The 128,959-nt window shown below is 33.6% G+C and overlaps 3 protein-coding genes across 5 annotated transcripts; 1 reads left to right on the top strand and 2 right to left on the bottom strand.

Annotated features, from left to right (window-relative positions):
* Positions 1-2,328: 2,328 nt before the first annotated feature.
* On the bottom strand, positions 2,329-70,677 carry LOC138329179 (uncharacterized). Its single transcript, XM_069275978.1, has 17 exons — positions 70,481-70,677; positions 69,836-70,062; positions 32,186-32,272; positions 30,407-30,563; positions 29,759-29,903; positions 29,225-29,318; positions 28,635-28,712; positions 28,048-28,199; positions 27,595-27,644; positions 27,214-27,325; positions 26,432-26,599; positions 25,677-25,806; positions 22,974-23,093; positions 7,306-7,357; positions 6,508-6,657; positions 5,583-5,909; positions 2,329-4,964 (listed from the first exon to the last, which is right to left on the bottom strand). The coding sequence occupies exons 1-17, from the start codon at positions 70,557-70,559 to the stop codon at positions 4,780-4,782; spliced, it is 2,313 nt and encodes a 770-aa protein (XP_069132079.1). The 5' UTR covers positions 70,560-70,677; the 3' UTR covers positions 2,329-4,779.
* Positions 70,678-96,670: 25,993 nt separating this feature from the next.
* On the bottom strand, positions 96,671-110,143 carry LOC138329180 (uncharacterized). Of its 2 annotated transcripts, none has more exons than XM_069275980.1 (4): positions 109,693-110,143; positions 99,292-99,355; positions 97,633-97,801; positions 96,671-97,449 (listed from the first exon to the last, which is right to left on the bottom strand). In XM_069275980.1, exons 3-4 carry the CDS (start codon positions 97,776-97,778, stop codon positions 97,287-97,289), a joined length of 309 nt encoding a protein of 102 aa, XP_069132081.1. In that variant the 5' UTR covers positions 97,779-97,801; positions 99,292-99,355; positions 109,693-110,143; the 3' UTR covers positions 96,671-97,286. The 2 variants fall into 2 exon arrangements, with proteins under 2 accessions (XP_069132081.1, XP_069132080.1); XM_069275979.1 differs by lacking the exon at positions 109,693-110,143 and adding an exon at positions 99,923-100,065.
* A 3,019-nt stretch (positions 110,144-113,162) lies between these two features.
* On the top strand, positions 113,163-121,574 carry LOC138329181 (uncharacterized G-patch domain protein DDB_G0278987-like). 2 transcript variants are annotated; one of them, XM_069275982.1, is made up of 2 exons: positions 113,163-113,325; positions 120,331-121,574. In XM_069275982.1, the coding sequence occupies exon 2, from the start codon at positions 120,393-120,395 to the stop codon at positions 121,398-121,400; it is 1,008 nt and encodes a 335-aa protein (XP_069132083.1). In that variant the 5' UTR covers positions 113,163-113,325; positions 120,331-120,392; the 3' UTR covers positions 121,401-121,574. The 2 variants fall into 2 exon arrangements, with proteins under 2 accessions (XP_069132083.1, XP_069132082.1); XM_069275981.1 differs by lacking the exon at positions 113,163-113,325 and adding an exon at positions 115,574-115,787.
* The last annotated feature ends 7,385 nt before the right edge of the window (positions 121,575-128,959 follow it).

The following is a 128,959-nucleotide window of genomic DNA, read 5'->3' on the forward strand; positions in this document are numbered from 1 at the left end:
GACCTTTAGTATCATTGACCTTTATTACAACTGACCTTTAGTATAACTGACCTTTAGTATCATTGCCCTTCAGTATAACTGACCTTAAGTATAACTGACCTTTAGTATAACTGACCTTTAGTATCACTGACCTTTACTATAACTGACCTCAAGTACCATTGACCTTTAGTATAACTGACCTTTAGTATAACTTATCTTTGGTATCACTTACTTTTAGTATAACTGACCTATAGTGTCAACGACCTTTAGTATAATTGACCTTTAGTATCATTGACCTTTAGTATAACTGACCTTTAGTATAACTTATCTTTGGTATCACTGACCTTTAGTATAACTGACCTTCAGTATCATTGATCTTTAGTATAACTGACCTATAGTGTCAACGACCTTTATTATAATTGACCTTTAGTATCATTGACCTTTATTATAACTGCCCTTAAGTATAACTGACCTTTAGTGTCATTGCCCTTCAGTATAACTGACCTTAAGTACCATTGACCTTTACTATAACTGACCTTTAGTATAACTGACATTTAGAATCATTGCCCTAAGATCTTTGATTTACTTAAGCATCTCTGACTTTTAAAACCATTGATCTCTTGCTCAATTTGCATTTATCATCACTGCCGTCTGTCAATAATTTTGTACAGCACCATCCACCTAATATCTTGGCGTTCTATAATAGGATAACTACTTCTTACTATCCGCTGACCTAAACGTGCCTTCATGTTCAATGTTTGTTGTTAACACGTAATGAAATCATATAACGCTTATCATATCCATGTGTTGATAATACGTTTTAACGACTTCATTCTGATATTAATATTAAAAGTTATTTAATATTAGGCAGAATGTGATGTCAGAGTGATAAAGCTGTGACATGATAATGCTAATACCATCAAACGGTGACAGCGAGGTAATATCACGCTAAGATCTTGTCAACAGTAACGGTAATGTCAGAAACGAGCTAAAAAAAACACAACGAAAACAAGAGAACGGCGAAAAGAGAGGGAAGGTCGAAATAGGACAATAACAATAGTATCACAGATGATAACAAAACCACAAGGAAAATAAACTTACAATTTGATTAAAATCATATCTTGATTCTCACACCGTTCCGGTAAACTTCCTCTCTGTTGCATCAGAGAGGAGGTTTACCGGACCGATGTGAAATCAAGATAAGATTTTAACCAGATTGATAAACTTATCAACTACAGAAACAAAGGTACTCAGGCTTTCCTCCGCCATCTATACCTGGTACATTCTTGCATGACCTTGACTGTAAATAGGACGTTAAACTAATAAAACAGACACCAAAGAAATTATACATATGAAAAAAAAACAAGTTAAAAAAAACAGACAAAAAATAGAAAGTGCGAAGTTCAGATAATGCACTATATAAACATGGCCGGGGATGGCTAAACAAGAAATAAAACTAAAAGATTACACTAAGAAGTAAAGAGTAAAGCATAAGGAAAACGACATACAAAATAAAATGTACAATCGCATGATTTAGGAAGGCTATACCAAACAAGAGAAAAATATCCCGAAAAGACGATTAAATCAGGAAAAGTAAAATACATGGCCACGGAAATAAAGAGGAAAAGCAAGGTTTGCAAACGAGGAGGAAAGATTTCAGTAAGAATCGTATGAGATGCAAAGAGAAGTGAGAACAACAGGACCCACTGAAACAGGAAAGGGAACCAAAGAACAGAAATGACATGGGACAGAAGAGGATAATATCAAACAAAAAGACGTAGAAACAATGGACAAAACCATCAAGGTAAGATAAAAGAAAACAATGGACAAACAAAGGTATGCATACAACAAAATCAAGAGGGCATACCAAGACAAAGAAAAAGTCACCAGTAAACACATGAGGTAATAATTCAATTTTTCTTGTTACGAGCCTTTTCATTTGATTAAAAATTTACTTTATAAGCCCATAAAGGAAAAAATGGCATCGCTTCTGATTGGCTGAGATGACGGCGTAATGATTTCATTGACAAAAGAATCCCAAAATGAATTTTGAATATTTTAGAAAAATCTGAGTGTACTCTCCTCATCAATTCGCGGTTTATTTAGAGTACACTCAGATCTTTGTGTTATATCTCCATAACATAAAAATCTATTCAAGTTAATCCTTAAATATTTACAGCACTTTTAGATTTCAAGCAAGGAATTCTAAGCAAATTGTCATCGCTAATGGTAACAAAACATAGTGTTTTACATAAAAAAAAACATTAAAAAGACATTAAAACATTATGTTTTCGCCATAATGATTCGATTATAGCATATACTGAAGAACCAAAAACAAAAACAAGACAGTTCTTTTAACATTTATTTATTTTATTAACAAATCTCAGATTATATTTCATGAAGCAATTTTACTCCCAAAACCTCTCCCACACATTTGTATCACGTTTCATACTTTCTCTCTCCGCAAAATGCACACTCTGTATTTTGAAAAAAAAAAAATCCACACAAACATTGCGTTCTAAACTTTATTTTGTACATGTTTATTACCATTATTGCACAGTTCAGGCTTTGAATACAATGTAACAATACAATTTCGGACAAAATAATTGATTAATGTAAATCATTTGTTGAAATGATAATAGAACGTTCTGAAACACATGACTCTTTCTAAGATATCATGTCATTGTAACAACTCTAAAACGTCTCAGAAAAGGTTAACTGAAACACTGAATACACACATAATACATTTAAATTAAATCTTATAATTTCTACTGAATCAGTATGGCAAATGAATCATTTGAATACCAACAAAATTCTGTAGTTGTTTGGTTTGATTATCGTCCTAGTTTGACATAAACACAATGAAACCGCTGTAAATATCGCTTTTGGTATTGAAGATGTTTCTTTCTAATCAATTTTAGACAGTATCAAACCATGATCTAAGCTTTCATTAGATACCAAAACGTTATTTCAGTCAGCATATAATGTAAACAAAATAATTTATACAAATAAAAAGCGTCTTTGTAGAACTATGGCACTATAACTGTACAATGTAACGGCGAAAAATACATTGCTTGCTATAAATATTTGCGTCATTAAATATACATCTATATTAAAATAATAAAACAAATATAAAATAAATGAATTATAATAAATTTGACCAGTATTCAGATAAGAAACCTTCGTTTCCCTAAGACACCATTTCAATATTTTGTCTGGTGTCTGGACCAGAGCATCCTGATCTAACAAAGTTATTTCCCCTTAGTTTCACTCGTCAGCTGAAGGACATATTTTCGATAGATCAGAATAAGGTCAGATTAAAATAACGTACCTTCAAACCTCGTTTACTTGAAATTATAATCCGTCTATGCATATGCATATCTGCCCTTGAAAGTAGGTATTGGTTGTGAAATAAGTTCTAGCGTGTCGTCATTTTGTCAGAGGAAACAACGTGAGTTTCAATCATAAAATTAGGACGTCACCATAGATAGCTTCCCGCAAAGGATTTAGCCTGTAATATGCAACGACGGAGTAACACGAATACACTGCTTACTAAGTACTTTGGTGGTCCCGACTGAAAATTTCACTATACAAATGTATTTTTTAATGAACGTAATTCGAATACTCGGCAAAGTGGCATCATAGTCTCTTGGGCTTCGAGTTAACAAGGTTTGGTTGTATTTCGATTTCTTTTGTTTCTCGTTGTATTGGTTTTCTAGACCTTTTTCAGTAAACTACGGGGAAACGATTTGAAATTATTTCATGACCATGCTACATAGCTTATTTGAGAATCGGGCACTGATAACTTTTTATCATCCAATGCCGTCATTTACCTCAGTGTAATTAAAATTCTATGATTCTATGATAATCTAATAACCACTATAGCTTCGAGACTACAGGAAGAAGAGACAGGGCAGATAGATTGTCGCGAAACATCACAAAACATTAGAAAGAGGTAAACAAAAATATGGAATTAATTGTCTTAATATATGGATACACCTTTGTACCATAATTTAACTTAATTCCGTGTGCGATTTAATATCACGTTTCTCGAGAACAATTTAAAATTAGATCATCATTATAATAAGTCAAATACAGATAAAATAGAACCATAGACATAAAAACGCAACGTGACCCGAACATATTTGACTTATTCCGTCTTTGCATAATACAGAATTACCTCACTTGCGGGTAGGTATCGATTGTTATGTCATTATTTTGTGAGCGCAATTCACGTCGTTTTCTCTGAAAGGTATAACATTACGCTCTTAAACACACGACGTCACAACCAATACCTACCCACAAGGGCAAATAACTCTGTAATATGCAAATACTGAATAGTTTAAGACAAGCAAAAGAAATAACATCATGGAAATAGCCAACGTCTTATTAGGAATGGCTAATATAAACATATTTGTACATCAACGCATCTTCACACTCGCATACACACATTCACACACATCAAACATAAATAAATTCCAACTCTCAATATTATTGATTAGATAATATAGGTTTGCTAGTGTTTGGTTTTAGCAAGTAAATAACAGTGAAATTTTATTTTCAAATATTACACAAAGACAGATGAGGTAACAAATGGTTCCAAACTTTTGTGTGTGTTTTACTTTACAACTTGAAGCCCACAGTCCTAATTTCCGACAGCGTTTGTGTTAGTAATTCCACTTTGCAATAGTTTTGCTTTTCTTGTTACTCACTATGTTTGAATAAATTCGATCCATCTGACCGAACCGAAAGTGATAACACATTGCTGGAATTCCTCTGATAAGTAATCGCTAGTTACTATCAAATGATGACGATAACACATATGAGTAACATTGTGAGGCCAATGTTCCACTGTAGGCCTGAGACTCCGGCCGTTATTTCCTTACAAGTCCCACAACAGTCACTCTTATATCTCTCACACCAGCTGGCAGTGCGATTCTTAGAATTTGCACACAATGACGGAAGTCTGTCTCCATATAGGCATTCTGAAAGACGAAGTAATTGCAGTGTGTTAAATAGCATGTTTAGCTTTGTTTGTGGGTTTTCAAATAAAACTTAACATAACTAAAACAAAACATAGAACAATGATTGTACACGTCAAAAAATGCCGTAGAATTTATTGATATTTGACGTGATAGCAAAAATAATATTGGCATATTATATCTAAAAATGCAAGATAACTTTTGGAGGGCAGTGTATATGCAAAGCAAGAAATAGCACCAGTTTTAGAGTAGATTAATTTAGATTTTTCGGGTTTGTTTTGGGAGAAATTTAGAATATGTTTATGATATGAATGGAATGCAATTACGGCTCAATCAGTAGTGAGAACACAAAGATCAAGACATGTGTATAGTGTTTCTCTATTAAATCAAATTTCAAAATATAATTATAACGAATTAAAATTAATTTTGAAGTTGGACGATACATCTATATAGTATCTATCTGTTTACTCAAATATCTGTTGTGTTAAAATATACTTGTAAAGAAGTGAAATTCATTTTGAATTTGGGCTCTACATCTTTATTGTATCTATCTGTTAACTAAAATATTTGTTATATTCCTACAACAAATTAAAATTCATTTTAAAATAATAAAAAAAGTACCTGGATCTTCATTATTGCGCAGCTTAAAACAACTATGACAACAGAATGACTCGATGATACTGTCGTAACAGAGATGTGGGCCATTGGAATGTACGAAATCCTCACAAGACTTGTCATTGATGTCAGCCTTGTCGTTACAAGTTGTTCGCATTGTCGGCGGCTCCGGTTTGTGTTCCGGAGTGACAGTAAACGTTGGGGTGGGAGTCGTTGTTATTTTCTCGCCAACCTCACACGTTCCGCAGCAGTCAGACTCGATGTTCCTATCGCTGCCTATCATACCACAATGCCAAGGCTGGCAACCCTTCACGCGATCTCCATACTCACATCCTGTAACAGAAATGCATTGTCATCATCATCACCATCATCATCATTATGATAAAAAATAATAATCATCATTATTATTATTATTGTCATCATCACAATAATCTCGGAATTTCATGTCATGTCTTTTTTTTCTTAATATGACAATGGACAGTTGATTCATGAATATAGCTAAATCTACCATATATATATCAACACTTTTAATGACCGAAAGTTTAAAACGAGGGTTTTTTGCATGCATGATTCCACGTTTGAGTGATTTTACCATCGGCTTGGAATCAGTGGGTGATAAACGCTTAAAACATTACCGCTAATATCAAGTAACGTATGTATATAAACATTAAACCTTGGGTATCATTCAATATATTTACGTTATAACGAAAAATGGGATTTTGAAGAGAATTTAACCACCTTAAAACTGCATTAACAGTATAACTGTTTAAATAAAACATTGTATTCAAATAGAACCATACGGAAACACAGCTTTATGAAAAAATTAACATAGTAATTGCTAATTACTGTATAATCTCTTATCACACATGACAGTTTCGCGACATGTATGCTGACATGCTTCAAATCCTAGTTAATTCTCCCATTTTTTTACCTTTTCGCCACGTGTAGTATTTCCCGCATGATCCACAGCAGCGAGCCCTGACCTTCTCCTGGTAACAATAGGCTGGCACTTCATTTACTAATTCGTCACAAGTCTTCCCTATAAAGGCAATACCTGGCTGGTCACCAAGAAGACAGGTACCTGTTGTCAATTAAAAATTGTTAGTCTTTAATCAATATTCATATTACAGCTATCTACACAGATATCACATTCGAAGTTGTTTTGAGAAGGTATAAAACGAACAACGTATTTATAGCTAAAAATCTCTTTATCTACTTTTGAACTTCATGTATAACCTTTGTGCTAAATAGCAATCGCACCAATAGGGAATTATATATGAAATTATCGACTTCTGACAATGAGACTGTGTATTTCTACCCAATTAAAGTTGCAATCACGCTTTAAGATAAATGCGTCAAATTAAGTTCATTGACAGTATAAACATTTCGTCATTGCATTTTATAAGTTGTTTTGTTTTAAAGATCAAAAACAGTTTTTAGTAAAAAGGATCCAGAAGTTTACAGCATATGATGTCGCACAGTTCAGCGCGTACCAGTCAAAATTGTCACTCAAATGACAAAATTGAACCTTAATCCCGAGTGCACATTCATCTTGTTAGAGGATGACATCGCTATATTCAATTTCCAGTTTATGTCACGTTCATCAACAAAATTGGCCCTACAGCTCACGATTATCCAAATGATTCACTGCTTAAGACGATATTGCATCAGTAATCCTTTAAACTAATGATAATGAGTTTTAATTTTATCATTTGATTATGTTTCATACCTTGGTTTTCAGGAGCGTGTGGAGAGAGAACACATTGCCCTGCCGAACACCACTGAAAATGAAAAACACAAGCATGTTTTTAAGAAAACCTAAAAGAGGTATTCAACATTAACACATGGATTAATTTCATGGAATGATATTTATTTTAAAATGCAGTGGTTTTAGATCATTTAAGGATTAATTTAAATATATTTCTATGTTATGAAGGTCACAGAAATCAGTGTGTACTCCAAACAAATCTATCCACAAAATATATACGGAATAACCATTATTATTATTAAATGTACTCCTTTGAAAATCATTTCTTAATAGGCAACGTGAAGTTAGCACCGTATTCGGGATTCGGGATTCGGGATTCCAATAACGAATCCGGTGCCAGCACCTTATTCGGGATTCAAAAATTAACTAATAAATAACAATTTCAAGACATAAAAAAACAGATCGAAACATAATTTCAAAACTTCAAAAAAACTTAATACTTTGATCAATTGTTTTGAGTTTGAATAACGAATCCGGTGCCAGCACCGTATTCGGGATTCGGGATTCGAGATTCCAATAACGAATCCGGTGCCAGCACCTTATTCGGGATTCAAAAATTAACTAATAAATAACAATTTCAAGACATAAAAAACAGATCGAAACATAATCTCACAACCTCAAAAAAACTTAATACTTTGATAAATTGTTTTGAGTTTGAATAACGAATCCGGTGCCAGCACCGTATTCGGGATTCGGGATTCGAGATTCCAATAACGAATCCGGTGCCAGCACCGTATTCGGGATTCAAAAATTAACTAATAAATAACAATTTCAAGACATAAAAAACAGATCGAAACATAATCTCACAACCTCAAAAAAACTTAATACTTTGATAAATTGTTTTGAGTTTGAATAACGAATCCGGTGCCAGCACCGTATTCGGGATCCGGGATTCGAGATTCCAATAACGAATCCGGTGCCAGCACCTTATTCGGGATTCAAAAATTAACTAATAAATAACAATTTCAAGACATAAAAAACAGATCGAAACATAATCTCACAACCTCAAAAAAACTGAATACTTTGATCAATTGTTTTGAGTTTGAATAACGAATCCGGTGCCAGCACCGTATTCGGGATTCGGGATTCCAATAACGAATCCGGTGCCAGCACCTTATTCGGGATTCAAAAATTAACTAATAAATAACAATTTCAAGACATAAAAAACAGATCGAAACATAATCTCACAACCTCAAAAAAACTTAATACTTTGATCAATTGTTTTGAGTTTGAATAACGAATCCGGTGCCAGCACCGTATTCGGGATTCGGGATTCGGGATTCCAATAACGAATCCGGTGCCAGCACCTTATTCGGGATTCAAAAATTAACTAATAAATAACAATTTCAAGACATAAAAAAACAGATCGAAACATAATTTCAAAACCTCAAAAAAAATTAATACTTTGATCAATTGTTTTGAGTTTGAATAACGAATCCGGTGCCAGCACCGTATTCGGGATTCGGGATTCGAGATTCCAATAACGAATCCGGTGCCAGCACCTTATTCGGGATTCAAAAATTAACTAATAAATAACAATTTCAAAACATAAAAAACAGATCGAAACATAATCTCACAACCTCAAAAAAACTTAATACTTTAATCAATGGTTTTGGGTTTGAATAACGAATCCGGTGCCAGCACCGTATTCGGGATTCGGGATTCGGGATTCCAATAACGAATCCGGTGCCAGCACTTTATTCGGGATTCAAAAATTAACTAATAAATAACAATTTCAAGACATAAAAAACAGATCGAAACATAATTTCACAACCTCAAAAAACTTAATACTTTGATAAATTGTTTTGAGTTTGAATAACGAATCCGGTGCCAGCACCGTATTCGGGATTCGGGATTCGGGATTCCAATAACGAATCCGGTGCCAGCACCTTATTCGGGATTCAAAAATTAACTAATAAATAACAATTTCAAGACAAAAAAACAGATCGAAACATAATTTCAAAACTTCAAAAAAACTTAATACTTTGATCAATTGTTTTGAGTTTGAATAACGAATCCGGTGCCAGCACCGTATTCGGGATTCGGGATTCGGGATTCCAATAACGAATCCGGTGCCAGCACCTTATTCGGGATTCAAAAATTAACTAATAAATAACAATTTCAAAACATAAAAAACAGATCGAAACATAATCTCACAACCTCAAAAAACTTAATACTTTGATCAATTGTTTTGAGTTTGAATAACGAATCCGGTGCCAGCACCGTATTCGGGATTCGAGATTCCAATAACGAATCCGGTGCCAGCACCTTATTCGGGATTCAAAAATTAACTAATAAATAACAATTTCAAGACATAAAAAACAGATCGAAACATAATCTCACAACCTCAAAAAAACTTAATACTTTGATAAATTGTTTTGAGTTTGAATAACGAATCCGGTGCCAGCACCGTATTCGGGATTCGGGATTCGAGATTCCAATAACGAATCCGGTGCCAGCACCTTATTCGGGATTCAAAAATTAACTAATAAATAACAATTTCAAGACATAAAAAAAAACAGATCGAAACATAATCTCACAACCTCAAAAAAAAACTTAATACTTTGATCAATTGTTTTGAGTTTGAATAACGAATCCGGTGCCAGCACCGTATTCGGGATTCGGGATTCGGGATTCCAATAACGAATCCGGTGCCAGCACCTTATTCGGGATTCAAAAATTAACTAATAAATAACAATTTCAAAACATAAAAAACAGATCGAAACATAATCTCACAACCTCAAAAAAACTTAATACTTTAATCAATGGTTTTGGGTTTGAATAACGAATCCGGTGCCAGCACCGTATTCGGGATTCGGGATTCGGGATTCCAATAACGAATCCGGTGCCAGCACCTTATTCGGGATTCAAAAATTAACTAATAAATAACAATTTCAAGACATAAAAAAAACAGATCGAAACATAATTTCAAAACCTCAAAAAAACTTAATACTTTGATCAATTGTTTTGAGTTTGAATAACGAATCCGGTGCCAGCACCGTATTCGGGATTCGGGATTCGGGATTCCAATAACGAATCCGGTGCCAGCACCTTATTCGGGATTCAAAAATTAACTAATAAATAACAATTTCAAGACAAAAAAAACAGATCGAAACATAATCTCACAACCTCAAAAAAACTTAATACTTTGATCAATTGTTTTGAGTTTGAATAACGAATCCGGTGCCAGCACCGTATTCGGGATTATTCGGGATTCGGGATTCCAATAACGAATCCGGTGCCAGCACCTTATTCGGGATTCAAAAAATTAACTAATAAATAACAATTTCAAGACATAAAAAACAGATCGAAACATAATCTCACAACCTCAAAAAAACTTAATACTTTGATCAATTGTTTTGAGTTTGAATAACGAATCCGGTGCCAGCACCGTATTCGGGATTCGGGATTCGGGATTCCAATAACGAATCCGGTGCCAGCACCTTATTCGGGATTCAAAAATTAACTAATAAATAACAATTTCAAGACATAAAAAACAGATCGAAACATAATCTCACAACCTCAAAAAAACTTAATACTTTGATCAATTGTTTTGAGTTTGAATAACGAATCCGGTGCCAGCACCGTATTCGGGATTCGGGATTCCAATAACGAATCCGGTGCCAGCACCTTATTCGGGATTCAAATATGAACTAATAAATAACAATTTCAAGACATAAAAAACAGATCGAAACATAATTTCACAACCTCAAAAAAACTTAATACTTTGATCAATTGTTTTGAGTTTGAATAACGAATCCGGTGCCAGCACCGTATTCGGGATTCGGGATTCGGGATTCCAATAACGAATCCGGTGCCAGCACCTTATTCGGGATTCAAAAATTTACTAATAAATAACAATTTCAAGACATAAAAAACAGATCGAAACATAATTTCACAACCTCAAAAAAACTTAATACTTTGATCAATTGTTTTGAGTTTGAATAACGAATCCGGTGCCAGCACCGTATTCGGGATTCGGGATTCGGGATTCCAATAACGAATCCGGTGCCAGCACCGTATTCGGGATTCAAAAATTAACTAATAAATAATAATTTCAGGACATAATAAACAGATTGAAACATGATTTCACAACTACAAAAAAAATTTAGAACCTCGATAAATTGGTTTGAGTTTGAATAACGAATCCGGTGCCAGCACCGTATTCTGGATTCGGGATTCGGGATTTCAATAACGAATCCGGTGCCAGCACCGTATTCGGGATTCGGGATTTCAATAAGGAATCCGGTGACACAAACTTATTCGTTATTTATTAAAACGTATACAGACATCATATTTAAACATTTGAAAGCCGTAAAACATCTCCTTAGATCGTATTTCGTTATTCAGTTTGAATAGCAAGTCCGGTGCTAGCACCGTATTCGGGATTCGAATAACGAATCCGGTGCCAGCACCTTATTCGGGATTTAGTAAAACGTATATAGACATCGTTTGAATACTTGAAAGCCGTAAAACATCTCCTAACATCGTATTTCTATATTCAGTTTGAATAACGAATCCGGTGCCAGCACCGTATTCGGGATTCGGAATTCCAACAAGGAATCAGAAACTTATTCGGCATTTAGTGAAACGTATATAGGTATCATTGAAAGATTTTAAAGCCGTAAAACACCTCCTTAGATCAGCACCGTATTCGGGATTCGTGATTTGGGATTCGGGATTCCAATAACGAATCCGGTGTCAGCATCGTATTCGGGATTCGTGATTTGTAATTCGGGATTCGAATAACGAATCCGGTGCCAACACCGTATTTGGGATTCAGTGAAGCGTTTATAGACATTATTTGAATACCTGAAAGCCGTAAAACATCTCCTAACACCAATTTTATATATTCAGATTGAATAACGAATCCGGTGCCAGCACCGTATTCGGGGATTCGGGATTCGGGATTCCAATAACGAATCCGATGCCAGCACCGTATTCGGGATTCCAGTAAAGAATCCGGTTCCAGAAACTTATTTGTCATTTAGTAAAAGGTATATAGACATCATTTAAACACTTGAAAGCAGTAAAACTCCTCCTTAGATCGTATTTCGTTATTCAGTTTGAATAACGAATCCGGTGCCAGCACCGTATTCGGGATTCGGGATTCGAATAACGAATCCGGTGCCAGCACCTTATTCGGGATTTAAAAATGAACAATTAAAATAAATAACAATTTCGAGATATAAAAAACAGATCGAAACATGATTTCACAACTACAAAAAAATTTAGAACCTCGATAAATTGTTTTGAGTTTGAATAACGAATCCGGTGCCAGCACCGTATTCGGGATTCCAATAACGAATCCGGTGCCAGCACATTATTCGGGATTCAGTAACATGTATATAGACATAATTTATACACTTGGAAGCCGTAAAACACATCCGAACATAGTATTTCAGTATTCAGTTTTAATAACGAATCCAGTGCCAGCACCGTATTCGGGATTCGGAATTCGAATAATGAAACCGGTGCCAACGTCTAATTCGGCATTCAGTACAACCTATATAGACATCATTTAAAATCTTGAAAATCGTTAAAACCATCTCCTGACATCGTATTTCGTTATTCAGTTTGAATAGCAAATCCGGTTCCAGCACCGTATTCGGGATTCGAATAACGAATCCGGTGCCAGCAACTTATTCGGGATTCAGTAAAATGTATATATATATCATTTAAACACTTGAAAGCTGTAAAACACCTTCTTACTACGTATTTCGTTATTCAGTTTGAATAACGAATCCGGTGTCAGCACCGTAGTCGGGATTCGGGATTCGGGATTCGAATAACGTATCCGGTGCCAGCACCTTATTCGGGATTCAGTAAAACGTATATAGACATCATTTGAATACAGTACTTTACTTGAAAGCCGTAAAACAACTCCCTATATCGTATTTCGTTATTCAGTTTGAATAACTAATCCGGTGCCAGCACCGTATTCGGGATTCAGTAAAACGTATATAGACATCATTTGAAAGTTGTAAAACAACTCCTTAGATCGTATTTAGTTATTCAGTTTGAATAACGAAACCGGTGCCAGCACCGTATTCGGGATTCGAATAACGAATCCGGTGCCAGCACTGTATTCGGTATTCAAAAATTAACAAATAAATAGTAATTTCGAGACATAAAATTCGGGATTCGAATAACGAATCCGGTGCCAGCACTGTTTTCGGGATTCAAAAATTAACAAATAAATAGTAATTTCGAGACATAAAAAACAGATCGAAACAGATTCGTGCGGTGTTCTTCGATATGGTCAAGCGCCAGACCGTTAGCATGTGCTTCCGCAGAGAAAATGGAGGCAACATCCGGGAGTCGGATAGAGGAACAATGAATAGATGTACAGCATGCTACTGCGACACTATCATCATCTTTTGAGCCGTCAGTGTAGATCTGAACATGATCAGGGAAAGCCCTAATGCACCCCCAAAAGGAGGATTTCCGTTCTTCGAGTTATGCACTGGACTTTTTCCTCTCATGTAGAGATAAATTGGTATCAGGTGTCTGAATGAGCCATGGTGGTACATCCGATACGGTGCACTCGTCAATGGTGTCGATATTTATATTTAATTCCTGCAAAAAGTTTGAAATTCTTATGCCAAATGTTGGTATGAGTATTTTTTGATGTTGTGGGTTAAACAAGATAAAATACGGGGTTTTAGGATTATATTTGAGTTCAGCAGCATACTGTAAGGAAAATTTCTTTCGTCGATCGCCTAGAGATGGTTCATCAGCTTCCACATGGAGACTCTTCACAGGTGCTATTCGAAAAGCTCCAAGTGCGAGACGCAGTCCCTGATTCTGGATAGGGTAAAGCATCTGTAGATAGGAGCTGCGAGCCGATTCATAGACATTCTATCCGTAATTTTGATCTAATAAGTGTCCGGTAGATACGCAGAAACATTTCACGGTCTGCACCCCAATCAGAATGAGAAAGAACACGTAGACTGTTCAGCGACTTCGAACACTTATCCTTCAGATGTTTGATATGTGGAACAAATGACAGTTTCGCATCAAATGTAAGTCCAAGAAATTTAGTTTAATCAACTACTGGAATTTTAATTCCATTGAGTGTGAGGTCTGGATCATTGTGTGGTTTTCGTTTTTGACAGAAGTACATGCAGAAAGTTTTGTAATTTGCCTAAACATTGTTGTAATTGTCGTTCTATAGTGTGGATGTTTTTTATCTGTAACATATCCAGAAATAATCCACAAATAGAGACCTTTCTGTAGATTGGCAAAGACATTTGGTTATGCTGTTAATTTTAAATCCATAAAATTTGACAGACAGGATACAACCCTGAGGGACACCCATCTCCTGTGTTTCTGTTTCTGAATAGGTTGAACCCGTTCGGACTTTGAAATGCCTGTCAGATATGAAATGTGAAATAAACTTTGGCAAATTACCACGTATACCGATATCATGGAGATAATTCATAATTCCATATTGCCAGGTTGTGTCGTATGCCTTTCTAAGGTCAAATAATATGGCTACAAGATGTTCTTTCTTGGTAAAGGGAGAACCAGAGGAACATCATCAGACAGAGTTCCGGAAACCATGGTTGTTTCGGCCACAGTGGCGCTATCAGAAGGAGGGAGCAAATGTGCTCCCGAAACTTCAGTAGTACCCTGCTCACTAGGTTGAATGGAGGGAAAGCATAAGCATGCATCCCTCCACAGCCCAAACCATTTGGTCTGGTACCGGAGAAACAGAGGTTGGCTAGTGGTTGTTCAGGGAAGTAAGAGGCCTGTCCCATTCTGAAAAATGCCCTCGAAGATCGAGGGATTTAGCGGCCATTCTGTCAGAACCGTCTGGCGGCGCCTAGAGAGAGAGTATTCGGCAAAACATTCAACTGTAGAGATGCCCATAGCATCACAAACCACTTTGGAATACAAAATCTTCTGAAAAGCCTGCAGAGCCAACAGAACAGCTCTCATCTCGAGCACGTCCTTGTGATTGACAATGGCCATCGAGGTAAGCTCCTTAACCTATCATTCACGCATTCGTGAACAAGGTCATGGTGGGAGCTGGCTTGAATAACTGACAACTCCCCTCGGAAAACATTGTCCTTCATATTCATAGACCGAGCAATAACTTTCACCGACTGGTTGTTGAGCCTCTCATTTCCTGATAATAGTTACAGGTTCGTGAGGAGGAACATCTGGAAAAGTCTGATGTAATATCTCCCCAGAGCGACCACATCTGCCAGAGCTGAGTGTCTACCCAACCACAAATATACAGATCATGAGCAACACTGATGGAGTATATAATTATTTATAAATACAGGTATATTCATTTTTACATTCAATCCATAAAGGAAAAGAAACGATTATTCGTTTGCACTTAACATTCATGATTTCGCCAGTCTGTAGGCCAAGCCCCACCATAATATATGATACAGCAAAGGAGAAAGTAGGAATAGATTAGTAAATATGCAGTTGAATTAAAATATATATTCATTTTACTAGTACTTAAAAGTTACTAAAGTCTTTAAGATCTACCTGTTGATTCAACGTATTTCTGGATAAATGCACACATTGCAGAATATAGATCATAACTAAGGTGATTACTTCCCCTTGTTAGTAAGTTAATATACATTAACATTTAGTTCACGATTCAATCTAAGATTTAGTTGGATATCTACTTGTAGGAGAGACAGAGAGTCAATTAAAGGTCATCTTTCAGTTTTGATCTAGGATAAAATAGAAAGAGGTGACAAACATCTTTAACAGAGCTGCAACAAATACAAGAGTTTAATTGACTTGCTTGGATTCTAAGTTAGCATAAAATAATGTTAAATGATCTAGATCCACTATTCAAGTATCTAAAAGCATAAGTACATAATTTCTCAGCAGAAGTGTGTATGGCATGAGGGCTTGTTGTGGCGACCTCTTGATGAGAATCTGAAAGTACTCTTGATGAAGTGGCCCACACTGAAGCTATGATGACCGGTGGAGTCTCCATTTTGAAGTTAGGTGAATCAACGTGCCTGTTAAAGGCACATAGATATATGTGTGAACGCCAAGCTCCGGACTTTTTGTGGGCCAGAAATATTCTTGAATAGAAGCTGCTGTTTGTGCAGTCCTCCATAGGTACCTCCTCGACCGCGCTCTTTAGTCTCTAAAAGTGCATTTTCCGGATCCCCGGAGGTGGAAAGAAGATAGCCTTTGTCACAAAGAAGGATTCCGCAAGAGGGGAATACCTAACCCCTTATTAACTACTGACAAAGCCCAAGAGTCCTATGTTTGATTTACCTCCACTCCGGAAGGAAGGCAGACAGACGACCTCCTACAGGCAGATCGGGAGGAGGAAGATCGAAACCCTCCCAAGTTGGAGAATCCTTTCCTATCCCGAAGCCTAATCTTGCGAAAAAGGACCTGTATTTGAGACTGGAGGTGCGTAGTCCACCATAACAAACCCTTTGTCTAGAATGACCAAGGAGGGGGATTCTTCATATCTCCAAGAGGGCTCGGATTATTCCAATTGTTGACCTTGAAGTAAGGCTTCCACTTCGGCTACACAGCAGACTGGGAAGCTGAAATTTTAGCCTTCTTCTTGGGTCGCGCTGTTACCTGCGAGGAACTGGCCTTCACGGTCTGTAATCTCAAAGAAGGACAGAAGCGACTAATTCATCCTTCAAACCCTTCTGAATAGAAGAAAGATCTAGAGTCTCCCAAAAAGAGTGGACCAAGAGAAGATGAAGTCAACAAACAGGAACGGTAAGGTTCATCGATTGAGCGGTTTTTTTAAAACAGAAAAACGCCTAGCCAACAAGATATTGGCGAGAAATGACACCTGAGGCGTGCTCGGGATAGCAACCGCTCTCGTAAGCGCTTGCAAGACAAGAAATATGTCATCCTGAACGGCAGTAAGTGCTAGGACGCGCATCCGATATAGTGTCTGTAAATGATGTCTGTAGACGTTTTACTAAATAACGAATAAGTTTCTGTCACCAAATTCCTTATTGGAATCCCGAATCCCGAATACGGTGCTGTCAAACTGAATAACGCAATACGATCTAAGGGGGTGTTTTACTGCTTTTAAGTGTTTAAACTATGTCTATATACGTTTTACTAAATGACAAATAAGTTTCTGGCACCGGATTCCTTATTGGAATCCCGAATCCCTAATACGGTGCTGGCACCGGATTTGCTAATCAAACTAAATAGCGAAATACGATCCAATATATTCAATCTGAATATATAAATACGATGTTAGATGTTTTACGGCTTTTAAGTGTTTAGATGATGCCTATATACGTTTTACTAAATGACGAATAAGTTTCTGATTCCTTATTAGAATTCCGAATCCCGAATCCCGACTACGGTGCTGGCACAGGATTCGTTATTCAAACTGAATAACGAAATACGATATAAGGAGGTGATTTACTGCTTTCAATTGTTTAAATGATGTCTATATACGTTGTACTAAATGAGAAATAGGTTTCTGGCACCGGATTCTTTATTGGAATCCCGAATCCCGAATGCGGTGCTGGCATCGGATTCGTTATTGGAATCCCGAATCCTGAATCCCGAATACGGTGCTGGCATCGGATTCGTTATTCAATCTGAATATATAAATACGATGTTAGGAGATGTTTTACGTCTTTCATGTATTCAAATAATGTTTTATAATGTCAAACGCTTTACTGAATCCCGAATACGGTGCTGGCACCGGATTCGTTATTCAAACTCAAAACAATTGATCAAAGTATTAAGTTTTTTTGAGGTTGTGAGATTATGTTTCGATCTGTTTTTTATGTCTTGAAATTGTTATTTATTAGTTAATTTTTGAATCCCGAATAAGGTGCTGGCACCGGATTCGTTATTGGAATCCCGAATCCCGAATCCCGAATACGATGCTGGCACCGGATTCGTTATTCAAACTCAAAACAATTGATCAAAGTATTAAGTTTTTTTGAGGTTGTGAAATTATGTTTCGATGTGTTTTTTATGTCTTGAAATTGTTATTTATTAGTTAATTTTTGAATCCCGAATAAGGTGCTGGCACCGGATTCGTTATTGGAATCCCGAATCCCGAATCCCGAATACGGTGCTGGCACCGGATTCGTTATTCAAACTCAAAACCATTGATCAAAGTATTAAGTTTTTTTTGAGGTTGTGAAATTATGTTTCGATCTGTTTTTTATGTCTTGAAATTGTTATTTATTAGTGAATTTTTGAATCCCGAATAAGGTGCTGGCACCGGATTCGTTATTGGAATCTCGAATCCCGAATCCCGAATACGGTGCTGGCACCGGATTCGTTATTCAAACTCAAAACAATTGATCAAAGTATTAAGTTTTTTTTGAGGTTGTGAAATTATGTTTCGATCTGTTTTTTATGTCTTGAAATTATTATTTATTAGTTCATATTTGAATCCCGAATAAGGTGCTGGCACCGGATTCGTTATTGGAATCCCGAATTCCGAATCCCCAATACGGTGCTGGCACCGGATTCGTTATTCAAACTCAAAACAATTGATCAAAGTATTAAGTTTTTTTGAGGTTGTGAAATTATGTTTCGATGTGTTTTTATGTCTTGAAATTGTTATTTATTAGTTAATTTTTGAATCCCGAATAAGGCGCTGGCACCGGATTCGTTATTCAAACTCAAAACAATTGATCAAAGTATTAAGTTTTTTTGAGGTTGTGAAATTATGTTTCGATGTGTTTTTTATGTCTTGAAATTGTTATTTATTAGTTCATATTTAAATCCCGAATAAGGTGCTGGCACCGGATTCGTTATTGGAATCCCGAATCCCGAATCCCGAATACGGTGCTGGCACCGGATTCGTTATTCAAACTCAAAACCATTGATCAAAGTATTAAGTTTTTTTCAGGTTGTGAAATTATGTTTCGATCTGTTTTTTATGTCTTGAAATTGTTATTTATTAGTTAATTTTTGAATCCCGAATAAGGTGCTGGCACCGGATTCGTTATTGGAATCCCGAATCCCGAATACGGTGCTGGCACCGGATTCGTTATTCAAACTCAAAACAATTTATCAAAGTATTAAGTTTTTTTGAGGTTGTGAAATTATGTTTCGATGTGTTTTTTATGTCTTGAAATTGTTATTTATTAGTTAATTTTTGAATCCCGAATAAGGTGCTGGCACCGGATTCGTTATTGGAATCTCGAATCCCGAATCCCGAATACGGTGCTGGCACCGGATTCGTTATTCAAACTCAAAACAATTGATCAAAGTATTAAGTTTTTTTGAGGTTGTGAAATTATGTTTCGATCTGTTTTTTATGTCTTGAAATTGTTATTTATTAGTTAATTTTTGAATCCCGAATAAGGTGCTGGCACCGGATTCGTTATTGGAATCCCGAATCCCGAATCCCGAATACGGTGCTGGCACCGGATTCGTTATTCAAACTCAAAACAATTTATCGAAGTATTAAATCTTTTGAGGTTGTGAAATTATGTTTCGATCTGTTTATTATGTCCTGAAATTCTTATTTATTAGTTAATATTTGAATCCCGAATAAGGTGCTGGCACCGGATTCGTTATTGGAATCCCGAATCCCGAATCCCGAATACGGTGCTGGCACCGGATTCGTTATTCAAACTCAAAACAATTGATCAAAGTATTAAGTTTTTTTGAGGTTGTGAAATTATGTTTCGATCTGTTTTTTATGTCTTGAAATTATTATTTATTAGTTCATATTTGAATCCCGAATAAGGTGCTGGCACCGGATTCGTTATTGGAATCCCGAATCCCGAATCCCCAATACGGTGCTGGCACCGGATTCGTTATTCAAACTCAAAACAATTGATCAAAGTATTAAGTTTTTTTGAGGTTGTGAAATTATGTTTCGATGTGTTTTTTATGTCTTGAAATTGTTATTTATTAGTTAATTTTTGAATCCCGAATAAGGCGCTGGCACCGGATTCGTTATTGGAATCTCGAATCCCGAATCCCGAATACGGTGCTGGCTCCGGATTCGTTATTCAAACTCAAAACAATTGATCAAAGTATTAAGTTTTTTTGAGGTTGTGAAATTATGTTTCGATGTGTTTTTTATGTCTTGAAATTGTTATTTATTAGTTCATATTTGAATCCCGAATAAGGTGCTGGCACCGGATTCGTTATTGGAATCCCGAATCCCGAATCCCGAATACGGTGCTGGCACCGGATTCGTTATTCAAACTCAAAACCATTGATCAAAGTATTAAGTTTTTTTGAGGTTGTGAAATTATGTTTCGATGTGTTTTTTATGTCTTGAAATTGTTATTTATTAGTTCATATTTGAATCCCGAATAAGGTGCTGGCACCGGATTCGTTATTGGAATCTCGAATCCCGAATCCCGAATACGGTGCTGGCACCGGATTCGTTATTCAAACTCAAAACCATTGATCAAAGTATTAAGTTTTTTTGAGGTTGTGAAATTATGTTTCGATCTGTTTTTTATGTCTTGAAATTATTATTTATTAGTTCATATTTGAATCCCGAATAAGGTGCTGGCACCGGATTCGTTATTGGAATCCCGAATTCCGAATCCCCAATACGGTGCTGGCACCGGATTCGTTATTCAAACTCAAAACAATTGATCAAAGTATTAAGTTTTTTTGAGGTTGTGAAATTATGTTTCGATGTGTTTTTTATGTCTTGAAATTGTTATTTATTAGTTAATTTTTGAATCCCGAATAAGGCGCTGGCACCGGATTCGTTATTGGAATCTCGAATCCCGAATCCCGAATACGGTGCTGGCACCGGATTCGTTATTCAAACTCAAAACAATTGATCAAAGTATTAAGTTTTTTTGAGGTTGTGAAATTATGTTTCGATGTGTTTTTTATGTCTTGAAATTGTTATTTATTAGTTCATATTTGAATCCCGAATAAGGCGCTGGCACCGGATTCGTTATTGGAATCTCGAATCCCGAATCCCGAATACGGTGCTGGCACCGGATTCGTTATTCAAACTCAAAACAATTGATCAAAGTATTAAGTTTTTTTGAGGTTGTGAAATTATGTTTCGATGTGTTTTTTATGTCTTGAAATTGTTATTTATTAGTTCATATTTGAATCCCGAATAAGGTGCTGGCACCGGATTCGTTATTGGAATCCCGAATCCCGAATCCCGAATACGGTGCTGGCACCGGATTCGTTATTCAAACTCAAAACCATTGATCAAAGTATTAAGTTTTTTTGAGGTTGTGAAATTATGTTTCGATCTGTTTTTTATGTCTTGAAATTGTTATTTATTAGTTAATTTTTGAATCCCGAATAAGGTGCTGGCACCGGATTCGTTATTGGAATCCCGAATCCCGAATCCCGAATACGGTGCTGGCACCGGATTCGTTATTCAAACTCAAAACAATTTATCAAAGTATTAAGTTTTTTTGAGGTTGTGAAATTATGTTTCGATGTGTTTTTTATGTCTTGAAATTGTTATTTATTAGTTAATTTTTGAATCCCGAATAAGGTGCTGGCACCGGATTCGTTATTGGAATCCCGAATCCCGAATCCCGAATACGGTGCTAACTTCACGTTGCCTTCTTAATAGGCTTATATTAAATCATTGTGCCGAATGGGAATGAATGGATATGTCTTGAGAGAGAGAGTGAGAGAAGATCTAATATTATAACAAAACTTCTTTATTAGCTGCAGTAAAGTGAGAAAGAGTACGAAAGAGTATAAATGAGGAGAATACAATCTAATGCCAAAATGAAAATAAAAGTATGAAAAAATAATACGACAGAAAAAAAGTACGATGATGAAATGGCTCCGTGCCAGAGGCACGAAATATAACATAAATATTTTATATAAATATTAGACTAGACATTAACAGCACAATTTAATAAATACTAATTTCACTACATTTAAGATTAAACAACTCTTCGTTTAATTTCATTTATTTAATTTTATTTGTTTTTATATATATGTATATTCAAAAAATTAAAAAACGTTATTTTTAACGGGTATTCTTTATATATGACATGACTATGCTATGCATAAATTGTATTTAAGTACATGCGACCCCATTCTGAGTACAAGAAAAAAGAAAAAGAAATCATTGTGCCGTTGAATCAGCCAATTGGAGTTAACGTAAGAAAAGTTGACGTCGTTTTTCACGTTATGTGATAGTATAACATATATTGAAAGCCAATGAAATTGCTCGTCGTTTTTTACCATGATTCAACAAATGCTTGTTTATACTCTTGGTTTCTTAAGATGGCAAGAGAAAGTAACGTGAATTTTAACGTGAAATTATTGTAGGAAATTTCTGCTACCAAAATAAAAAAAAAAACCACTTAAACATTATTTCTGAACAAAAATCTAATGATAATGATGCAATGAAGTCACTCAGTTTAAGAAATGAACCTTCAAAAAGACCACCCAAGGGACATGGATGGGTTAACGTGCAATGAAATCACTCAGTTTAAGAAATGAACCTTTAAAAGCGACGCAGTCAAATCTGTATAAAAATCACTGAAGGGACATGTATGGGTTAACGTGGTCTTTATAACCAGGTGGTCTTTATACACATGACAAATTGCGTAATAAATGTTCATTCGTGACCCTAAGAATGCGATCTCAATAAGTGAGTTGTCTTTATATTCCAAAAAATATCAGTAAGACAGGTTTTATTGTATTATTATAATAATACTTACTTTTTTGTTTCCACAGGATGTGCCCCTAGCTGCGTAATGTAACACACAATCACTGTCGGTGGCGGGGTCTCTACAGTACATAGCTGTACATATAGAACTGGCGTTACCAAATTCATAACCCTGCCATGGAATAATTCAGGAAATTAGTTTTAATGAGTTTATGTTGGTCTTCAATATAAAGACATCATTTAAGGTGTCAATGAAGGTTAAAAATAAACATTAATATAGATTTGTGGAATCTTTGTTGTGTTTAGGGATAAAGTCATTACAATTTAATTAATTGCATTTTGGACGGAATGATTAATGGTCTTATTAACGTTAATTTGTATGCAGCAGGGCAAAATATTTAAATTAGGCTCAAGCTTTTACTATATCTTGGAAAATTTCTGCAATACACATACTGCTATTAAGACAAATTTGCCATTTGGTCCCAAATGTAAGTAAAGTGCATTAATATAACTAATACGGCTTTTACTTTTCATTATAACACAAAAATGAAAGTTTTTAAGCTTTTACACATAATAATTTATGCGTTTACCACTTTTTGCACATAATGAGATTTTAGAGATAAACGGATTACAAAAAACGCAAATTACTCTAACAGCTTATATAGGAACAACAAGTGGAAACCTAACGAAATGAGATCTACGTATACATGCCTATTATATATAAAAAAATGTTTCATTTCTTCGATGCAATCCTATTGTAATGCTTTACAAACTAAATTGCGAAATGTTCCGGGATATGCCAAACTTTTCTTTATCTCTTTTTCTCCATACATTTTGACATTTTTAACAATGCAACTTCTCCAAGAATCTATGCTTTCCCTATGTGTTCTTTCATCATATAAACACCAAAAAATCCTAATATACACTTTTTTCTTTACCTTTCACCTCCTTTTAATTAGTCCTATTACTTTGATATTATGTGAAAATTGAAATGCTTCCTTTTACTCTACTTTATATCAGTTGTTCGCTCTATGATAGTAAATAGAGGATCTTACATGAGTGGCTATGTGATATGAAATTTATCAAACGAGTTCAATAATTTGATGTACTACGTGCCTTTAGGCGAGTGACATATCTAATTATTAAATGAGTTTGAAAAACTCATATAACATAGTCACGAGTGTAAGATTCTATTTATCACATAGCTTTAAAATAATAAAAATATAAGTAAAACTTTAGATTTCGTCTCTATATAAAGTTGTAGAAATCCAATACGGACGTGACGTTCCCGTCTACGGAGACAATCAAGCGACGTCATATATATATCATGACGTCAAAACTACCTGTGACGTCACGATAGTGTTATTACACATGTGTGTTATGATATTGATGTCATTGTCGTGTGTGATAATATACAATTATGGCCCTCTGTGGAGGGATACATCTAGAATTGTCTCCCTGGAAAGAGTTATTTTCTCGAGGGCGAAGCCCGAGAGAAAATAACTCTTTTCAGGGAGACAATTCTAGATGTATCCCGACACATAGGGACATAATTATTTTATTATACCGAACAAAATTAAAAGAACCCATGAAGATATTTCCCAACAACAACGTTGTTAAATTCGTTGGCTGCTACACAAAAATAAACAACACCGTTGCCATTGTTGGTTGACGTTGCAGATGACGTCAACTTCCGGTCACGTGCGGAGCTTCCAACGGGTTATTTCCCTGGGGTTATTTCCCTCGGGGGTTATTTCCCTGGGGTTATTTCCCTCGGGGGTTATTTCCCTGGGGTTATTTCCCTCGCCTTCCAATTCCGGGGGAAACATCTAACTTATTCAATGTCATGTGATCAAGTTTAATCCAATCAGAACATTCTAAATGAAAGTGAGGTATAATAATATACAATTATGGCCCTCTGTGGAGGGATATATCTAGAATTGACTCCATGGAAAGAGTTATTTTCTCGAGGGTGAAGCCCGAGAGAAAATAACTCTTTGCAGGGATACAATTCTAGATGTATCCCGACACATAAGGACAATAATTATTTTATTATACCGAACAAAATTAAAAGAAAAAAAATATCTGTTAAAAGAACCCATGAAGATATTTCCCGACAACAACGTTGCTAAATTCGTTGGGCTACAAAAAATAAGCAACAGCGTTGCTATTGTTGGTTGACGTTGCAGATGACGTCAACATCTGGTCACGTGCGAAGATTCTAAGGGATTATTTCCCTGGGGTTATTTCCCTCGGGGGTTATTTCCCTGGGGTTATTTCCCTTGCCTTTCAATGCCGGGGATCATCTATCTTATTCAATGTCATGTGATCAAGTTTAATCCAATCAGAACATTCTAAATGAAAGTGAGTTATAATAATAAGGAATATGTAGAGGCCAGTTATGTGATAAATGAAACTTTTTGTGTGATGTCTATCTTGTGAAAGAGTTAAATATATACAGTGTGCATGACTTTTTCGCCCTTTTACCCTTTTTATCAATTGTGTGTTCTTTGTGATTTTTGGAATATTTGAATTAAAAAATTTGTCGCTTCCTTTCACTCTTAAATATACAGTATGCGCTCTATGATTTTTTTTTAATATTTAAATAAAAACAGTATGTCGTTTCCTTTTACTCTTCTTTATATATTATGTAGTGTGCGCTCTATGTTCTTTTTGGAATATTTGGGGGGAGGGGGTCACCAACTCTTGGTACTAGCATACTTAATATGCCTTTATCTCTATGCTGTTTACTTACGCGACAGAGGTAGGACGTTGGCCCCCAGATCAGACGGCACTGCTCGTCAGGATTGAAGAGCTGACCTGGAACCTCAGTAGAGGAGACACCGACGTTCTCATAACTGTCCGAAAGACAGGTGTATCCAATTCTGGGGACAAAAATATACAACGCAATATTACATGTGTAATAATGTATTGTCATATAAACCAACATAAACTGATATACCTTCTGCAGATGTTTCGTCTCAGTCACAATTAGGCAAGGACTTTTCGCACCTGTTATAGCCAGACATAGAAAACCTTGTCATGATTCGAATTAAAATTGGAAATTTTACTTATTGATTTATATTAACTGAAAATGAATATTATACTTGTAATCGCCCGGTAGAAGACTGTCCTGATTTTAATTATTTCTTGAGAATTGTCATGATTGAGTAACATAATGAATATCAGACACATTTAATTACCTAATACGTGAACGAAAGTCAAAATTGTATTTTAGACAGAAAAATTTAAATTGCTTATTCTGAAGTTTTGAATATTGAATTATTCACCATTAATGCTTGGTAAGCATTTATCCACATCTCGACAAACTTCCTCTGTCATATTCAGTCATGAAACTAGCTATAAAGACAATTAATGGGGAAAAGAAAAATGCCTTTCATTATATAAAAGTTAAATTATAGCGGAATGGATCATTCCAGAAAAGTTGCCTCATTCAGTGGGCGGTCGTTGTACCGAGTTGGTCGCTATGACAACCTTGTATGACTGTACCTTGTAAGATTGTTTATAAACTCCCGGAAGTAGTCGACTGTGCATGACGAGAATTTCCATTGATTGAGTCGTTTTTCAGGCGGGATTGGTCCGTATCCAGACGATGCCATAATATAACGGTTGGAGGACGTACAGCCATTGTTCTCTCCGTCGTGGAGGGCGCCAAGACTGTAAAATGTATATCATGTGAATCATCAAAACAATACATCGCTAATTATAGTTAATGTAGTTAATGTTCCGGGTAACTGAGATTTTTTCAAACGTAGGTATGTAGTTAGACTGGATTACCTGCCTTAGAATCATTTCACTCCGCTAGGCTGCGCTTATAAATACAAAAAGACCCTAGCGGAAAGTTGAAGAACTATGGCAGACAATACAGTATTGTCTTCTAATAGTAAATGTAGGACAATGAAGTAATACTTACAGTTTGGACAAAACATATTGTCGAATTTTCAAGGGATTTTTTTAAATTGTAAAACATACTCACAATAATCATATCATTGATATGTGGGCATTAGTTAATTGTGAATTGTAAGGTAATATACCAAGTAAAAGTCGACATTGTATATGATAAAGTCAGGAAAATGTAAATGATCTATTGAAGTGTTTGTCATATAATTTGATATCAGTTTGAAACTTATTAAAAAATTAATAGAAGTTATAAGCTTTTTTTCTAATCCTTGTTTCTTATACATGTATATTTATATGTGTATACATGAGAGTTTCAAGACTAGAATAAAATCACTTTTGGATTTAATGCAAAATAACCAAGATCGAGTTACCTATGGCCCAGTTCGTGGGAGGCTGTACCAATGTTCTGTAGTCCACCGTGGTCCTCTACCACAGACACGCTGTCACCATTAGGTCTACACATAGACCCAATAAAGGCCAAACCTACAGGTATCAATAACATACTGATGAATATGTGCCTACGTTAAATGAAAACAATCCATCTCGTCAACCATGTTGTTGTGCTGTCATTTATACAGTAAGAATGTATGTGAAAAATTTTATTTTGAAATGTTGAAATTATGAAGTTGTTATGTGAAAACATTTAGTTCAATCAGAAAATCTCATCGATTTGCTAATTGTTGATATGCTTCACTAGAAGGTAGATTCATGACACGTATACTTACTGTAAAGTGAAAGTAGCATGTTCTTACCTGCGGTATGGAGAAGTTTTGTATTTCCAGTCGAAGAGTAGAGATCAATCCTAAAAGAAATATTAACAGTAACGAATGTGATTAATGCATTGAAAGAGGTGCTTCTATATAACGAAATATCCCAGCATTATTTCAAGTATTGATTTAAATGCTCTGTTTATCTTGTGATAATAACTTTGTTTCTGCAAGTACTCGTCTATATACCCTAAAAACTCGAAAATAAGACACGCCTCATTCTCCTTGATAGTAAGAGATTATAGGCTTATTTTCAAGTACCGGCTTATTTTCGAATGAGCTAACTTTCGAAAGTATTTTAGCGGTTAGTCAAATATGGTATGGCTTATTTACGAAGTTTTTATTGATTTCTTTGAGTTGACTCCCTTACTTTTCCTTTTCGATTGAGTTGTATCTTTCAGATTGACTATTATCTCATATAAGAGAGGAATTACATACCCTGTAAACAGCATGGCATGATCATGTGCAGGCAAGCCTTTTGTATTTCTAACCCAGAACCGGAAATCTTTGAGGGCGTCGTCAGCGTTTACGTAATCTCTAGGTTTGGCTGTTTCTCGTCTGATCTCAATCCAGGGGTATGTGTCCATTCTCTGATTAACACCGACATTACATTTGAATTAAAACTTACTTTATTTTTTTTACTTAATTAAAATGAAAATGATATAATGATAGCACTAAATAAAACAATGATAGATGTAAATGTTAATGTCACCAAATAAGATAATGGTGAAATCGATTATTATGATGCCAAAAGAAAATAATATCATGACAAATGAAGATAAAATAATGGTAGAAGCAAATGAAACATTGGTCAAATCAAATCAAATATAAATAAAAAATACCATATATTGATAAGATCATATCTATAATGATAAAACCATATAATATAATGAAAACACAAATTCATATAGTATGTTTGAACCATATGAGACAGCTATGGCGTTGCAAAATTATGCCTTGATCGTGTTTTGTTGTTGTAATATTTATAGGAAATAACAATTATACTTTCATCACAATGAACTTACATCAGCGACGATGAACCCTGCGATAGAAACAGCAAACCTTAGATCTGCGCTGACGATACCTTTATACCGTAGGTCTATCTGTAAAAAAAAGACAAAAATAAACTTTGTATTATTCTTAAAAGTGTAAAGTCTGTTAAAATAGCCAGGTTATTATGCTGACATTTATATAGCAAGAAAGCTATATAAGGACACATTTGATTTTAAAATGTTGCATGCACAATCTAAAGTTGAAAAAAAAGTGAACAGGAATAACTTCACAGACCTTCTTCACCATGTAAATTTGAACACGTATGCCATCAATATACTGTATTCTTTTGTTAAATCACGTATGCCATCAATATACTGTATTCTTTTGTTAAATCACGTTTTGCGGAAAACTGACTTCGGGACAGACATGATATGCTTTAATATATGATTTCGCATGTACAATAATATGAACTTGATAAAACTAAAGTGAACAAAATTGGAACATCACAGGTCTCAAGGGAGATTTTATATTTTTATTTTTATTTTGTTTGGTTTTGCGGATGACATCCAGAGTTGACCCCAACTAAACAACGCTTTCATATTTGTCTTTTCAGAACACTTACCTCATTAATAAAATGTGAAAAGTAACGTCTTAAATTATTTTTGACATTTTGGTCTTTATCGTTGTCGTTATATCCTAAGGCTCGTTTGAACCAGCTGAAACAATTAGGAAAACTTCATAAGGAATGTAATTTACCATTCTCGGTCCCAGGTGTTCATCGTACTATCGGTTACTCCTGGGACCGAGGATGGTAATTCACATGGTATGATATTGACATGCAACATTTAAGCAAAAAATGGAAATGTAGCCTGTACGAGATGAGATATATGACCAAAATGCAGTTGTTAAAAAAATCAGAAATCTGAAATTGCTTTTAGGTCTCACATACAATTTTTCAATTTTGCTTGTGACGAACGTTTTCTTTGGGTAGAAATAACATTTGTAACGTCGTCTGTAATTGGTTGATGGCTGCATAAGAATTTCTTAAATACTAAAAAGAAGATTAAAGAATTGACACGATTTTTTCGTAACAATTATATCTTACTAACATGAACATATATTTTAAAATGTCATTCCTTAACTAGTCTAAACTTACTCTTGATATATTTGAAAGTCTACAACAACCAGAAGATCGATTGTGTAGAGACGTGGACCTGTATCACGTTGGAAGCGGCCTTCCATTGGCTGTCGTGTGGCCTCCAACATTTGTTTCTGTAGTATATCAGTAGGCGGGTCTTCGGCTGTAATGTTACAACAGTACAGGATTAACGGCTTAAATCGATAGTTTACTAGATAAAATTAAACATTCAAAGTCAAAAACTCACATCTTGCCTATCGTAAACCAGCTTCCTTTGGCAACTAAGAAATCTGGCAATTTCATTTGAAGATGACAAATTGTATGTAGTAGATTAGGACATTGAAAAACCTTTCATTATAATCAAAAGATTACTTAAGTAGAAATCAACTCGAAGAGATAAATTTTCGCGAATATATTTTTGTACACAAATTTAATTGGTATAAAGCATAGAAGATATATCCATTCATTCATACAAACATTCATTCATTCATTCATTCATGGGCCTTCTTCATTCATTCAATCATTCATTTATTCATTCATATCTTTTATGAGAGTACATGATAAGCGGACAAACGTTATAAATTAATATATTAATAGCAATATAAAAATTATTGTTGTAAATTGGGTACATCTATCTTTATTATTTCAGTTTTAATGTCAACTTACGCAGAGGCCTGTAATCATGTGACACGAGAAGATCACGTGGTTTTTGAGTAACACGGTATAATGTTCTACGTGTAGTTTGTGATTCATCGGATAGATTGTTTACTATTTCGTCAACTGATAATCCATATTGCAGGTTTCCATCTGTGTATGTACCCGTCTGGAAGTACATTTAAATTGCAGTAAAAAAATTATACTATAATACTATGATAATAACATGTTTATAACGAACACTCACAAGTTCATGGTTATAACATAGTAATTTTCATTCCCTCTCACTGTTTCTATAATATGTTTGAAAAATAGGTACAACGAATATGCCTATGACGAAGTGATTTTCTGGATCACCAAATGTTCGTTATAACCGTGAATTACTCTAATAAAGTCGTTATAAACAATAGAACCAGGCGTTTCAGAATGAACCCCTTCCTATGTTATAAACAACGTCTACTTTGCAATGTTAGTGAAAATCATTTACTCAAAACTAGCATATTGTTCTGAAATAATTCCAAGACATGTGGTTAACAGTGTAAAGGGCTAATTATACCACGATGAATATTTAATCTAATCTTTAACACTTTAATAGACCATAAATCTAACCAAGAATTCAAATAATGGCTCACAAATGTATATAACTTTAATGATAAAAACAGTAATAGCGATATGAAACATCCTATATAATATGCTGTGCAATTCTAATGCTCATAAATGATATAATATCCTAAAAATAAAGACAATTGATATATGGGGGTCCTTCTCTTTGTTGCTGAAATGAAATTAAACTGTATACACATCGCTATTGATTGATATGAATCAGGCAATACTGAATGTTCCCTCATAATTTCTGTATATATCAATATCATTTAACGATAAATCAAAATCTTCCCAGTATAGACAGGAATACGGTTTTAAGGCATATCTGTATTTTTAAACAATCGCCGACTTTAAGATTATAAAAAAAATAATCACTAATCAGTTAAGTAGCCATAGCTTATACGTATAATAATACATGTTGTATTTCAAATGTGTTTGTATCTTTAATGCCACGTATTCTACCGACCATAAAACATAATTAATTACCCTGTCGCTATTCTACGCAAATATTCTTGACAATATGTCGTCACACATATACTAAAGGATATACAAATCTATGATAACTACGATGAAAAATGTACTTCGATAAACAATATATATCATGTGCGACAAGTTTATTGAAAATGAAAGCTCAAGAATGTTTTTGAAAATAGGTGAACACTATCTCTAGTCAATATTTCAAATATCAGTAAATGCAAAAAAGTAAAAAAAAAAATAGTATAACATGTAGACAAATTTCATTAATAAAATAAATATATTCAATCTATTGCTTACTTACTTGTTGTAATATCATTAAATTAGATTAAGTTTATGCAACCTAAAATCACGGCGTACTCCGATTTAAACAATACAGTAGCATTAATTATATATAATATCATATCCAGAATCATGTAGTGACGATATATTACAGAAGTGTAACTCCTTGAGGACAGGCTAAATGTGTCCAATGCAAAGGTTGTTGTTATCCTTCTAAATACATTGCTATTAATTTCTTATTGAGTTATAAAAAAATGAAATGCAAATTAAATCTAAAGCGCAAAAAAAAATAAAAAATAAAATCAAAAATAAATAAAAAAAAGAACAAATAATCTTAATTCCCCAAGCAACAAATGCCAGCAAAGACCTTTAATTATTAAGCTAATTTAACAAAGAAGACATGAAAATAATACAAAATGGCGGATAACTTACTATTTCCATTGATTTGATTTCATGTTCCATGTAACATCTGAGGGCTATTGAAGCTTCTGTTTCCAAATTTTGGTAGAATTCTACATCCTGCGATAGGAAACATACATAAAATAGTATAAAAAACAAAACAATAACAATGATGTTAATTACAACATTGATAATAATCATCCTGAAAATTGAGTATCAAACTGCCTACCGCTGAATTATCTTCCATCACATAAACCACAGCTAATAAAACCACGACACACAATTTTACCTTAATTACACAAGCTTGTTACACTGACGATGTTCTGCCAGTTAAATTTCTAGATTTTAATATATGCATGTAAATCACCGGCTGTCGTTGTCCGTCCTCTTTGCTTCATGTACAAAAAAACATCTGAAGGGTTAACCCTGGCGTCATGGAGGAAAATAAAAATGCTTGAAATTTACCACTTACAAGTAATTCATTACATGTTACAAAAATGAACACGATATTTTACTCAACACTTTCTGACAGTAATACGACGTTCAGAGATCTGACATCATCAAAATTAGGGTTTATTTCATAAATGTATAATTACACTCTATACATACTTCCTCATATCTGCGAACGAAACAGTAAAATGTTGATTTTTACATCCATTGCCACTATAAAATTTTACAAACATTTATGATTAGTTTAGAAAATAGCATTATAATTATGATTTGAAACAATTGTGTTTATGAAATGGTTTTGCATTGTTTGAACTATCGTAAAAGCTGGGAAAAAAACCCTACTACTACTCCCCTATGTAATTACAATACTGTATTACATGACACTTCGTAGTGCAGATTTTGTTTGTTTGTTGTTTTCTTGTAACTATGACAGCACGAATATAAAAAACTAAGATCATTTATTTCAATCATTACTTTACTTTTTAGAATAACCACAAATATTTCTATGTTTTTGTTTGATTAAATTAACGTCCTATAAACAGTCAGGGTCATGTAAGGGCGGCTTCCAATGCATGCGGTGTATAATGCGTGTTTGAAGTGCGAGGTCGTGTTCTGGGAGACTGTGGTATATTCGTGTGGTGTCTTCTTGTATAGTGGAACTCTTGCCCTTTTTAAAGTGCTATATCAATGAAGCATTGCGTCGAAGTCACCAAGCAACTCATCTCACCCTGTCACAGTATAGCCTACTGACAACGGGCAAACCAGTCGTCCCTCTTCTCCAACGCTCAGCCGAAATCATTCATACACTGAAGATATATATCTCAAAATATTATAGAAATTAGTGAACCGCGGAATTTAACCTCCTCTGTGATTGTGCACCGGAACATCAGAATATAAAGCGCTATATAATACCTAAATGTCCAATTAAACAGGTTATATTATGAACAAAACGTTTAACCATATTTTCATTTAGTTCAATGTGTCACATACGTGTACAATACAATAAGTCATGGCCTGTCTTGAAAGTATTTAGTTATTTTGAATTAAGATGGTTGTGACGACATATGTAAATAAATTTAAGACATTTTCCAATGGTACGGCGTTTACAATAATAAAAAGCAGTTATTTTTATTGGTATTTAAAACCTTTTTTTAAGACAATTGCAAAAGGAAACCGAATATCTCCAATGAGATTTCGATGTCGATCGTTAAACATCCAAATAGTATTCACAAAGTAAGAAATATAAGTCGATTCCTAATATGATAAATTGATAACACATAATCAGTGATGTTCATCTGTATCTTGGCTCTGTGTTTAAGAACAAACGCTGATAACACTCTGAACAGCCAGGTAAACACGATTAATACAAAGGCAAACCGAAAGTCTAAGCATTAATGGTAAAATGCAATAGCACCGGAATTATGGAATTTCAAAATAGAGCTTAAACTTAATATATAACTTGTCTGGTGATAGCCTGTGTGCCAACCCACATTCGGCGTCGTACATACAGTCATACGATTCTAGGCATTATATAAACAACATTTAATGAATAAGTATTGGACTGGTCACGAAATGTCATAAATCTTATTTGAAGAGCAGATTATGATTTTGTTTAACAATTAATTAAGCGGAATTTTCAGAAATTATTCGAGAAGCGTCGTGTTCAGATATGTAGGCAACTCCTAGCTATACACAAGTTCTAATCTATTTATTACTTGTGCTCCATGCCTTTGGAAGTTTTTGTTATTATCTTATTTTCATCTTTTACTAATCAAGATTTTTTTCATGAATTAAGTTAACCACATTATCAATTAACTGTTTGATCATTGAGTAAATGAATGCAGCGTGGTAAATATCAATCAATATTTTGTACTTAACTCCATCATCCCCCCATCATTTATGACATTGATCAATCTGACAAGGGTTAATTCAAAGTGTTGTCTAGGTGTCAATCAAATTCAGAGTAGACACGAACTTGAAAATAATGAATATTTCTATACGGTAAAAATACAAATGCAAAAGGAAATATAAGAAATGAAATGTAATATTGTGTTTGTTTTTATATCATCAAACAGAAACCTGAGACGTTGGTTTATTTAGCATAACAATTTTTTAAAGAAAGATTTCGTTGTAGTAAAATGGCGTTGTTACCTGATCAGGCAAGCATGTGATGTTATTAATCAGAGTCTAATCACCACAGTGACAGTATGGTGGTTAATGACCTTCACCACTTATAACCACAACTCATAAATAACATGTATTGTCTTTTATCTTATTATTTGATTTGAATTGATTTCCGACAGTTTTTGTCAACTTTTCATCATGAAAGATGACGATTGATCAACACCCCATGTGTTTCCACATATTTCCGTCATTTTATCACTTGTTATGATGGTATTAGCCGTTATATCACTGTTTGAAAAATCTTTTTAAGTACCCTTCACATATAACTGAAAAAACTTAAAGATGCCCCACCGCCAATAGAGCACAAACGATAGTCATCATTTGAACAATAATTGGTGTTTAATCGTGTATATTTATGTCTAATTTACAAAAACATAATATAGAATAATGTAATGTGCTCTCGGTGTATGCGTAATCAGTAATTTATTCCATATAGGGCATAGTACCAAGGAATTTTTTCGGGATGCAATTCATTATTTTGAGTATTTGTATCTTGAAGTAAAATTCAAGTTCAAACTTATAAATGGTGGTTATGGTATAAAGTAAGTAACTTTTGTAACCGAAGAAAATATCCTGTTTTTAGAAAAAAAAAAAAAAACATCATTTGTCAGCGGTGGGGCCTCTTTAATTAACAGCAGTTCGTTGTAAAGATAAAAGTATTAAAGACGGAGAAAAGTCGGAAGGCAAGGAGAAATACCACCGGCATACAGACATAAAGTGCCAATACTTAGTATTAAGTTTATATCGGACTAGAAAATCACAAGGAGCTATCTAGTGGTTAAATGTCAGGACACAGTAAACAGTGTTCTTAATGGTTATCACAGGGACATCTTAACAATAAGTCTAAATACTTAGCTGTAACGGTGATTACGCAAATTCACCATTGCGCCAATCTGTTCAAAATCAATTTTGCGTAAAAATGTTATCGAGTCGAACGTACGTTTACAGTATTTATTTGTTTGGTTATAATTTAATATAATTCAAATAATTCAAAATATAATTCATTTTAATTCATTATATTTCATTATAATTCAACTACCGTATAAGCCTGATATTTACGTATGACATTTTCGCGATATCGTGGGACATTGCTGTGATCGCGGAAATTTGATGCACGAAATAGTGAGTAATGATTTACACGTATATACCCTGAAAACCACATCGTGAATTCTCTTTTTGCCGTGAAATCGCGAAGATTTTGATCCGCGAAAACAATCTGCTATACGATATGACCAGAACAACGTCATGCTATCATAAACGTTCAATCAGAAATATGTTTCTAATGGATTTATAAAACACATGTGATAGAAATATAATTAAAGATATATCTACAATGTCTGTTGTTTTACTCACCTGTATTTATGTGAATGCTGTCTATTAATCTGTGGAAAGAGGTGAATTATTTGTATGATAAGTGGAGACATGTCAAATGAATGTTTGCTTTAACAGTGGACATGATAATGATGTGCATGTTATATGTTACCAACAGAAATATCTTTTACGTGCAGAAGTGTGAAATATGTCTATTTAGTCTGTAAGAAGTTAATTGTGTAATTATGGAATAAATTATTTTCTTTTATAAATGTAATTATCATAAGATATCAACATGTGTAATTTAATACCACGTGTTAAAAGTATCAAGATAAATTTATTCATAAACCTAAAATCATTAAAACCTTGAAATTATGTTTTACGAACTTCATTTCACTCTGCGTTTTGGTTTCAGGTACTTGGTTTATTATAATATTATATAATAATCATGTCACCTTGTATGCTATATAGTCAGAAACATCTTACAATTTTTACCAATGATTACTGCTCTTCCTTCACATTCAACAAATTCTTGCTGCAATAATTTCTACGTCAAAGGATAGTTTTTAGGATTAAAAGAATAAAATTTCGATTATTCCTTGAATGAAGGGACCTGCGTTGACCAATCAGTTAAAATGTCCTTTCTTTCCTTAACTAACCCTTTACATTTGGGTCATGAGTGAGTACCCAGAATGGACAGTTGCCAGGCAACCGTATCATGCACGTCAGTTTCTTTTTTGGGAATGATATTTTTGGGAATTATCATTCCCAAACAAATTATACCACGTGCTGAAATGACGATATCAACTATTTAGGGCGTAAAAACAGTAATTAAATCCATGATTTCTAGAGCATGTTCTGTTTCTAATGTAAATGAATTAATTTGACACTTACAAATAAGATTATTATTCTTCCTCTACGGTTTTTCGCATTCAATTTCGGATTTTTTTCTGATAATATACAATGTAATTCCATTTGTTACTGCCAACAGCTGGCTAACGATAATGATATGACTCGTGCATTTTTGAAGACCACACGTATTCGTGCTCTGAATACTATTAAAAGCAGGAACAATGTTTCATATAGTAAAAGACATTGCATTTTCAAAATGTTTGAAATGGTATTTTGTTTTGGTGAAATTGATGTCTTCAAAAATGACGGGCTAAAAGGATTGTGACTGTTTGTATGGTTTTTTTTTAAATTATTATTATTCTTTTTCTTTTACATTTTATACGAAACGGTACCTTATATAGTAACAAGACCATTGGCAACTTATATAGAATATTAGATATATGAATGATAAAATTCCTTTCATAGTCCAATAATGTTTGTTTCTCTTAAACATTGTCTATATCGGTTAAGTGCGCTATTCGTATTTAAAGACTCGTATATATGTAAGTACCATTACTATAGCAAACATTCAATATAAAGGGACACAACTCTGGTTAGCTATACGTGAAATCCCTGTGGGAATAAGTCAGTGGAATAATCGTCACTAGTAGCATAAGCAGGTTTCCATTTACATTTCCATGACCTCCGTTATACCATTATATCACAATATAATTGATAGCTTATAGATAACATGCTCCTTCTTCATTTTTCGGGTTTTTTTTTAAAAACTAACCTCACCATTTTCATGATTTTGTGAAATTATGATACGGTCAAAGTTATCTCGTCTATTATACAAAAGAGCCCCTTTGTCCTAGTAGGATATGTAAGTGATCCTACTAGGACAAAGGGGCTCTTTTGTATAATAGACGAGATAACTTTGACGGTATCATAATTTCAAATATAAAGAGATAAATTGTACTCAAAGGCTACTGAAATTAAAGCTTGAAAGGAGAAACCATTGTTATTACCGATATGACGAATGGCAAAGATCAAACATACATAAATATATCATTACTTTCTTTGATATATATATTGAAGTTCATGATTTATCTGTCTTGCAATTATCACAATGGCTGATATGCAAATACATTAACGTAAGACTTTATATAGAAAATATTTTTATCAGTTTTCATTGCGGTCTAAATCACACTGTTCAAATACCTGATAATAATAACTGTATGAATCAAAACTGGGGAATCAAAGATAAAATAAAAACATAATTGATCGCTAATTAATGTAAACACTTATTACTTATTTATATCATTGTATATTGATTACTATATAATGGTAAATATTGTGCTTTGATTATTTAACAGTATAAACATCGTAATGCTTTTATTAAAGCTTTGAAATATTGCAATTCATATCGTAGGCATGTTAAAATGCTTTCATCAAAGACCCTATCATAGATATGATAATTGCAGGAATGAAGTCGATAATTACAACTTTGGTTCGCGTGGTATATCTAATTAAGAATGTTTACATTAATCAATTAAACTTCATGCCTAGGTAATTAATTGTATGTTGCCATAAATAAGAACAATAGCATGATGCATTTATATCTTATTCATTGAGCAATAACACACTAATTAATTCAGTGTTAGCGTATATAAAAATAATAAAATATCCCAGTACAGGTATGTGGATGAGACAGAGCTCTTTGGAAGGGAGAAATGTCCTCACAATGAGCGTATATACTCAATTAAAATCTAATTAGCGAAGGCGACTTGATGATAAGGGGTGTCTAACGGTACTTCTACAACTGTAAATGTCAACATTTACAAGGCTGATTCCATCTCACACGTTTGTGCAACAAAAGGTCAAATATATGAATACAAAATACGAATAATGCACCTAGCAATTAAAAAACAATACATGATATAAAAAGCATTGTAGAAAAGAAGTGGCTGATCTGATCATTTATGAAATATTCTCTTTACCATACAATACTACAAAGCCAACTTATTTTGCGTGCAATCCAATTTCCAAATTATTTCACTGGCGATTGGAATGCGCTGAAATTTAACAGCTGCAATTTTAAAACCAAGCACAGTATTGTTATTTTACTAAATCGTAAACAGGCATTAAACCGCGAAACTGTGTCACCACGAAAACAAGTTGTTTGCAGTATAATCATGTAATTATGATAGTGGAGAATCAAATAGTGGAGTACACTTCCCACCTCAACCGATCAGGCAGCCATCACTATTTCTAGAGGAAATATATACCAAGTTTGCTTCAATTACACCGAATTTACTGATAATTAGAGAATTTCTTATTTTGAATATTACGTTAGAATTTTATTTTAATTTATTGTTCCTGTCTATTTTACAGAAGAAATTATATAATACTTATACAATCAATGTAAGTAATGGAATACTCAGTTATTATTTTATTACGGGGTTTTATTAGTTTAACGTCCTATTAACAACCAGGGTCATTTATGGTTGTGCAAGGTTTGTTGGTGGAGGAATGATAGGGCCGGACCAGTACCCGGAGAAAATCCACCAACCAGCGGTCAATATATGGCAACTGTCCCGTTTTATCTGTTTCACATGGCTGTATCTTAATATAGAAGAAGTAAGTACAACATACATTTAAATAAGCGGTAGACACATAAACGTCATGTTTAGTTGTTATGAACACCTTAAATCGTCAATAAACAAAAAAAATGGTGATAATACAGCAATAAACACATAGAAAGGGGGTTAAACGATAATAAACGTCAGTAAAATGTTCATATTCTTCTGAGGAGGCATCAAAGGTAAACACACTAACTATGTGCAAACTATTGTGAGTGAATTAGGTATTGGTTAGAGAAATGTAGTATTGAATAAAGAAAGTGTCTGAAAAACATTAAATGAAAATCATAAGAAGAAAAAAAGAAGAATTTACCATTGATAGAAGCAATTTAAAAAAAAACATGGTATGAAGAAAAAGTCTTGAAGAACGTATAATATATTTGGAAAATTTATGGTCTCAAAACAGTTGTGTAGAAACTGTCATGAAAATGTAAAATTGCTTTTCAAAAATATCAAAGTACAGTAAAACCTGTCTCAGCTACCACCAATGTACACAGACCATCTACTATAAGAGAGGACTTTCTAAAGTCAAAACTTGTCAATATCAACACAAGTCAACTTATGTTTAAAGATCACCTGACTATAAACACCACTTTTCCACTCTGCCCTAGGAGTATCTTTATAAACATATTTGAATATTCATGTAGGTATGTATATCCTACCATACAATATGCCTTGTTCGCAAATGTGCACGACATGATATCTAGTATCAATGGTTAGTGCATTTCACTACAGAAAAACGGCATATCAACATGATTGACACATTCTATGTTCTTCCTGTGACATCACGTATCAATGTTTTTAAAACTGCTTCCTTAAACTTCCATTTATCTAAATTCATAATCAGCAGCAAGTATGCACATCAAGAGAATACAATATATATTTTGCGATAAAAGAAGTGTTGATCTACAATAGACCATTCAAAGTCCTGAAGATGGTAGGAAAATGGCAAATTATCAAGTTAGGCCTATGAATACTCGCGCAATTTTAATAAAATTGGAGTGTAACGTTAGATTATAGACTTTTTATACCATCATATACCTTGCGAGGTTGATTTGAGACTATGTATAAGAATATGAACTAAATAAAATTGCAAATTGGATAAAACTCATTTTAAAGCATATTTGGCACAGCAGTTATGTTATAACAGCTCTATGTGTGGAAAGTGATACGAATACTTTTCTGTAACCAGTCAGTCAGTGAAAATTCTAAAACCAGCGCTTGGTGTTATAAGAACTTCCCTTCATGACCTGTGTACAAAGACTTAAAATGAGTGAATACTTGGTCTGTCAGTTTGTCACCTGCAATTAATCAAGGTAAGCGTATTACATTGTCTGTTATTTGAATTTTAATTGAACCGATGAAGTGACAGTTACACTTTTACTCGCGTGAATTGTCATGTGTATATATCAGAGCTGAGTTCTACAGATATCTTAATTGTATATATTATTTAAAGAAAATATACACGACCAACAGTTTCAAATGTTCTGTTCTGAGTATGTCATCAGCAAATGTTATAGCGTTCAGTTACAAGTATTTTTACTCATTTACTATACCATATAATGTTTAGGTTTAGGTTTGAGATAATTATGTTAAACATCTTAATAATAGCCTGTATCATATCAGCACTTGCCAGGCTAAGGAGGTGGCGAAAAGATCTAGCTCAAAACACAGAGAACAATTCATCGACTTAGGCCAGTGCCTGGTAATTGTTCCACATGGGTTTTGAAATCGCAACCCAGAAGTGGTGGGTAAGTGAAAACATGTCAGTACGCCTTAACCATTCGGTCACTGCTTCGAACAAAGCAAAATTATGACAATGAACTGATTCTAAAATCCAAAATGAAAATGATGAAATAGGTCCATATTTAAAAACGAATTTAGCTTCTTAAGAAATCATTGACAGACATGATAGCTAGACTATTAACCATTAAAAAATAACCATTAAAAGTATAATATAACTTAATAGCGTTACATGTATTAAGTAACGTGTTATTCTATTATTGTCATATTTTCTTAAGCTTAAAGGCACAATGCACTGACCACAGATTAAATACATGAGATGCTGACCACAGCTTAAAGAAACAAAGTGCTGACCACTATAATAACTAACATGAAGGCACAACAGTCTTAAACTACCATATTCTGAACGTCTAAGCCTTTAATAGGTCAATCAACAAAACAATAGTGTAATCAACCTTGCCATATTGTTCGACTTGTGCTAAATATTGTTGACCTGTTATAGATTTTTTTTTTAAGTTTGGTTCTTCACTTTTGTTGTTCTTTATTGATCCCTGAAATTTCCTAATGCACCATTCCAACATTTGAACAAGAAGAGTTTAAGTGTATCTACAGGGGTGAATGAGTTTAGTAGAATAAACAACTTTCTGGAAATGAAGTCCGTGCGACGAAATCATGGAAAACCCGTTGATGACGTAAAACACAAAGATAACTACTTGCCTTATGTATATAATACATATTAAGTGTTAAAAAACATTAATGAATTTCACGAATGCACTTTTTAATTTTATGTACAGTTAATGATTGTCCTACTGACGCGTTTAATTACACGTGCGGTTTTTTTTATAAACGTGTCTTTGAAATCATGAGGAGTCATGAGGCCATTAAAATATTTTTGAAAAAAAAATCGTCACGATTATATCCTCTCTCATTTACAAATTCTATACTTCTCAACCGTCTATCATCTCTATCCTAATATCTTCAATGGCATATTAAATGTTGCAAAATTCATTTATTAAACAAATAATAGTTTTATATCGTATTTTTTTAAATATCAATGTTCCTTGATATTCATAATTATGCAATTTTGTTCAATACCTATATCTTTTATTACCGTCATAAAATATAATATCTATTCATAGCTTGCAATATTTGTTATAAAAGTTTCATTGTTAGTTTTTAAGTCTATATAGATCTTTACGAGATCATCCTACTAAAATGCATGACCGTGATATGAGATGTAAGGATGCAGCGTGGGAAATGAGTTGCATTACCATCAGAGACTTCAACAAAACACAAGGGATGACGGGGGAGTAACAACCCTAGCTCATCGTATGTTATCGCGTCAATAGGAAAACATTAACACATGTCTAAATGGAAATACATGTATATCTATTTTTAAGATTATGCTCAAAACATGCTTTCTACCAAATATAGAATGTTCCGGGCTGATATTAATGTCGACAATAGGTTTTCTTTTAATATTAGCTTGTTCAATATATGGTAATATGACCACCAATGCCTTAGAACAAGATCCATTCAGACGTGAGTGATTCAAAATATAAATCATATTGAAATCAACAATAAGACTTCATATTTATAAACCCAGACGGAGAAAACAAAATAGTTCCGATTTTATGGACTTCACAGAATCCCCACCTATTAATGATTTACGTACAGAGAACCTCAATAGTTCCTGGAAAATATATCCTGGCAATTGAAATATTAAGCAGACAAGCAGTTCGTAAACGGTAAATTTGTTAAGATCATTTTATCTTGAGATGGTTTAGGTCCCTCCAGTTAAAGTACAAAGTACGGAGTCGAAAAAACAGCATAAATGCACTCAAATACATGTCTTTCAAAATATGTATTTTTTTTCATTTTCCTTGCATTCACTAACCATTTATAGTTGGCTAATCAATATATATATATATCAAGGGCCATTTTTATATTCACATAATTTTGCCATTCGGTTCAATCTATACAAGAATTACTACTGAAAGGAGTTTTACACATAGATATAGATGACCCGTAAACAAAATGGAATTTGTGAAAGATGCCATATATTTTAATTAATCAGTTTGATGAGCGGCCCGGATTATGATGGATATTTCCTGTTGGTAATAAAAGTTTGGCAGGTGTAGGAGGATCAAAACGCCAAGTAAAATCTCTGATTGAGGTCATAAACATGCTAACTGACATGGTCAATTAAATTAATGAAGTCTATATACAGATATCAGCTGTTCTAACACTTAATGAAGAACCGAAAAGGTCCAATTCTAAATTAGAATTACTGAACTATTTGATTAAAAGACGTAAGCAAATGTAGGGGACTTTGATCTAACATCATCTTGTATACTTCATCGGCGTTTGACAATATGTCGCTATTTCGTTCAATCAATCGAAATTCCTAATTTCCTAAAAATTCTGTATTGTTACAATTGCAACATCCATGGATACAGCTGACAAGCTTTTTAATATTTCAAATGACAACGGATGCGATACACGTTCTTGAAAAAGGAAAACTAAATATTGCAATCAAATGGTTCCCATGACAGAACGATGGAAGTTACAAGATTTACAAAACGGCATTTGACAGCAAGATCAAGATCGAGTCATGCTCGAACCTGCATTCGAAAGACAGTTCGAAAATATGTACCGTTAATTTCACTATCAGGACACATTTAGTTGTCATTACTTCTTTCATCCAAATACTATAGTAATCGGATAGGCTTCTCTCAAGGTATTGATTTTGTAATTTGTCAAGTCTTTTAGCGCTTTCGCTCGTGGACATTTTACTATTTCTGTTTCTTTTGTTATGTCAAAGGCAAGATGCGCGACCTTTTCATTATTCCACCCATATATGGAAATGCTGATGAGTAAAAATTCACGCTCACCATGTTGATGTTTTTATAATCAAATACATACATGAAATTAAGGCTTTTTCTGTAAACTTTAATAGTTATGTAAATCACATGTAGCATAATTTGTCCATTGTCAAAGTTGCAATTTGTGGGTGCGATATCAATGGCACTATGACAGCTGCCAATTATCCTTCACTTGAAATGAATATGATAGACTTTCTTATAACCACAGAGTTGTTTTTTCTGAAGAATTTATGTTGATGTAGCATAGTTTCCTTGTGTTAATGACGTCATCAATACATGTGTTTAACATAATACGATATGAATATTAATATGGGAGTTATTGATTACATTATCTAACCTTTATATGACCACTAAAAAAGAATGAATGAAGTGCACACAAATGATAAGACATGTTATGCATAATACATGACCTTGTCTATCACGCTTTTGATACCAATTTGTCTAGACATTCATTCACTTAACATTGGATAAGGCATTATTCCATTGCCTCGTGATAGAAAGAGAAACGGCTGCAACACCTCATTTTACCCTAATTTCACATTAAAATAGGATTTTCGTTACTGTTCCTATGCCAGCCCAACTGAACGGAAAACAAACCAAGTTACTGTAGATGAATTTATTTTCGGGTGCGAATATTGATAGCCGTGAAATCGCATCTATATAAATAATAAATAAATAATATAGTAAAGTAATATATTAATAATATCAAAATAATCTTAAATGGGTTTTCATTTCATATGAGATTTTATGACACGAGTCTAAGACATTTTTTTATTTATTTTTTTTTCCAGCCGTGGCGAGCAAAAATTATAACTTCGAGACGGTTTCATGAAATCTCATATGAAATTAACTCAAATTTAAGATACGTTTTATCACATAATTAAAACAAGCTATACTTTGAAGAAAGCTACGTCAAAAGATATTGCGAAAACTCAGCGGTGGTCGCCATTTTGTCCCGCATTTTTCCTGGCGTCATTTTATTGTTTCTATCTTGACGTCACAATTAATTTCCAGCTGATGAAAATGGCTCAAGGGCATCTTACATTAGTGAATTATTCAAAAATATTACACGGGCGAAATCACTGGATATCTGAAATACATATACAATAATATGTTAAAATGAACATGCGTCTAAATCGCGAAAATAAATGGCCGTTAAGAGTCGTTCGTTTGAAAACATGAATATTTTTTTTTACTAATGAAATAGTGTTAGCATGCATAAATTATTTCGACCTTCATAATGTGGAATATTTTAATTCATTTTTTGTATTGAATATTATGATTCTTTCGACTATATCATAGCAAGTGGTCACAAGGTTATATTACAATTGATTACAAGTGATAATACACCCTTTTTATTCTAATTTGAGGTCTTGAATATACTTAAGGTTTTATATCTCTACCTTTCAAATCAATAGTCACAACGCTACACTAAATGTTATTTCTTTGTTTTCATTTCATTCAAATACATACAATTATTAACCTGTTAATGAGTTAACATGAGAAATCATTCACCGACGGTGGTAATATCAAACTGTATGTAATAAGATAGTCTTATTGCCTCACTTAAAATGATTGGCGAGATATCGTAAATAATAATTATAAAAAGGGATGCATAACGATACTTCTATAAAGTAAATAAATAAAATATGATATGACATATAATTTAAAATAATATTTTAGGAAAAACGATTTACAATATGGTTCATATTTCAAGAAAAAATCTCAACAAGGTACCTTTTTAATTTTCAAAGGCGCATTTGTTTAAGACAACAATGTAACTTTCAATAGAACATAAAATTCTTTACCAACGTCTTTTGAATTATTGAAGTAATTAACAAATAATTTACAATGAAAATGTGTCATTTCATTTTGAACCATATTTTTATGTTATGAAATATCAAATTTCAATGAATACATTGAACAATTTTAAGATGAATAGCAATCACACAATTTATGAGAAATGAGACAAAAACTCGCATCATTAATGCTTGAGTGGTATGCACTTTTGATATGGATACTGTGAATGTGGGGGATGATTACATGTGTGTAGCATTCAATGATTAATTTTAATAATACATTAAAACAATTGACATTGTCAAGCTTAACACAATTACGACCGCATCAATCTTAAAATCAATTGAATTATTTTTTCATTTTTTTCCATTTTAAAAGTTGTCATTTAATCAATTAATCCTATGACCTCTTCATTAGTGTTTTTCATGCTCACACACCATTAATCATGCTTAGAATGAAGTGCATATTATCGTGGATAATCAGCTTAAGCTTATGCTTATAACTCAGCGTTTTAATTGTTTAACCGAGTAATGATTAATCAAATTCCTTGCATTAAAATCTTCGTGACTAAAACATTAAAAGGGATGAATTAATTTATCGAAAATTAATAACATGTACTTAAATCTATCGAGTTGAACTAAGTTGTTCATAAAATAATATTTCATTTGTTTTATTTTCAAGATGAAAATATTATCTTTAACATTTTTATGATATACACGGCATATTTTATCTAAATACACATATACTTATTTATGTATCACATGAACATTAGTTACAACTAAATAATACAGATATAATCAACTTATACAAATGTATTGACAATTTTTTTATTTAAAAAAAAACTTTGATAACTCACTGAATTTTTTAATGATTGGGTGAACAATAAGTATACATGTATTTCAAATTGGGCTCCTTGGCCATTTTTCTTCAGTAATTGTCTCTCCATCGTATGTCAAAACCGATTATTATTTTTTTCAATAATGAGAGAAGAACTCTGTAAATCACCACCGCCTATAACAGTTGTTACTTGAAATAAATAAAAGTTCTAGCAAATGTCTAACTCAAACAGCAATAAACATCAGTTGTCTGTTTTTTACAATGTCAACATCGGACGCTAGTGTAGGAGGTAGGCCAGGCATCATGGGTGTTGAACATAACGGAAGAAGCAATAATACTCATTTAAAACATTATGAAAACAACATCCTTTAAATGTGACGTTTACGAGAAAGCTACCATATGTAGTAAGCTAAGATATAGACACTAATATTCTGATAATCAGGCAGATGTTTAGACTTACTGTAATATTAAAAACACGATTTTTCTCCTAATTGACATCTCATAATATGTTTGCTAAATTATGCATATTCAAACTATCAGTTTAGTATGTTTTCATGTGTTTTAAATGTTTGTAAAATGTTAATATGTGTCTGTTACGATTTCCATGTAACATTGAAGGCAAGAGGTGGTAAATTAGACGAGATTAATTGCCCACAGATGTGGGTAAGTCGTTTCCATCGTATTCATCTCTGACTGCTTTGATTAAATAAAGTTTAGAAAAAATATGGAAATGCGGTAGATTGTGCGGTAGGTATGTTGTTAAATTTTGGTCTAATGTTGTACAGTTATATAATGCCGCTGTCACGTAATTTGTGTTTATGCTTTATATTCAGAAATTGTCAGAATGAATTACTACAGGCAATAAAATATCAGACAAACGCAGCAAAACGTGAATAAACGTGTGTTTTCAGTAATAATAGGAGGTGTGAAAATTAGTTGCGCCCTTTTTAATCTACAATTAGGGAAAAAATCAAATTTGGTTAATATCCTTATTACAATTTAACCGCGAGTGACATGCATACATTATTGTACTCTAAATTAAATCAGTAAATTACCTACATTGTTTACAATCCAGCTCCTCTATCATATCATCATATCCCAATGATCCAGCTCCTCTATCATATCATCATATCCCAATGATCCAACTCCTCTATCATATCATCATATCCCAATGATCCAACTCCTCTATCATATCATCATATCCCAATGATCCAACTCCTCTATCATATCATCATATCCCAATGATCCACTTCCTTTATCATAACATCATATCACAATGAACCAACTCCTCTATCATATCATCATATCACAATGATCCAGCTCCTCTATCATATCATCATATTCCAGTGATCCAGCTCCTCTATCATATCATCATATCCCAATGATCCAGCTCCTCTATCATATCATCATATCCCAATGATCCAGCTCCTCTATCATATCATCATATCACAATGAACCAACTCCACTATCATATCATCATATCACAATGATCCAGCTCCTCTATCATATCATCATATTCCAATGATCCAGCTCCTCTATCATATCATCATATCCAAATGATCCAGCTCCTCTATCATATCATCATATCCCAATGATCCAGCTCCTCTATCATACCATCATATCCCAATGATCCAGCTCCTCTATCATATCATCATATCTGAATGAACCAACTCCACTATCATATCATCATATCCCAATGATCCAGCTCCTCTATCATATCATCATATCACAATGAACCAACTCCACTATCATATCATCATATCACAATGATCCAGCTCCTCTATCATATCATCATATCCCAATGATCCAGCTCCTCTATTATATCATCATATCCCAATGATCCAGCTCCTCTGTCATACCATCATATCACAATGAACCAACTCCTCTATCATATCATCATGTCCCAATGAACCAACTCCTTTATCATACCATCATATCCCAATGATCCAGATCCTCTACCATATCATCATATCCCAATGATCCAACTCCTCTATCATACCATCATATCACAATGAACCAACTCCTCTATCATACCATCATATCACAATGAACCAACTCCTCTATCATATCATCATGTCCCAATGAACCAACTCCTTTATCATACCATCATATCCCAATGATCCAACTCCTCTATCATACCATCATATCCAAATGATCCAGCTCCTCTATCATACCATCATATCCCAATGATCCAGCTCCTCTATCATATCATCATATCCCAATGACCCACTTCCTTTATCATATCATCATATCTCAATGATTCAGCTCCTCTATCATATCATCATATCCCAATGATCCAGCTCCTCTATCATATCATCATATCCCAATGATCCAGCTCCTCTATCATATCATCATATCCCAATGATCCACTTCCTTTATCATATCATCATATCCCAATGATCCACTTCCTTTATCATATCATCATATCTCAATGAACCAACTCCTCTATCATATCATCATATCCCAATGATCCAGCTCCTCTATCATACCATCATATCCCAATGATCCACTTCCTTTATCATATCATCATATCACAATGAACCAACTCCTCTATCATATCATCATATCCCAATGATCCACTTCCTCTATCATATCATCATATCCCAATGATCCAGCTCCTCTATCATATCATCATATCCCAATGATCCACTTCCTCTATCATATCATCATATCCCAATGATCCAGCTCCTCTATCATATCATCATATCACAATGATCCAGCTCCTCTATCATATCATCATATCCCAATGAACCAACTCCTCTATCATATCATCATATCTCAATGATCCACTTCCTCTATCATATCATCATATCACAATGATCCAGCTCCTCTATCATATCATCATATCACAATGATCCAGCTCCTCTATTATATCATCATATCACAATGATCCAGCTCCACTATCATATCATCATATCCCAATGATCCACTTCCTTTATCATATCATCATATCCCAATGAACCAACTCCTCTATCATATCATCATATCACAATGATCCAGCTCCACTATCATATCATCATATCCCAATGATCCACTTCCTTTATCATATCATCATATCCCAATGAACCAACTCCTCTATCATATCATCATATCCCAATGATCCAGCTGACCTTTATCATATCATCATATCCCAATGATCCAGCTCCTCTATCTTATCATCATATCCCAATGATCCAGCTCCTCTATCATATCATCATATCCCAATGATCCAGCTCCTCTATCATATCATCATATCCCAATGATCCACTTCCTCTATCATATCATCATATCCCAATGATCCAGCTCCTCTATCATATCATCATATCCCAATGATCCACTTCGTCTATCATATCATCATATCCCAATGATCCAGCTCCTCTATCATATCATCATATCACAATGATCCAGCTCCTCTATCATATCATCATATTCCAATGATCCAGCTCCTCTATCATATCATCATATCCCAATGAACCAACTCCTCTATCATATCATCATATCCCAATGATCCAGCTCCTCTATCATATCATCATATCCCAATGAACCAACTCCTCTATCATATCAACATATCCCAATGATCCAGCTCCTCTATCATACCATCATATCCCAATGATCCAGCTCCTCTATCATATCATCATATCCCAATGATCCAGCTCCTCTATCATATCATCATATCCCAATGATCCAGCTCCTCTATCATATCATCATATCCCAATGATCCACTTCCTTTATCATATCATCATATCACAATGAACCAACTCCTCTATCATACCATCATATCCCAATGATCCACTTCCTTTATCATTTCATCATATCACAATGAACCAACTCCTCTATCATATCATCATATCCCAATGATCCAGCTCCTCTATCATACCATCATATCCCAAAGATCCAGCTCCTCTATCATATCATCATATCACAATGATCCACTTCCTTTATCATACCATCATATCCCAATGAACCAACTCCTTCATCATACCATCATATCACAATGATCCAGCTCCTCTATCTTATCATCATATCCCAAAGATCCAGCTCCTCTTTCATATCATCATATCACAATGATCCAGCTCCTCTATCATATCATCATATCCCAATGATCCAGCTCCTCTATCATATCATCATATCCCAATGATCCAGCTCCTCTATCATATCATCATATCCCAATGATCCAGCTCCTCTATCATATCATCATATCCCAATGATCCAGCTCCTCTATCATATCATCATATCCCAGTGATCCAGCTCCTCTATCATATCCTCATATCCCAATGATCCAGCTCCTCTATCATATCATCATATCCCAATGATCCAGCTACTTTATCATATCATCATATCCCAATGATCCAGCTCCTCTATCGTATCATCATATCCCAATGATCCACTTCCTTTATCATACCATCATATCACAATGAACCAACTCCTCTATCATACCATCATATCACAATGAACCAACTCCTCTATCATACCATCATATCCCAATGATCCTCTTCCTTTATCATACCATCATATCACAATGAACCAACTCCTCTATCATACCATCATATCACAATGAACCAACTCCTCTATCATACCATCATATCCCAATGATCCACTTCCTTTATCATACCATCATATCCAAATGATCCAGCTCCTCTATCTTATCATCATATCCCAATGATCCAGCTCCTCTATCATACCATCATATCACAATGAACCAACTCCTCTATCATATCATCATATCCCAATGATCCAGCTCCTCTATCATACCATCATATCCCAATGATCCACTTCCTTTATCATACCATCATATCACAATGAACCAACTCCTCTATCATACCATCATATCACAATGATCCACTTCCTTTATCATACCATCATATCACAATGAACCAACTCCTTCATCATACCATCATATCACAATGATCCAGCTCCTCTATCTTATCATCATATCCCAAAGATCCAGCTCCTCTATCATATCATCATATCCCAATGATCCAGCTCCTCTATCATATCATCATATCCCAATGATCCAGCTCCTCTATCATATCATCATATCCCAATGATCCAGCTCCTCTATCATATCATCATATCCCAATGATCCAGCTCCTCTATCATATCATTATATCCCAATGATCCACCTCCTCTATCATATCATCATATCCCAATGATCCAGCTCCTCTATCATATCATCATATCCCAATGATCCAGCTACTTTATCATATCATCATATCCAAATGATCCAGCTCCTCTATCTTATCATCATATCCCAATGATCCAGCTCCTCTATCATATCATCATATCCCAATGATCCAGCTCCTCTATCTTATCATCATATCCCAATGATCCAGCTCCTCTATCATATCATCATATCCCAATGATCCAGCTCCTCTATCATATCATCATATCCCAATGATCCAGCTCCTCTATCATATCATCATATCCCAATGATCCAACTCCTTTATCATGTCATCATATCCCAATGATCCAGCTTCTCTATCTTATCATCAAATCCCAATGATCCAGCTCCTCTATCATATCATCATATCCCAATGATCCAGCTCCTCTATCATACCATCATATCCCAATGATCCAGCTCCTCTATCATATCATCATATCCCAATGATCCAACTCCTTTATCATATCATCATATCCGAATGATCCAGCTTCTCTATCTTATCATCATATCCCAATGATCCTGCTCCTCTATCATACCATCATATCCCAATGATCCAGCTCCTCTATCATATCATCATATCCCACTGATCCAGCTCCTCTATCATACCATCATATCCCAATGATCCACTTCCTTTATCATACCATCATATCACAATGAACCAACTCCTTCATCATACCATCATATATCACAATGATCCAGCTCCTCTATCATATCATCATATCCCAAAGATCCAGCTCCTCTATCATATCATCATATCACAATGATCCAGCTCCTCTATCATATCATCATATCCCAATGATCCAGCTACTTTATCATATCATCATATCCCAATGATCCAGCTCCTCTATCATATCATCAAATCCCAATGATCCAGCTCCTCTATCATATCATCATATTCCAATGATCCAGCTCCTCTATCATACCATCATATCCCAATGATCCAGCTCCTCTATCATATCATCATATCCCAATGATCCAGCTCCTCTATCATATCATCATATCCCAATGATCCAGCTCCTCTATCATATCATCATATCCCAATGATCCAGCTCCTCTATCATATCATCATATCCCAATGATCCAGCTCCTCTATCATATCATCATATCCCAATGATCCAGCTCCTCTATCATATCATCATATCCCAATGATCCAGCTCCTCTATCTTATCATCATATCCCAATGATTCAGCTCCTCTATCATATCATCATATTCCAATGATCCAACTCCTCTATCATATCATCATATCCCAATGATCCAGCTCCTCTATCATATCATCAAATCCCAATGATCCAGCTCCTCTATCATATCATCATATTCCAATGATCCAGCTCCTCTATCATACCATCATATCCCAATGATCCAGCTTCTCTATCATATCATCATATCCCAATGATCCAGCTCCTTTATGATATCATCATATCCCAATGATCCAACTCCTCTATCATATCATCATATCCCAATGATCCAGCTCCTCTATCATATCATCATATCCCAATGATCCTGCTCCTCTATCATATCATCATATCCCAATGATGCTGCTCCTCTATCATATCATCATATCCCATTGATCCAGCTCCTCTATCATATTATCATATCACAATGATCCAACTCCTCTATCATATCATCATATCCCAATGATCCAGCTCCTCTATCATATCATCATATCCCAATGATCCAACTCCTGTATCATATCATCATATCCCAATGATCCAACTCCTCTATCATATCATCATATCCCAATGATCCAGCTCCTCTATCATATCATCATATCCCAATGATCCAGCTCCTCTATCATATCATCATATCACAATGATCCAGCTTCTCTATCATTTCATCATATCACAATGATCCAACTCCTCTATCATATCATCATATCCCAATGATTCAACTCCTCTATCATATCATCATATCCCAATGATCCAATTCCTCTATCATATCATCATATCCCAATGATTCAGCTTCTTTATCATATCATCATATCCCATTGATCCAGCTCCTCTATCATATTATCATATCACAATGATCCAACTCCTCTATCATATCATCATATCCCAATGATCCAACTCCTCTATCATATCATCATATCCCAATGATTCAGCTTCTTTATCATATCATCATATCCCAATGATCCAGCTTCTCTATCATATCATCATATCCCAATGATCCAACTCCTCTATCATATCATTATATCCCAATGATCCAACTCCTCTATCATATCATCATATCCCAATGATCCAATTCCTCTATCATATCATCATATCCCAATGATCCAGCTCCTTCATCATACCATCCTATCCCAATGATCCAGCTCCTCTATCATATCATCATATCACAATGATCCAGCTCCTTTATCATATCATCATATTCCAATGATCCAGCTCCTTTATCATATCATCATATCCCAATGATCCAGCTACTTTATCATATCATCATATCCCAATGATCCAGCTCCTCTATCTTATCATCATATCCCAATGATCCAGCTCCTTTATCATACCATCATATCCCAATGATCCAGCTCCTCTATCATATCATCATATCCCAATGATCCAACTCCTCTATCATATCATCATATCCCAATGATCCAGCTCCTCTATCATATCATCATATCCCAATGATCCAACTCCTCTATCATATCATCATATCCCAATGATCCAGCTCCTCTATCATATCATCATATCCCAATGATTCAGCTTCTTTATCATATCATCATATCCCAATGATCCAGCTTCTCTATCATATCATCATATCCCAATGATCCAACTCCTCTATCATATCATCATATCCCAATGATCCAACTCCTCTATCATATCATCATATCCCAATGATCCAATTCCTCTATCATATCATCATATCCCAATGATCCAGCTCCTTCATCATACCATCATATCCCAATGATCCAGCTCCTCTATCATATCATCATATCACAATGATCCAGCTCCCAATGTATCATCCTTTATCATATCATCATATCCCAATGATCCAGCTCCTTTATCATATCATCATATCCCAATGATCCAGCTCTTTTATCATATCATCATATCCCAATGATCCAGCTACTTTATCATATCATCATATCCCAATGATCCAGCTACTTTATCATATCATCATATCCCAATGATCCAGCTCCTTTATCATATCATCATATCCCAATGATCCAGCTACTTTATCATATCATCATATCCCAATGATCCAGCTCCTTTATCATATCATCATATCCCAATGATCCAGCTCCTTTATCATATCATCATATCCCAATGATCCAGCTACTTTATCATATCATCATATCCCAATGATCCAGCTCCTTTATCATATCATCATATCCCAATGATCCAACTCCTGTATCATATCATCATATCCCAATGATCCAATTCCTCTATCATATCATCACATCCCAATGATCCAACTCCTTCATCATATCATCATATCCCAATGATCCAGCTTCTCTATCATATCATCATATCCCAATAATCCAATTCCTCTATCATATCATCACATCCCAATGATCCAGCTCCTTCATCATACCATCATATCACAATGATCCAGCTCCTCTATCATATCATCATATCCCAAAGATCCAGCTCCTCTATCATATCATCATATCACAATGATCCAGCTTCTCTATCATATCATCATATCCCAATGATCCAGCTACTTTACCATATCATCATATCCCAATGATCCAGCTCCTCTATCTTATCATCATATCCCAATGATCCAGCTCCTCTATCATATCATCATATCCCAATGATCCAGCTCCTCTATCATATCATCATATCCCAATGATCCAGCTCCTCTATCATATCATCATATCCCAATGATCCAGCTACTTTATCATATCATCATATCCCAATGATCCAGCTCCTCTATCATATCATCATATCACAATGATTCAGTTCCTCTATCATATAGAAAAATATGATTTCCAATAAAATCTGAAAATGTAATTTCGAGAAACGTAGGACTAGCGAAATCAAGGTCGATAAGATAATAAAATGTATCCTTAATAACGTAATGTATCATAATGTAAATTATCATGTATAAGCTGCTAAAATGGTTTCGTGTACAAACCGAGAAACTATCAGTAATGTGAAAAAATGTATTGAAGCATTTCGTGTACCACCGAGTAACTATCAGTGATGTAAATAAATGTATTGAAGCATTTCGTGTACAAACCGATAAACTATCAGTGATGTGAATAAACCGAGAAACTATCAGTGATGTAAATAAATATAATAAAGCATTTATGTAAAAGAATACAAAACGTAAACTGAAAAAATAATATAAATATGTTAAAGCGAAGAGTTGTTTTTTATCATTCCGTATAATTTATAAATTAGCTCTATCACTTGTTTAACAACGATTGATTTATTGTCCATACTGGAATTACACGTTAATTAACCAACGTTTATATCAGTAATATTAGCAAGGTATAGTATTGAAAGAATTCTATATAAATATAATCTTTTCATTTTTAATTTTAAATTTAAAGCAATGACAAAAATGATTAAATCTTTACTTGGTGATGCTTAAGATGGATTTAGAGATTAAAATTTGTTGATACACACTAAATATGACCAAATTATAACTAAATATGAAGATTGGGGATTTTTTCTAGGCATGGAAACAAATCATTGTGCCACTTTTATGGTTAGAATACCGCAATTACTTTTTCATATATGGGTCATTGCATATTTTAAGTTTCATGGCAACGTGTATGAGAAGATGCTGTTTGTATATTTTATTGGATTTTATTGCAATGTTAATATGTTATCTTTTTCACGTAGACACTACATAACAATGACCCATATTTCTACAGAAACATAAAATTTTGCTTTGAAGGTAACTAAGCATTAACATAAATGTGTTGTTAACATATTGTAATTTATTTAATTGATTCATGACAACTGTTGTAATGTGGTGTCACAATTTTACGACGTTTTGTTTGCTTCTTTATCATTTTTTATTATAATTATTTTATTCAAGTTGATAAGTAATGACTTTATACAAAATATCATCAGGCAAATAGTTTCATGTAGGCGTTAGTCTAAAGGAGCTTTAAAGTTATATTTCATGCTAATTTCACTGTACCGACATGTCGCTAAACATTTGATATTTGAACATGGACATGTAACTTGATAATTTAGCTCCCCAAAAGTATATGTCGGCCTATAAGAAAGTAGATAGCTATGGATTATATATTCCTGGTATTGAATAAAGAGCCTTCAATCACCGCCATGTTCAGTACCTTCGAATGTTGTCGGAATTCCGAATCGTATCATGTGTCTGACGTCGACAAGACCTTCACGTGGTGAGCCAGGTACCTAGCGTAAGCGCACATGTGTTTGTTTACGTTTTCCTTCTGACTAATATGAGCAAATCACGCTGGTAACATCTAATTCAGCCATTGTCGTAAAATATTGTGTGTATTTGATATTGTAATTTGCAAGCATTAATTTCTTTGTAGATCCAGTCTGCTGAGGTCAACCACATGTTTTATTTATGAAAAATTGTTTACATTTTCTCTTGGTTTCACAACTCTCGTGTTATTTCGAGATTGTCGCGACGATCTTCGGAAGAGTTCAGAATTATTCGGCATCTTTCGAGCCTATTTTTCACGTGTACATATTAAAAAAAGATTTTTTACTTTTATAATTAAAAAAACATTCCAGTGCTTCAACTTTATAAAAAGTTGTAAAATTGGAAAGTTTAAACCTCAGACAGACGGAGAAAAATGTGTAACACTTAAACATTGTTCACTATGACAAAAAGTTACAGATCATACAACTGCAAAGTTTTACAGATATTTTATTAAATGTTTTTGAGTTTAATCACCAAAGACATTTAGAACCATCAGGTAAGGGAAACGGAGAAAACCTGGGAAACACGGAGTAAAACCGACAACTTACGGTCAGTATCAATATCTGGTCACTGCCCCAGAAAGTTTCTAAATCGCAACGCCTCAGATAATACGATAGGATATTTTAACCACTTGGCAACCGTTACCCAAAATCTGAGAAGCACGCATTATCTTACCCCGGACAGAGATATCCGCAATTTTACCGATGTGGGAATTTCTATCTCACCCTAGGATAAAGACAAGTTACACAAAATATTTGCACGTTCTCACAAAGGGTAAGAGAAAAAGAATCATTTATCCTCTTCGAGATGGGAGAGATCTCAAACCCTAGGATAATATTCTCCAGTCGCACCCTATAGGGGGTGAAAGATTACATCAATCCACACCAGATGATCATTTCTCTCTTTCTTAGCCACACTCGGTATCAAAAGAACCAGGAATACGTAAGAAACGACACATATTCATGTTTCTAGTGACAAAGAACATTTCACTTATCACCAGATTGTGAGGTTAAAGGTAAATATTTAATGAACAAATTAACATAACTACCAGATTAATACTGTTTCAATGACTAATTAAAATGTGTTAGTGGTATTTCATGACATTTCGTATGGATTATTATTTCAATTTAATTAAATTGCACTCTCCGACAACATGACAGTGCGAGCTAGCCTGTGTCATAAGAACGAGAGAATATCAAGAAAGTTTCAACAACAGATGTCAAGTCGTGTACTTATTCGACATATAAACGCCCACTTCGATGATATATGTGTCTGTGTTTATATATTTATTTCATGTTCTATGATTTATTTTAAAATACTTTTTCATAGAAAAAAAAACCTATTTTTAAAATTTCAATAAACAGAAACTGATATCGAAAGCACTATTTAACACGATTCTTAGGAACTGAAATATAACTTAATATTTTTTTGAATTTATATTACGCCTTTTTGTATCTTATTTTCATTTCGACACGTTTCTTCCGGGATTGGGGTTCGATAGAAGAAGACGACCAAAGAACTTGAATGACTGAATTAGTATACTAAGGTTATAGACCGGTATTGTAACCTTGCTTACATTTGTAAGTATCCATACCCATACGAATCTAGTTAAATCAATTTCATGAACTATATACAAATAGTGGTTTTAGGAGATATATATTTATTTTTACAAATATTGCATCCTTCAAACCTGTTATTGTGCTATTCGTTTAGATCATACCGGATATTTTTCTGCAAATCATCATTGGAAGGTATTTGTTTTGAAATAAAAACAACTGATTTAATGGGATTGTGATAAAGGGAGAGATAAGCAGATAATATGAATATACATAAACAATTGTTAAATATATAATATAAACCATAATCCATAAAATTTATCGTTTGATTAATGTTTATTAAATGAAGAGTTGAACAGGATATTTTTGTAGCTTAACAGACTTTAATGCTTTTTATATTAGCCAGAAATAAAAATATATTTATGTAAAAGATATAACTTCTCTATATTTTCACATTCCAAAACGGTTATTATCGTATCATCTGTCATCATCTCATTTTATGACAAGCATTTTACCTGTCATGTTGGCACGTGAGGCTGAGTAGTTCAGATCAAGGTTAAATACTATCTGTTCCCAGGGTAACTATTCATGTAATCTAATACACATCTCGGTACATGAACTTGAAGCTAGCACTTGACAACCGTGATTGTTACGTTAACCAGGTACATGAAGGCTTGACGTATATTTTATAAACTTGTAAAGTAATAAAGTCAGTAACATGTTTTCAATTTTTCATTTATAAGAAGAAAAGGGGAAAAGACCGCACCCAGTATTTAAAACAAAAAACTATCTGTTACTGTCGTCACGACGGCATTTTAAACGTTCGGAAACTTCAATCAAAAATATCATTGCTTAGTTAATTTATGTATTTTTATGTTTGATGCATAGACAGTCGTCTTGTTTTAGTACATGTGTATTTATACTAATGGCATTTTAAACTTTTTTCTATCTCTTACAGGTTTTATGGCAGCTATGAAACATTACTAAGAATTCAGAATATGTCAAAATTAATATTTACAAATAGATGCTAAGCTTTATAAGCTTATATATTTATTTAGTATTTTCATTAACTTTATTCTTTCAATAAAATTGTCTTATTTTTTAATGGTTCATTTCAATATCCTTCACTGTATTATTCTTTCTTTATAAATGTTTGAATTGAAGTCGGTGCATTAGGGAATTTTAAGGCTATTTCATTTACATTCAAAGCATATTGTGCATACATGGAAATGTATAACCTATTTTAGACTGCTCTAATGCTTATTTTTTCAATAGTTTTGATTCACTTCTCAATGGCCATTTTAGACCGTCTTCATTTAAAGTATAGCCAGTTATCTGCTTTTTTTTAACTTTTACTTTTATCAAACAGACCTTGCTTTTAAAGATGCTCCATCGCTGACAAATGGTATTTTCTCTCTATCAAAACCAGGATCAGACGATTTGGTATTTTTCTTCAGTTACAAAAGTTACTTACTTTACACCATTACCACCAATGAAATTTTGAGCTCCAAATTTTACTTCAAGAAAAAAATATTAAAACTAATAAACTGCATCCCAAAAAATCCATGGTACTATTTCCTATATGGAATGCAGTACTGATTGCACATGCATCGAAAGCAAAATAAATTATTTTATATTATGTTTTTGATTGAACACCAATAATTGTTCAAATGACGGGTATCATTTATGCTCTCTCGGCGGTGATTCATCTTTAAGAATGTTAGTAAAACTGAGTACAAATCATTACAGGATTGCTTAAATACCAAAAATTGGAAGAAGGTATGATTATACATATATGTTGTTTTATATTATTCATGCCATGACTCAAAGAAGGGCGGGCATACAAAACACTCTCCTTGTTTTTATATTAAACAGAAGAATAGCATTGCCTTAATGTATTTGCTCTGAGTGGTTGTCCGTAAAATATTTTGCTTGCTTTGAAGCTGTGTCAGTTCATGACAAGGTGTAACATGGCAAAGCGATTGTATGATAGAAAACTTATAAAAAAAAACTACACAAGCGTCTTGTTACCGAGCAATGCCTAGCAAATGCCTGCCAAGCACGAGCTGATAAAATGCGGTAGACATTGGACACATTGCTAGTAAAACAAGGCATTTATGTATTTGGGAAAATAAAGAAAGCATTTAAGATGAATATCAAACAACAATATGTTATTTCGATAAAAAAATCCTCGTACGAAATATATGCAAAGATGTTTGACTAACAATAAAAACTAATTCTGTGAAAATGTTATATGATATGACGTCACGTGCTTACGAGCACAACGTCAATTATAACGACGTGAATTTTCCTCACTAAACAATGATGTCACAATCAATACCTACACGTAAGGGCGGATAACTCTGTAATATGCAAATAGGGAATAGAAAGCAGAGAAAACTAGAGGTGAATTAGACAAAGAGGCTAGTGAACACTAACTTCAATATATTTTCTTAATAGTCAGGAAACTAAAAGGTGACTTATATGAATCATGCACGGCACGAGATGAGCGAAGCTCTACTTGTTTATTTTATTTTCAATTTCATGTAGAAGACATAATTTAGAAATAAAAGGACGTACTTTAAACAATAGAAGTGTATGATATAATGATTGTCTAGCATAAACTCAAAGAACTGAACTCAAAGATTCATATTTATCTGTGTCCATGCAAGGCCTGTAGTTCCGCGTATGCGAATCCTATGATTTCGCGCCATTTGTTGACGTGATGTGACGTCATGATACCTTGTGCTCATCTTCGCTTGGTGGATATTTTAAATGCTCTTTTTCAAAGTGTTCTTATTGTTACTTAATTAGGCATTGATGTCACTATTTTTTAATTTTATCAGGGTATGAAAAAAAATGTTTGCAAACTGTGTGAATCCGCGTAGCGGATTCTCACAACAGTTTGCAAAAATGGGTTTTTTTCATAACCCGATAAAATTAAAAAATAGTGACATCAATACTTATGATTATTTTATTCTATATTTGATAAAATGAAGTATGTTTAAATGTAACGTTATAGTGGTTTCTTAAAGGATTTTTTTTCGAATAAATACGCAACGTCAATGTCTCTATTTTGACGTCACGATAACGTCGGGGTTTCGTGCCATTCTCGGATTTTTTTCATAGTGGTATGCAAAAATAAATATTGGCCAAACAGAAAGCCAGATTTGGTATGAAAACAAAGAAAAAATAATTATAAAATAATAAAAAAATGTTTAATTACTCCTGTTATGCATTAGTTTAATATCTATTTACTAGGGAGAGCAGTACCGGAGCAACGCACAAACCGGAACATGCTAAACCGGAAGAACGAAAAAAAATTAGCCATCCATTTATGCAGGTCATTGATCTCAATATGTATGTTTGCTTACGTACATGTTACCGGACTAGATCTTTGATTTTCGACGCGCTTTGCGCGTCGAAACTTCGCTCTTATTACAAGATTTCATGTACAGAGTGATACAAAATGAAAAATGATGAGTATTTCAAGGACATCTCTATGCCTGACACTTCCCTGAAGTTGAGTATATTAATTTGTAAGGCACTTACTGCAATCAGAAACAAAGCCATAAAAGCAAAGGCAGTGTTCCTAAAAGGACCCGAAAAGGTTAGATATAAATGGAGATCAAACGGGAAAGTAAAGCAATATGCTTAGTAGGGGCTCCGCTAATGAAAACATAATACGCGATTCCCCGACCTGGTAGTTCATCATAATGCTAGTTCATAGACTCGCATAACTTACTTTATAACTGCTTAATGTAGCATCCAAAATCGCGGAGAACAAACACCAGATTGCATTTTTCTTACTTTAAATTATATGTTTATTGATTCAAGCACTTGCTGAATTAATAAGTTGTTTAAAAGTTTTCATACAATGATCACCTGTGATATGGTGTCCATCGTTAAGCTAACCGATCACGATGGAAGGCAGGACCTGAGGAATGGCCCCTGGCGGTGTCGTGACGCCGCACGTTCATGTATACATCGTAGACATACTGCTAATTATCCAAAATGAAACATAACATATCTAGATATCACTCCTTGTAGTTATTTCTTATAGAAATAGATAACAAGGGTACAAATTAATTAATTACCTATCAAAGTACTATTTAACTTAATAGGTGAGAGCCATGAAAAAGGTAACTTTGATAAATTTTGCAACAAGAAAAATGTTATTATGATTCTGTAAAATCCTAACATTTTTTTTTTTTTTGACAATCAAACGCATAATTCGCATTGTTAATATTTCTTAAAGTATCATCTTTTATTTTTTTATTTCTATAAACTTACAAATACCTTAGTTAAAATACCTATCATGTATATGCACAGGTAAAAGTATTTGGACCCTCGATAATTCAAAACCGCCCCAGCCCAACGTTGTCCGCATGCACATATAATTCCAGCATTGAATGAAAAGCAACTCGGACGAAGTGTCATGGGTTATTGCCACAAAAGTTACGTTGCAATTCTCATAAATACGTCTGTTCAAGAACAATAGAATTTAGCACAACTTTTGTATAATGTCATTGCTAGGTATAATCTGCTAGACAAAGCATTTTATCATTCAAATTAATTGAGTATTTGCAATAAATAAAATTTGGGGATTCTTATAACCTATCTTTAATTCCGTTTTGCTCCTCAAATTAGATATGCTTTATTTTTCTGTCGTGCCATGTGCATGATTACTGCATACAAATGTCGGTGACGAACACTTAATATGGTATGATAGATTAACTCTGTTTCTAATGGATCAAAGCCCGTAAATATTTCTGTGTTTTTGTGCAATTTATCTAATACACACAGACGCCATCGCTGAGTGGCAGGCTACATTTCTCGTTTATTCTGAGTCGGCAGTGAGGTAATCACTGTGTTAAATAATTGTGGATGATTTATCCTCAAAATAATATATTTGAAATATGAAACATTACCATGAGTTATAAGGGAAACATTTTAATAATATACCATTTATAGTCATAACAACACGACAATATGCATAAAACTTAACATCCGATTTAAATATGTTTATTCGCTTGCGAATATCATTGGACAAGCTTATGATATTATTTAAATGATTAACTTTTTGAAGGTTATATATTTGTATAACACCATATGAAAGATAGGGGGAATATGTTGCCTATTTGTAAGAGGAAGGAGTCAAAACGTGTAAAGTCTGAAGCAAAATTTCCATTTTGGTATAAGCATGAAGTATATATGTAGCATTAAGAATACTCTTTTGAATATGTAAATTGACCGTTATGCAAATTAAGATAATAGTATGTATATGCGTATGTTTATTAAGTGTTTTGTCTGATCATATATGGCATATTGTCTAGGTCAGCGTGTCAGGTTTATGGACTAGTGGAAAATACAATTTATTATAAGTACAACATTAATTGTCAGAATCTTGAAGGCTATTGATAGCAGGCTTTATTGTTTCAAAGGCAGTGTAGTTAAAGGGACAATTCAGTCTAAGAGAACATTAAAATTTGTACATATATCAGAAAAAATCCAGTTCTAATGGAAATTAGATCAGTCGATTTTACTGTGATATGCCAGAAAAGTCCATGGTGGTGAAATACGTATGAAATGTGCAAACTCGCTCGCGGTCCGTCATTCTAATTGTGGTCAAACATCTTGTATGCCGAACCCTGTTCCTTGCTCGTAGAGTAATGCAACTTTGTCTAGAACTGCTCAAATCGCTCTGACAGTAGTGTGTTTACCTTATTAGGTAAATTGTTTTGCCTAAAAAATCATTTTATCACCTCAACAGTGGCTATGTAGTTCATTTGCTTAACGTTCGTGACTTTGGCTCGGATATGGGTACAGCGTACTTATTGTACCTGCTTATTCGTATTGATCAACGATTTGTAATTACAATGGTATCAATTAAAATACTAAACATTGACGTGGAATTTGTCAAGAATTTATGTGATATGTTTCATAAGAAATGTAGAAAAATACATTTATGCCATATTTTGCTTCTTGGTTATGTAAAAGAATTAGCCTGAGTGAATTGTCCATTTAAATAGGGATATTGCGATATGTGATAACCACTGAACTCTCAAGCTTGACCAACGGGATTGTTCAATTTTTACAAATTCTTCAAATTAATACCAGCAAGGAATGACCCCCCCCACCCCCCCCCCCCCCCTGAAGCATCAAGAGATATCTAACATGCGTTATATCAAGAAGACAATAAAATAAGACATAGATAACAACTGTGTAAGTCAAATTAGCGTTATGTACAGAACCAAAAAAAATGAAAAATTCCCTTAAAACATGGATATTATAAGTCATATCAATAAATCCTAAAAAGAAATTTTGTCACATATCACTTTCACGAAAACTGCAGGAAAACAGAAACATCTGTAGGCTATATCACCACATTTATACCTACACAAACATTTACATATAGCGAAAACCATATATATCATATATTTGCCAGTTTTGGCATTGCATAATACGAAATATGATTAAAGAGTTACGTGTTAACGTGTGTATAAATGACCATCAATTTATTTATTTATGCATGTCTCCGATTTTGACGTCGAGTTACACATATATTCCAATTAAACAGCATTCGGAGTGTCAACTACTCTACACTTACTGTAATGAAGAGCGTTATAATGTAAAGCTTTGTCAGCTTATCGATGGAATTCTTTTACTATAAATCACACATTTTTGACTATAAAACGCTAACAAAGACTTTCTATTTCCTTAGTTCACATATTATTATCCAAACCATCTTTTTAAATAACAAAAACACGTAAATGATTCCGGAAAGGCAAAGAATTTAGCATTAATTAAGATGATCAACATTTTCTTGTGATAACATCATAATGAGATACGAGTTTACATTTGACACGTTAAGTTCATTAACAGAAATGCAATGTTTTACAACAATTTATCACAACAATATTTATCAATTACTTGCTAATTCAAAGGAGAAAAATAAAATGAGTCACACCATTAGATTGATATCTTTATATACAGAATTATATAACAATCACATGGCATAATGATGCTAATATAATGTTGACATATGTATTATTATATACAAATGTGAATATCTGAACATCGTCCTTCAGTGTAATTTCTTACAACATAATTATAATATTTGTCTTTAGTGTTCCTTGTAAGCGTTATATCAATAGCTCATACTTTTATTTTTTTTTAATTATAGCATTTTGATGAGGTAGATTCCTGATTTTATTAACCAAAGAAACATATCTACCCAGAGTAAGTCACTTATCATTATATCGTGTTAAATATTCCTTGATAATTACCTATCATACTTATGATTCAATTTGAAGCATTACCGCACTAAATATTGTCCAAAGTTACACATATAAAGAAGTGTTACTTCTAATTTATTCACCTACAGGCTTTTTTTAACATATTAAACTCAATGTTCTTTATCTTAAAGCCACACTTATGTTTATCTACCAATTAAAGAGGTTAGTTTTGTTTTTATAAACCTTCTGTCAAGAGTTATATTTATGTAAGTATGCCGCGTTTGTATTTTAGCTGACTGTCTTTTCATAGTGCTATATAATTCAGTGGGAACTCTTTTCAAGTTTACAGTGTTAGCACATTGAATCCTACTGTAGAAGACACCAAGCAGCCCACCCCACCCGGCGACATTATGCTGACAACAAGTAAGCTATTCGTCCCGTTCCCTTATATAGCAACAAGTTAATACCAATTTTATAGCCTGCTGTTATAGGCTAAGTGACAGAACTCAGAGAAGTGCGACAGTATGACAGGTAAACTTGAACAACAAATATCATCAAAAAGTTATTTCGGCCCATTACAATGCTATGGAATAGTGTTGTATACCTACAAACAAATGTACCTATGCCGAAAACGACATTGAACATCGATCTTCAAGTTTCATTTTAGGACAACTCGTGCGCATGTACATTTCCCAGTCATTGAAACGTCACACATAGCATTTTCACTGGTGGTGTAGCAATATCATTATATAAAAGATAATTGACGTTTTGTGGATGATTATCTTAAATTACACGTATACATGTATTTGATATTAAAAATGTTTTATATAGACATATGGATTTTAGGCCTGAAACAGTGTTTTGATGATATGATACCTGATCATCTTAGAATAAGATAATATCCTCAAGCAAAACAAAGAAGCAAGTCGAGCATAGTGCTACTGTAGCGACTGGTAGTGGTCAGTGAGTGAACTGACCTGTCTGAAGGGATCATCAAAACCAAACGTCAACATATTTGACCTTTCAGGTTGACCTTTAGTATATATATATACGTATACCCTGCGGCTTTATATAACCAGTAGCTGATTAAATCTAACAGATGATCTAGTGTTAGTGACCTTTGTATCAGGTTGTTATGTTTATACTGGGGTAACGTTACTTCCTAGATTAATAGGCTTAAGATTTGCATTGTTTATAACCAAATATATTTTAATAAACACTGTCTAATATACTTGTCATGATGGATGATGCATGATGGAATCTTCTTAACATGTAATTGCCAATTTTTCTCATCTGTATATAAATTATACTAAATATCAATATATTTTATCCTTAAATAGTATGTAGATGTTTGAAAGAATCTCGTTTATTTTTGCTAATATATATTAATCTTCACTAAAGCAAATCACAACAAAGTATAGATGGTATGCTAAAATTAAGAGTGAATTTACAATTTTTTAACGCGAAGGAAAAATATTAACAACTTGCGTAACTTTCTTAAAACTTTATAATAGAACCAGACGCTAACAAAGAGTAAGCGACGTTTCTTCATCAATGGAGTTCTCAATACAATATTATGTAAGTCTTGACTTGAAAATAACAACATAAACGTAAAAGATTGGATGGTAGTACAATTTTTCATATAATATTGTAATGAGGATTGTGAAGTTTTTCCTTGTTATATTATATGTGAGGTAATTAAATAGACACTCCATAAAATCGTATAGTTTTTAGGTAATTAAATAGACACTCCATAAAATCGTATAGTTTTTATTTTTTTTAAAAATACCTTCTATGTATAACCTACCATGTACACCCGGTATGTCTAGTATTTACACTTAAACTAGGTCACCTGGAATATGAATTTGTACTTTTTAGAATAAACGTAAAATCTGAACGTGACTTTCATTGATCCGAATCTGTCATTACGTAAACAGGTGTAGTTTACTTATCACGAAATACACAAGTCGACGGATGTCTATCCGTGATGTCACAAACAAAACTATACTTAGATCTACATACATAGATATAGTTATTTTTTTATCTTTAAAAAATCACGTGTATACTTATATCGTTCTAGTTTTCGACAGGGTTTCGGTGAGTGCTTTCACATAAAGTGTTTTAACAACAGATCGTAATATCACTTACGTGTATGAAACTTCTATTCATATAAACCTTCTATAATCTTAACACGATGAATACCTTATCAGGACCTTGCGGTTAATCGTTCTATATGATTGATATGCCTGCTTTCAAATACTACCTACTTGGGGATAAGATAGTTTTATAAATTTTCTTTACTGCATAAAATTCTATATAACATAAACTAATCAGAGTTTCATATCTTACTATATGATATCATCAAAATGTTATTTACAAATGATGTAAACACTAAACCACACTCATATGTTCCTAGGAAAACACGTTACATTAGAAAGCCTTGCCCTTTTTATATATTGACATTAGTTGAAGTTTATCAATATTCCTTATAGATAGGTGTCAATGTTGAGTTTTGATTTACTATAATAATCATCGTTAATATATTTATGTTAATTAGAACTGATACCAACGACAGCGTTATAATGGATATCTACCTATCATGATTCACCTTCGTCACCCGAGGCCTCCAGGAAGTGTTCGGCTGTACACAAATTACGGGATACTTATATTGAGGCCTTACTAATGGATACTGAAAATCTTGTTAGAACTCTCAGATCAGACCCATACATATCATTAATTTTAAAATCTTAGTTGTACCCTAATTTGTCAGATTTCTTATGAGCAATAGCATTTAGGTTTTAAAAAGTCTTCAAGTTTCCACAATTCATCACATAAACACAATGTTATCGAGTAATTCATCCGGGTTATATCATTGCATATCCTATATGGCCAGTATGACTTCACATATAATACAGTAACGTCGCACCAGGATCTCAGGATTGTGATACAAAACTTCTTCTCGTTCGTTGTGTTTTGACCTTTCATTTATTAATTCATTCAATTACTTGCAAAAATAAATTGAAACATGTGATCAATTTATTTGATATTTCATAAAAAAAAACACCAAAAAACATTATGATTTAATATTTGTTCTCAAAGCTCACAAAAGCTTACGAAAATAATTATATATTCTAAGAATCGTTTTACCAAACTATCCCAAAAAGTGATTTATCGTTTAAAAGTTAGTATTTATAATATATGTTACACAATTAAATAAGATAGGGTATATGCAATGTCCTTGTGACAATAACTAGACAATTCGAAAGTATTTCTTTAACATTGAAATACCAAGAACAAACGACTATTGATTTACTATATGATTTATATCAATATTCAAATTTCGTTACTATGGAAACCTGATGAAACCTGAGAGAAAGGTCATACCGAAATATTAAGTGAATCGTCAATACCTTGAAGTCGACGGGACTTAGATATAAAGTGCACAGATATTAAAATGTTCTTCAAAATAAAAAGGGATCTTTGAGATATACCATTTCTAGTTAATAAGGTTCAACTATATAGGAAATTATCTATAATATCAAGTGTATGTGTCCTTGCCAACCCGAAGAATACGATATGCAAAAGGTATACGAAAAAGTCTCAGAGAAGGTAAAGTAACAATCCAGATGAAAACTAAAACTAATTTATTAAAAATATAAAAAGAATTTAGTACTGTATGCATTAAAACACACTTGTTATGTACTAACCTGTATGTCTTGAAGATTATCTTGTATAAGCATTGATGATCCGTCAGGACTCTTCCTTATCACATACAGAGGTCCATTCACACGTAGATTGAAGTTCCTCGTAAGAACCATTGACAGAATACTTCCATTTTGAAATTTTAATGTTAACTCAAAATTCAAAGGAAAAATACAGTCTTTTGATTTTTCAATATAATCCGGGATTTCGACAGTAACGTTTTCACTGTGTTCTACAAAGATAAGAAGCATAGATAAGATCAAGATTATAGATGATGTCTTTCGTCTATATCCTTATATGGGTTGATTAGTCAATAATACAATTTCATTATATTGAGTTCATGCATTGTTAATGACTTTCATGTTAAGCTTTTAGAGTATGAATGTTTTGATTATTGAAATTTTATATTTTTGTGCAATTTCACTTTAACGTCATTGTAAATCAAAACGACAGATTAAAAACAGCATTATAAGTTATATCGTACATTTAACGCAGTTTTAGTGAGTAAAATCCTCATAAATTTTTCATTAAAACACATTTTACGTTTTGCTATATGACAGGGTGAACACGATCTTATTTGACTAGAAGCTTTAGACGACTACATGAAGTAGGAAAACTTTTACCAACCCATTTGTTGAAGGAGATCTTACCTCTTGTTTCTTGTGACGATGTCAGCATATACGAATTGCAAATTACAACATAAATGATCCAAATATGACTTGAAGACATCTTCTATCACAAGAAATATAGATATGAAACTCAAAACCACCTCATCTCATCTACTCCTACAGCCATTCCACCGACACACCTCACTGAACAGACAGGTAAAACTGCCTGTAATTGTACCGTGTTAAGCCCTGGAAATCAAGGTGCGTAAACCTCTCCCATTCATCCTAAGTAACTCAAACGTGACCTCGGTTTCCCTTACATATATGTTAATTTGATATGAACTTGTGTTTTAGAATTAGCTACTCACATCTTTTTTATACTTTAGTCAGACAGAAATACAAGGATTTGTACATGATTTTCTTTCTTTTAGGTCAAAGGTCATGTTTACTTTTTACAAATATATATCATTAACATTACAACGATAGATTAAACATTCGTGTAGTTGATTTTATACTCTCCGTCATGGATACATTTCCATTTCCTTTGATGTTAAACAAAACCGTTAGCGTTACCTTCAGCCAGTCCGCACGTTTAAATGTTTTTTTCTTATAATTATCACAAGTAATGCATTATCAAGTGAGGAACTGCATTAAAGCCATGCACTTGTCCTTATATTATAAATGCAAAAGTACTGCGTTAATCACATTAACACAAGTACACAATTGTAAAAAACATGTATGATAAGCAAACAATAGATCAAGCCGTAGAACTATACTCCGGGGCCCAGTTGTTCAAAAGAGAATTAGTCTCACCACAGTTTAACATCAATTTTCAAATCAAGATAAAATAATTTCGTGTAATACAAACTTTACAAAATATTCTTAAGAACTCAACTGTTTACTCACTTGCTTATTTCAGTGCAGATATAATCACAAATTTTGCAGCAAATGAGAACTGAGAATTCACTTATCACTTGATTAAGGTTTTGAACAACCGGGCCCAGGACTACTAAGGAACTCCGTGTGTTGATGCTGCACAGTCTTTTATTGACTTGAAAATTTAAGCAAAATTGTGCGCTTGTATCTTTTTTCACAAATCTTTAAAGTTATTGAATTAGTTGTTTCATGGTGAACTCATTTCTGCTAGTTATATATCAATTTATTTTGATTGATGACCTAATGTAGCATCAGTCATAGACAGTGACCTACATTTGATTGATAATCAATTATTTCACCTGTCCTACAGGAAATTGTTCCCTTTGAATTAATTACTATGCCTGAAATGATATCTTCCTATTAGACTATAATATGAACTGTTTCGCATCATGCTGTAAATTACATTCGTTTCGCGAATGTTTTATCCTAAAGGCTATCTTTTCTTACAATTCTCTGAAACAAAACTGCCTAACCGCAAACATATCTAAAAACAATGACTGTGAATGAAGAAATGGCGGTTGAATTGTCACCGTCTCGAAAGCAAATGCGATGTCCACTCCCCCCCTCCGAGTTTTAATGTGAAATACATAGAGGTTATTCCTTTGTTGATGAATAACAATTACATTTTATCGCGTGGATGGAAAAGTTGATACTTTTCACGAGTGCGAAAAATAGAAAATATCAAATTTTTCACCTCACAAGATGAAATATAACTGTTATTCATCAAGGAACAATGAATGTTATGTTAATTGGATTTATATATCTCTATTTTATTTCTAGGTCTAAATTGGCGAATTTATACTAGTACATACATTTCAATCAGCCGCGATTTTCCCACTGACTAATTAAGTTCGGGAAACAAATTTCGAGGAAACATAATAAGACAATCTAATGCAACACCTTTATGATCAAAACAACTTAAGTGGAAACAATAGAAAAGATACATTTAATATCGTATTTTTCGATTAATATTTCAAAATAAAGGTATTCCCGCCTAAACGATATTTTCACTGTAAATGCTGCGTTTTAATTGGTTGAAAATATTATAATAAAATAAAAATGATGTAGTGATAATTACAATCGGATGAAAAATACAACATATGTTTTCACCATAAACCCTTATATTTTACTCTGAAAAATGTACTAAAAATATATAACAATGCATTGTAATTAGTATAGAACGAATATACGTATCCGGCCGGGTACGAAATGGTCCCTATATGTCTTAGTGGAGCACTGCCTCAGAAAATCACTCGGGCAAACTTTTCTATACTTCTTTGTAGGTTTCCATTTTTTTTTTTTTTTATTTTTTTTTTTTTTTTGTTTACATGCATTTATATGTAATTTTTGTCAAAACCAAACATAACGACCATTCTAAATATCTACCGTACCACTCACAAGACGTCAAGTTCACAATTTGTGGACTTGCCGTATAATTTTCCTTCGAAAAGACCTTCATATTTATTTGTGAAAAAAACCATGTCTCGCTGTGAATTTGATATAAATTCTATACGGTTCAGTTTTATTGCATAATAGTCAAGCGATATAAAAACTAGTAAGATAAAATGCATCAAATTGTTTTTTTAAATGATTTGCATAATCATTGCTTTGCAATATTAGCAGAAATATACACCAATTTTAGCTCTTAATTAAGGCGACACCATTATCTGTCTAAAAGTATTTTGAGCTACAATAATGCAGCTATAATCAGTATTACTTTGTTAAGTCTAGCTCCTATTTTTGCCTATCAATTAAAGTTAAAAACAGATGGAAAAGACACACTATTTAAGGTGCAATGTGTATTGATATTTCGCAGAAGTCTCTGACGAGTGTGCTTTTACGTTATCTTGGGTGACGGACATCTGATTTAAAGTGCGCACGTCAAAATATTGAATAAAATCAAATACAAATTTAACTGGCTGTCATCCTGAGGAATAGGTTCAGAATAATTTGATGATATAATTACAGTATTTTGCATTCGGAAAGGAAGTTTATTAACATGTCTATGTTCGTACCATCCTGTATAACATTCCATACTGGAACTTTATAACGCTAACGTGCAGCTATAGACATTGATCTGTGCTGACATTACAACTATTTACAGAACACCTAAGGGTTTTATTTAAATTGTTTGTCAATTTTTCGTTCCATTAACAGTCAGGGTCATGTAAGGATGTGCCCTGTTTGATTGTGGAGGAAAGATGGAATACCCGGAGAAAAGCCATCGACCAGCGGTCGATACCTGGCAGCTGCTCCACATGGGATTCCAACTCGCTATTCAGAGGTGAGGGTTTTCGGAGACATCTTAACCACTCAGCCACCTCTGTCCTGGTCATTTAAAGACGTGTCAGATTAAATGGTGGGAGAAATCACCGACCACCGGTCAGTTCCTTGCAACTGCCACACTCACGACCAATCGGCGGAAGGCTTTTGGTAATGTGTCGGAAACTTTCGAACTGCGGCCCCTAAGTTACACCTTAACTACAGAGAATTTCTACCGTCATCTTGGTGCTGTATTAGTCCTTATTTTGTGTGTTTTTTACGATATTGATATTTTCACGCTATAATGTAAGGATTGTTCAATATTTCTATAATGTATCTCTTATGGTCTAGTCTCATACTATTGTCGAGAGATGGAATAGTGTCCATGCCGAAGGCATTAAGTGTTCTCTCTACTAGGTCATTATGGGCTTAGTACATTAATGTCCTGTTTGTATATAACATTCGCCTTTTTTGTTTCTTACATCAAAATAGAAATATTTCAAAAGATATAGCGCAACGCTATCTTTATTTCCACATTACATTTCCGTGTAAGGATATGATTACAGCATTTTTACAATGAACGCTTACTTTCCTACAGTGCCAAGTTCTGTTTTTGTTTTATTCTAGTATTTATTATATTATTTTATTGTTTTCGAATTTGGGTCAATCACTCAGTCTTTTATCATCACTCTAAAGCATTTTAAGTAGAGATGTATTGTCGACCAGACGAATTTAAGATAAATCATATAGAAACTATTAAAAGTTATATAAAATTTTGTGTCTCAGTGAAAATATAGATAAGCTTACAACTTTTCATCATAAAATCGACTAGTTTTGTGTTTGGTCTCTTTCAAAATGCTATAGTTATGTTGTATCAAACAGCGTGTAGATATATATACTTCCTTCAATCCAAGACCCAACACTATACTAAAGGTTATATTTTCTAATGAAAATGTTTGCAATTTTTACCTAAAGCGAAAATAATAAATTTTACCGAACTTTTGTGATTTGACTACATATACAATAAAGCCTCGATAAGTCGAAGTCACATTATATACTTAACTCATTTCTCAATATTTTATGGATAAAAAACTTGAAATATCGCAAGAAATTTCACAAAAACCGTCCTCGCGAAAATGAACGGTTATATGTATAGTTCATCCGTGTAGGATTTGTCAATGGCCAACGTAGGTAAAGCGTAATTCATGTCTTGGGCTGTAATTGAGCATAAACCGCTTCCTTGACCGCGTAATTGTCATTTTTTGTGATGAAATGCGTTGTGTTCAAATGACATTTACGTTTCGCTTCAACATGAATTACATTGACCTGCGAAATTGAAATTAATTCGTTCAAATGAAATCATAAAGGTATACTTAGTAGCTGTAATATAAACAATTAGCAGTCAACAAATAATAATTTTTCGCATTAACATCACCTAGTTATTAATTAAATGTGTTTATATTTTAATATATTCATGTAAATTTATCAAAATACTCTTTACATGTTTCGTTAAATCTGAATTTAAATGCTAAAATGTCAAACATTGAAATGTATTGTTCTCATATCTGTCCGGTGTATTGAAAATTATGCAAGAAATAATTGTACTGTTACTTTAAATTATTCGTTTACAGACATTTCCATTTATCACTTACCAGCGATCTTTATCTGCTCTCAATAACGCAGTGATACACTATATATCTTTACAGCTTTTGTCGAGCTTAAGAATATGCAAGATCCTGAATTTTATTTAATTTGACACTTAAAAACAATAAAACTACAACTAACTGTCTAGCCATTAATATCTTCGTGGCTCTTAAATAAATCTTAAATACTGAAATCAAAAGACAATAAATATGTCGGAAAAAAAGTACCTATTTTGCTTCGTCATTGATTTCGGACTTCACGTCATCGTTCATATATCTTGAGGTCAAATGATGAATGAATTATGTGAATTAAAGAAGGGCTCTCTAATTTAAACATTGATGTAACTATTTTTCACTTCATCGGGGTATGAAAGAAATTTTGTTTGCAAACTGGATGAATCCGCTTAGCGGAGTCTAACAAAAAGGTTGTTTTTTTATCTCATAACATAAAATACGCTTAAACGTACGATTCCATTGATTTTCCGATTTGATGATTTTTTTTCTATTGTGATCTCATGGTTTCACGTCGACGTCTCTATTGTGACCTCAGCGTTTTCGCACCATTCTCTGATGTGTGTCTTCATAGTAGTATGTAGAAAAAGTATCTGCCAATCAGAAACTTGGATTAAGTGCGAAAACATATAAAAAATGATTATATAAATATATTTTTAGAGTTTTTAATTTCTTTATTTGATATGCATTCATATAACGAAACATTTATTCATCTCATTTGTGAAATATGTCGAAGTCAAGTTAACCTTTTACACCACCTTATTGTGTAACATTTAAATAATTGCAGGCCTTTTTCATTTCAGAATGTATTGCCAATGACATCAAAAGTGTCAGTCTTTCGTATTCATTTTTTTTCAAAATCACATGCTATTATATCCTTATACGATATGATTGTGACTTAAAATTGTTATGAGCGTAACGTCATATATTCCACAGATATGATTGTGACGTCATATTGTTGTGAGCGTAACGTCATATATTCCACAGATATGATTGTGACGTTATATTGTTGTGAGCGTAACGTCATATATTCCACAGATATGATTGTGACGTTATATTGTTGTGAGCGTAACGTCATATATTCCACAGATATGATTGTGACGTCATATCGTTGTGAGCCTAACGTCATATATTCCACAGATATGATTGTGACGTTATATTGTTGTGAGCGTAACGTCATATATTCCACAGATATGATTGTGACGTTATATTGTTGTGAGCGTAACGTCATATATTCCACAGATATGATTGTGACGTTATATTATTGTGAGCGTAACGTCATATATACCACATATATGATTGTGACGTTATATTGATGTGAGCGTAACGTCATATATTCCACAGATATGATTGTGACGTCATATCGTTGTGAGCGTAACGTCATATATTCCACAGATATGATTGTGACGTTATATTGTTGTGAGCGTAACGTCATATATTCCACAGATATGATTGTGACGTCATATCGTTGTGAGCCTAACGTCATATATTCCACAGATATGATTGTGACGTTATATTGTTGTGAGGGTAACCTCATTATCTTTTTCAGAGAAATTATTATGACGATATCTTTTTGTGAGCGTAACGTCACATATATTTCAGAGATATGACGTATGTTTCCAACATACATTTCTGACGATATAACAACCACTACATGTCCGCAAGAGCAGATTACTATGCAGGATATTATGGAGACGATTGATGATTAAGACGGAGTTCATGTCCACAAACACCCTGTTTGGGCGAATCGTACAAGCCAATAGAACATCATAGAGGTAAGAATTCAATTACGTCATTGCTTTTTTGGCTTAATTTATTCGTCAACCTAAAACAAACAGATATCAATCAGGTTTTTAAGAATTGATCGTGATATGAATTGTAAAGAAAACATTAGTATTCCATGTGGTCTAGGTGTATTTGTATCTCCGTAGATAAGTTTGATCTGGTGCGTTGAGATCAATTCCTCTATTTATAGATGCAGGTGCACTGTATAAATATCCATTTAATTTATCTGCATACTTTTCTTTTTTTAATAATTCAGAATTCGTTATCACTTCAGATTTTAGGATATTGTACATGAAATATTTTTGAACACTTCCTTCGTTCATTTTATAATGGAATAATAATTTTCTGATAATCATATGTAACAAAGCTGATAAAACGTATGCAAAACAAAAATACAGGCTCCAAATAATATCATCTTATTTTTATGGTATGAACGAGTTGAATGTTCTCGATATAGGTGTTTCAATATATTACGTTATCAAACTGATAATATATATCAACTTCCTTGTGATTTTATAAAGACTTACATAAATCTTTATGATAAATCCTAAATGAATATGATACATGAATATTGAACTACACTATTTAAACAGTAAATCTACATATCTGAAGATTTCAAGGTAGTGTGTTATATAAATGGACGCAAGCCTGGTAATAAAGCTCCTACACATGCCAATTATCGTGATTTATGTAGGAGGCGGTCCGTAAATTACGCCAATATCACTGAGAAATAAATCATATGTTGTTAATTTGTCTGTGAGAGTATGAACTTGTCCATAACAGACAATCTATTTCAGTTTTTTTGATGGTTTTCTACTCGTCAAACCAAGATTGACAGGTTCATCACGAAGACTCAAAGAACACCATCCATATTTTAATTGACGTGACGTCATCTTCATTTGCTAATTGGACAGGTGTTTATATTCAAGTTGTTACTATAATTAATAAAAAAAAACATATTATATCTTGTCATATTATCTGAACATTACGATGATAAATCTATGACATGCAAACTATTATTTTCCATTTGGATTATTTCGAGCACTCGTGTCGATTATGTCGAGGTGCTTAACATAAGAAGTCGAGATAATACGTGTACCACGTTATGTCGAGTTCTCGAGATGTTATTTGGAGCGCTCTAGATAATTCAAATATAGAAAATAAAAATGTGCATGTCCTTAATGTATCACCGTAACACATCAATAAGAGTTAGAAACATGATTATAATATGATTAGAATGACAAACTTACAAATCTTAAAATACAAACGACGTATATGTCTAAGATTAAATGAAATTAAGTATTTAAAACAATTGATGAATTATTCCTTTGACAATAAAGTTGCAATGAACTATCATCGAATTAAGATACAAAACAATATCATAATTCGTTATTATCAGTGTGTAAATTTAATCATTGTAACACATCTGTTGATTATTGTAACGGATTATTTTTATGTTTTACTACTTCTGAAATTGCTATTATGATAGTTATCAAGGCTATCTTACATAGATATGTATGATTGGAATGAGAAGTGCATCGGGTTATTGAGTTCACAGGAGAAGCATACTACATCTGATACGTCAAGAGTGCAAATTTCCTTCCAACTCAGGTAAGACTTCAATATATATTTAACGGTATATACTCCCTCGTCTTTGGCGCCACGTAAGACATGTGATAGGTATTGGCGCGTGCGAACAATAGCATCAATGGAATCTAGGCCAAAACGAAAAGAAACTGATGATTGAAATTATACATGGTGCCATTGTCTAGTCGTTTTCGTATCAGTTTCACAATTGTTCTACTTCTTCAAATAAGCTATATCTCAGAGCAATCAGGGCTGTGGCTCGGTATTACAATTACCGGATTTAATGTTTTTTAACCGAGGTGTAAAGTATACGGTGGATGATTGACATTGTGAGTACAATATCAAAGTATTCTATTAATATGATTAATCTTTTCTTGTTTTGGTTGCCTTATAATAATGGTATCTTTGGCAACTTCTTATCGAAAAAACTGTTAAAAATATGTAAAATCTAGAGAAAAAAAGTAGCAAAAAAAGTAGCAGCGACTTTATAGTACCGTATTCGACCAAAAATATCCACGTCCCTATATATATAACCCTATGTCCCTCGCCCAATTCACAGGCATGAATGAACTTGAACTCACTTAAGAATAGACTAAAATGAATATCAAAAGTTTATTTTATTGCTTTGGAATTAAAATGTTAGAGGTAATTCTAAGTTTTATATAATTAAGTGTTCCCACATTTTTTTTTCTTTTTAAGGTGCATTGGGCACGTATTAACTCAAATACGGTAACGATTTTATTGGTCAACTTGGGCGATCTATTGCTGATGTCTAAAACTTCCTGAAACAGACATTTATACTGATATAACTTTCTCGTTAAAGCGGAGCATGTCTCTTTTTCATGTTGACATGTTGTGGCTTAGTTTGAAAACAGGAAGAAGTATTTATTTTACCTTGTAAGAATTTGATTTATGAATCCTGCTTAATATGTGAAGATGCATGTGAAAACGTTTACCATAGTCGTATCGTTAACTAGTAGGGGATTTTAGGAGTTTAGGTGACCATAAAAATGTACATTAACATAACTGTCCTCGGTTGGTGGTATCATTTTCATTTAACAATATCAATACAAGCTTGACATTAAAACTGTGATATTATCTATATAAATATTTCCGGGAGAATCAGTCTATTTTATGGTGATGAAAAGGCCAATTAATAGAACAACACTGTCATAGATTAAATATTGAATTATAAATGCGGTAATCTATATTTATAGTTAGCGAAGATAATCTTTCATTCATTGTAAAAAAATCTTTTCAGTCATGCATATAGAATCTGTCCCCCGATTTCTCGAAAAACTTGGCTAAGTCATACATTTTCATATACGTTAAATAAGGAGAAAAACTTCAGTGAAAAGACTTTTATAAAAGCTGCACTTTCGTTTCGAGAAATCGGAGCCAGATCATCTAGATACAATTGAGTCCGTCTTATAATCATGTAAATAATTCCATTTAGAATTTCAAGTTAGAATTACAATGAACGATTATTTAAAAAAAAATGTTTGGTAATAAAACTCAATGTTGAATTTGCATCTGTTCAGTTGGCATTCATATGGGCTATAAATGTCAACTGAAAGACTTTCAATGCTTATATTAACATTTGATTTCAATTTTATGATGAAATCCCAAAGGATTTTGTATCTATAATTAATAAATCTTTCGTTATCGTCAAGGATAGAACAGCCATTTTACGTGATCGCTGGTACGACAATTGTGACTTCACAATGATAATGACGCCACAATTTATATACTATATGCATGCAAACTGCGCCTGATAAGGTTATATAGCGGGACTGCAGTGAAAAAATAAATATTGTAATATGTACTGTAGCAGGCCTGGCCTCAATCCTCGTTGGTCATCATATGGTCTTCATATAGATAGTTGACAAACATCGTAAACACAGTTCAAATGGAGTTTTTATTAACATTCGTCATCATTTGTATTTTACAAAGGTACTGCCACTCATCAACTATCGTTTCACTCTCATACTGTCAGAAGTCAGGGTGGTGGGAGACAATAATGTGCCGCTATTATTATAAATAATAATATACAAATAGTGTAGTTGAGAAAAATATATAAATTACTTTATATTAAAACTCTAACCTTCAAATATTATAAAGTTCTAAATAAGCTATTTAGAACTAGGCCTATTACTATACGTTTCTACTACATTTACTACTGATAATACAATTACTATAATACTAATAACACTTTCTATAATTTATGATAAATAAGTGATATGTTGCTAGAATTTAGCATACCTAAATTAATCAATTATCTCCCTGGTGGTAGAGATGCTGTAATACGGGATATGAGCTCACTAGTATAGCGTGAACACCGTGCGAGCACAGGGATTGTCTGACATGAACTTGTTTCGCGCTCCCTTTTATACTTTTCTCACTGGATCACATGATCCCTCTCGTCCAATCAAAACTCGCCTTACATTCACTCTCACAAAAAGTTCCTCTCGTTCCATATTATAAATCTAGTGATTTATACTATTGAGAACCCTAACATTATGTCCTGTGACTGTCCTTAGTTATAATTACATATTTAAAAACCATTTAGCTATAAAGGACAAGTTAAACTACTATATCCATAAAAAGGACAAGTATTTAAATCCTGAGCCGTCTCGTAGTAATAGCAGACGACGTGCGTAATGAAACTAGTAAACATAGCAAATTGGTCAGAACGATATAGTTCCGTAAATTATCATTAAAACATACTACTGATGAAATCTATTGTATAATAGAACAAGTAATTAATACTAGAATTCTGATATAGATCTTATAATATAATCCTCTAAGTTATAAATGGATAAAGAAATACTTTCCAATTTGCTAGCTCTGTATAACATTCCAGTCGGCAACTCACTTCCGGTTTACAGGCAGCTTCACACTCGCTGGTAATCAATGATACATAAATAAGTTAACGATGGCGGTTTGGTATGAAAGGTAAGTTAAACACGAAGCTATGATATCCCGCGATAATCCAGTACGTATATTCTTCCTCTAGAATTGTTCACAGTGTATACAAATCAAATGTTCTCCATGGTGAAATACGTTTTTGTTCCTCAAAAATATGTCATACCAAATCTAAATTAAATCCTTGTATATCTACTACATTACTTTACTTAATGTCGTGTCATTTCGGACTGTCCAATAATGAATGAAATATAGAGGCCGAATGCAAATCAAACAAGGTCTCCATATTGTGTAATGCTTGTAAGAGTATGATAACATTATTGTATGTTCACAATATTAAAAAGGTCGTTTTTGAGTTGTACTTTACTTTTCATTTCAATAAATGTTATTGATAAGATCCTTATACAAAAGGACTGAACAAGAGACAGAGCCTATATAATATTTTCCTAGTACTTTATCATATGACTTTCAATATTTCAAAAATCAAAACAATACCGATCTAATTTATAAGTATAAGAGAAATTTAGTCATCTGTCTACATCACTTTATTTTAAATCGCTCTAAAACAGGCAGTGATTATTACACATTGGTGTATTCATCAAAATGACAAAAAAATATCATGTCCATCATTTTAGAAAATCTTTGTCGGTTAATGTAATTTTTACTTAATGTTTAGCAACCCACACCTTAACCTAACCAATCAAATTCCTGTTATAAAAAGAGACATGACAGGTCAATGTGTCAGTCCATGCCATAGGACAATAAATCAGGATATATTGACGCCTGACCTACAATTACGACAATGGAACAGACAATTTTTATAATCAATTAATTATTTCAATTAACAAAACCTACTCCCTTTTTGCACTCTATATATAGTCTCTGACGGACGTCCGGTCATCAACATGTCCTTCAGCTCGGTTTATAGGTTTTGTGATTGTACCTTTTTGTGTATTACAGATCTTTGTCATCTTTAATGAACTTTTTTAGCCATCACGTCTAGTCCTATTTGTTTGAGCGATATCCAGTCACGACTATGACTCTGTGATACAGTGTTATCTTAAGCAGCTAAGCTTACATTTCAGAAACAGTAAAGTATATGGCCTCTTACACCTATTTACAAACTCTCCCTCTGTACTGTCTGTCTTTCTCTTATGCCCTGTCTGTCTTAATCCTAACACTCTTTCACTGCCGTTCATTAATATCATTTTTTAAGAATTTCGTTTTGTTGAAAAAAATAAAAACAGAACATCCGATATGTTCCATGTCGCAATCTAATCTAAGCTAATATTATATTGTTTCTCAATGCTAAAAAGTATATGGTCAGTCCAAATATGTGTGATAACGTTTTTTGTTTAACAATGATGCGATACATATTATTGCAATAGACTTAGTATCAACAGTATCAACAAAGACAAAAACGCCGAGGATTTATTGCCGTTTCGATATTGACATTTTACTGCTCATTTATTGTTTCTGGTTACATCTTACAAATTGTTGACTATTAATTACATGAAATATGACGATACTCTTTGAAATTCAATATACATCCAATACATTTTATATAAATTGATGCTCTAAAGTCATTCAAGATTAGATTCTTCATTAAGATAATATATTACTTATTAGTAACAAAACAATTCTAAAAAAAATTCTATACAGAAAAAATATGTAAAACAAAGTAAACAATAAAAAAAACCATTTAAACAGGATAAAGAGGTTTCATCATTAATTTATTGAACTCATTTCATTCGTCGATCAATAATTCATGGCATGCATTGACCGTAAAAGAAACAAAAGAGGGGAGAAAGTTTCTGTCTTAATATATAGTTACTTTAATTATAGGGACTAGGAATCATTGTTCTAAGAAAGTAGACAACTAACTACGATTTAAACACTATATACATTTCCATACAAGGGTGTTAATGTGTGACATGAAGTTTGTACTTGGTGTGAACATATCAGATTCATTAACAGTTAATAAACACCTGGCACCAGATGTCACCAGTCAATTAGATCATTAAAATACAATAAATATGTTAACCATGACTTCTCTTAGGGAGAATTAATTAAGTAGTGATAAAAGGAATTACGATGTACATGTACTTGGGATTGTATAATTAATGTTGATAAAACGGTCTTCTAACATAGCATTCATGTTTAAGGCTTTTATTTTGTACCGTTTTAGTTCGATCTACCAAAGTAACTACATTAAAGTTGGATTTATCATTGACGCTAAGAAAAGTAAGTGGTCAGTCAAGCATGGCATTAAGCCAGGTAAATATATATTTCCATTAAGGTTAGACAGTACAGGTTAGATGTTTTTAGTAGAGAAAAGGTCAGTTTTTACGTAACTGCGAATGTCAAATCATAAAACTGTCCAATGCCGTAATGACGTAACATCATGCACTTGATTACTCCGATAAAACTGACACATCAAGGCTACATTAATATCACTTGGTACACTGACCAACACTGTTGAGTTCCTGACACGATAACGATAGTATGTCTTCTCCTATCTTGTGATTTAAACTCAGTTGTCTTGTGCTCCACCGCTCATAGAGGTGTAAGATAAAATGTACCATCTAGCTAAGGACAACACATTTACAACCCTACCGTCTCTGTAAGTGGAACGAGAAGTTTGAGGAATCCCATCATCGATAATCTAGGGGTTACTACCACTGACGTTATATCAATCCCTAGACTATTTCATAGTAAAACATAGAGAAAAAAATTAATCGATCATAGGCCAGCAGAGACTTCCTTTGAAGATTATAGAGAGAGCAACGCCAAATTTCAAAGCAACATAGTCAACCACAGTGTACCGTTATAATATTCTTTTTATCGCCTCTACTCTACTATAAGATCGTCTAGGGGTGGATATAAAGTCAGTGATAGTAACCCCTGGAGTATCGAGGATGAAATCAACCTGATCACAGTGCTATTTGGAAGGATAACCTTGCTTATCATAGTATCCCAATTACCATGTGAAAATGTGCACGCACATACGGTATGCAAAATAGGTAGGTATAATGCGAGACTACAAGTGATTGACACTGAGCATTAGCGAGAGTGTGAGAACATCCATGATCAACAACTTCTTGTGTGGCGCACAACCAGTGCATGCATAAAATTACGAGTCTGTAGTTGAATTTGACAAGATTCGCTGTATATAAATGACTTGTATTTTGTTTATGTTTTTATTCGTATTAATAAAATTGAATGGAATTACGATTAGTCTACGACAATATTTTGACATTCGGAATTTCCATCTTCCAATATTCCAAAGACATGTGAGTGTCATCTGACAAAATCGGTGTCAAGAAATTAAGATTAATGTGAACAATATAAAGATAATATTATGTACCGTTTATTTGCTGAATATTATCGTTCGAATTTCCTTAAAGATGTGGTCTTTATTATTAATGTTAATGACTGAACGAAACAAGCCTATTCGACACGCAATAAATGTCTAAAATATTAACGTTATCTGGAGAAGTATGGAAAGGACACAATGAGAAAGGACATAGGAGATAGGCAGTAGAATTGTATATATGGTTTCCACATGTTTTGGACATCATACTTTTTTCTGTGAAAATACTACGAGTGTTTTATTATGTTTTTCATGTATATACTTCGTGACGTCGATATGTTCAAGAAGTTAACGTGAACTGGTGAACTCGGACGTAATGCGTTCAGTATGTAACGTACATGGTGTAACGTACAATTACATACATGTGAATGACACCTTCACATATGAATTTATAAAAACAGGTAATGCTGAGTAATGAATGTACAATGTATGTATTTTATCATAAAATGTTTCTTCCTTCTAGGCCTACTCAGTGGTTTTCAATGTCAAAACATGGAGACATAAACAAGGAAAGAATAAAGAGGGATGAAGTCTGGCATTTTATTTGATCGTTTAAACCTTGAAATTTCCTTGTTTAAGGAATATTTTATCATTACCATTGTCATTCCATTTCTTAATGAAATATCGCTTTTCTGCATGATGTAATTATTTCAGGGCTTAGAATTCCTACAAGTTCCTCTTCGTGAATATGTTAGCACCCAATTAGCATTCAGTGTCATTAAGGACGTACAACGTAACAGACGTCGGACAGAAAAGGAGAGCCGGTGCGATAAACCACCGAGCTCCCATCAGTACCTGTCGTCAACTGGTTTCGAACTCGAAACCAAAGGTCCAGAGCCAGGTGGAATATACCGGAACACTTTAACCAGTCGACCATCGCAGCCCAGAATATCATATCATAGAAAACATTATCAAGTTATTCTAATCCGACGTTAGAGGACATTTAGAATTGATGGATTGCACTTCAACAATTACTTTGAAATTTAGATGCAATAACCAATTGATTTCGAATTGATATTCCTTCAGACAATTTAGCAACGGTGTCGATAATCCCTGTATCTACATAATCATGATAATACATTCAAACTTCACCATTATAACTCGAGTCACACTCGAGTAATATGCACGTGGCAAGTAATGTCTTAATGTGACAGCAAGGTTGGGTGTCAGGGATGATTCAGCTTTTGGGCCGTAAGACAAAAAGAGGTACAAAACAATATGTCACAAGCTTTAAAGTATACTTTCATCCAATAGTATGGTTTAAAAACCACCCGAAAGGACATGGAGACTTTGAAGCCATTATCGGTGCCTCAAAACATGTCTTCATACATACCTGTGAAATACTCGAGAACCTCTGGAATACATACATTTTTATTTTCAGCAGTCTACAGAAACATTCCAGTCTAATTTTCCTTTTCAGCTATATCTGACGTATGAAAATAATAATAACAAGTACATGTATACCAAAGAATACCGAACGCTAAAACGATTATTTCGATAAAACACATACTTGATAAAAATACGTTTTAACTGAAGTAGTTTGAAATTAAAAACCTATCACAAATTCTTAATTGTAAACGGAAACAATACATTTTTATCTCCATATTACACAGTGCTTTGATCTGAGTTTACAGTGATTGCCGGAATGGCGGTTTGTGCATGATTTGTTGGGCTTGGAAGATATAAAAGGACATGTAAACTTCCATTACACCTCTCCATGTCATAACATTAAAATGCTATTGACACAATCACTTAAGTGTGTATATTGAGTTTATTGTTTAAATATTACATTACTTGTACGTATTGTTTTGTTTAACATCCCTACCTATCTATACGATTAAGCGTTGACACACAGATTGATCAAACTTCATGACATGAATACCTGCTTGTCTGGGTGTGTCTCCAAGGTCGGTCGATAGTTCCTTCTATTTGTTTTACTCTAATACAGCTGACTTTTATGAATGACTTTCCGGATTTATTGAAGAATAGGTGCCCTCTGACATTGGTGACTTTGAGGACATGTAAAACAATAATCATTGTTGTCATGTGGTATGCTTTCGATAATTCCTTCCTTCTGTTTCCTTCAGTGGAGAACTATTCAATAGTGTTACTCCTATGACAAGTATCATGTCAATTAAATGTTATATACTAGATATATATAAAATAATTGATTTCGACAAAGTAATGTTGAATGTTAAAGATGCTCCACCGCCGACAGAGCTTAAACGATACTCATCATTTGAACAATAAGTGGTGTTTAATCGTGTATATATATGTCTAACATAAAAATACATATGAAATAATTTATTTTCACCATTTTGGTGAAAAGACCTATTGTTTTTGTTCTGTTTTTTATTATTATTATTATTACAAGCTAACCGATACTTACATTATATATATAATTGGCTTCTTAGGTAAAATATGTTTTTCGTTTAAATATCACATACAGTGTATATAATAATGACAATAAAAAAGCCAACCGAATTTTATAACATATATATAATTCATTTTTCACAAAAAATGATACGGGCAGCCACTTGAAAACGTCATGATATACACGTGCAAATGACATACGTATCAATTCACTAGTAAACGTTTCTGTCATAATATGCGTGCCTCTGTGTTTTGGCCGAGGTGACCAAATTTTCATTTTATGGTCTCGGAATAGCAGTTGAGATAGCTTGTTTTACACATGTTCATAGAAATTTAACTGTCGAAAACATATATCTAGATTTAATATCCCATAAAAAGTTACATAATATAGGACCACGATCGAGAGAATCTCTGGTAGCGATAGGCCAAGGACGTCTCCTTGCAGGCGGTGTATGGGATTTGCAAATGATCTAGTCTAGATGAAATAAATGATTATTCTAATTACTGGTTTATGTAAATAATGAATGTACTTGCAATATTTCCAACGTTGGACATTTTTATTTTGCTATAATTAATATCGATGCTGCTATCGTTTTTGCGATGAGATGAGATGAGGAGGTTTTGCAGAGTCATCTCTGTTTTCCCTGTCGACACCAAAATAAAACTTGTATTGTAAGATAGTGACCGGGTATTCTGTTTATCCTGCAACTTTTTCATTATACATACAGAAGATGGTAATCAAAACGAAAGCAAATTGCCTGTTATTTACACAGAATGTTCATTCCGGTGATTGTGACGTCACTGTTTGGCGGGATTGACTGCCGTTTCATTCATTCCTACTAAAAGTGACGTCACTGGAATGTTCGGGATCAAGTCAACAATTTTAGAAATTGAATCAAACGAAAGAAATTAAACATTTATTTACTGACATCGTAATATTTTCCTATTGCAACTATTACAGGAAATTCTTATTATCCGATATTGGGTTTTGTGCCCGACTAATGTCGATATTAGAGCTGAAAATGCATTGTTTCTTGATATTATTCCGCTTCTTCTGTTGACTTTAAATTCGTAAAATGAACTTAACCCGCGAAGGGCGTCAGAACGCTTGTTTTCAACGTGAATAAACACCGTAGTGATAAAGACCTTCCAAGTGAAAATTTGCATCAGGGAAATAGGGACACAAAAAGACGATTTTCTCCAAAAGTAAGTAAGTTACACTACATTAATTTTGCTGGAACACTTAAAAAATCGTTCTGATTTCAGAACAATTGGAATTATGAAGATACCTCTTACAGTATTTTTATTATTATTATTATATATAATGTAAGTTAAGTTAATTATTCTTCTTCTTCTACACTTATTTTGTGTCCAAAAGATCTTCAAAATGGTAAGAGGTATGCCAATGGCTTTATTGTTATATTGTATGGCATGAGTTGAAGAGGTGACCGCAACATTTTTAAGTAGGTCAAAAATCCAAGATGGCCGCCATGACGTCATACCTAAAAAGTTTAAAACAGCCATAACTCCAAAACCGTTCAAGATACAGCAAATATTTTTGATGATTTATGTAGATCATATATAATAGACTAACTTTTATTCCATTACAGCAATTAGGTCAAAGGTCAAATAAAAAAGCTCGCTATGGGGTCAAAGTTCACGAAATTTTTATTTTTTTGATTTTGCGAAATTTCTTTTTACATATCGATGCAGAATGTCATTCTGATGAATTTGGTATTTTTTATTTTTCGGTAGCACTTCCGGTTAATGCTGTATGCCATTTTGAACATTCCTTTGATCTTTGCGAAATTCCCGCCAAAATGTTTAACATTATATATTGTCGAACTGAATGACTAATATAGTCTACAATTGCTATAGAAAAGACCCCTCTAATGTCTCTAACGTTTGATATGATTTTCATCTTCATCAAAAAAACAAAATGGCCGCTATGACGTCATATCTTAAAATTTAAAAATGCTTATAACTCACTAACAGTTCTTTTCACAGAGTTCATCCAATTATATTTTTTGCAGATAATCTTTAGCGTAAAATTTTTTTCTCTACATGTTATTACAAAAAATGGCAACTTCCGGTTTTCGGTAAGGGTCAAATGTTAAAGTTCCTGTTTTTAACAATAAACTTGAAAACTTTTCTCCTGAAGTTTTGTAAGGTCTATGATCTTCATATTTCATATATAAGATGTCCAGGGGATGGGCTATGAAGTCAGACATTAGGAATGACCTTGACCCATATTCAAGGTCACATGAGTCATATATGTTCAAATCTTTGAATGACTCAACAATACCCAAAATGACAAGAGTCTTCATACGTTCAAGGTCACAGGGTTACAGAGTTTAAATATACATACCGGGGTATATATACTTAACAACACCGCAAGTCAGATGACGTTAAGGCGCATTCGATCTCGTTATCATTTGCTCGAACGAATTTGGAAATATGAATTGGATTAAGATGAGAGTTCTCTTCGGCTGATCAAACTTCATGCAGATCTTCACTAAAACACTTTTATTCAGGGCTGAAAGTCAAGGTCATTTATTGGTTACAACTTCAAAACCCATGCATTACCTAGTTCTTAACTTACCTGGCAATGACGGTATTGTAAACTAAATATAGTGAAAAGCCCGCCAAATTGTCTATGACAATTTCTAGTTTTATTTTTGTTTTATTTTGGTGCATGCGCAATCAGTACCTCATGCCATATAAGACATAGTGCCATGGAATTTTTTCGGGATATAATGAATTATTTTCGATATTTTCATCTTGACGTAAAATTAGAACCTCAAACTTTTCAATGATGGTTATGGTGTAAAGTAAGTACCTTTTGTAACTGAAGAAAACAACTAAAGCGACTGCTCCTGATTTTGATAGAGAGAAAAAAATACCATTTCTCAGCTGTGGAGCATCTTTAAAAGAAGCCCAATCAATTAAACGTTATATAAGAGATATACAATAGTGGTATTAAATATTAATTTTGTTATTTTGATACATGTGCTGTACGCTAAAAAGGGATCCGAAACGAAAAATGTTCCCAAATCAAAAACAAACATTTGCCTAAATTGATTTGGTTTATCACAAAACCTGCTTGGTATTGTAACTTAAAGGCTAGTCGGGGATATTAACAGAAAATGTATTGTTAATGGAACGGGCCGAAATTAATATGTAAAACTGATCAAATAAAACAAAACTTAAAGGCCCACAACCTTTCCAAAACGGTTTTTAATTTTTTAAATGGGAATGTAAAGGAGATCGATAATTTTGTAGAATCACAAAAATTATTAACTTACCTTTGATACTTCACGTATCATCACCTTCTGAACAATTTGATTAAAATAAATAAAATGTTAATTTTCATAGGTCGGGTCGTCTTATGCTTCCCGCCGTCGTCCTAAATAACGCGCCAGACGGCAAAACAGCGAAATGACCCTCCTCTGTTATCACATATTACGCAGGAAATCTTGCATATGACTGTTGTCATCTTAGGCCATCGGTGTTATCAATGCTTTTAAGGAACCTTTATGTTTTGCTCGGGGAAGGTAGTGGACCTTTAACAATATCAATATAAAAGAAATCGGAAAAGAAAAAGATAAAATAGAAACATAGTGTAAATGAAAAAGAGTAAACCAAAAAGCCAGGCTGAATCAGATTTGTTAGATAACCTTTGGGTCTCGGTCTAACATTAAACATCGTTAACCTGGGAATCCAGGTGTAATTAAATAAGCAATTTAGCAAGAGGATGCAGGTGTGATTAATTAGTTTTTTAACCTTGAGTTATCATTCTAACATTTAAAAAGGTATACGGGGAATCCAAATGAAGATTAGATTAATAACGGAATCCTGAGGTTTCAGTCAAACACCAACCATGCTTAATCTGGGAATCCAGGTGTGCTTATATTTGTAATTTACAATGGAATCCAGGTAGAATAAAAAAAATAACCAAGTTAAACTAGCTAAGTGATTCACTTAGAAATCCAGGTATGTTTTGATTTACCAATTACAAATGAGGTTTCAAACATGTTTTATGTGATCCATATATATATTTGTATCCAAACATAGTTTGATTGAACAAAGATAAAACGTAAGATGTGATATATATTATATAGATTAATATCTTGATATACAGTCAATATAGTTTAACGTAACCACATTTCTGGAGTAAATGCTTGAATTTATCACTTACTGCTGCAGAGAAGTCAGCAGTTTTCGAATAATCACTTAACTTTAGAAATCACAACTTAACTTTTAACCATCAAATAATCATTAATTGCTAATCATTAGATTTGAACAATGAAACATGACGATAAGGGTTGAATTGATACCTTAATCTTCTTCAAGTTATTGTGACCATCAAATGAAAAATATGTCTGTGAATATTGAAACTGATTGCACAACACTACGCTACACTTATCACTGGGTGAAAAGTGTAGCGTAGTGTAGTGCAATCAACCTTGTGTCTCCGACGATTATGGAATAAGTGTTTTAACAATGAATGATAAACTGGCATATAATCAATGAGAATAGTTGATAATGACTTATTTCGTTTATGAATTCAAATAAGGAATCGAATTGTGGATAATGAATGATGAATTTGTATGGGAATACTGGGTTAAAAATACTTGAAATGCCTATAGATATTATAAAGTTGGTCCGGTAAAAAATTAATGAAGAATCTTTTTGAAATATTAATGGAATTTTGTCTTAGTATTATTTCAACATTGCTTCTGGTAACCGGTTGTAAAATGACAGCAATGTTCGTTCCTTATATACATAAATATCATTTTCGGTTGTTTTTTAAACGATATCATGTGGTTGTTGAGAAAAAGAAAACTATTCTATCTCATGCAGAGATATTCACAATGATATCAATGTGACATTACATGCGTGGTATCTTTGCACGTTTCCAACAGCTGTTTGACGTCCTGTCACAGTATGAACCTTACAGCGTGCCTCGGGTCCTTACATCGCTGACACCTGGTTGTAAAATACACGATAAGTTAAACAGGGTGAGTGGGAAATAATCATTCATCTCCTTAAGGTTAAAAGCGGGACAACTCAGCCTTCGGAGTGATATTGTTTATAGCTCTAAACACCTCAAGTTTAGAACTTCCTGACCTTTCTCGAGTGTTGAAATTCCTACTCATGTTGCACTCTTATTCCAAAAACACATTTATTTGAAATTATTTTAAAATATATTTGCTTTTCCTTTAAACTTATAATGTCGTATCTTTCTTCTTTTTTTCTTTTTTAATTTATTAAGTCTGATGTTTACGAAATTACAGCGATTGAACGCACTGATGTACTGCCATTATTTTATCTTATCTGCTTTCGAATAGATCTTGAAAATTAGTCAAGGATTCCATACCCATCCATCCTGCTCGCATCGTACTGGGAACATTAGACAAGAGGGTCTACATTATCAGTTTTCTAAAAGAAGGACCGCATTGCTAATCCCGCTGTCATCTGTATCAGCATCCTCGATACTCCATAGGAAACTTTTCTGTCGTAATATCCTATTCTGGACTATGTCATAGTAAAACTGAAGACAGTTCAGGAGAGCCAGCAGAATATTCCTTTTATAGTTACAGAGCCACGCCCAATTTCAAAGCCACACAGTCACCCACAGCGTACCGTTATGTGATTATTTTGATTAAATTCTTCAAAGGGCCAATTTAACAGTTCACTCGTGGTCTCAGACCAGAGTCTGAGACATATTGCAGGGGTGGGTATTACGGCAGTTATAGTAACCCCTGGAATATCGAGGATGCTTCACTAGGTAAGTAGTTTTCAAATACCATTTTGATAAGGGTTCTTTCTTTCTCTTTTTCTATATTTTCAAAAACATAAATGTATAAGTGTTCAGAATTTTTATATTTTTAAAGCATATTATGTTGACTACATATGAATTGTGTCTTCTCGACAGCGCAAGGGAGGTAATCTGAGAAATCGAACATGAACATTGTAAGTTGAACGGTATTGCAAGGGAAATAACTCCAATAACTTCTGCAATTGTCCTAGAGTTGGTTTACATACAAATATATTTCATCCTAAAACGCATTTTGACAATGTTATTATTTTATACATGAGCTACCTTAGTTTCTCGCTAAATCTTTGTTTTGAATATACTTTATATATCTTAGTAGCATCAATTACAATTAAAGACATGCGTTCTTGTTATATAATTAATATCCCGTAATATTCTTTTGGAATAATTGCATAAAAAACCTGGTAGTGATATATGGTTGAAAATGAAACTATTGTTAAATTTAGATATACATTTTTATGCTGTAAATATTCCTTCATTTTTATGTTATATTCTCTGTAACCTATACGCAGACGACTGTAACATAACATGTTCAAAGCTTCATTCATTAGGTGTGTGCAATGATTTGTAATTCCATCCATTCTACTAAATGTTTGTTTCGCTTGTTTCACTATCTCGTAGTTTCCTATGGTAATGCTGTGCATTTAAGCCCAAAAATGTATCTTATCTGCGTTACGAATTTAAACTTGCAAATTAATACCACTAAATATAGCAATAATGAAACACTTTAACGTTTATCATTTTCGTAGGGAGTTAAATTTTCCGCTAACGTTAAAGTAGTATGGTCTATAACTTTCGCTCTTTTTGTCATAGTGAAAACTGTTTAAGTGTGACATATTTTTCTCCGTCTGTCCGAGTTTTAAACTTTCTAATTTTACCACTTTTCATAAAGTTGCAGCACTGCAAGTATTTTTAATTATAATATTTTTAACGTGTACACTTGAAAGATGCCGAATCATTCCGAAATCTTCCGAACATCATCACGACAATCTCGAAGTAACACGAGAGCTGTGAAACCAAGAGAAAATGTAAACACTTTTTCATAAACAAAACATGTGGTCGACCTCAGCAGACTGGATCTACCAAGAAAATAATGCCCGAACATTATGATATTTGATACACACAATATTTTACGGCAATGTGTGAATATGGTGTTTCAAATACTCATTCTGTGGACATATATCACCATGATTTGCTCATATTAGCCAGAAGGAAAACGTAAACAAACACATGTGCTCATCACGTGCAGATCGTGTCGAACTTCAGTCACGTGATACTATTCGGAATCTGACAAAACCAGAAGTCACTGAACATGTTGGTGATTGAAGGCGCTTTATTCAAAACCAGGAATATATGATCCCTAGATTCCGGCTCTCTTATAGGCCGACATATGCTTTTGGGGAGCTAAATCATCAAGTTACATGTCAATGTTCAAATATCAGATGTTTAAGCGACATATTGTTACAGTGTAATTAGCATGCAATATAATTTTAACATAAGAAAGGTCATGGCTGTCTTGTATGGCTCAAATATTCTATATGAAGATGTGTTCTCATTACATAATGAGGATTTATCATTATATTATTTGAACCTATCAGTCTATGGTATCCTTTTATCATTATTTGATCGTTTAAACCCTACGAGACAGCGAAGGAATAAGTAAGATGTAAGCCTATTGCACATCACTTCTAATAATTCACAATCGCGCGAACGCGATAGTATCCCGACGAATTAATTTCAAAGAGAAAACGTCGCCTCGTCAAATTAACCATCATTCAGTATACAATTTATGATATATTTAATTTTTCCCATTACTTTCTTGTAAATCTATTTATTTGCGTAAAACAAAAAAACAGTTTGTATAAGAGTAAAAGACATACCCTTCCTTTTGTACATTGTTTTCTAAACAAGTAATTCTGAAAACTTATTTTCATGTACAAATATTTTCGCGATCTAGACATGTACTTTTACTTTACCTTTATTTGTTAGCGTTTTCATGACGACTGCAAAAATATGCTGGTTTACAGTAAGTAGGCGAATTTACAGTAAGTAGACGAGTTTACAGTAAGTAGACGAGTTTACAGTAAGTAGATGAGTTTACAGTAAGTAGATGAGTTAACAGTAAGTAGAGTAAGTAGATGAGTTTACAGTAAGTAGATGAGTTTACAGTAAGTAGATGAGTTTACAGTAAGTAGATGAGTTTACAGTAAGTAGATGAGTTTACAGTAAGTAGATGAGTTTACAGTAAGTAGATGAGTTTACAGTAAGTAGATGAGTTTACAGTAAGTAGATGAGTTTACAGTAAGTAGATGAGTTAACAGTAAGTATAGAGAGTTTACAGTAAGTAGATGAGTTTACAGTAAGTAGATGAGTTTACAGTAAGTAGACGAGTTTACAGTAAGTAGATGAGTTAACAGTAAGTAGATGAGTTTACAGTAAGTAGATGAGTTTACAGTAAGTAGATGAGTTTACAGTAAGTAGATGAGTTTACAGCAGTAAGTAGATGAGTTTACAGTAAGTAGATGAGTTTACAGTAAGTAGAGAGTTTACAGTAAGTAAGAGTTACGAAGTTTACAGTAAGTAGACGAGTTTACAGTAAGTAGAGAGTTTACAGTAAGTAGACGAGTTTACAGTAAGTAGATGAGTTAAGTAAGTAGATGAGTTAACAGTAAGTAGATGAGTTTACAGTAAGTAGATGAGTTTACAGTAAGTAGACGAGTTTACAGTAAGTAGATGAGTTTACAGTAAGTAGATGAGTTTACAGTAAGTAGATGAGTTTACAGTAAGTAGACGAGTTTACAGTAAGTAGATGAGTTAACAGTAAGTAGATGAGTTTACAGTAAGTAGATGAGTTTACAGTAAGTAGATGAGTTAACAGTAAGTAGATGAGTTTACAGTAAGTAGATGAGTTTACAGTAAGTAGATGAGTTTACAGTAAGTAATGAGAGTAGAGTTTACAGTAAGTAGATGAGTTTACAGTAAGTAGATGTAGTTTACAGTGGAGTGTGAGTTTACAGTAGTAGTAGATGAGTTTACAGTAAGTAGATGAGTTTACAGTAAGTAGACGAGTTTACAGTAAGTAGATGAGTTTACAGTAAGTAGATGAGTTTTTTTACAGTAAGTAGAGAGTAGACGAGTTACAGTAAGTAGACGAGTTTACAGTAAGAGAGAGTACAGTAGTACAGTAAGTAGTAGTTAGAATGAGTTTACAGTAAGTAGATGAGTTTACAGTAAGTAGACGAGTTTACAGTAAGTAGATGAGTTTACAGTAAGTAGATGAGTTTACAGTAAGTAGATGAGTTTACAGTAAGTAGACGAGTTTACAGTAAGTAGATGAGTTTACAGTAAGTAGATGAGTTTACAGTAAGTAGATGAGTTAACAGTAAGTAGATGAGTTTCAACTTGAGTTGACCTTTTGTAATAATGTGTCGATGACATATATTGTATATGAATTAATCATCACTTAGAAATCTATCAATAATGAGCCATCAAGAGCATGTCGATGAATGATTTATTATTTATATCAGTTATCACGTTCTATTGTTCCCGTTGTTTGTAGAGGACATTATCGCCCGTTAATTGTAATGACACATTGTACCCGGGCTCCGTGTCGTACAGACGTATCAACTGTACAACAGCCATGGAAGACAGATTGGTCCCAGTGGGTAACGTCTATGGACCAATTTATTCCCTATACATCATTGGAAGCACATTAGTATACATTTGATTATACCACTGTAGCCACACGTCAGTTCGCCACAGGTGACCTAATCCAACATGCTCCTGTTAAAGGAGGAAATTTCTTTAGCATGGCATGTCAAAAGTTTATAACGATGACTACCCATAGGATGTCGTCTACGTATCTGTATGCAATGTTTAGTACAATATTCAAGTCTTCTTTGATATTAACAAAAATGTGAAGTTGATCGTGACATTTCACAGTTTCCTCTGTGGTGGTTTGAGAGGTAAACCCATCTTCAGCTAGTATATATATTTAGGGTTAAAGTTCACTAAAGTCAATATTGCACCAGGATGTCCCTCACATATATGAAATCAAATAATCCTTTTTGTCTTCGTATCACACATTTTCACAGAACTAAAAGCCTATATGTGTCACGTGACAGTATGTTCTCGCCTTTCCATACCCCTCGGAGTTCTACTTTCGGCTACCATGGTGGCCATTCGTTCTAAATATTGGTGGACCCGCTTTCCTCGTCGTTGTTCCAAATTTTTCCAGCGATAGCTCAGCTCAGAAATCTTCTTCTCGGCAATTTTTCTGGAAAAAAAAACAATTTTTATATTGTTTTCTTAAAACAAGAGCGTTTTATATCATATGATATATATACGCAGATATTGTTACATATTTTTCAAAATGGTATTATATGGCTGTAGTATCTAAATTCTGATTATTGTATTTAATACACAATTCACTTTATTGTTTAGATCTTGTTATACTAACCTCCTTTCTTCGTACTTCCGGCGCTGTCGATTCATCTCCTCCTGGCGTTTCCGGAACTCCTCTGCCCATTTCTGTTCCTCAGCCCTCTCCTCGGGGTCTAGCAAGTCCTCCTCCTCCAATACCTTTGTATCTATCTCCATTTTCATTGATTCGTTTGTTAACTGTAGACCTGTAACATACAATAGAATTTCATTTACTTCTGCACTAGTTCTAATTCCGTACAAAGTTCTTTACTGCACCTTTTCTCTGTTGCTCTGTATAATATAAGTATGGCAGGTATATCTAAATACTTCGGTAATATTTTCATTATGAATATAAATCTATTCAAGTGGAGTTTTCTTTATTTAGATGGCGCCTAAGAATGTTTGAATAGAATATTGGTATACTTGTCAGTCTGTCGAAGTACTGCGTATTTTCTGTGATACTATGAAAACATTCCTGATTTAACCTTTTTCATACACTAACGAATAAAGATCTTCCGCTCCTCCCTGGTACTTCTAGACACCCTTACTACCGGTGTTTTTACACGCATACCTTTTGGTAACAATGGCAGTGGGACGTGCCATCTATGTCCCATTGTATGGTGTATACATACAGAAACTGCCGATTGATTTACTGCCTTAAATACAAAACATTGACATTATATGAAGGAAGTCATCACGAATTAAATGATTCAATAGTTGGGACACTCAATTGATCAGAGCTTGGCGTATTTGAAAGAACATGGAGAATAATCCTTTTTAAGAAACGAACACCATATACTTTGGTATAGAAAGAACTATTGAACACAATAGACATTTTATTGAGTGATATTTACAAGGACCAGATGCACAAATACTATTGTTACACGTTTGGGTGCATGTGTCGCTGTAGCTATTGTAATGCTTAAATTGTTTTTGAATAGAAATTTAGCTCTTTTTTGACGATGATCTAACAATAAAGTGTATAACTTTAGAAGAAGATTTTACTTTACTTAATGTAGGTCTTTTGGCATTAATAAACAGAAACATATAGAAGATAATTATTGTTAGCTGTAGAAGTAAAATAGACCGAAACAAGCATAGGACTAATGAATATTGTGGCTTATATGTCGTATCATTTTATCACCTATAGATCATATTTAGTTATATAAGGTTTTGGTGGTGTATGAAAACCGGAATTATCTTTAAAAAAACCGTCGACTGACTGCATGGTGAATATCATATGTCAGCAATCCCACTTTGGCATCAAATTCACGGCCCAGCTTTGGAAGAGTAGTAGTATAGACTCAGACAACATAGAAGGTCATCGCGACCCCCAAGGTGGATGGTAAATGGTAAAATGTCTTAACAGCATGGCCCTTACAACCTTCAAGTTTCACTTTGAACAAGTAACTTTAGCTGTCCAGAAGCCGGACGAAGCCAACGACTCGAGAGCCGCAACACAGCTGAGGCAGTCCACGGGACGGTTAAGACCGCGGTCCGAGCTCGACCGAAATTGATGACCAGTGTAAAGAACTATTATGACATCTTAAGTCGTCCGTGAGACGTCAGGTATTAATAAATGAGTCGTATGACTGAGATACTTTTACACAGACAACGACGATGAAACATATCGATGGATTTTAGGTAAATTGCAGCTTATGAAGTTATAGCCTGAATACTATATAGAAGTCCTTACCTTTGATGGAAGGATTTTCAACTTTTCATTTCACTGTTTCAGTGCAGCGCTGGTTGGTTCTCGCCTGAAATAACAATCCATGAAAAAATGAGTAAGTACTTTGACAACTGTCACTTAAATGGTAATATCACTATGAATACCACAAAATACACTAGCGATTGACGATCTATCACCATATATATATACTCGTAATAGAATTCTAAATTAAAACCTTTACATATAGTTTAATACCTTGAACGCGTTTAGGCAGGAAACAAGTCACGGAGGAATTTTAATTAAAACTCTGATAAAACCTAAATGTACACATACGAAATGTAATAAACGTTACAGTTAAGCCTTAATGTAGTATACATATTGTGTTAAATGTCTATATCAACTAAAATGAAGAAACAGTAGCGAGTTGAACAAACAGACGTTGTAGCTATATGCAGTAATATCTTGTTGACAAACATTGATTTTCGATTAGGTTATCTGAAAATGACTAGACAGGCTGTCCATAACTAAGCATATCAACGCTAGATTCTTAATCTTAGAGAAAAAGGCTGGGTAGACAACCTTTGGCAATAAAATGTAATAAAGATATATAGTAATATTGTTTTAATACCTGCAAGACCACTCAATATTCACCTACCTGTGTAGAAATCCCATACAACTTACACTTACTTCCCAGATACGTTTTATAAACTTTCCTACTCAACAATACCAGTACTTATACCCTACTGGGTTAGGTTGTCGGTCGCAAATCATGCGGAAAGTTGATCAAGTCTACTAGGGAAGGGAAACGTTTAAATGGATTAAGGCTGTGCCGTTTACATATTGGACAAAGGTTTATTTATATCCCTACCTACATAATGTATGGTACAACAGCTTTAAAGTGTATGTTACCTACCACTACATAGCCCACGATTCACAGAATAAGGGTTTAATATTGAATATTGAACAATTTTAGGATCGCCAGTTTGACAAATTTTCTCTTTGCGATGAAGATGTTACACAGATTTTCACATCAATATATAACACACCTTAGTATGTTGTACGATGGGTCGTGTAAATACAATGCTTTCAAGCATCAACATGACGTAATTCTTGTTATATTGACCTCAAATGTAATCTGGTTTAGCACATGATTCATACAGTACTATTTATTGTTAGGGGTCACGTCGTGAACTCTTGGTACGAACTCAGGAAATCCATGCACACACTAATTACATTTTTTTTCAAATTTCACTATTTGTTTCTGTGCATACAAATTCCGCGTAACCTTTATCATATTTTTTCATTCCACCAAAATTGATTAATTTGTGTGCAATAATCTTTAAAATGAATCTGGATTACAACACGGATTTGTTTACAGTTTATATAATTTAGATTAATGTGTTAATTACGCCCTCCGCCCACGCTGTTTGTCTACAGCAGCTTGGTAATTAACACTGATATTACACACACAGCATGACTGTATTAATGTAATTCTATAAAAAGAAACAAACAATCGAGTGTCAGGTAGTTAAAATCACGACAATGTAAAATTCAGTACAACTAGTTTCTTTCTGTTTATTGATTTAAATTGTAATCACATGTCAACATTACTAATGAAATACAAGTTTACCTACAAACTATTCGCAAATTGTATCTAAGGTATCTATATATCTATAACATTTTGTGTCATTTGTTTTTATGTGGGTACGGTTACATAATATTAAGTATATAAAATCAATATTTGTACCACAAGTTGTCAACGTTTCTTTCGATCAATTTTCAAAAATGGCGAGCATAATAAGGCATGACTTGATCTAGAAGGACTAAGCACAACACAATAGGTATGTATAGACACAACAAGACGTGTCTTAGTAGTAAGTATACATAACCTTGGGTGAACTTGTGTAATGAAAACGAACTTGTGTGTTGTGTATCTCTATATTTAGAAATAATTCAGTTTTGGTTGTAACAAGCATTTTCATTGGATTAAAATTGTATATTCTGATCTCATAACGTAAAAATATCGTTGCTGTTTATAACGTCTTCTCTTAAAGGCTGAGGCAACGGCGCAATTACTTCATATAAACAGAGTCCCTCAAGAAATTGGGAATATATATATTATGTTACGGAACTGTAACACAAATATCAACAGGTACTCTCATCATAGAGAACTCTGGTTTTATGTTATATCTCGCTAACATCAAAACAGTCTATTCAAGTTAATCCTAAACCAACAACCCGCCAAGTTGTACCGAAATGTTTACCTGTTGTACAAGTGTTAAGATTAAGTAATGATTCCAAACCATCAGGTGTGAAGGGGACATTTAACAACTGGTCTTGATTAATTCCTCAGACAAGTACGTTCTATTTGTTTAAATATGTTGAACTTTTAAAATCTTTTCTATTCCCATGTCTCAGTATATCCTAAACCTACGATGAAGTTCCACAAAATCGAGGACTTTCATACATCTGATATGTCAATACATATAAAGGGTGTATTGAATACGGTCTCCAAACATAGGTATTAAATGCCTATCGGGTGAGGATATATACTTGTATGTTTAACCTCCGTTGAGAATGAAGTGGCAGCTCACTGTAATTATATACAGACATCCAATAGGTGGATCACTGAACGGGTCTGTTTTAGTACTTAATGGTGTTATCTGGGTATTCTGATAGTTTATAGAAGGATCCAGATTACAAATACAGGATATATAGAGACATTATATAGCTTATGAAGCCTAAAACACTTGAAGCATGGTCTGAGGGCTTTAAGATATCAGAATAAATCAAAGAGCTGTCATTGCCCCATGACTGACTGCATGACATTGCGATATAAAATAAATACAGCTTAATACTTCAGTAGACAGAGAAAATCTGGTACCGTTTCATTGATGACATCCAAAAGATCAGTTAAGAACTCCGTTATCAATATGGTCAGTGTATACTGAAACATTAATACAGGAAAAGAACTGCACAATCGGTCTTTGCATACATTTCGGAAATTCACGTTGTTTACAATGAAACGTATGACGTAAAGTTACGCTCACAGACACACAATCAAGGGAAATAACTGTAATATACAAATACAGGAAATTCTAGTCTTTTGATAGGTATACTATAAATGATAACGTTTCATATGTCATGTTTGCATCCGTCAGATCACCATCAACGTAGTCTATAGTCAAGACATATATGTTATACAATTGGCGACAAGTGTTTCCAACATTGGGACCACGCTTAATTTGCTGATAGATGTACATATACGCCAGTTTATGAGTTGATGGATGGAGTGAGAATTATAGTAGAATTTGAATGGGCAGATCATCGGTGACCAGGTAGCTCAATGAGAAGAGCATCCGGCTAGTGTTCGTATGACAACTACAGTTTCTCCTCCCCTGCTACAAAATTGTAGGGTTTGTCAATAAAGCTAAAAACCAAAATTATCGAACGCCATAAGGGAGAAGCAGCCGTATGATGCAATTCAAAAGTTTTTGACATTTTTGTTTGAAAGATAGCTGCGTCCTGTAGTCACCTATGAAGATGCATTTGTTCCAAACCACTGCTTTTGATTTCCACATTAAAGACACGCATTGTTAGTTGAATTCCTGTCATCTGGGCCTTCCGATTATTTGAATTCATTCCTAGTTTGAGTAGCACACGAACTTCATCTAAAGGTCTTAACGAGAAATCTTAATTAGAAAGAAATGTGTCTTGTGTGCTAGCACGAGTGTTCATTACCATGATCCTCGCTTTATAATGTAACGTCAATAACAATAATGATTGAGACAGCACTGGATAAATCCTCGTTATCCCTAGTGGCATTGATCGCACAATAATGTTGAAGTATCTCAGAGATCAAACGATCATTAAACCGCCAGATAATGCTGGTAGCTGATAAACCTTCCATTAAATAGCATCAATAGTCTGTTCTCACCAACCAGGTCGCCATGGTGTTAACGTAATACTTCATAAGGCATAGCTGTCCTGGAGGGACCTTTAAAGGACCGTTGCACTTTTGTCATGCTATTAAATGCAATGGGCCAAGAAACGTTTCACAAGGAGCTGACCACGCATATGCTATTCCTGATATGGACAATGAGTAAGCTTTTGTCTAACTACCACAACTACATTCGAAACAGACAATCACAAGTCGATAGGTAGAATATCCACCTTTACAATTTGTGTTATTTACAATATAATGTTAACATGGTAATAATTTTCAAAATGTATTCATATGGCTGCTCTCTTCTTTGAGCGAATGCTTTCAGATTTATATTATATTGGCATATCATATTACTTTTCTCCTGCCTATTGTATCACAATAAGACGATAATAGGTAAAATATTCACCTCTACAGTTTGTGTTATTTACAATAAATTGTTACATAATAATGTATTTTCCAAACTCCTCTTCTTTGAGCAAACGTTACTGAATTGCTATTATAGTGACATATCGTATCATATTAATTTACTGTTGTATAATGTATCTCGGATACATTTCACATCATATCTTGATCTTATCTGTTCTAGATATTTATTTCACGATTTAGCTCCGTTAGATTTTTATTGCTTTTGTCACTGATACGGTTTTGCAGTGATTGATTTAAATTAAAAACGTCTGCGGAACCTTGAAGTGAAATCTTCCTCGAAAATAAATTGTATTGTGGAATTATGTGTTACGTTAGTTTCCTTGTTCACTCAACAGCATGGGATTTTGCATATTTTGTTATTGATTTTCCCCCACGTTCGAAATCTAGAACATCATACAAAAATAAATAAGATGCATAATCGTTTCTGTTTTTTCCTGAATTTCAAGGATGTTTTTTATTTGTTCTGTTATAGATAACGATTATTTGGCACTTGTTCAGAAAATGAAAAACAAATATCCTTGAATATGAACATTCGATGAAGGTTCCTTCTTGTAAACATGTGACATAGTGTGCTAATAATAACATGATAATTAATCAATATATTGTATCCATGTTAAGGAAATTAAAAACAACCGGTTCTATAGAAGACATTTAAATGACAAATACACTCATTCTTCTTTGAATGGTGATACAAATGTATTTGCTGCTAAAAACGGTACAAAAGATACGTAACTATGAAAGAAAAAGTTCCTGTCGATGGTACATATTTATCAAGTGTATCGGGTTTTATACAATGTATTTGTGAAGCAAGCTTGTCATTCTATGCAAAAACAAGATGGAAGAGAGTAATCGTTGAGAGTACCATAACTAAACGACATGACACGTAATAGTAGCCTATTTCGGGCAATCAAAGATAATACAAAGTAATAAATACAGGTGAGTTTATAGTTCCTTGGTTTTTTTATATTGAATTCTTTACTAAAAACAAAAAGAACAAAGCAGTGGTCGAATGGTGTGTTTTCAGACAGTATCGCAACAAGTAATGATTGTTTTGCGCTTTATTATTTAGTTTAATCTTTGACAGAGAGTAAATAAAGCAACAACACATCATCTTGCAAACCATTTGAAAACTGATATCACATAAGAAAAATGTTTTCCTCGGTGAAGGACTTGTGTAAGTCCTAAAATCATGGTTTTGTTAAGTACTTTATCTTTTTCTTTTTATTTTGATAATCAGAGTAAATTAAGCAATAAACATGTTTTTGCTTACCATACGCAATATATTAGGACACCTTAAAAAATAAAATGTTTTTCTTCATTAAGACTTTTCAGTTGTACAAAATACCCGTAGTGTTTGGGATAGGATTCAATTAAAATGCCTAAAAATAATTGCAATGATGAATAATGACGTACAAAAAACACCGGGAACAAAAATACTAAAATTGAATATTTATTGTATATCTAATTAAGCGCACGTGTACAAGTTAAATACACCCATATATAAGTTCAAAGTTCATTTTATATGTATACAATCTAAGGCTGCATTGACTTATCGTATATTGTCGGACCACTACCCATACTGTCCGGGTGGTACATACGTCACAAACGTCAGAGTTAGTTAAGATTGATGCCCACTGACCATTTGTACACCTTGATAAGTGACAATCATACTAAAGACAAGGTTACCTTGATCTGTTAAAGTAATTGACGAATCGGAATGTGGACTGATATTCCGCAATGTAGACAGGTAGTATTAAACTCCGGTGTGAAGAACGTGTGTCAGAACGTGTTCCAAACAGAAGCCTTAAATAGTCCAGTGTTTACTGAACGGGCCGTGACTGATAGCCTTGGCGGGCTGTTTACGAGGATTAATGCTGAACTCTTAACTGTATTGGTGATCGAACACTTTAGTATGAGTTTATCCCGTGTTGCTTTAGAATGGCGGCAACCCATGCATTCGGTTTCCTTAATTTCATTCTATTTTACCATAAAAGCCTTGCAGACCTTTAAATATATTACTTAAAGGTTGTTCTTGTTATTTTAATGAAAATTGGTGTGACAATTGACATGCAAATGTAAATGATATTATCAATTGCATTCTTGAAAGCAGTAAAATTGAACACACTATATAACATGAAATATTCGTTCGCTGTTTTCGTGGGAACCACAAATATGAAAAACAACGAATTTCCTTTTATTTATTACTAGATAATCAATTTACATTTTCACTGCAGTCCCACAATGTAACCTTACTTAACGAAGTTGGCAGTCAATTAAGCATTGGACGTCTTTAAGTTGGCATTCATAGCCAATATGAATGCAAACTGGACAGAGGCAAATTCCATGAAGCGCGCTAGCGCTTCATGTTGAATTTGCCTCTGTCCAGTTTGCATTCATATTGGTTATGAATGCCAACTGAAAGACGTTCAATGCTTATATTTACATTTGGTTACAATTTTATGATGAAATCCCAAGGAATTTTGCATATATAATGAATTAATCATTCGTTATCGTCATGGATGGAACAGCCATTTGAACAGCCGTCTTCCGTGATCGCTGGCACGACAATTGTGACGTCACAATGATAATGACGTCATAATAAGCGCTTGAAGTTCATTGTCTATATGACTGCCAACTGCGCTTGGTAAGGTTACATAGTGGGACTGCAGTGAAAATGTAAATATTAGAAAATGAAGTTCAAACGCTTATTATGACGTCATTATCATTGTGACGTCACAATTGTCCTGCCAGCGATCAAGGAAGACGACTGTTCAAATGGCTTTTTAATCCATGAAGATAACGAATGATTTTTTCATTATAAATGCAAAATTTCTTGGGATTTCACCATAAAATTGTAACCAAATGTAAATATAAAGTAGGGCGCTTCATGGAATTTGCCTCTGTCCAGTTGGCATTCATATTGGCTATGACATGCTTTTATTTATTTCAATAATACCGATTATCGACCAGATTTAAAATCGTTAAATGAAGTAGCCACGACATTTTGTTTTACATAACAGAAGCTAATTGCTGATTCAAAGGCCACTCACTGAATCTCAATGTATCATTTGTATTATGATGAGAATACACAAATAATCGAATGTCATAGTAATCACATTTGAAATCACCCCTTCTGTCTAAAATGATAAGCATCATATATCACATTATTTAAATAAAGTCCAATAAGGTCAGTTACCTGTCCAGATGAGTAGTCTTGTTTGCAATGTACTTCCTTTCATCAAGATTCCTTATCATAAATATATGTTTGTCAGTATAAATAGTCTGATATGACCTTCTGCACAGTAGTAAACATATTTGTTAAGACGTCGGGTAAACACAGTGTTAACGCTCTGGAACAAAGCAATGACCTAATATCGATTATATGACACCAGCGTGTCTTCTTCACTGTGTTTTTCTTCCTAAAGTAGGAATTATAAGATATGCCTGGCCGTTTCATGCGGAATGTAAATCAAACGATTTATGTATTGGTAAAATATTTGTATATGGCGACGTAAGTTTTAATACCAAAGCACGTTGTGTTTAGATCAATGAACCAATATTAATCAATCTTTAAGAATCAGGATTTTGGTTTTTGTAGGTTGATGGATAATGAAGTACCCAGAGAAAAAAAAACACCGACATACGGTTCATAGAAGATTTGTCTAAACACATTAACCACTGGGCCACCACTGCTTCACTATAGAATCAGTTAATACTAACATCTAATCAACTTCAATGGCAGCATCAGTTCTGTCTATTTCTGTATTGTAAACTATATGGGTGTGTTGTGTCATATTGAGATAGCCATAATCTTTCTGTTCTTACATCTCTGTATAATTAGTTTTGTTCGATCACTCGTATCTAATGTCAGTAACATATCTCAATACAGACAGGTGATATAAGGTTCCATTACTTATCAATAGAATCCTTTTGAACTTTTATTTGTTCTATCATTCGTAAGGGCTATGGCAGTGCATCTTATTTATCTGTTGGGTTTTCGATATCTAGTTCATTTGATGCATACAATGCATTAAATGGTGTGTTCAGTGCATCATTGATATATAACAAACAGAACATCGCGTGTATATCTGTCAATGTTATATCTGTCAATGGTATATCTCTTGTAACTCGATCTTGCTCTTAACGAGCATTTTCGGTGGCTTGAAAATTTACTTTTATCAAGACATAAAGGAAAAGCGATGTTGCCGTTTGCAACGTCGCTTAAGATTGGCTGATACAACGGCGTAATGATTTCATAGAAAAAAAAGAATCCCTCAGTTATGTAATTATGAAGAGATTATCTTATATTAGAATGAAGTGTAAGGATTGATTTGAAAAGTTCCATCTTATGGAGATATAACACAAAAATATTTGTGTACTTATGCACTTTATGATTTATTTAGAGTACACTTAGATGTTTATGTTTTACACTCCATAACATAAAAACTCTATTCATTCAAGTAAATCCTGAAATATCATTAACACCTTGTTTGTCTGTAAAGGTGGCATGCCATGACATGCAATTGCAATGATATTCAAACATTTGCGTCACACATTGAAATGTACATGGTGTCGGTTATCGATCTTAGATATTATTATATATAAGTTATAAAATTTCACTGTTTACTCGTTATGATGTAACTATGAAGGTAGCGGACTGACAAAGCACGCCAGTTTGACAGAGAACAAAACGATACCCAAATGCAATAGGCCGTTATAAACCCGATTTCCTGTAATCTAATTCCCTCAACATCTCGCCACCTGTTTTCAACACTGGTGACCTTGCCAGAAAAGAAATCTGGCTGGAATATCGAGACTCCGTTATACACGTGTGCAACATTTCTGTATTTGTATGTTACATAGTTATCTGCCCTTGTTGGTAAGTATTAATTATGTCGTCATGTGTTTACGAGCGTAACGTCATACATTTCAGAGCAAACGACGCGGGTTTCACACACAACATAATGACGTCACAATGATTAACTACCCGTAAGGGAGGTAACTCTGTAATATGACGGAATAACGACACGCGCATATTAGCGTTTACAGATGATCTACTTTTTATTTAGGTATTCTTCAAAAATGATGTAATGTCGAGGGCATAGCATATATTCACCAATTACATTGAAAACAGCACAAAGATAACATGGTCGCTTTGTCATTTAAACCTTTGCAATAGAACCGATGCCGTTTTCTCTAAAAGGAAATGACGCTACGCTTACAAACTCATGACGTGAGAGTCAGTATTTACAGACAAAAACAGGTAACTAAGCAATATGCAGATACAAAATCCATCACATGTATAATAAAAAAAAACTATAAAGGTGTATACATTTTTTTTCTGTGTATCAAATCATTTCAATAAAAAAAAACCATGCATATCTCTTTTAATTGCGCTAGCTTTAGGTAACACGCAATGTCCATTACATATAAAGATATAATCTAAACGAGTGTAGGTGTACGGTGAACACTTATGTCTGTGTTATAACAACCGTTTTTCATGACCTAGTAACATTGATCTTTACTTTTACCAAAGGTGTAAATGCAAATGTTATTCATGTATTCTCGCCAATATTACCATATAGGGAAAGAAAACAGAGCAGAATCTGAATGCATTAGATTGGCTTTGGATTACCATGCATAAAGTTAACGATTAAAACCAAGAGATAAGTGTGAATCGCCTCCCGGCCGGGGGAAATGTATCCTTTTATGTTCAGTGGGCGATATATCAACGTATTTTACCTGATTAAGAATAGGCGTATGCTGCTAAGCTTTATTGTTTTATTACGATATCACATGCTTTGCCACGCAATCAATGCACACGATAACTGTTGGGAATTATACAAAGTAATTGCAAAAGCATGTTGTATTAAATCTCCGAGTGTTCTATATAAACGATCAAGAAAGTAAAGTAACCATTAACATTATGATATAAACTACAGTACAATAAAAATTCACGAAACAGAAAAAAAAAAGAACCAAAAAAAAAGAAAAAAATCTGATTCAGTATTGCAGAAAACTTAAGTTCAAACTTTGATATATGTCTTACTCACCTTTCAATTTTAAGACGAACTTCTTCAACACGTGCATTTGTCCATTATTTGAAGCAAAATTCGAAATTAGAGTTCCAATATGAATAATGTATGGTCATATTTTCAATCACAAGTTGGTCAATCCTGCCCTTGAAGCGCTCAAAGGTACACCAGCTGTAGACTGTAGAACGTTTCCTAGTTCGACAACTTAGAATGTCCACCAAGGTCTGGTTTATACTATAATGGGAGATCTCGGTTCGTTAAGTCACTGTATGATACACTTGAACCAATAAAGTCTTACCCGAGTCAGAGTAAGTGACCATTTGGCACGCACCTGCGATGTAAACAAGCTAGTTTAGTGTGAGCTATGTTTATAGGTTCCAGTATATCAGTTTATATCTATCAGTCTGTACAAACACATTGTGGATCAATGGAATATCCTACATATATGTACGATAGGTATACACACTGCAAACAGCGTCTGCCACCCCGGCCTGCCGATACCACTGTGATTTATTGTGTAGCGGGCACGTATACAACATCCTTAACGGCTTCATAATCTGTCAATTTTATTGGAATTCTATCTAAAACCATTTTGATTAATGACCGCAGTCATGATGTGATGATGTTCTGTCATTATCAACTGTTAAGTAGAGGTCTATTGGGCCAAATGACAATTGTAAACATGACAAAACATAATGGATTGCCATTGTGATGAGATAATATTGTAATAACAGTACATCTCACAGATAGATCTAGACCAAGGTAGCATGCTAAGACAAATTTGATAATGCCATTCAAAGCTCGTATATCTAGCATACTGTATCTAAAGCCAAAGGTTTATCAATAGATTATATGATTTAATCTTACCTGCACCTTCGTTTCCAAAATTACGTAGAAAACCCGTAAAACATTATTAGAATGAATTACGCTTCATGTTTTGGTTTCTCATGCTTGTAAAGGACGTTTGAGACACTATACAACTGCTCTAATAGTCCGAACTTATCTTAACTGCTCATGACTTTTCCACTAGATATGAAAAATATTAATATCAGACACAACGACTGCATGGCGTCAAAAGGTCGAACTCAGAGTCAATTATGTTAACAATTAACCGAACCAATAAGACGTCAGCGCGAAGTTGAAGACGTCATGGCGCTTTGTTGAATTAAAGGTAGTCGACGCCTACTTCAAGTTAATTCAATTGGCTTATATCGACTTATCAAACTTAATACTCAATTAAAAGTAATTATTGCTTGAAATTACAAAGGATGATTGTCTATCACACAAGGCATATATGTTTGTTGTAAACATAAATTATAAGAAACTTAATGTTATCAATAATTAATGCATTTACTAACAGAGAGAGTTTTTATCTACTCGTATGATTATCAAATTATTAAACATCTGGTCAAAAGTCATTTTGATTCTTGAGGTATTATCTAAACATAAAAATATATTTCACAGGCAATTAAATTATAGCTTAAAATGATTTCATTACATACTTCAATCACTAGTGAAAGCTTAACACTTTGATTGGAAAGATATGAAAATTAAACAATGATATGACGATATTGTTTTGCAATTTAAATTGTTCTATTGAAAGCCATTTTATAATTTGTGAGCTTGTGGTAGTGCAAGATAACCAGGTCTAGTACAGACGAACAGTTTTAATAATTAATCCGATTTTAGTATGTACTGTCATTCCGCATTTTAGTATGTTCCGTGTCACATAAATTAGCATCTACGCACTGTCTGATTATTATTGTTACACGATGGTATTTTGAATTAAATAAGAAATATAAAAGTAATGTCTCGAACATGTTATACTACTAGAAATATTTTTGTTCCATCTGTAAATGGAACCAGATTTCATTTTTAAATGCCCGATTAATATCTAGACAATCCTTATTCAGAATACTTTTACCACAAATGCTTGTTCTACACTGAAAAAATCTGAACGGATGTAAGCGCTGTTTGGCCATGCTTTATCAGATAGATGGCGTCCGAATCCGGACAGATTCAAGTCTGTTTCCGTAATTCGTTTTAATATTACTTCAGCGGGTAATGCTGATTCAAGCGTTCTTGCTACATGGCTATCCTGCAAGATGGCGTGATTTGCATACGATTCTAAATACTACGCCTCAAGTGGCGTAGCAAACAGCGCCACTTGTTCATTCTAGTTTTAAAGGCCCACTACCTCTCCGAAATGGATTTTAATTTTGAAAATGGGAATGTTAAACGAGATCGATAATTTTAAAGAGTCGCAATAGTTACCGTTAATACTACACTTATCAACACTTTTTGAACAAATTAATTCATTTAACTAAAATGTTAATTTTCATAGCGCGGGTCGTCTTATGTTTCACGCCGTCGTCCTAAATACCGCGCGGTAGTTGATTATCACTGCGCCAGAAGGCAAAACAGCGAAATGAAACCCAACTGTTAGCATGTATTAAGCATAAGCTTCATGTTATAACCTAATCTTAGGTCATCGATATATAGTTTCTTATGTTATTTATGAATTTTAGAAACCTTTACGTATTGCTCCGGATAGGAAGTGGGCCTTTAAATGATACCTTGGTTGATACTAAATACCAATTTAGCATAACTGCTGAAAATGGACTATGATAGAAGCGGGAAAAAAATTCTTATTATCAATAAAAACAGTCTTAACGTATTTAAAAGAAGGTGTCCACGTTAAAGAACAAAAATTTCAGCAAAAAATCCAAATCGATCGTAATTTTGGAGGTGAAAGCTTTTACTTTTATTTCTTAATTTATTTTGTTTCATATTCAACCTCGTTTGATAAATTTTGAATTTTAAAAAGCGTTAGTTCGTTTTATTTAGTATTTACGTTTGATGTAAACATACACAATTAGGCGATTCGTTCATAAATTTGATGATTCGGAATAAATGTGTGTGTTGTGGTAATATAAAATACCCTTCGATGTGGTTAAGGTATAATCATCCTATTTTTAACCTAAATCCCAGATTACATTAGAGATATTAATCATAACTACTTACGTATCATACTATGAGCATGCCTACCTAAAATATATTACCGAAATATATCTTATATTTGTCACTTTTAATACACTGTATTCTTATCTTCTTTGTAGGATAGATTGCTGTGTTGATACATCCTAGACAAAATATCAACTTTCAAATTCGGTTTATAATAAAATCTTGTAATTACATCTGGAGATTTTGATACAAGAGTGCCAAGCTTATTTGGATTAAATATACATAGGTTTAAAGTATTGAAAGAGGACAGGGGAAAGCTCATTAGGTTACTAGGCCACATTTCTAAAGGTATATTCGACGTTCTTTGCCCCACTAAACACGATCTTGTAAAATCTAATTCCACAATATAAAGTTATAATGCTGCTCATATTGGCCGAAGATTATATTTGATATAAAGATCACTTAACCTCATGAATTCGTCACAACACTTCTATAGAGGGAAACGTAACTTTGAGAAGGACGCCTTTATGGGGTTTAAATATCCATTTTAAAAACCGGTCTAACGTGGTACAATGATAGCATTGTAGTATTATATATATACTACGGACTATAACCTGATGCCATCACAGCGGAGTCAGCCAGCTTCGGGAGAGGAGAAGATGTCTAATGGAGTGGAAGGTAGAAGAGGTAAGAGTAATGTTTATCCAGATGATATTTTCATCACGCACTGGTGCTATAGATTGAAAATTTCACTGCTGGAACAGATATATAGTTACAACATATTTAAAACGAAAGTAATACTCTAGACTTATCTTGAAATGTGTATCATTTTCATAAGCCAATCACCAATGACTTCACTTTTTTATTTTATAATGTCATTTGTGATTGGCTGAGTCTAGATTTTGAGAACACATGAAAAAGTAAGTGGTTTCTTTTAATTACGTACACTGTATTGATAAATAGAAAACCATCCCACTGTAGGAGATAGAGTGAACGATCAATCATACACTTACTATTATCTTATTGGTTCTCGTCCTTATTATTGGTCAAAACAATACTTGAATGTACTTTGAATTTGAACTTTGAACTTATTAAGATGTCACTCATACCAAGCTATTACAGACGTTATATGAAGATAAAATTAAAAAGTGACAAGGAGTTGAGTATGGACAATCATTTCAGAAGCGCATATAGTCCATACCAAATTTAACCTAGATGTTAACATGCAAACCAGATTACATCAGGCGAACCAGTTTACAAGACCTTTTAAAACATGACTAGACATACTAAAGTGACAGCATTCTTGAGATGATTCCGTGGGTGGTAACTGAATGTTAAGTGTTTTTATAACTTTTCTTTTTCTTTTTATAAATATTTTATCAAACGTCAATGCTAGATATCCACGTTGAGGGGTTGAGAGAATACCGTATACATAACTAGTTATCTACGTGGGTCAAAACTGTCACGATTTGAACAAAAAAACGAGGAAATCATTTTTTGTTAATTTACAACGACTTTAATGTTGCTAAGTCCCTGTAACAACCATGTAAATCTTATTTCGAGGCGGAAAAATAACATTTTTAGGTTGCCTTCCTTTTACTTACCGACCTTTAAGATTCAAATACCAGAAATATGAACAAATGACCCAAAGATAATTTTTCAGGTTTACCTTTTAAAACGCTGGACGATAGCATCATTAACCCTTTTTATCGTAAAAAAAACCCTTAATAACAATAATCGCATTATGAGGCATCGATATGATTCAAGGTGAGGCAGTGATTAATCAAGCTTACGGAATTAATAATCTAAATAATAAATGTTTATCCTTCAATCGGTCAGTCCAAGTTTAGAGTATTTCTCTACGTCATACGCCGACCTTGCTTCTTTTTCCAGAGACCAACAACCTCATAGTGGCTGAATACGAGGACAGTGCCAGTAGTATCACGGTTATTGTTTTTCTGTTCTTCGCCTCGATGTAGCCTTCGAATATTTCCCCTATTTAATCAAAAATTATCTTCATTGTTGTGAGTAAAAGCAGCCTTTCGAATTGGATGTCCTTAATCATTCTGTCGTCATTGGGCTTGACTTTGATTTCATCAGAGTTTCCAGGTTTGACATCAATACTTACGTCGTTTAAAATTCCAAGCCTTTCTTTTATCATCAACACTCAAATCTTCGATTTTAATTCTAATAATGCCATTAATTAAAAAAAATGAACATAAAATAATATATATCTGTAAAATCTAGATCTTAGTACGGCACTCGTAGATTTTATTATTGTTATTTTGTCAAGTCATGGTTAATGTTATTTTCCTTCAATTAATATCTATAGCGAGAAATATATAACATTTAAGATAGAGTATCGACCGAGACATGGGATGCAGGGATATAGCTATCTAGAAACCGAAAATTAATAATACTTTTGTGACTAACCTTGGTTGCACATAAACGAATATCAAACGAAAACTTCGAGAAAAGCACAAATACAGTATAAACAAATCGTTTAAAGACATCTATTTATGCGACAAACTCTCTTATTGGGTAATATCTTATATGCTTCTATGATTAATGATGTGGATCACGTCAGAGAAAAGTTAATATCGTAGACAACATCAATTTACTTTGAATTTAATAGCATAGGTTCAAGATTGCAATACCACTGTATATAAGTATAGACATTTAATCGCATTATATCAGTATATATTAGGTTCAGTTTTTATGATAAATAAGTTCGTACCAAAACCTATTCAAGGTGGAATGTAAAACCTACGAATCGAAATGTATTGTCAGTTTTCAAATAAGGCAATATCATGTTTGGAATCAATTATTTGTGTAAAAAGATTTATATATATACAATCAATCTCACAGACCTCCTGTGGACATTGATAGAGCAGAATGAATTTTAAATACTGAATAATTCATGTATTTTAGTAGTTTAATCAGTGTAGTGGGCATTTCCATCCCCGTCTAAGCTTCTCGTTATGTACGTGCTGAACAGCGGTAAACACGTGAAATTCCACTTAAAGGGGATTTATGACAGTGTTATTGTGTACCGTCAGACATTTAATTGTAGAAAAGGAAGTGTTATATACTCAGTAGACAGACTTTCGAAAGGAAGAGTGATAGCGTCAGCTGCCATGTTGTAAAAGGTAAGAATTTCACTTCTAACGCTTATAAAGCCAGTATATATCAAAGTTTACAAAAAACTTACCTGAAGAGCTCGTACAAGGGTGAAAGTTACCTTAGGTTACCTTTGCTATTTTCTATACTTTACAATGTATATTTATCTAACATAAGTAGTCATATGTCTCCATGCATTGCCTAAGTCTTCATTCTTAGAGAATTTATTGGCAGCAGTAGAAGTATCTTACGATAATATATTAACAAGAGTTGATTCAAACTTTACAAAAGTAACTTTTCTATCTGCAATCAGTATACTGTTTTTTGATTCGTGAGGAATTTGAGATGTTGAAAAAGAAACTTCTGATTGTAATCTTGAGAAAAGGTTAAGTATTAAAATGTCTTTGTTCCGAAAAAAACCCAAATCAAATTACATGAAAATATTAGTCAATAATAATCAATGCATTGGTTGGATTATTATGTTACTTACATTGGGAGTTTTAACAGGCAATCCAATATTTACAATTTCACACAACATCGGACGTGACCCCCGTGATTTGATATAGGGTAACAAACGGTAAATTATGTTTTCCGGTAAGCAGTCCCTATTTATTCACTACACAGCTTAATGCATCATATGAGTAAGACCTGTAAACTATGTGAGTTTCCATAGAAACGGAGATGTAGTGGGACTTCACACCTGTTACGTTACTGCATCTTAATTGTCTTAGAAACGGTAAATGGTTTGAGTCAGGCTTCATCAACAGAAGGTAAAATCTGACGGCTCTAAACTGACCGTGCAGGTAGAGATTTAGAACTGTGTACATATCTGTTGGTGCGTTGTCCTTTATGTATTGTGTTTGATGTCAACTTACTTGTTTACCAGGAACGTTTATTGACATACACAGGTAGTCTACAGGTAGCAACCTCCTCGTGGTAACAATAAGGTAGGTATATAATGTGGCTTAATGTAGCCACAGTCACCTCCTCGTGGTAACAATAAGGGTATAATGTAGCCACAGTCAGAGTTTCATTGTAGTTTTAATATTGTCACAACTAATGAAATGTACAGTCAAATCTATCTATATAGACCACACAGGGGGGAAAACAACTTTCTAGCCAAATGTTTTCAGATTGTATTTTGCTGAAATTGCTCATTTGGAACCCCAAATTGAAAAAGTAAATGTATCATGGATATAGAAAATCGTGGTAGTTTAAGTTATTGTTTCACTCTGTAGATGTCTTATGTCACATCATAATCATAGGTAAAATATTTCTTATTTCAATTTGAACTAGAAATACTTTAATAGTGTATATGTTGCACTTGAAAAAATATTTCATACATCTCTTAGCTTTCTAAATGTTGGGTTTGTAAATCAAAGAATATGCACAAAAATGTAAAAGCGTCCCAAAATAGCTAGGTACAATGATGTTTCATCGTGCTATTTTGCAATATTTGATATTTTTAATTAATTGTTCATCAGGTTGTTTTAACATCAATAAACTAACTAGCGTTTGCGAACGAAAGAATCTATTTTACGACAAAGAATCGTTTAGCTATTTTCAACATAAAGTTTATAATGATACGATCTATTAATGGAAATTCCAACGTTTTTTGAAGTTCAAAATCACCGTCTTATACACGGTATAACTATGTGTTCAGACTTTTCTTTGTAGTACTGTATGTAATCTATTTTTAACTCATGACGTGAAAATTTTCTTCTTGTTCATGTCCTTTTTAACAGTCTGAAATTAATACGAAAAGTTTTGTATGGAATAGTAGTGCGAAGAAGTTTAATTTTCTCACCTAATTCAAACTTTACATTTATAATCCAAAAGGAGTACGTATGCTTTTCATTCAAATCCAATTCATTTCTGTATTGAATAGATCTGAATTAAATTTCCTCTCTCATCTATGTATGAACACATAATTATTACTTTCATGTTTACATAAATGACATTGTTTATTTTGTATGAATAATACCATCAGGAAGCTTTACAAATGTGGATATCATGATTAACATGTGTATTGTACATATAATGTCTTCTTTGAATAAAAGACATCTTATATGCCTAGTGTAAAAATAATGTTGAATATATTGACGTTATATCAGCAGACATACCTTGTTTGGTATTCCTTTAATTCGTTTTAACAAGGACGAACTGAGAAGAGCATGTTTACTCATTCCCTTATTACTGCCAAACATATCATGGATGTTACTAATTTCTAAAATTGAAATCGCGTGCATACATAATCAGATAATGATTATGCTTATGTCGCAGGATTATACAAAATCATTTTATGAATAGAAAGTACCGTATTTCTAAATCAAAATAATGTCAATTTGCTTAACTTTAACAATGATTGCTAGACATACATGTCCTACCTATCATTGACACATTTCTGCATGCCCTATATACGTGTACATTATATATATGCAAAGCTTATGTTTTTATCGATAAAATACAAGCATATCAAATAGCAGACAGAACTTTATTTCAATGGGACATTTCTCTCTAGGCATCTATTTCCTTCGAAACAAACATCTTAATGAATAAACAACAATGAGCGTTATGTGCTTACTGTAGTCTCCGAAGTGGATAACGATGTCAAATTTCCGGAATGATGGTTTCGAAACAGTTGGGCGAATGTATCGCCGTGTAAGAATAGTCTAGGACGGTCGGGTATACTATTTGTTGTTTAAAAAGGACTGTTGTAGCCAATAAGTGAGATGGAATTGAGTCTTAGTTCAGATAAACATAGAAGACGCCAACGCAATTAGTCTAAGAGGCTAGGGCTGTATTATAACGAATATACGTACCCGGCCTACTATACCTTTCGGCCGGGTACAAATCGGTCCCTATGCGTCGTAGTGGAGCACTGCCTCCGAAAATCACTCGGGCACAGTTTTCTATACTTTTTGTAGATTTCCAATTATTTTAAGCGTATACATGCATTAACATATTATTTTTGTCTAAAACAAACATAACTACCATTCTTAATATATACCGTACCGCTCACAAGATGTCAAATTCACAACTTGTGGACTTGCCGTATAAATTCCCTTCAGAAAGACCTTCACATGTATTATGTTAAAAAAAATGATCAATGAGAATTTGATATTTTATATAGTTCAGTTTTATTCCCTAGTAGGTAAGCGATATCAAAAAAGTACGATAGAATGCAAAGAAACGTTTTATAATGGTTTGTATAATCATTACTTTGCTCCATTAGCAGTAATAAGCAACAATTGTAGCTCTAAAGACGACACCATTTTCTGTCTAAAAGTCTTTTGAGCTACAATATTGCAGCTATGGCTGTATAGGCCAACCGATATAAAAATGACACTGATGTAACCTTACACGTATTTAGATGTTAAATCTAAGACATTTCTGTTAAATGGTTAGGGTTGGACACTTTCATCTTGAAATATAGTTGGTTATTCTTTTTTTTTTTTTTTTTTTTTTTTTTTTTTTGAGTCGGGTTGTATGCAAATTGCAAATTGCGTTGAGTTTTCGCGGCATTTTCTTATCTTTTTTATTATTATGTTTTCATAGAGGTACGAAGAAAAAAAATCGACCAATCAGAATGTCAGATTTAGTATAGAAACAAAAAAAAATGTGTATCTATTAACCTTGATATACTTCTTATTGACAATATTCCATAGAAATGCATGACAAAACTTGAGGAAGGTTAGTTAACTTAAGATTTTTTCCTTAATTTTTGAAAAGTTGTTGTTGAGAAATTTATGTAACTAAGGAATTAAGTTAGCAAACGTTGGTAAATAAATATATGGCCGGATTATGTATTCAACCAACTGTAAAAATCATTAATTGCTTGTTCCATACAGTGTGAAAATCATAAAAAGCACATGTAATAACATACCACGAAAGACAATAAATCGGCGGTCCTCGCCTCAGCAAACACAGCATGGTGGAAGTTAATGAATCATTTTCTCGATGAACAATTACGCTAGGGAATTCATACATACGTGACAACCCTCCGATCAGAAGCATTTTGTTTACTCAAGATTCGCACTTAATAAATGTTTGTGGGAAATGGCTTTGATGAGATGCTAGCGTGATTCTAGCTTATATATGTTGTGTTAGTTGTGTGTCTCAGCAACACTGGTAAGCTTTGCACATTACCAAAAATGATTTTGGATTTGTTTTATGAAACATGTTGTGGAGAGCGTGAATGAAAAATAAAATAAGATGAGGCAAGGATATGGAATTTGGCATCAAATAGCAAAATATTTGAGTCATTTCTTTTTAAAAAGTTGAGCTAAACGTTTTAGTTTCATTTAACATGAAATCAGACTAACAAGGAGCTAAAAGCCTGCTAATGACTAGGAAATCCCCGCAGGGATCTCCGCTACTGTAATCCCGGGTAAATGAGATTGAACGTGATTGCAGGTCCAAAATCAGATATTTTTCGTTATACGGAACATTGCATGTTATAGGAAAACCATTTAGTTCTCCGCGGGGACTGATTGCTGTGAATTATAGGAACTTATGAAAGGTGTGCTTTGTAATATGACAAATATTAATTCAGATTATGTCTCTTTGCAGAAAGGCGTTGATTGAATAGCACGGGAAGAATTCTTATCCTTGGTTGGATTTCGATTGAGGAAATGGCGTCAACAGGTGGTGAAAGTTTGTCCAGAAACAAATCTGTAACGGAACCATGGATTACTAGTCCGAGAAAAGAAGCAACTATAACTGTTGAAAGTACGAACGAATCGAAAGACAATACAACAAATGCCAGAATAATTGCAAACGTAACAACAGAATCAACAAATGAGACAAGTAATGAAGAGAAGACCTTCAAATCACCAAAAGACACCAACGGCAATGTGAAGACTGTAAACAATGATGAGAACAAACAAACAACGGAACCGGAAGTACATTCACAGAAAAACGGAAACGATCAGGACAATTCTTTTGCTGAGGAGAAAAACAACGAAACCAAACCAACTTTAGTTGGAAATGTGATAGAAAATAAATCTGTATCAGGGAAGTCAAACGATGTGTCGAAAACAAACAGTATTGCTGATCTTGAACCAGTCAATGATGACGATCTGGATATGTATGACCCGGATTTACTGATTACGGAAGAGGAGAAAAAGGCATTTGAATATATGATAGAGCAAAAACGAGGCGAACTTCAGAAAGACAAAGCCAAGTTTGACAAATGGGTTGATTCTATTACTAGAAGGAGAATGTTCGCTTTAAGTCGACTTCGAAAGCTTGGAAAATGTCATGGTGAGCGTTTTAAATTTTACGGAAAAGTTCAAGACTATGTTAAAGAGGTTGAAAGTGTTCTTAGTTCAGCATCTTCCACAACGTCAGTTCACTCAGAAAATAATAAGTCGACTCCGAACTCTAGTAAACCGCCATCCGCATCACCCAATAAAAATAAGTCGAATCCGAATTCCAGTAAATCGCCGTCCGCATCATCTACTAACTCTAAACAAACAAACAGTAAAGAACCAAAGACAAATGGCTTTTCAAGAGAAACAACTGGTTTTGTTAATGTACCCAAAAATGATAAAAACTCAGATTCAATAGGCGACAAAGTTGGAAATCAAAACCATACCTTCAACGATGAGACTCCAACGATTGTTCCTGTGCAGTCATAGGGTCACCAACGTTCGTGCAAATGCATTTTTTTGTTATACACAAATATTTTTACAATATTTATCAATTTAATGATAAATATTTTTATCAAACTGCATTTGCACACTATTGTTCTTCCATAAATATATATGTATGTCAAACATTGCTGAATTAATCATTTGTTATCGTATTGTATAAAATGTTTTGCAAAAAACGTATATCTAGTTATTTCTTCTATGGCCGTCTGTAGTAATTTTTAATTTAAGAATCGATTAAATGGATTGAAATATGTGGGTAGTAGGGTCTAAACATCTTTCACACATCGTCTAGAGAATGTGTCGTTGAGGTCTATTTTTAATCCACATTGTCAATAGCGGCGACAACGAAATCACTAAAGAAATGTCTACCAGTATCATAATGAGGTAAAAACGGTATAAAACTAGCATATTAATAATCCGAAATAAAAAGGCCAAAATAAATCTAAAGTAAAATAAAAAATCATTTCTATGGAATATATATTCAGCAACTATAGGGCCTTCTTCAGTCCAAAATCAGTATCAAATTGTACATGATGAAAAAGTATAAAGTGTTTTAAGATTATTAATCGCTGGCCTTTCTCAAATAGCCAATATCTCTCTCGATGCATCCTCGGTATCTCAAGGGTTATTATCACTATCGTGAAATCCACCACTGGACTATGTCATAGTAAAACTAAAGGCATTTCATGAGAAATAAACTGACCAATCACAAGCCTACATAGACTTTCTTTGAAGATTACAGAGAGCGACACCCAACTTTAAAGTCATACAATGTACAGGTATTCTGTTCTTTTTATATCAAAAGACAAAACTACAATATCACCTGACCTCGCACACAGAACCTTCAGTTTTGATATTAGGAAGTCCGGGGTGGACATGAAGACAGTGACAGCAACCCATGGAATATCTAGGACGACCTTGAGAGGATAATTTGATGTTGGTTCTTACTGCTTACATGTATCATTTATATTGCTCTTAAATTCACTATTTAGAGCTTGACCAAGTAGAAAAAATTATAAAATATTTCCATCAACTGATTTTTTTCAAGATATATCTATTGAAATAATTTTTTCTGTGTTGGTAGTGTAATTGTGATCAAAATTTCATAACAGAATCAACTAGACATGTTAACATAAGAAAAGAAAGCAGGGGTATTGATTAACATAAGAAAAGGAAGCAGGGATGTTGATTTATGCAATTGTATCGTCCTAGATTCGAATGGTTGATACTGTATTGTAATATCTAGCTCTAGTGTATGTAATTCTTCTCATGAAAAAATACCTAGCCCATCACACATGTAGAATTCTTTGAATGATACAAAGGATCAGAGCCTATTTAGTTTTGCCAATGTAACCCTAAACAGACTTTTTTTAGCCTAATGCTATGGTGTGTCTAAGTACTTTTGTTCATTGTCTTCAACATACCGGGCTCCCCACCAGTCACATTATACTGACAAAGGGCGGACCAGTCGTCCCACTCCCAATGCTCAAGGACGTGTGAAGACTGACTGGGTTTGCTGATAGGTATATTTGGTGGTCTGCTTGAATAAGTGAGTTAGCTATAAAGTCACACTAATTAGGAGACAATACGAATATACCGCTGCCTCCCTAAACATGGACATTCACAAACACAACACATACAGGGTTGCCCGTTCTTAAATGAAACTTACCTGTTAATGGGACGTTAACCCTAATCAAGCAACCGACGATAATGAGAGTAATACCAGATATATTTTAGTAATTAAAATGCAAATTTTGTAAAACCTGATTTCGTTTAGCATACAGTACAGTATGATAAAGTCCATACTTATTCCGTTATCAGTTAGAAATCTGTAGGTAATGTCTTAAGGTCTTTATAGTTTCAAATCGATATTATTTAGATATCACACCACCATTGTGCCTATATGTATGTGTGTAACATTGCAACAAAGGCATTGATCAATTGAAACGAATACAAACTAAAATACATATCGATCCCAAAAGAATGAAAACTCATTACGAAATGTAGTACTGCATCAAAATTGAATGAAATTTGCTAATATACCACATAAATAAACTCGTGAAATGATTTTTCAACAGACTCACCAAGATGCTGTGACGCGGATTCTGTTGTAAATGTTTAAGATTTCCTCCTCTGTTTACCGCTGTGTGATGAATAACATGTGGTGCGATTGTGCCCATATTTCGAGGAAGAGAAGCGATAATCACTCAGCATGGACTGATTCATTAAAGAGAGAAGAAATCAAATGCATTAAGATTAGAAATGTTAATTCTGAACGAATGTTAAAGAAAAATAAATACTAACAAAACACAGCAGTTATACTTGAAATCTCATAAAAGAATATCAGGAATTAGGAAGAATTTCCAGTTCACCTTGTCTAAGAGAGTGTTTAGAAAGATTGATTTACAAACATCACTTATAGTGTAATGACATGAATTGCATTTAACTGTAAGAAGAAGTACTTAAGAGCAATGTATTGGTTTGAAGAAATTCTTATGAAAATATTTTATTATGAAAGGTGTAATTTAGAAATCCATTCAACAATAAAACTACAACTCCATAGCTCAAAGTGTATATTCAGCAATGTAATAACCACTTAAGAATTATAATATCTTGATATTATCATTATCATGGTACCTATGGTCTGTCTATATTGATGCCATTGCTGAAAATCGATTTAGCTACGTTAGTTTGTATAGAGAAAGCGACTAGAAAATGTAACATAAGGACAATTTGTTGCCATACCTTAACTTTAAGATCCATGTAATGCTTTGTTGGTTTTTATTCAACAAACTCATCAAGGATTATTAGTATCTGAGTTAGATAAATAGTATAAAGTTACTTAGAACTAACAGATTCAATGTAAATACTAACCACTGTAATATTGGTGTTATTATTACTGTGAACATTATACCGGGAAGTGTTATGAAAGATAATAAGAAACTAATAAAACAACAAAGTTGTACTCTGCATTTAAATATATCTTTACCAGAAAGCACAAATATCTTTTTCAACTTAGAAAATGAGTGAGAAAGTGATCTCTTTTGCAATCTGTCCTTTTAAATGCAAATAAAAATTGTTTCAAATGAAAAAATAAATAAATCACAAAGGATACGAGGACCACAGACCTTCATTGTCGTCATGAAACGCGCCCTAGAAATGTAGAGATCAAACGGTTTGATGGATGCTTATTTAGGAAAAATAATCAGACAAATACAAAAAAGTGTAGAGATATATGGTAGCTCATTAAAAAGTAAAAGGAAAGCGAACCATGTGTCCAGAAAGAGTCAGCGCTCTCTATTCTGTCGTTGGCACCAGCATACAAATCTATGTGAAATAAAGGTCACGGTCACAAATTCAAGCAAGAATCAGGTGGCCACAGCGAAATTCCATGAAAAACGATTTCATGCAATAGGAAAAAGAAAAGTTGATAAAGTGATGAAATATCGACACATTTTTATTATCTTCATCACTCTACCACAATAGAAAATCATGAAGATAGCTTGAACAACCGTAGAAAGTCGGGTCATCTTGACCAGAACAAATGTCAAAGATACTCCAACGCCGACAGAGCATAAATGATATTCATCATTTGAACAATAATTGGTGTTTAATCGTGTATATATATATATCTAATTAACACAAAAAATAATATAAAATAATTTATTTCGCCTTTGGTGCATGCGCAATCAGTACTTCGTTTCATATAGGATATAGTGACACGGAATTTTTTCGGGATGCAATTAATTATTTTTTCATATTTTTAACTTGAAGTAAAATAAGAAGCTCAAACTTTTCAATGGTGTTAATGGTGGAAAGTAAGTAACTTTTGTAACTGAAGAAAAATACTAAATCGTCTGCTCCTGTTTTTGATAGTGAAAAAATGCCATTTGTCAGCGGTGGAGCATCTTTAATGGATGTGATGTATAGATGTAACATCGAAAAAAGAAAGAAAAACTGTTATTGACTCGGTGAAATGCGGGTAAGTACGGTGACACATTGACGCAGGTTATAAATGTCTCCGACTTTAAATCAACCCACTCTATGTTTTTGAGGCGAGACACGCTTTGTTTCAGTCTCTTTTTAAATGTCTATGAAATGACCCAACTGAAAAAAGGATACAAATTGTACGTGTTCTACAGATGTGTCAGATATTATCATAAAGTTTCAGTCACAACACTAATAGTTATATTTACTGGTTTGTAACCAAAGAGATCACTACTTATCTGCTCAAAAAAATGCGAAACCGCTTGTAAAAACATTAAGACATATAGAAAAGAAAGATAATGAACATACGAAAAGACAAATGCTATGGACAACACAGTTATCTAAGTTTAAACATATTTTATTGTCAAAACACAAGACAAAGGGATAAGGCAAAAGTTATAACAACTTAAAAAAATCCTTCTCCTATCATACAAAGACGAGACAAGAGACAATAAACCTAGACAATATTAATAACATTAAATACAAAGTTTACATTTTTATAAAATCAAAATCTTTTGCTGGACTTTATAAATTGATGCACGTGTCTGAAAATACTTTGGTTTATATGATCAGCATATAGCTCGCTGCCACATAGTAAAACTTTCAAATTTACTTCAACATTCAAGTTTCTTAAGTTATCTAGTAAAATAATTCTGCCATTCACATACGTATCACACTGGAAGAAATAATGATAGGCACTCTCACACTTATGACCACAGATACAATTTGGACTATTGATTAGGTTTACACGGAATAAATCGAAAGTACAATATTTGTATTTCTGTCACCAAAGTTGTAATAGGCTGAGAATTTTGTGATATATATTTTTTAAAAGTAGCTAATGAAGGTGATTATCTAGTGGCTTCATCCAAGTCTTTCCACATATGAAGAGAGGAAGGTATAAAAGAAGATTTAGTTAGAGAAAGTCTGTAAAGAGGAATTCTATAATTACTGTTAGTCCTTAAAGCATAGTTATTAGTATCGCCGACTTTTGGAGGAAGACGTGAATGGAGATAGTTTGGTGCTAAATTATTTTCGATTTTGTAGACTAAACAAAGTTTTCTTCTTTTGCGTCTATCAGAAAGTGTCTCAAGGCCCGTTTCGAATATAAAGCTGAAACAGTTACGTATGAAGGTAAACCAGTAACAATTCTTGCCGCTTCACGTTGAGCTAATTCTAATTTTGTAGAATCTGATACCATACAACCATCCCAAAGCTCACATGCATGTTCTAAAATGGGTAAAATAACAGATTTGTAAATACGGAGTAGAGCTTCCGTTTTTAAAATAAATTTAAGGGACAATTCATTCTACGAGAACATTAAAATTTGTATATATATCGGAAAACCCCCAGTTCTAATGGAAATTAGATCAGTCGGTTTTACTGTGATATGTCAGAAAATCCCATGGTGGTGAAATGAGTGTGAAATGTTCAAACTCACTCGCTGTCCGCCATTACACATTGTGGTCGAATATCTTGTATGCCGAACCCAGTCCCTTGCTCGTAGAGTAATGCTACTTTTGTCTAGAACTGCTCAAATCGCTCTGACAGAAGTGTATTTACCTTATTAGGTGAATTGTTTTGCCTAAAAAATCATTATATCACCTCCACAGTGGTTATGTAGTTCATTTGTTTAACGTGCGTGACTTTGGCTCGGGTATGGGTACAGCGTACATATTGTACCTGCTTAATCGTATTGATCAACGATTTGTAATTACAACGGTATCAATCAAAATACTAAATAATGACGTGGAATTTGTCAATATCTTATGTTATATGTTTCATAAGAAATGTAGAACAATACATTTATGCCATATTTTGCTTCTTGGTTATGTAAAAGAATTAGCCTGAGTGAATTGTCCCTTTAACATGTTAATTTTTTCATGGCAGAATGATATATAGAGGTCACGTGATCCCCCATTTAGCATTTGAACTAATTGTTACCCCAAGGTGTCTATGTTTGTCCGTAAAGTTTAAGAATTTACCATCAAATACAATATCAAAGTCTTCGTCAATTTCTTCTGAACTAGTAATAAAAACCATTTCATTTTTGTCAGGATTAAATGTCACTAGCCAGGTTTTAGCCCAAACGTTCATTGTTCAATATCTTGACAAGAATATGAAGAAGAAAGGAGAGATGTATCATCAGCAAAGAGTCGTGAAACTGATTCTAAAGTGTCTGTAACATCATTTATATAAATCAGAAATAATAAAGGTCCCAGAATCGAGCCTTGAGGCACTCCTGCTTCAATAGTACCTAAATAAGAAGAAGAGTTGTTAACAAAAACTTTCTGTTTACGATTTTCAAGATAATTTTCAAGCCATTTCAAAAAGATACGCAAAAAAACATATCCCCTTAATTTTACAAGTAGTCCTCGATGCCATACACGATCAAAAGCTTTAGAGATATCGCAGAATATTAAACAGGTATGTTTTCTTTCTTCGAGTGACATGCAAATCTTATGATACAATTCAATTAGTTGAAATACTGTGGAATGACCAGGCATGAATCCTGACTGATATTGACAAAACAGAAAGTTTTCCAACAAAAAAAATATGCATATGTTTAAATGTAACTCTCTCATATACTTCCCTGCTGTTGATAATTTTAAGAGATATTGGTATATAGTTAGATGGAGAGTATCTATCATTTTTCTTGTATAATGGCATAACGTTTGCAATTTTCCATACATCTGGATATATACATTTGGTTAGGGAAAAATTAGATAAAAATGTAAAAGGTTTACACACAGTACTAGAAGTATATTTCAACATATGATGACTAATTTCATCATGACTCGAAGCCTTGCCGAGTTTTAATGTATCTAACACATCTTTTATTTCACTTTCATTTAATATCAAATAACAAATGTAATGGAAAATTTCGAAGTTCTTTGTCACTATCATCTTAACGCGTAATGCTACAGAAATAGTCGTTTAACAGATTAGTTTTTTTAGTGCCAGATGTAGCCAAGGAATCAGACTCATGATCTACAAGAGTTGGAAGGGTTATCTCCCTTGTAAATGGGAAGCAGTAGCATGACGATTTTTGCTACCATCAGTTTTTTCAGCTAAACCCTCATAAAGACGCGGCTTTCTGAGAGTTACTTTAGATACCATCCATCACTTTGAAGACATCGTTCAATTGTAATACGATTAAAACAATAAATTTCTAAATTTTTCTTATATTTTTTTTTCCATTTTCATCAAAATCAAGAAGGATGACTGAATACTTATCCATGTAATTTTACATTGTTCCCTGATAATGTTAGGCGTTATTGCTCATTCTAAATAATTTATAAATCTGCTTCTTTAGGAGCTCTTCCAAAAATTTCTTGCCAGTAGTCAATGAACTCTATGTAACTCTGGTTATAAACTTCCCACATCCCTCTCTAATATTACGCCAATTAGTATCTATGCTATGAGATGTATTTGTCTCATTATCACAATACATTTGCAACCATAAGTCGACAAATGTTGGTCATTTCATTGATTTATAGAAGACAAATGATGCTTCCAAACCTCTGATTACTGTTTAGTTCAATTATCAATGACAA

The sequence above is a fragment of the Argopecten irradians genome, chromosome 8, assembly GCF_041381155.1.
Source record: "Argopecten irradians isolate NY chromosome 8, Ai_NY, whole genome shotgun sequence".
NCBI classification, from domain to species: domain Eukaryota; kingdom Metazoa; phylum Mollusca; class Bivalvia; order Pectinida; family Pectinidae; genus Argopecten; species Argopecten irradians.

Excerpts from the sequence above, each read along its gene's own strand:
- LOC138329181 (XM_069275982.1), top strand. The coding sequence starts at position 120,393 with ATGGCGTCAACAGGTGGTGAAAGTTTGTCCAGAAACAAATCTGTAACG.
- LOC138329180 (XM_069275980.1), bottom strand. The coding sequence starts at position 97,778 with ATGAAAATGGAGATAGATACAAAGGTATTGGAGGAGGAGGACTTGCTA. Across the intron at positions 97,450-97,632 it reads CGGAAGTACGAAGAAAGGAG|AAAAATTGCCGAGAAGAAGA; the intron begins GTTAGTATAACA and ends TTTTTTTTCCAG.
- LOC138329179 (XM_069275978.1), bottom strand. The coding sequence starts at position 70,559 with ATGTCTTCAAGTCATATTTGGATCATTTATGTTGTAATTTGCAATTCG. Across the intron at positions 30,564-32,185 it reads AAATCAAATCAATGGAAATA|ACGGGTACATACACAGATGG; the intron begins GTAAGTTATCCG and ends ATGTACTTCCAG. Across the intron at positions 4,965-5,582 it reads GCGCAATAATGAAGATCCAG|AATGCCTATATGGAGACAGA; the intron begins GTACTTTTTTTA and ends TTCGTCTTTCAG.